The sequence below is a fragment of the Hyalella azteca genome, unplaced genomic scaffold (genome assembly GCF_000764305.2).
Source record: "Hyalella azteca isolate HAZT.00-mixed unplaced genomic scaffold, Hazt_2.0.2 contig5114, whole genome shotgun sequence".
Lineage (NCBI taxonomy): Eukaryota > Metazoa > Arthropoda > Malacostraca > Amphipoda > Hyalellidae > Hyalella > Hyalella azteca.
Window position 1 is genome coordinate 535,583 of NW_025935314.1, and position 144,179 is coordinate 679,761.

Sequence of the window (144,179 nt, forward strand, 5' to 3'; positions counted from 1 at the left end):
AGCAAAAATAGATTCGTGTCGCGTGTACTGGGCTTTCAAAGACATTTTTTCTGATTGGTAATAAATTATTTATCATGTTTCTTATCAGCATTAATTTTTTGAAATTTTTAGTCCTGATTAAATTCGATTGCCTGCAGTAATATGATATTAATGATTTAATATATTATATGATGCTATACAAATGCCCGGCGCTTTCACATGGGTAAAAACGACGAGGTAGTTTTTACGAAGTAGTCAAATATTAGAAGTAATTTGAAACGAAGTAGTGATATTAATTTTAATTCTTAAAAGAATCACTCAATTAATTACTGATTCAAATAACCGGCACTCAAAGAAATGCTTGGGTTATATTGCCCAAATGGTGACGCACTCTGTGCGTATAGCATTACAACGCCCCTTTTACCTGGCTAAACTGTGCCCCCACACAAGGATGATATTTGCACAAAATATCCTCTTTTTCCTTAAGGTTTACCTGCGAAATCATTTTCCTTATTGTTTACCTGCGATATTATTTTCCTTTTTGTCTACCTGCGATATCATTTTCCTTATTGTTTACCTGCGATATTATTTTCCTTATTGTTTACCTGCGATATCATTTTCCTTATTGTTTACCTGCGATATTATTTTTCTTTTTGTCTACCTGCGATATCATTNTGAGAAATGACCTGAGAGTCTGGGAATCTTGCAGGGCATGAAATGCTTGCTGGCAGCAAGCAAAATCATGCCCTGATAGTCTTTGATTCGAAAATCTGAAATTTGGAATTCGATGTCAGACTGGCATAGATTCCTTGCTGGGGCCAAGGAAATCATGCCGTCTGGGAAAGTGATCTCGAAATCTTGGTATGTGACCGTGTCGATTTCCTGTCTCTTATACACATCTAGATGTGTATAAGAGACAGAACCAGGGATAATGATCTATTTATATGTATTTGGGAGTGCCGAGAGCAAGGTTGTGATGTATATAGGATGATATGCCCAGGTCCCGGTCGTGATGAATATAGGATGATATGCCCAGGTCCCGGTTGTGATGAATATAGGATGACATGCCCAGGTCCCGATCGTGATGAATATATAGGATGATATGCCCAGGTCCCGGTCGTGATGAATATAGGATGATATGCCCACGTCCCGGTCGTGATGAATATAGGATGATATGCCTAGGTCCCGGTCGTGATGAATATAGGATGATATGCCCAGGCCCCTGTCGTGCCCGACTACCGTCAGGAGTTGAGGTCCACGGCGACTCTGGTCCACGACCTGAAGTGCGACGGCAGCACTTGCTTCACCAAAGCCACGCTTGACATACGGGGTCCCAGGTCAGTTTTTCTATAATTGCAGCTGAAACCAAAGAATAAATCATAAAAGTTTTCATCAATACTTTTTCGCTGCTAGGCGGGGAATTTTTTGCTTGATTAAAGTTTCATGAACCACTAAGAGCTCAATAGTCTTGTCCTCCTAATCTTTTTGATTATTGTTAAGCTTTGTTAAAATTAAATAAGTAAAAGTTTATTTACCTGGAAACTATCATTACTATATGTCTTAATGGCTTCATTCATTTTTGAAGCGAAAGAACGCTTTATCTTTGTATTTATTTATCGTCTTTCTGTTACTAAATTGCATTCACTAAATATTAACGTAGATACTCAATACTGCATCTCACTTGCCACCTAGGTATCTAATAATGCATAAATTAATTTTCACTTGTGAATGCCGTTCGTTTATTTGCAGCTAAATTATCGTTGATATTTCAGTTCTTACGCGTACGAAGCGAGCAATCATTTCTTCATGAATCTGACTTTGGCAGTAGAAGGAGATGCCGCATACCTGCCGGCGATCGCTGTGAGCTACCGAACTTTCAGTTTTAAGCCCTAGTATTTAATTAAGATCCTGTCTAGTTTTCTGCGGAAATTTGATTCTATTTGTCTACATTAGCCCGGTAATTTTTTGCTGCCCCTGGTGCAGTTCGGTGAATTATTTTTAGTAGAATTATACATAGTATTCTATGCAGTGATAATAAGTATTCTGATATCTAGTAACGACATGACTTGATTCCCCGTTTTTGTTGATGTCTTCATCCCCCCCAGTGTTTGTTGATATCTTCATTCCCCCCAGTGTTTGTTGATATCTTCATTCCCCCCAGTGTTTGTTGATATCTTCATTCCCCCCAGTGTTTGTTGATATATTCATTTCCCCAGTGTTTGTTGATGTCTCCATTCTCCTCCCCAGTGTTTGTTGATATCTTCATTCCTCCCAGTGTTTGTTGATGTCTTCATTCCCCCCAGTGTTTGTTGATGTCTTCATTCTCCTCCCCATTGTTTGTCGATGTCTTTATTCCCCCAGTTTTTGTTGCTGTCTTCATTCCTCCAGTGTTTGTTGATGTCTTCATCCCCCCAGTGCTTGTTGATGTCTTCCTTTCCCCAGTGTTTGTTGATGTCTTCATTCCCCCAGTGTTTGTTGATATCTTCATTCCCCCCAGTGTTTGTTGATGTCTTCATTCCCCAGTGTTTGCTGATGTCTTCATTCCCCCCAGTGTTTGTTGTTGTCTTCATTCCTCCAGTGTTTGTTGATGTCTCCATTCCCCCCAGTGTTTTTTGATGTCTCCATTCCCCAGTGTTTGTTGATGTCTTCAATCCTCCAGTGTTTGTTGATGTCTCCATTCCCCAGTGTTTGTTGATGTCTTCAATCCTCCAGTGGTCTCTTATACACATCTAGATGTGTATAAGAGACAGTGCCTATGATAATAAAAATTTCATTCACTTCCTCGACATTGTGTTAATTAATTTTTTTGCTTCACTAAAAAGGGTTTAACGCGACGCTGCGGCTTGACGATGGCGTTGGAAATCCGCGTCTGATTTTCGAAGGCACGAAAGAGAGTACAAAGGAGTTTGCTGTACAAGTGAAGGCAAACAGTCAATTGTNTCTTACCTCGACTGTACAAGTCGACGTTAAATCAAAACTCGACGGGTTAGTGCTTCTCTTACCTCGACTGTACAAGTTGACGTAAAGTCAAAACTTGACGAGTGAGAGCTTCTCTTACCTCGACTGTACAAGTCGACGTTAAATCAAAACTCGACGGGTTAGTGCTTCTCTTACCTCGACTGTACAAGTTGACGTTAAGTCAAAACTTGACGAGTGAGAGCTTCTCTTACCTCGACTGTACAAGTCGTCGTTAAGTCAAAACTCGACGGGTGTGTGCAGCAGTCTCCCATAGGATGACAATTGAATCGGAGCTTCTACATATCAGAGAAACTTCTGTATGAATCTTCTACCTAACTAAGAACAGAGAGGTCGCCTGCCGAAGACCACCACTGCCCTGGATGTAATGGACCATCATGATTCCTGCCTTCCGGAACGTAGCCTTCAACACTTTTGGTTAATCATATCTAGGCCGTGCGTCGAGCCAGCCCCCGGTCGAACGGCCACTCGTCGAAGGATGATAAATTTTGGAACAGAACTATGCTATCTGAAACCTAACCTCACATGCGGTGAACGTAAAATTACATAATTTAACGATGCCCGGAAGTCATATTCGATCCGCGGCCTGGTGGTGCATGGCAGGTTTTATGCAAGGCCGGAGGAGGACAAAGCCAAGTGGTTCACGGCTGATTGGTGGTGCATTGGTGGTGCACGGCTGCGCTCCCGAACAGAGCAAATATCTTCGCCCACTTAATGTCTTCGGTAAATTAACATTAGGTTAAACCAACATAAAAGGGTAATGTATAAATGACTAGAATTGGTTAGATATACATTTTTGATTGTGTTTTCTCCTCGCCTGAGGTGTGTACACTCTTTTCATTTAGTTGTTAGTAATTTTTCTTCCTTATTCAGTTTTAATAATTAATACGTAGCTTCCGTATTAAATGTTAATTAATAATATCTTAGTTCTCGTCACCCAGACTCGTGGAACCCGCTAAATTCACCGAAAAAAAGGAGGAATCGAGGAAAAATATCAGGTACACTTTTACTCTCAAGAACGAAGATTTCTTCCCTTATGACGTCACCATCAAGCTCACCATGAACAACAACACAAGTGAGCTTGGAATTAATGGAACAATAGAGATCACGACATGTTTATAACTTATGGTAACTCGCACTTTTTTCTTTCTCTCTGACCCTGAGTAAGTGAATAATATTTCTTATATCGAGTAACAAAAATATTGTTACAATGCCAACCCTTGCTTCCTATGTTAAATAAGATTTTTTGTGCAGTATTGCATCTACAATACCACAATTTTTTGCACGATTGTAAACTCACAATTCGTGTGAAGTTACTTTCTGGAATTTTAAGCAATTTAAACGTCCATATTGAACGAAAATCTCTGGTGGGTTTGTTGACAAACATGTTGTTTTTTGATCAGTTTAAATGTTGTTGCGTCCGTCAGTTTGATGTTTAACATGTCCGCTATTTGACCTGTCCGCTGTTGACCTGTCCGCTCTTTGACCTGTCCGCTCTTTGACCTGTCCGCTGTTTGACCTGTCCGCTGTTTGACCTGTCCGCTGTTTGACCTGTCCGCTGCCATGACTAACACAAATTCATATTTAGAAAATTGTTACATATTTAAGACATATTCGTCTCAGTACAGTTAGTTAGCTGTCTCTTATACACATCTAGATGTGTATAAGAGACAGGAACAGGTCTTCTTTAATTAATCGTATGTTGCACAGGTCTTCTTTAATTAATCGTATGTTGAACAGGCCTTCTTTAATTAATCGTATGTTGCACAAGTCTTCTTTAATTAATAGTATGCTGAACAGGTCTTTGAACAGGTCTTCTTTAATTAGTTCTATTCATATCAATGTGACTTTATATTTTCGGATATTATAAAATTACAACATCGGGCTAACCTGCAAGTTTAGATACACATTAAAAACCACGAAATCTTTCCTCTGCTACAGGAATGCTCGTCGCCTCTGGTGGCCAGCGCAGAGATCAGCAAACTGCCTTTCCAGCGGCCGCCCCAACACCTCACAGATACACCTACCGTCACCATCGTCAAGCCCACGGTGCTCACTATTTGCTATATATAGTCTTGATAACTGCAACCCTGTATAGTATTGTATTGTATTAAATTATATTATGTTATATTATAATATATTATATTGTATTATATATTATATTAAAGAGACTTTGGGTGATATACCATCTTATATTTTCCTTCTTAGATTGGGCTTGTTTTCTTCAATTATAGCAAGATAACTCAGTAAATTCATTACATGATTAATAAATTACTTATTACAATTATTGGTAATATTTAAATATTATTATTATTATTTCAATGCTACGTTATACATGACAAATCACTTCACTGCACTACACTGCACCACACCTCCCTACACATCACTACACTTCAATACACTTCATTATACTGCACTACGATGTATTGAGACCTCGTATTTAAAATGTTGTGCACTGTAGGGTATGGAGACGTGGTTCATCACACTTCAATACACTTCACCATATTTCACTACGATGTATTAAATATTTAAAATGCTGCACTACCTCGTATATAAAATGTTGGTGTGCACTGTAGGGTATGGAGACGTGGTTCATCACACTTCAATACACTTCACCATATTGCACTACGATGTATTAAATATTTAAAATGCTGCACTACCTCGTATATAAAATGTTGGTGTGCACTGTAGGGTATGGAGACGTGGAAGATCGGGATCATCGCTGCGGTGTCAGCGCTTGTGGTTATGATAGTCGGAGGGTTAGCGATTTTCTTGGTCTGCAAGAGCCAACAGGTTAGTTCCTAGCTAGAAATTTATCATTATCAATATATAAGTTGTCAACTAGCGTCATCTGAAGAATATTGTTCGATCTTGAAAATTTTCGTAAACTGAAGAATATTTGAAAATTTTAATCAATGAATTCTCTGGTCATTAAACATTCGTGTCTATAAATTTGTAGAGGTCGGCTTGCTTGACCTAGAAATAATTTTAGTTCTGATATTGAGTCCGCGTTTATCATATTAATCCCTTTCATTTTATAAATAATGTTACATACGAGTGGTGAATAATTATTTTCTGACAAGCCCGCTTGGTATTTATTGGATTTTTCGCATAAATTATTGATTTATTTATAATTTATAATATTATATTATTGATTTTATTATAATTTATAAATTTATTGGATTTTCGCTAAATTACTCGTAACTGGTGGAGATAAAGGTTTGGAGACGTGTCATTTACCGCACACTACGTATTATGTTATCCCTAACGGAATGACATTACATAATATACCAGAAGTTTAATTTTCCTGGGATGCTCTAGTGATACATTAATATCGATCACCCTTGTAGTGTCACCAATATTATGCGTAAAATTCTGTATAAGATTTTGTCTAGCGTGTCATACAATATTGCACACAGATTATAAATGACTGGCAATACAATATGACTATGTGTCGTGCAATATGACTGGCAATGTGTCGTACACCATTGTACGTGTACAGTGCCGTAAATGCGGTCCTGAGGCCGTATTTTCAAAACTCTTTTTAGTGCACGTACATGCCTAAGTACACGTAGCGGCCGATTTCTTGTCAATGATTGGCGGCATTAGCATAAACTAACTATTAACTTTCAACTATTTTTAATATTACGGCTTTCCTACTTAGTCGAACACATCGTATTTTCCTCCACAGAAGAAGCTAAAGGATTTTAGCATGAACCCACTATTAATTTCCAACTATTTTTAACATTACGGCTTCACTATTTCATCGTATTTTCCTCCACAGAAGAAAGATGAGGCAGACGGCGCAGCTTCAGGAGAGGATAAAGAGCTGGAGGAACATGAGATGCACGAAGGCGAACATCAAGGTGATGAACCGGAATATTCGAAACCATTAAAGCCTCAGAGCAACGTACCTTGAAGTCCACAATCCTGGACAGCTTGGGGTCTTGAGGTTTTTGAATGCCGTGGCTCTGGATCTTATGGCTTTGGATCATGTGGACTTAAAGTCTTTACCCCCATTGCAATGCCGTGGCTCTCTATCCTAGGGCTTTAGCTCATATGGACTTGAAGTGTTGGCACCAAGTGCCTGAGATCGCAAGGACTTTTGAGACTTTGGCATTGAGTGATTTATCTAGCAATTTGACTAAAGATTAGTACCGGCCTTACAGGCCAAAGACTTTCGGCCCTTTAATTTAAGCCTTTGGTAATCAAAACTTCAGTTCATCAGCTTTCGCGAATTGTTTTTGTTGTCTTTCAAGTCCGGCTATAGCTGAAATTTCTCGTGATCTATAACTGATTTCTTATAAGCTTATTCGCTATCTTGTTCCTGATTTAATTTATTTTATACAAATCTATACTTTATTTCTAACGAGCTGTCCAAAAAGAACCGTAAATGTGTTCCTATAGTCATTAATAAATGAATCACATCGTAAGCATTAACTTTTGTCCAAGACCAAACTTTATTATTAATTTCATAAACTTGATTTTCTAATGTAATTGTTTCTATTAAAAGAAAACACTTGAAAGTGGTACGATAACAGTTTATTGAACAAATCATAGCTTGCAGCTTCAGTTTTTTTTCAAGAACTGAACCCGCGATAAATATGGAAAAAATTCGATGAACACTATCGCTGAATATCATTGTGTTATCATCCCACATGAAAGTTTGACGTGTTCATATAAATATAAAAATAGTTATGCAAAGTTACGGCATGATTTTAAATTTTGATTCAATTTTGTTCTTCTTCCTGTTAATATATTTTTAACAAACAAAAGCCCGTGTGTTTCATTAATCAATATAATTGTCTTGAGCAATCTAGACTGGCGGACATGCAATCGCGACCTGAGAAGTTCGACGGAAAATGCATTGTAAGCCATTCGGTCCAAATGCGCGAAATAAATAATATTTTTTAGAAATAAAGCACAAGAAAATTCCCCGAAAAAATATAATTCCCCGATAAGTCCCTATCAAAGGGTTCATTATATTTATTTATCACACACGTAGCTGCTTCCCAAAACTCGTCAGAATTTATGATTTAGCCAACCAAGAGATCAAATGAGATAACCTAGTGTTTTCTCAGAGATATATCAGTTGAAATATCAGAGATGATCCGGGGAGTTATTGTTGTGCAACTTAATTTCATAATTTAGGGATTTACTGTAAACTTTAGGGATTACTTTTAGGGAATTACTGTAAGTAATGGGTTATGTTATCTAAATTGTGACACACTTCCTGCACGTAGCACAGATGCGTCCTTTTGCCGGGTCAAACCGGGTCAGGATGACTCACACAGAGAATAATATACGTTTAAAAATTACTTTTTAAAGACAACACTTTGTCATCTAATTTTCAAAAATAAAAAAAAATCAACTTTCAGGCGCGTTTTATTTGTTATATAGAGTTGCAGCTGTACTTTGTATCTGGTGCAGCTGTAGCTGGCATCAGATGCAGCTGTACCTTGCATCAGATGCAACTGTACCTTGCATCTGTTGCAGCGGTGCCTTGCATCAAATGCAGCTGTAGCTTGCAACAGATGCAGCTGTACCTTGTCTCAGATGCAGCTGTACTTTGTATCAGATGCAGCTGTACCTTGCATCTGTTGCAGCTGTACCTTGTATCAGGTGCAGCTGTAGCTGGCTTCAGATGCAGCTGTACCTTGCATCAGATGCAGCTACTCCTTGCATCAGATGCAGCTGTACCTTGCATCAGATGCAGCTGTACCTTGCATCAGATGCAGCTGCAGCTGGCATCAGATGCAGCTGTACAATCACTAGCCCGGCAGTTGCCGCTTAGCTGCCTTCGATGCAGATGCACTGTGTGGTGCTACACTGTGTATTGCGTCTCTAGAAGTGCCTAGGCATTTATAGAATGAATTATTAATATATAGAATGAATTATTAATATATAGAATGAATTATTAATATATAGAATGAATTATTAATTTATAGAATGAATGATTAATTTATAGAATGAATTATTAATATATAGAATGAGTTATTAATTTATAGAATGAATTATTAAGTTATAGAATGAATTATTAATTTATAGAATGAATTATTAATTTATAGAATGAATTATTAATTTATAGAATGAATTATTAATATATAGAATGAATTATTAATTTATAGAATGAATTATTAATATATAGAATGAATTATTAATTTATAGAATGAATTATTAATTTATAGAATGAATTATAGGCATGAATTAGAAGTGCCTAGGCATTTATAATTCAATAATCTCATGCCGTAGTTATACCATTTTTGATTTTACATCAAGTTTGTGAGTTTATGTAGGTGTTTATTCGAATCCAGGCATATTACTTGGCCATGAAAATGTATTCTTAAAGAGAGAATAGCGAGGCATTGCAATACTGTGAGAAAGGGATCCCAACAAAAATTGAAGTTTGATTTCTAAGTCCTCCTACATATTTACTTCAAGTCCTACATATTTACTTCTAAGATATGCTGAAGATTAATTCTTATTATTTATAAACGTGTGTCAAATGAGAGAGTTTTACTTTATAAGTAAAATTTAAGTCTTGAAATTTCCTTCTTAATTATTATTCATCATTATTTGCTTCGTTTATTTATATATTTTTAATTTTGCACGGATTATATAATTATCGATCCCGAGCTAACCTGCTATTAATTAATAAATACAATCATGTTGATTATTATAGAACAATGAAATGAACTTTCTCATTAGTCATAACTTATATTAAAACTTCGGTATTTAAAGTTTTTATTTGTAGTTAGAACACATTGCTCGTTGCTGTCATTAAACTTAACTAATGTCACTCTATCCTTCATTACAGTCGTCGCACATCAGTGCGATCCTCGAACAAAAGACGTAGCTTCCTTATCGTTATGTTATCAACGAGCTAAGCACCACACGATAAGATATCTATCATGAATGAGACCACGTGTTTCATTTGTCGTACATAAAAAAAGTAAAAAATTTCAGTTATTTCTCAAAGATTTTCAGGTGGAATTAACGGACGAACAACAGTCAACAATTAATGCACTTTCATCAAACAATTTCACCATGGTATCAACAATTTCAACATGATCAAACAATTTCAAACATGATCAAACAATCAAACAATTTCACCATGGTATCCATGAACAGTGAGAAAATATATCGTTAAATTAGTTAAAGATGAGAAGAGGCTCTAAAATTGTACATTAATGCATTTTGCTTCTGCAGTAGCGTACAGCATGTTCAAAATAGCACAACTAAGATGCGGGTACGGGAAAATTTATCTGGGTGTAATCCTATGATACTGACACTGATACTAATACTAATACTAATACTAATACTAATACTAATACTAATACTAATACTAATACTAATACTAATACTAATACTAATACTAATACTAATACTAATGCTAATACTAATTCTAATACTAATACCAATATTAGTATAAAAAAACTCAAGGAGCACTTTTTTATTGGGGTTAAGAAAACACTAGTATCCTAGTCTCAGTATTTCGCGTGTTATTATATATTCGCGTCTTTTAGCAGCTGACGATAGCCTCCTGTAAATAACTACTATATCATTAAAAGGAAAGAACATCTGTAGACAGATTCGTTAATTTTCAATTTTGTAAATTCCTGCCAGTTAAGACACTAAAAACGAAATACAATATTTCACATTCACTGGTAAAACGTCATTTGTGATAAAATTTGCGCTTTAATAGATATTTTTGATGCGTCTGAGCTTCTTTATACTAGGTATGGTCGATGAATAGGTAGTTAGATGGTGGTTGTGGCTGATAACTTTACCAACAAACATGATAACGTATTCATATTGCTGCAAGTCTAAATGTGACATTAATATAGCAACGAGGCTGAGAATATGGAAATGGAGTCTGGGAATAGAAAATTACAAGTGCGTGTTTTTCTTATTTAATGCTGGAATCAGTTGAAAATCACAGCAAGTAATTACAGTGATGCTAGTATGATTATAAAGGTATTTTGTATGTGTTACCCTGAGAGAAGAAAGTATTTGTACTTTTGAGGAGGACATTCATACCGTATCTCTAGGCTGGCAGTTCTCTATTCATGTCTGAAAATCTAACTTTTCGTTATAGATGAAAAACAGATTTTTTAATTAACTAAATTGTTTATAAGGAGCACAAACTTAACATCTCTCATTCGACAAAATGGCTGAAACTGAGGATGAGAACTCGACTCCTGTTACCGAGTGAGTCCGTGCAAAGAAACATATTTCAAGTGTTTTTGATATATTTCGAATTTGAATTTATTTTTGAATTTTGATTTGTCTCTTGAAATTTGTCGGTTGCTTTTGACGCTGAAATTTTAAGTTTTGTGCCACTTGAGTCTTTAGCTTTGCATTGCCAGGCCCATTAACAAGTCAAATTGTTGTTGCTGTCCTTGATTATGAAGTCGTCGTGATGGATTATTTTGATTGTGGATCTGGATAATTTAAGTTTGTCGTGTCTCAAATAGTTAATTATATTTTAGAAAAGTTAAAATCATTCACCGAGAGTTTCAGTCCGTAGTTTTTCTTTCTCAGTTTGTTTAAATGTACCATATGTTATATGGGATGTTGGGCACTGGATTGTTGCCGTTGGAGCTTCTAAAAAACTAGAGGGTCGTGTCTAATCACTTCAATTCGTCGTATCCTGGTATTGAAATAAGTGATTATCTGTAATGCTCGTCCCCTATGTTCATTTTTAGCGCATTTTATCATTTATGGAAAAAATGCACTATTGTGCTCGCCATGTCCGTCCGTCCGTCTGTCTGTCTGTCTGTCCGTCCGTCTGCCCGTGACCTCAAGTTTTCATCGACGAGAAAATGCGCTCTCTGTCACTCACTGCAGTGAATACTGAGTTATATTTTATATTCCTTATGGGCATCTTGATGGGTCTTGGTTGCTGAGGGTGATGGGTTTTGCGGGCTTTCATCGTCGACCTGCAGTTCCGCAAGGTTTAGCATGGACGTGCATGTGTCATCGTCATCTATAAGTTCAGTTTTTAGGTTTTATTTATTACTGTCTGTGTATGTTTCCTTCACGTCGTGGTTGTAGAATAGTTGAATATTCTTGTCTAGTCATGGTCAGGAAAGGTGGCGTCAATATCATAATTGTCTTTCAAAGATTTGGATAGCTATTTGTATTGTATTCGTATTTTTATTGTATTTTTGTATTTGTATGCTTCCAATATTATTGCTGTCAGTTCGATATGTGCTGTGTTTGTGGGAGTGAGGCACGTTGATTGTTGTTGTGGCACGTTGATTTGTTGTTGTACATGCTTCGTTATATCAGCGAATCTTTAGTGTGTCGTATGTGTTTCTTTGCCTAGTGTTTTTTATGATTGCATGTTCCATGTATGGGCAGTTGGCGGCAAGTTTCCATTGATTTTGATGGCAGTTGACGCATTCTGTGTGTATGTTGATGCACTGAGTGTACGTGCGATCGTGGGATGCGCATTCAGAGCAGGATTGTGAAATGGTGGCCCAGTGGTTAAAGTTTAGAGTACCAAGATCAGAGAGGTGCGAGTTCGATCCCAGCTCTGTGCGCCAGTTTCTGGTCAGAATCGGCAAGGAGGCCGGGCGGTTAGCACAACAGAATTGTAGCAGTGAGTTGCGAGTTCGAGACCGCGACCAGCTGTGAATGTTCTGCGATGTTTAGAATCGGCGACTGGCCTACGGCCTAATAAACGCTGAAACCGCTATATGTAGGTCCCACACATTGGAGAGGATTGTGTGATGGTTGTGCAGAAAGGGAGTGGGATGGTCTCTGAATTAGCAGCACTTGTAGCAGTTAAGGATATGAGTGTAGTTTTCCTGTTCCCACAGTTTGGGTCGATTTTATTGTTGAATACAGAGAAGCCGTCGTTAGGGATGCGTTGTGCTGTTGCCGTGTCCGTCGTTATGATTTTATTATCGTGAGAATAGTTTTCGACCTTTATTATGTCTTGAATATGGATCCAGTTTTGCATTCTTGTTAATTCGCGTTTAATTTTTGTCGAGGTCTTCCTGCCTATAAATGTTGAACATTACTGTGTATTACCTGTATTTTTAGCACTTCAATGTATGTCTTTTTCCAGTTACCTGAAAGAAAATGATGCATTTTGAGCGAGAGTTAGGTGGAATAATTGGTTGTAAGTTTATTTTGATAAATAATTCAGTAGCTTTTTTGATGTAAATTTGTCAGGGCGCAGACGTTAAGCCCATATTAACAAGCCAAACCCTATTAATGCATTGGCAAGTCAAACCCTATATTAATGCAAAAGGGGGTCAAAATAGGCGGTCAAAACCCCTATTGACAAGTCAAACCCTATTAATGCATTGACAAGTCAAACCCTATTAATGCGTTGGTAAGTCAAACCCCATTGTTGCTTTGCAAAAATTTTAACAGTTAAAGGTTTGAGTCTTGTGAGAATCAATCATATGGCTCCTCTGATTGCCTCCTAGAATGGAGTTCAAGGATTACTCAGGACCGGAGTTGGAGTCTCTCCAGAAATACCTACCCGTGTACCAGCAGCTGGTTGAGGTGGTACCAAGCAGTACCCTCATGCCAGCCACCTACAAGAAGTACCATGATCAGTACCAGAGATTCCAGTCGCGACCTACCGACGTTTGGATCGCATCACATCCTAAAGCAGGTTACTCATCTACCGAATATTTAATTAGGACGCTGTCTTGAATACCTTTAACATCAGGATTCTAATGTTGCTCATTAGAATACCTAAAATGCTAAGAAGCGACTGCATTATATTACAGAGAGACCTGCATTCAATGTAAAAAATAAATTCAATGATCAGGATTCTAATGTTGCTTATTAGAATACCTAAAATGCCAAGAAGCGACTGAATTATTTTAAATAGAGTCCTGCATTTAATGTGAAAAAACGTGCAATGAAGCTGTTTTTCTATGCTAAATTTCGTTGTGCAATGAAGCCTGCATGCAGAAGCAAATTTCTAAACCTTGATGACCATTACGCGATTGTTCAAAGCCGATTTTATGGCATCTAGTTGAAATTTATTCGATTACTATAAAAGTTCATTCTGAACCACATAACTGCGTATCTCGCTTTTAGCGCATTTGCACTATTGCACTATTGAAATTTACTATTGCACTATTGGAAAAAATACACTATTGTGCTCGTCATGTCCGTCCGTCCATGACTTCGCGTTTTCGTCGACGAGGAAATGCGCTCTCTATCACTTACTGCAGTGAGTACAGAGTTATATTTTTTTATATTTTGTTTCGATGTTAATTCATCATTATTACCAGGTACGACATGGACACAAGAGATGGTGTGGTGCTTGCTCTACACTCTACAGTCGCCTCGTCTTACAGAACTCCTACCAGCCCGCTCACCGTTCTTCGAGTAGGTCCCTCTAGGTACCTATAATAACATGGTTAACGTATTTTATAACATGGTATTATATTCCGGGTTTCAAAAAAGTTAAGAGATCGTAAGTTCATCAGCCAATCATTGACGGCCTTTCAACCAAAATCGACCAATCACAGACAAGAGAATAGAGCGTAAGTACTTACGTTAACTTAGCGAATTTTGAAAATATGGCTCCTGCCTAGCGACGACTCGGAGACGGAGGACGACGAAGGCGGAGCATCAGCTAGACCGTGGATTACGAAGTCTTAAACTCATGACAAGATCACAAGATACATGTATTTTTAATAGTTCACTTCTGAATTAATATCTGCACTCTGAATTGGAGGAATGGGAACTTTTTTCAGCATGTTTTAACTATCATAAAATATAAATTTTGATAATAAAAATTTTGAAATAATTTTATTTCACTTATGAAATTTGTACTTCTGAACTTCTCATTTTTTACGGACTTGTAAGAATGTGGTGTCATTAAATAAAACAATTTAAATGCAATTAAATCAATTTTTTATCATCAAATGAATTGAAACCATGCAAATTAAATTTTAATTGATACATTTTAAATTAGGTGGGACTCCCTTTTCCCGGACTGGCACTCCATGGAGCACCTGCCTGACGACGACGTCAACAAGACGGGCGTCATGTGGGACATCCTGACGAAGACCTTACCAGACCCTCGCAACATCAAGACTCACGTCCACTGGGCCCTGCTGCCGCCCTCTGTACACGCCTCGAAGGCCAAGGTAACTTGTTTTATTTGTTAAAAAAGTTTTGTTCTGTTAAAGAAGTTTGTTTTGACAAAAGTTCTCACTCGATCATGATCATGTTTCTTGACAAAAACTCGCACTCATGAGCATGGTTTTATGACAAAAGTTCTAACTCGTGATCATGGTTTTATGACAAAAGTTTTAACTCGTAATCATAGTTTTATGACAAAAGTTTTCGATCATGATCAGGGTTTTATGACAATATTTCTCACTCATGATCATGGTTTTTTGACAAAAGTTCTAACTCATGATCATGGTTTTATGACAAAAGTTCTCACTCATGATCATGCTTTCACGAGAAAAGTTCTCATGTACTTATGAAAAAGGCTTTCATGTCCTCTTGTCCGATGTACCCATTCCCTCATTCCAAAGGGTCATTGCAATGCTCTAGTGACAAAAATACTCATACCCCAATATCCAACGTACTGATCTGCTTTCACTGTAAGAAAAATCACCTTTAAACGGTCTCACCGGCGCTGCAGAAGCTCTCAGGCCCCACGGTCATCCTTGCGGTTGTCCTGTGGCTTTAAGTCCACCCAGCGTGGACATCCGGAAAAGAAGAAGAAAGAAGAAGGTCTCACCGGCGTTCTAGTGGCCGGCCGACACGTGAAAAGAAACACCGCATGACCATTTTTATTCAAATTTAACACTAGAAACCCGCACATAATCTGAAAAAAAAACGGCGAAACGGTTTATTTTCACGTGGCGGTCGGCCACTAGAACGCCGGTGAGACCGTTTTTAACCGTTTTTTCTAACAGTGAAACCATAGCAGATATTGCACGTGTGTCGGGACACCCGCGACCCTTAATTGCACCTCTCCCACGACAGATAGTGTACGTGTGTTACAAATCCCGTGACTTTTGCTCTTCTCCCACGACAGGTCGTGTACGTGTGTCGTGACTCCCGTGACTTTTTTTCTTCTCCCATGACAGATCGTGTACGTGTGTCGTGACCCCCATGACCTTTTTTCTTCTCCCACGACAGATCGTGTACGTGTGTCGTGACTCCCGTGACCTTTTTTCTTCTCCCACGACAGATCGTGTACGTGTGTCGTGACCCCCGTGACTTTTTTTCTTCTCCCACGACAGATCCGACGGATCGTGTACGTGTGTCGGGACCCCCGTGACCTTTTTTCTTCTCCCACGACAGATCGTGTACGTGTGTCGTGACCCCCGTGATCTCTGTGTCTCGTATTACTACCACCATATTAAGCTCGAGGGCTACACCGGCGACTTCGATACCTTCGTCAAGATATTCCTTGCCGACGCACGTAAGTTTCTGCTTTACTATTTTCGTTGTTGCCTTGACTGTTATCCCACATTCTGCTTTATTATTTTCGTTGTTACTTTGACTTATCCCACATTCTGCTTTATTATTTTCGTTGTTACTTTGACTTATCCCACATTCTGCTTTATTATTTTCGTTGTTACTTTGACTCTTATCCCACATTCTGCTTTATTATTTTCGTTGTTACTTTGACTCCTATCCCACACTGGGGAACTAAAAGAGTCACATCTTCGTATTTTAGGTATTTCGTCTATAGAATTGATTATGTAAGTATATTTCTTCAATTTTATTGTCAACTTTCCAAAAAATATTTTAAATGAAATAAACTTATTTGCCGGTTAGTCTTTGTTTCTGACATCGCAATTGTCACACGAAGGACACTTTTATGTTATTTTTCATTTATTGTGTGCATATTTATTCCTTCCTGCTATCCAAATAATGCAAGTTTCACATGAACATATCGTACCTTTTTCAAATAATTTGTAATTGCCATGCAAAACGTACACGATATAATCCTCTGATAGCCGTAATCCCTCATAGAGTGTGCTACTTGGTTTATGTAATAAAAAGGAAATTGGGGTCCATTGGGCCATGGGATACAGTGGGAAATTGGGGTCCAGTGGGCCATGGGATACTGTGAGAAACTGGGGTCCAGTGGGCCATGGGATACTGTGGGAAATTGGGGTCCAGTGGACCATGGGATACAGCGGGAAATTGGGGTCCAGTGGGCCATGGGATACAGTGGGAAATTGAGGTCCAGTGGACCATAGGATACAGCGGGAAATTGGGGTCCAGTGGGCCATGGGATACTGCGGAAAATGTTAATTTTTGAAAAATGAACTACCTCTCAGTGCTCCGTCAATCAGTGAATTGACGTTTGTGATATCACTACCTTATTATATACAAAATAAATAACTGCATACAAAATATCCAACTTTCCCTTAAGCTTTTGTTTTCTATTCAGTGCCTTGGGGTCCATTCTGGAGCAACGTGCTGAGCTACTGGCAGCGCAGGCACCAGCCCAACGTATTCTTCTTCACATTCGAACAACTCAAGAAGGTTTGTGCCCTACAGAGTTATAATGACTTGGCAGCTGTTCATAAAATATTACGTCTTCACAACTTCTTCTCCACCAATTAGTTCAGTAATAGGAATTGCCATTTGTATGTTTAAATTGCATTTTTTTGTTCACTCTTTGCCAAAGTTGTTGGTACGTAGCCAAGAAGCTCATACACTCAGAAAAATCGGTTAAACTTTGTGAAAATAGCTACCCACTTTCTGCTATTTCGGACCACATTCGGCACGCAAAAAGGCGTATAAGTGTTACCCGTAGAAGTGTGTCACTATTTAAACAGTATATAACCCATTGATTTCTTGAGTGATATAGAATCCAAACGTTGGGCAGCTCTATCGTGACTCTCCTCAGGAAATGATGATATTGTAAACTTCTTGCAAAATCTGCTTTCCTTTACTCTTGAGTTGATTTTTCTCTGATAAATTCATAGTCGAAATGTTTTCTTTCACAATCGGTGAATTTATAAAATATAACAGTATATAAAGATGGCCAAATGCTACCATAATTAAAAAAACACACATGCTTTCGTTTTGTAGAAGAAATAGCAATTTTCCATTGCATTTAACAGTGGAACGCAATATTGAGTAGATAGCGTAAAGTCAATAAGTTGCTAATAAAATGTTCTGCTTGCTTATGTATAAAATAATTTAATATAATTCTTGAATTCATTTTATATATTATTTCATCTTATTTTATAATTTACTATGTATTTTGTTTTCTATTATATTAATATATTATCCATTACTGCTCTACTTGGTACTGTAAATAACCCCACGCTTCAGGACTTGCCCGGCACTCTGCTCCGACTTGCCGAGTTTCTGGGCATCAAGAGAGGAGGGTCAGAGGGCGCCCTAGGGGCTTCAGAGCTGGCGGCTCTGACAGAGCATCTCTCCTTCAGCAGCATGAGCACCAACCCCGCCACCAACAACGAGGTCCTCGCTGCGGCCGCCATCAACCCAAACACCGCGGGGCAGGTCAAGTTTATGAGACAAGGCAAGGTAAGATGTTCTTAGAAGGCTTTGAGAAGGTAAATTGGTTATTATGTTATTAATGAATAAAGAAGTTAGAGCCCAGGTAGGATATTACATGGGACAAGGCAAGGTAAGAAGTTCTTTGAAGGCTTAGAATGGGTAAATTAGTAATTACGTTATTATTTATAGAGAAAATGTAAACGGAAAATTAGTAATTATGTTATTAATGGATAAAGGAAATTTAAACCCAGTTGGGAAATTATATGATGGTACTTTATAAAGTAAATCTGTTTTAATATCGATGATGTCCACATTTCAACCTAGACATTAGAAAGCCTTCACTGAAGCCTCTTTGAGGAGAGTAATTTAGACATGGTTTGGGATCAGGTCCCTCTCGTATAGCAGCAGCGTGAAAGGAATAGTCAATACTTCTAAAGTAATGTAAGTTAGACGATACCATATCTTAGGAAAAAAGTCAATTGAATTATCCAGTAAAATTTTGGATTATTTTTACGGAAGGATTCCATATTGCCTAGTCATATTGATGTTCTGGATGACTTGAATTTATATATCCTCGCGCATCATTTTTCGGCGATCCTTGAATGTAGCTACACCTGGTAATGTAGCCCATGAATTGACTGCAATTCATGTCTAACTCATAGCTAGAGGTATGGCGACTATTCTACAGCTACGAATAAATCGGTGAAAGGTTAGATTTGGCATATGCAACACAACAATTGCTATATACCTAAGAAACCATTGCTATATTCTTTAGATACCATGTGAGCTTGGTTCCCTCTTACTTTGAGTGCTCCTTTTCTGAATCAAAATGGCAATTTGGGTTACCTATAGTTTTTCTTACCCCAGAATTTCTATGATAATTTTGTCTTGCCAGAAATGTGTTATACAACTCTTTTTGAAATAATATCATTAATAATTTTTGTCAATGAATTGAAGGAATTAGCAAACCATCGTATTCGTATGGTTTAATTTCTCTTATTCATTAAGAAAAAAAAATTCTCACATCTGCAGATATTTTATTCACAACAATCCGTGTTATCCGTGCTATTTTTTACAGAAATCTTGTTGACTCGAATTTACGTGGAGTAAATTTTGCAGTAAACTCGATGAAAGTTCGATTTGAGTTTGAATTGCGTTCATTTTTACCGGTTGCAGATTTAAATATTATAACAAATGCAGTTTTATATTTATAAAAAATATAAATTTGAATTTCTAGCAAGTGTATATTCACATTTTAAGGAAATGCAGATTTACATATTCAAATAATATTAAATGTATTGTGCTCCAGGTTGGCGACCACGCAAGCCACTTGAGCGCTCAACAACTCCAGCAGTTCAAGAAGTGGACGGAGGAGGCGTTGAAAGATTCAGACTTCCCGTACTATCGCAATTACGAGTAACGTTTACTGAATAATTCAATTTTAACCTTATTAATGTTAATGAGTAACCTTGTAGTGCCACCACTGTTGAAATTAACCGTATTGTCGTGTGGGGGATGTGGGTAACTTTGCGACGTTTTCTTTTACTCGTACAGCATTTGTAGGGTTCGTTGCTACTGTAAAGGTATATTTAAATCAATTGTTGATAAGGTAAAAGTATAATTGAATTCATGACTTATTATCAGCATGATAGAAAATGTAACTAAATTGATATAAATATTTTTATTTAATTACTGATATAATAAAAGTATATTTGAATTCATGGCTTAGTTTCAGCATGATAGAAAATGTAACTAAATGGCTATAAATATTTTTTAATTAATTACTGCGTTAATAAAAGTATATTTAAAGTCATGACTTATTACTAGCATAACAGGTAACTAGAGATTTAAAAATATTACTTATATAATTGCTGAGATAATAAAAGTATATATGAATTCATGACTTATTAATAACTTGACACAAAGTGTGACTCAGGGCTCATCTATTATCGTCGTTGATATTTCTTATAATGGAAATTACCAGCGAGTTTAGGTTCGTTTCGAAATCTATCTATGTATTAATATAGAAATAGTAATGTGACAAGACAGAACTCGACACTTTACACTAATTTGTATCCTATGACACAAATTGGCCCAAAGCTGCTACTAAATAAAAAAGTATTACCTATTAACTCATTGGAAAAATTTCGTACTAATTTATAACAATAAGAGCATTTCTATAATTAACACAAATATCGAATGGTTCTTTGTCTCAGAATTAACTCTCGTATTCATTTATAAGCATTAATATGCTAACTATAACTTAACTAATTAATATGCTATTATAACTATTATATTATATATAATATAATATAAATAACTTTAACTATTATAACTATTATATGATGGTAATATTACGTTATAAATAATTGCGATATAGCGTATTACAGTATATCATGCTGCCCTTAATACGTTATGCGTATTATTATATAGTGTTATTATTACGTTATAAATAATTACAATATAACGATTACATTATAACGTGCTGGTCTTAATATGTTATGCGTAGTATTATATAGTGTTACTATTACGTTACAAAACATTACGATATTACGTATTACATTATTAAACATTACATTATTATTATTATATATTATTACATTATTATACAACATTATTATTACGTTATAAATCATTAAGATATAACGTATTACATCATAACATGCTGCCCTTAATATGATATACGCTGATATCAGTTCAGCTGCACGACGTTTCAGTCTCTGTAGTATGGGAAGTCTGAGTTCTTGAGACAAGTCTGCGTCCACACCTGGAACATCTTGAGCTGGTCTACGGACAACACGTTCTTGTGATCCCCTACCTGTTAAAACCATCGATTAGTCATCGTTATCGAGGATTTGATTAAGAGAGAATTACCTAAATGAAAACTTATGCACTAAAATATTTTGCAAATAGTAATCAATAAAGCGTGTTTTTTTGTAAAAACTTATACGTCATTAAATGTTACGACTTTAAGCCAATAAGGCTGGCTTTTTCTGTGGAACAAATTCATAGTGGCTAATCAGGAGGAGTTTTAGTAGCGACTGCTGGCATCTCTTCGAAATGTGTTAAATATCGGGTAATGCATGATGAAAATACAGCGATATGCGCTATTTTGCAAAAAACGTGACAAGGATATAATGAGGATATGAGGATATATTGTATGAAATAAGGATATAATGAGGATACGAGGATGTAATGTGTGAAATAAGGATATAATGAGGATACGAGGATATATTGTGTGAAATAAGGATATAATGAGGATATGACGATATAATGTGTGAAAAAAGGATATAATGAGGGTACGAGGATATAATGTGTGAAATAAGGATATAATGAGGATATGACGATATAATGTGTGAAAAAAGGATATAATGAGGATATTCTCATCGTCGTTGTCAGCAAAGTGTGGATGCAGTGTCTGATTAGGGTTACCCCTCTACGAGATAGCGCTACTTATCTTCGTTTTTTCGGTAAAGTAGAGAAGTCGAATAGCAATTAGAAAATTTTAAATTCGAATTCGCTCATCCAATTCTCTCATTAAGGTTTAAAATTCATGTTTACGTATGGATAAATGTCATGTTCTGAAGTTATTTACATGTTTTCTGTAACGGGATTTCTTTCTCGTTTTTTGGTTTTGATTTTCATCAGTTCAATTTTAAAGTAAAAGTTGATCATTTGACTCTCATGCACTCATTCGTCGCCATCAATTTCTAGAAAGCTTTTAGCAAAAACGGTCTTGTCCATATTATTAATCAATGATACGAGACTAAATCAACAATTATTCGTCTAACACACCGGAAATGTAGATAAAATTCCGGTTACAAATAAATTATAACAAATAACAACGCTTGCATACAGGGAAGGAATTTAAATTTTTGTGTCATTTGCAACTTACAATTCCTTTTCTCATGAACTTGACGCCCGTATTCTCGACCAGTCCATCCATGATGCTCTCGTTGTTGGTGGCTGGGTTATCCTTCATATTTCTAAAAGAAAGATGCTCCACAATCTCCGGGAGTTGGTCCTCTGGTACTGGTACCTCTAGGTACTTGGCTACTCGTACCACCGCGCCAACCAAGTCCTGAACCATGTTATTTGTTTCAAGTTTAGATTTATCGAAAGATGCCGGAACACAATATAATCATATAGAAATTGTATTAATTGTAATAAAATATCAATTGATCACCTTATAGCTACGGAAAAGCAACTTTTATTTTGTCAGCTAAGAGATTTTCGACTCCTTTTACAGACAGTAAAACGCAAAAAATTTTGATGTTTGCGGAGAACTTATTGAAGTAAACGAAGTAACTTAGTAAACAGAATCTTGTAATGTGGTAACCGAAAAAGAAGACCGTGAGAATTATTCAACTGTGATGGAGATTTTAAATATATTAAAATAATAATTTCACATTCTGAAAAGACCAAAAATGTATTGTTTCCCGAGATTTATTGAGCTCCTAGAAAACAACTGAAAAAGTCGCTGAAACTTTTCTGCGGTAGCTCTCTACACTCACACACATTTCGCAAAGCAAATATTTGCATTAAAATTTTTTTTGCTTTCAACACCCTCCACCCTACGCCACATAAGTCAACATTAACCACACTCACCGCATGCATATCTTCGTATTTCAACACAAGGATGTTGTCGCTTTTTCTTCTATTCCAGAAGCTCAACACGTTGCTCCAGTACGGCCCGAATTCATCTGCAATAAAAGGTTGTTATTCCTTCGTAAAACATTTTAGCTACTCTTTATACGTTAAATACTTCTCACGTCCTGGCACCAGTCTGCTAGTTCGTTATTATTTTCTCTACATTGCTCGACAAAATCATATTAGTATGATTACATTATAGGAAATCTTTGCCACAAAAAATTACCTTAACTCTTTTCACTTTTAATGTGCACTCTCACCTTTGCAAATATTTTAGTGCTTAATCAAATGTACCACTTTTTTAATTTTTTTGGCGCCGATTGATAGTTATAATAATTTTCAAATGATCTATTCTAAGTCACTAATGCTAACGAGGCTTGATTTTATATCAAATGGAGTTTCTACTTCGTATGTATTAAATCCGTAGCTCTGAGATTTTTGCTGCCTCTTTCATGGCATCAACTTTATAATAATAATAGCGGCTTCAGCGTTCATTAGGCCGTAGGCCTGTCGCCGATTCTTAACATCGCAGAACATTCACAGCTTGTTCCGCTAACAAGCAATGATGCGGTCGTCTTTTTATTTTCGCATTAAAAAATAACCTGACCATAGCGTGTTATGCTCACGTTAAACAAAACGAAACACATTGATAAATACGCCTTGTTATTCTGATAACATAGCGTGTTATGCTCACATTAAAAAAAACGAAATACATTGATAAATACGTCCTGTTATTCGAATAATTTAAATGATCCAGACTCACATCGGGCGCTAAGGAACATGTCGACGAAGTGATCGAAATCTCCGGTGTAGCCAAGGAATTTGATGGTGTGATGGAAGAGCGACACGCAGACGTCTCGTGGGTCGCGTACCACGTATATTATCTGCGTAGAGTAATCATCGTATTAATTTTAGGTGCCGTATAATTAATGCGCAAAGGGTATCCAAGTATTCAACAATATTAAAAACGTATAATTAATGCACAAAGAGTATCAGAGTATTCAACAATATTAAATACGTATAATTAATGGGCAAAGTGTATCAAGGTATTCAACAATATTAAAAAATTCGTTTCGATGCAGTTTTTTTGCACAAGGTTTTTTCTCGTCGAGAATTCAGCCGCTCTCTCTAGAACATGTTAAAAGAGATAAATCATTCATATTCAGACACGTCACTTGAACTGGCTTCATATCATAAATAACAATAAATTCATATAAATATATTGGATTGTTTTGAAAAAATAAGATGATAATGGAAAAATACACCATTTGATATGCAGTCAAATTTCACAATTTCACACACTTTGATTATCCCTAACCCCGCTGGCATCTGACGTAGAAATAACATACATTAATAAAGTTCCTTCAACAAAAAGGACGTAGTTCCTACGTCATTTGCCTTAAAGGGCAAGGCATACTGCAGAAGCTCGAGATTCTATGAATCGATGGTCTACTTTTATTTTTCTTCAGCGCAATATTCACGTCCATACGAAATACGGAAACTATAGCAGCATGTGAATTTTATCCCGGTTATATATTTATATTTTAATATAAATATATAACCGGGTTAACTGGATATATAATATAAATATAACCAGTTATATTATTATATTTTTATTAAGAGTCATAGTAGAATGTGTTGAATTTTTAATGTCTATCTAGGTACGATGTTGCAAGATTTCCCGCTACAATGCCTTAGACTTGGAGCTTCTGACGCCACGGGGCATCAGCTCCCGGTGGAGATGGGTCTTGATCAGACGTGGGTCGTCTTCACGCTCCAGTATCCTCCATTGCGCTCCAGGTTTCTCCACGTTGTCGTCTGGCATCGACTCCAGAGCCTGGACGAGTTCTGGAGTCATGAGAGAGTCCCACCTACAAAAAAAATAATAATTGAATTTATTTTTCATAAAATATGTTTATTCTTCAACAAGTACAAATGATACATTTTTGCCATGAAGCGTAAATGAAATTTTTGCTCTTGGTTCTAGAAATTCAAACAATGGATACCATCATGCACGTGCAAGTCCACTGCTCTTGTTATCAAGATAACAATATCAGTAGTGAGGTTTGCAAAGTTATGTTGCGTTATAGCCTAGATTTCAGTAAGCTTAGTTCTTTTGGGAGTCTTGGTTATATTACCAAGCATTATAACCTGTTACAGCAGATAACCTGCTAAGCCGAATAAGCGCTAAGCCGTTTAATATAGGCCTACTAAACCGCATTACCTGACATGGCGATAACTAAGCCGGATAACCTCTGATAAGCCATAAAACCTGATAGGCTATACCTAGCTAAGCCGGATAATAACCTGCTAAGCCGTACTGAAAAGCCGTACGTACAATATACTAAACCGCATTAGCTGACACGGCGATAACTAAGCCGGATAACCTCTGATAAGCTATAAAACCTGATAGGCTATAACCAGCTAAAGCCGGATAATTTGATAAGATGATCCGGATAATTTGATAAGATGGTACGATGGATAACCCGATAATTGAAATGATCCGGGAAACCTGCCATGTTGAGTTAACTAACCTGCTATGTTACCTACCATATATAACACACAACCTCCTAAACAAAGCAGTATCAACTACTTTGTTGATTTTATGAAAGATTTAAGGTGAGACCTGTGGGTAATATATTGTAGAAAAGGTTTAGAATTCCTTAAGGGGATTAATTTACATTGAGAAAAAATATAACTCTGTATTCACTGCAGTGAGAGACAGAGAGCGCATTTTCTCGTCGAAGAAAACGTGAAGTCACGGACGGACAGACAGGGAGACGGGCGGACAGAAGGACATGGCGAGCACAATAGCTAATTTTCTCCATAAATGAGAAAATGCGCTAAAAAGGCTCAGAATTCCTTAATGGGATTAATTTACATTGAAAAAAATGACCTCAGACGTACTCGAAGAAAGGGAAGCGGTTCATGAGGGGCTTGCTGCTGAGGCTGTGGTCGAGCCCTCGCACCAGACACCACACCAGCTCCTGGGTCCATGTCGTGCCTGCCAAGAAATAAGTGTTTCTAATTAATATTTCTTAGTTATTTATATATTTCTATATCATTTATATGTTATTATATCATTTATATATTACTACATCATTTACATATTACAATAATTTTTATATATTACTACTTATATGTATTCAAATATATTCACATAGATTCCGAAATTTACTTCCCTTCATTGGTAATAAATGTTGTACCTGGCAATGCTAAAGTGCAATTGTTCACAATTGAGTTATATGAATGACATAAAATCTATTAATTCATGGAAATGCTTGAAATTACTTCCTTAATTACATACATGGCTACATACAAGTTTTTCTATAGAACCCTAATGATGGGAATGCATCTACGCGAGTATATATAAACTTCAATTAATATGTACTTCAATTAAAATGCTTGAAACAGAATTCTTACCATAGAGCAAAAAATTATATTTCAGTCACATTAAGTAATAAAAATATTAACCAATACTACCAAATACGATATTAATTAATGAAAATAATACGTAATATCGTTTTATGAAATAAAACATGATATAAATGAAAATAAAACATTATTGCTTTTATAGTTCGATTTTAAATACTCATAAACATGTTACGACTACAACTGCTAAAATGAATGTACAATCACTAAGGCATAACACCATCTGAAACATATCATTTGAAATAATCTTAATTAAACTAACAGAAAATAATTTTATTTGATGGCTAAACCAAACATCATACACTCATTAATAATTAGTGAGTCATATTGTCCAAATATTGATACACTTTCTGCACGTGGCACTGATGCTTATTTTTTTCGGGCCAATTCGAGTCAAGAAAGTACATTGGGACACGAGTGCATTGCCATTTGGAAAATACCGCACTCATTTCTGTCAGTGTAATTTTATTAGGGATCTCGATCTTCGTACTCTGCATACAATTTGAATATCAGAAGGTTATCGCAAATCTTTGCGATAAGAGTATGAGATCGATAACAGCAATCTAATTCCTTATTTGTTACTAGCAGGCAAATAGATTAGATATATTTGGATTTTTGACTGGAATTGTCGTAATGAACAATGTAAGAATATATAGGTTTTTAATTGTATAGGTTTCTAGCTTATATGCTGATTTGTTTCATTCAATAATATCAATTGAATTCGCATTCCAGCAATGAAAACTCAAAGTAACCTCGATCATTGAGGAAAAAAATTCTCTAAAGTACCAAAATTGTGGTTAAATAAGAACGTAAGTAGTTATGATATTGTGGAGAATCTTCTTTTTTATATCCGACTGAATAGCTTCAGGACTTCAACAAAGCGTGATCGGAATTATAATTAAGAATTCGAGACAGGTCTGGTATTTCAATTAACAAAAGCTCTATTGTACTCGAAATTACGATTATACCCTCTTTCATATTGCATGATATATAGCAAAATACGGCACTAACATCAATCCCCAACTAAAATGCTGAATGTTTGAAAGAAGCGTAAGGTAAACATCCTGTTCAACGCTTCATTCAACGCTTCACTCATAAGTCACGTTGAATTCAGCTCATTCATCACTCAACTTCAACCGACACAAATTTCTCCGATGGTCACTGGTCAGACTCGGTAAAGTTAACTTCGTCCTACACTGAATTATTAATAAAAGTATACAGTAGAAGAAGAATAAATCAACAAAGTGATTCATACGCAGAATCTGTTGAAAGGACATGGACACGTTGCAGGATTCTCGATCAAGTCATGCAGTGAATGCAAATGCTTTCATAAACTTTCGTTCCTCGTTTTGACACGGAATTTAAAAAAAAACGTTGAAAAAACTCTTCAACGTGTAATATACATTTCGCAAACAATTGTAATTAAATCAAGTTTATTACGTACTTCCCGCTTTGCTCATGAAGATTTTTGGCATGTTTCCGCGGTTTAGAATAAAATCTTAGATACCGCGATGAAGGAGGCCTTAATATTTTTCGTATCCTTAGTATCATTGGTAAGTGTTTCGGACGTAGCAGTCCCACGCCTATCTAATATCTGCTACTTGCTCGTAATATTCCAAAAGCCTTGAGTCAAAATTAACCCTCTACCGCCTGACATGAGTAACCTAAGCAATATTGTCACGCGCCTACTTCCCAAAAAGGATACGTTCTAGTGAGCGCAAAATGACTTGCACTGATGGTTGCCTCCACGTACTACAACTTTTTAAAATGTTCTCTGTTGCGTACAAACGTCCTCATGTTGCCACACTCAATAGTTTACGTATAATTTAAGTAGAAATTTATGTTCCCGGAGAGTGACATACGGCGGTAGAGCGTTGATTAGTGTATTAACCCTCTAACTAAGCGGCATTCCTATTAAGTATGATTCCCCGTACCACACTGGAGCGCCGCCTCTGTAGGCCGGGACACGAACGAAAGAATGTCGGGCAACTGACTGATTGGGCTCGGGATTACCTTAACACCAAGCCTTGGGCCATACTTTCAAAACTCGCTAAGTGAGCGTAAGTACTTACGCTCTATTTTCTTGTCTATGATTGCTGGATTTTGCTTGAAAGGCCGTCAATGATTGGCTGATGAACTTACGATCTCTTAACTTTTTTTGAAAAGTATAGGTCCAGGATTCGAAGACTAACTACTCGTACGAACCTGCCTTAGGGTGCGACGCCACCCAGATATCCGAGCTCCTGCAGGGGAAGGAACGATGGGCGGAGTGGAAGTCCGCGTACTGTGGTAGGGTCGTGAAGGAGTGCGGGACGACGTTCGCAAGACGTGAGGCCATGGGCAAGTGTTTGTCAATATATTCTTGGTTCGGATGCTCCAGCTCTTCCAAGGATATTCTGTTTTGAAAATAGGATATGGGATCAGTTACTCAGACGTAAAAATAGTCAGGCTTTATGCTGAGTGAAATTTTATACGATGCTCTACATACAACATAACTATTTTTTTTTTAATTTCCACAAGGAATAACATGCCGCTTGAGTTTCTTAATTGATAAACTGAAACAAAGAATTGACCAGCAGCGTCCTAGATCTAATCACGTTACCTCTAAACCTTGGTATCTGACATAAGTTACACGTAACGATATCATCTCGTTTTTTCTTCAATCAGAGTCTTGATGGTATATATGGTGCTAATTTCCACAATGAATAACATACCGATAAGTTTCATAATTGATATACTGAAAGAAAGAAAGAAAATCATTTACCAGCAGCATCCTAGATCTAATCACGTTACCTCTAAACCTTGGGATCTGACACAAGTTACACATAACGATATCATCTCGTTTTTTCTTTAATCAGACTCTAGATGGTATATGTATATGGTGCCATCTGATGCCCTGACCTCAAAGATTGCACGTTCTATAGTGTGACCTTGTTCAACTTGAGGCCAACACCTGAGACCGCATAAAAATCTATGGAGATATTGGCCTACTTGCATGATTGTTACAACAGAAAGAGCATGTTTCTTGCAATATGTATAGCAAAGCTGGTTGTTAGTTGGTATTATTGCATCAACAATATAAATTTTTCTAAATTGAAGTCAAACAAATTTAGCTTTAATGTTAGTTTAGTTGATCTTCCTTTGATTTACTTCATTTTCTTACTCGTTAATAATCTCGTTCCGTTATTGATAATGAAAACATGCTTGCAGTTACTAGTAATTTTAATTAAAACAAACGAGACAAAAAACTGCTAGTTGGATAATTTATTACCTCTAATAATTTGTCCTTGCTATTCGCATTACCTTTCAGTTTCGTTTTCATAATTTTCAGACATCGTTTCTTGTCTTCAACAACAAAAGGGCACTGCTCGCGCTGTAAATACGATGCTGGTAGGCCTGTAAAAATTTGTTGTAATTGAAAAAATTATTAAAAGTGTACTGATTCCGAATACATCACTTACTTGATGTAAGAGCAGAATAGGCAATCTCGGACGAAAACTCTTTCATGCAATGCATTCATGAATGATTCACAAATTTCTCTAGTATTTTGCAAGCAATCTCGAACGAAACTTACGCTCGGTGAGCACCTCAGGCAATCACTCATATCATTAACTAGTATGTTTTTATGACATTAAAACAGGTTAGGGCCAGCCCCACTTTAAAGGCCCCTCTCTCATCCAGTTTTCCTACCCTACAATTGCTCGAGCGTTTTTTCTGGCATGCTCTTGTGAAGATAAATTAAAGGTATGTTTTATTTTGTATCAATGATGAAGTTAGTAATTGTAGAATTTTGGTACCGGAATTAAACGTACTTGAATGTAATGAAAATGAATCAGTGATGGAAATCTCGAGTCGAGCCTTTTGTTATCACATATGCAGCTTATATCTAACAGTGACCAAAAGAAAAATGATAGCTTTGGCCATTAACATTAAATCCCAATAAGAATATTGAGATACTTTGTCAAATCGTAACACAAATGAAATTTAGATATTCTTCTACAAGGTTGGTGACTTAGTTATAAATTTAAGTCATAAGTTTAGTTACTTAACCATAAATTCAAATCACACGGTCAGTGACTAAGAACTAAATTTAATGCACAAGGCTGGTGACTTAGTTATAAATTTATGTCACAAGGTTGGTGACTTAGTCACAAATATAAGTCAAAAGGTTGGTTATTAAATCACAAATTTAAGTCACAAGGTTGGTGACTTAGTCACAAATTTAAGTCACAAGGTTGGTGACTTAGTTACAAATTAAAGTCAAAAGGTTGGTGACAGTCACAAATTTAAGTCACAAGGTTGGTAATTAAGTCACAAATTTAAGTCACAAGGTTGGTGACTTAGTCATAAATTAAAGTCACAAGGTTGGTGATTAAGTCACAAATTTAAGTCACAAGGTTGGTGACTTAGTCATAAATTTAAGGCTAAAGGTTGATGATTACGTCACAAATCTAAGTCACAAGGATGGTGACTTAGTCATAAATATAATTCATAGGGTTGGTGACTTAGTCACAAATTTAAGTCACAAGGTTGATGACTTAATCATAAATTTAATTCACAAGGTTGGTGACTTAGTCACAAATTTAAGTCACAAGGTTGGTGATTAAGTCACAAATTTAAGTCATAAGGTTGGCGATTACGTCACAAATCCAAGTCAAAAGGTTTGTGACTTAGTCATAAATTTAAGTCACTAGGTTGGTGACTTAGTCAAAAATTTAAGTCACAAGGTTGGCGATTACGTCACAAATTCAAGTCACAAGGTTGGTGACTTAGCAATAAATTTAATCCACTGACATGTACGGTAAAAATATACAACCAAGCAGCAGAGCTATGGTGCATATATGGGACCAACTGAATGCTTCTTGTCTCATTCAACTGACACACTGGGGCAATGATCGTCGGTCCAGATAAGTATGAATATCATTACAATATAACTCATATTTCTCCGTGAAAATTTCAGCTACAAATTATATGACATACGAATTAAAATGAAATGACATACGAATAATTGCTATCAAATACAAATACGAACATACATTGGATAGTGAAAAATTTCATTGCTGAAATATTCGACGAGTGCAAAGCCGTTTACACATCGTTATTTGAATTTCGGTGATCAATCTAGATAATTCATCTAATTCATCTATTTTTTAGATAATTGTCATTAAGAGAGAGATTTTAGTTTTCCTTTTTAATGCAAGCCATAATTTTTTTTACAGCGTCAACTTAGCAACAGCAAACTAGCAATGTCATGAAATTCCGTAGAGTAAAACGTAAATTAATTTGCTTCTCTTAAAGATTGTTTTCCAAAAATTCTCTTTCAATGTTCAGATTTAAAAATTATTTATCACACAACACGATTTTCAACGATTTTCACCAGCCTGTCGACTCCGCAACTCAGACCGCCGAACTAACGACTGAAGCAAGTGCAGTCCCTTATATAACCTGCGCAGATCTGTGCGATGCGATGATAAGGGCAAAATGTTTCTTATCATTCATTTTGATAAAGGATGTTGCTTGATGCAGCATACAATATATGCTGTTGCATATCATTGATTGATGCATTATCCCGGTATAATGCAGTAGGTGTAACAAGTATCCAACACAAAGGACAAACTTTATTTAAACAAAACTTATCCAACAAAATAACATAAACAAACACTATTCTACTGTAAATTTACATCTAAAATACAAGTTTCATATGACAAAAGAATATCATTAAATGCTGACTTGATGATTGCAATTTTGTAAAAGTTAAGTTTCAAAGTAGTAAAGTTTTTCCTTTAGTGTCGGATACTTTTTGCACCCGTTGTATGTCATCATTATATCATCATTCACTTAATGATGATAAACAAAATTCTAAACAACCACCAAGTGATCATGGTGAAGGGGGATGCTTCTGAACTCGATAAGTACGCAGTTACTTACGAATAAATGTATTTAAATTTTCGGTTTTTAGTCGCGTTTTGAAACCAGAAGGAAATTATGATATTTTAATTTAAGGTTATTTACAAGTAATGTTAACAGAAATATCGGAAAAGGCGAAAACTGTTTTAGCTTCATTTATCATGTTTTAATTTCTTTCGATTGCGTTGAGGGCAGCGGCAATGGAATCACAAAACAATGACTGAAATTCGTAGGAACTTGGTAATTTTAAAATAATATTCAAATGATTTTCATAGTAGCTCACTTTAGGAAATCATATAATGATTTAATCTTTTTACCAATTCATTCATGTTCAAATTTTGACTTAGAACTTTGCGTTAACAATTAGTAGATGTAAGGAATTTGTCGTTATGTGACAAAAAGTGGGTATCCCGACAACTATTGTGGTAGTAGATAGGAATAGGTTATCACGTAATAGGTATTTCATCTAGTAGGGTGGTTGACGCTAAGCTACCGTTCTCTGCTGCAATCTCCTTTTTTGAGTATAATTCTTACCAATCAAATATTGTTTATGTGCACAAATTGATAGTTGTTTAATTTAATAAAATGTTGTTGAACGAGCGAGATCTGCTCTTCTATGGATTATATTTAAAGCTGACATGGAGAAAAGCCCATTGAAAATATTACAGCAGGCAATTGCTGAGTCCATAGATGGAGGCCCGGGCACACATATACAATTCTGAGATTTGAAGTTAACGCGCACTTAAATAACTAATGAAGTCGTTAAATAACTTAATGTAACCGCAGCATTTTACTACAGCCTTAAATAAGCTATAATATGGACTGTAATATTACAATATCCATGAGACGTGACTTAAGAGCCCTGATCAACAAAAGCTTTGACGGTCCTGCTGATAAAACCATCTAGAAATTTAGAATTTATACTAAATTTATCGATGCCCCAAATGAACCTTATCCCAATAATTAGCACATTTTTCGTGATAATTTATTAAATGTTAATCTCAGACTTGAAGGTAGGTAGCTATCCAATTGTAATCTTTAACCTAAATGTAGGAAGTGCTGTGCAGAAAGGCCCAATGATGTACCGGGGTCCGGGGAATAGAATAGTCTAGTGCAAAAAATATGGAGAAGCATTTTTTGCTTCACAGCAGCAAGTTGCCTGGAAGAACTGGTCTAGACTGAGTAATTGTATGGAGGATTGCATTATGAATATCTTGTGCATAAATCATACTAAATACCATAATATAGTTGCTAGGAGCAGCAAGACTCGAATGCCTCGACTCGTTTGGTGCTTGGTCGTTCATGTTGCGTGGTGGTCCATATACTGCGTGGTAGCCCATATACTGCGTGGTGGCCCATATACTGCGTGGTGGTCCATATACTGCGTGGTGGCCCATATACTGCGTGGTGGCCCATATACTGCGTGGTGTTGCGTGGTGGCCCATATACTGCGTGATGGCCCATATACTGCGTGGTGGCCCATATACTGCGTGGTGGCCCATATACTGCGTGGTGGCCCATATACGGTGTGGTGGCCCATATACTGCTTGGTTGTATATGGTGCGTGGTGGACCATATACTGCGTGGTGCTTGGTTGTCCATGGTCGTGGTGGCCCATATACTGCGTGGATATAGGTAAGGAAATACTCACAAAGGCCTTCAATGTAGAAGTAGCAGCGCGGTGATCAAACTCAGAATAGCAAATTGGACAACATAAGTTTTGAGGGGCACTCAACATCCAATGTTTTCTAATGTCATTTCTACTTCAAGTAACGTACTCCTTGAAATTAATGAGGAAGTTATCTGGTTTGTTATAGTATACTTCTTACCATTTGGAAAATATTCGGATCTAGACATTGATATCTTTCCACGTGATGAAGCTGGTGATGGTTAGTGGAAACTGTTGCTGCTGGTCACAGGTTCGTAAAGATTATTTTGCCTAGCGCGTTGAGTTGTCAAGGAGCTTAATTTTTTTTCTTTTAGTTGACTGACCAAGAGCTTGAAAAAGTGTGGCTAGTCCTTGGTTGACGTTAGGTGCGCCTTTGTTTTGTTCAGAATTACCATGGAATTTATAGGCAGTGAGGAGGCCATCACGGATGACATAATGTGTCTAATGAGATCCCAATATTAGTCTATGCGGTTGATTGATGAGGTATTCATATTTAAAAGTTAAGGCACTTACAAATAATTTACGATAGATAACGAGTCTGCAGCTGAACGATTTGATAGCAGCACGGCTGCGCTGCCACAATACGGCCATTAATAATACGGCCACTAATGCGGCCTGCAATACACGTAAAATGGAAGGTAATTAACCGTTGGAACTGAACGCCAATAACATCATCCAATATTATAAAAGACTGGCTACATCATTATCCGCAGTGTTTCATTTTCAGGCACATTCGCTTTTTACTTCTGCTGGGCTTCGAACGCACTATACATGTTTTCTTTCTATAGTTTCATAAAACTTCTTTGTATATGGTCGCGTAAAAGGTTTTTGCCTATGAAAAAATTAACAGTGACCGATATTAAACATTCAATTTGAATAATGTTTCATGCTCACGCGTTACTAATATTGTTCGTGAGAACAGTTTTGAGAATAAACGTTCAGCAATGACTCCAAACATAACAATCGGAACTTTTAATGCCAAAAAATCTTTACGTCCATTTTATCCGGAAAAACGAGTCTAAACTAAACACCTAATATTTTTCCTTATATAAAATATGTAACAAATCTATTCCAAACCAAACAATCGGAACTTTTCATGCCAAAAAATCTTTACGTCCATTTTATACGGAAAAACGTGTCTAAACTAAACACCTAATATATTGTCTCACACTAAATTGTGTAATAAATAAAACCTACATGCAAATAGCTTCAGGTACCTGAAAAATTAGTTGCTATTTCAATCACGATTGCATTTTGCAACTGAAGCGGACCTGAACCACAAACAGGAGTTCTCTAGAGCTCTAAATTAATTTTTAAGAAATTAAGGGATTAAAAAGTTAAGAAATCATTCGAAAGTAGTTCGGAAAAAATACATCATCAGCTTTTAAAAAGTTTGATTCGCTATCGCACACGATAATATTCAGTCGCCTTGGACTGACATATGGGCCTTTTGAAGGCAAGCGCGAATCTTCGACCATTTTATTCTACTATATAATTAATTTCTATTAGGTTTAGGATATTGAGTGAAACAATGATGAGGTATTAATGATTTATTACTAAAGTTAAATATCAACATTGCTTTCATGCATCAGCGACTGAATTTATTCATCCAACAAAATTGATAACAATCGGGTATTCCGATAACTAATTCATCTGTCCATTCATCGGCTGTCAATCAACAACTCTGTTTCACAAACAAATGCTCGGATCTGCATGTATTTTTTATGTCAATACCTCAATGAAGTAAATAACCTCGATTGAACGCTTCTCTGCAAAACTGGGCAGTCATTAGAGCTAACTTATAGTGGAGTTATTAATGGGAAAGTTAATATTCCTTCCTACGCATAATTGCGACAATCACATACAATTAAGGGAGACAGCACTATTTATCATCTGAATAAACCAATCTCGACAGATTCAAGAGTACACTCTTGCATTTATTACAATCTTCATTGACCGTCTTGAACAAATGACTCAAATACAAATTGTTCGGCTAATCTCCATTACAAACAGCCATAATTTCCCATAAAAATACAATTTTACAGTGACAACGAACGAATCAAATAAGTTAATTTTTTTGGTGTGAAAAACTCCTTCATATAAGCAGCCGTCATGTCGCTGCCCACAAACAAACGCTTCGCTAATAAGCATTTGTTATTCCTTAAGCATTTGTTATCACTGCAGCATTTACGATGTTCTTCAGAAGCTGCAGCACATCTTGGGTTTGAGCAAATCTCAGAGATAACTACAACAGAAGCTCTAATACAGAGGAGCTCGCTTTTAAAAGAATATCACCATATAGAAATTAATGTCCAAAACGTAAAGTATAGCATATATAGCGGAGCCAGCGTTCATAAGGCAACTGGACCAGTTGCCGATTCTTAACATGGCAGAATATTCACAGCTTGTTGCGGTCTCGGACACGCAACTCACTAATCCAGTTTTGGTGTGCTTAAGACACCGGCCACTTCGCCGATTTTGACCAGAACTGTAGCAGGTCGCTAGGATCGAACCCACAACTCACTACCCTGCCTAGACAAAACAGCTGATGGTGCAGCCGTATCAGAAAAAATAAACTGTGACTTATAAATTAATCATGAATATGTACGTTTCAGCAGGTTATAAGGCAGATTAAGGCAGTCGGAGGGATTATTGGTAGCATCATGATGTTCTGAAACTGTTTAAAGCATTTGAAACTCTTCAAAACAATCTCAACATGGAAGGACTCTAGGATCGTAAGATTGGACATGAGATTATCATCTCATGACAAAGATTAAGAAACATGTAAAGAACAGTAAAAGAAATGTGCGTTATCATATAATATAATTAATATTATTATATAAGTACATAAAGTGCGACGTGGGGATTAAAAAAAGTGAATAATCAGAACGACGTTATTACGTAGATCGACTGACATGCTTATTGCTAATAAGGCACGGTGTGAACATCCACCAGGCTGGTCCTTGAGCTACGTTCCTATAACATTAAATATAGTTTCATGAATATATTTCCAAGTCTTATGAACTTTCTATTCTTCATATAGAAAGTCTCATGAAAATCTTTTCAAGTCTTATGAACTTTCGTTTTAGTCTCACAGGTCTACTTTACCAACAAATCATCAGTGATTAAAGATAATGATCCAGTTGCACTTGAAACGGTAACTGCAGTGAATAATCTTTCGAGTAACTTAAGTGATCCAAGCATCAAAATATTCAAAGTTAACATTAAAAATAATGCCCATTTATAACAAATTTTGACATGTTATAGGCTGAAGGGGATAAAAAACTATCAGTTCTCAATAGACCTTTTAAGCGCACCGCTCACCTCTTGAATTGCTTGTGAGCTCGAAAACCTGACTAGACTTGCACCACTTATATTCTAAAGGAAGTTCGCCAAGTGAAAACAAGAAAGAAGATCAAAAAAAAGAGCAAATCAAATAATTTTGACCGAACTATTAAGTTTTTAAAACGAATATCGAAGCAGGAGTGACAATTAAAAATTTTACAACATCAAAGAGCAACAATCTTGGTCAGAATAATCACTCGTCGTAACGTTTCTCAAAAGACTGAAGGTTTTCACCCGTAAAACCGGGACAATTTTGTGCAGAGTTTTGAAAATTTCCGAAAAAAAATGTATGGGTTCGAGAGCCAAAGGGTACTAGAAAATCTCAGTATAGTCATTCTTTCATTAGAATTATAATTGAAAGCAGGCACGATAATAAGGCACCATGCGTGCCGAATCTTCGAAATATAATTGAACGCGTCTGACAATTAAGAACAGCTTACTGAAGATGGCACAGAAATTGTTAGTCCCAGCCATGTCGCAACTTCAATTATGCTTAATTGTTGATTATGAAGTTGATGTGAAAAATTGGGTACAGCGTTTTTATTCGATTTCTCGCCAAACTTGTTGAAATGGCGAGATGAGAAATGGCTGTTTGAAAATTGCAATACAATCATGAAATTTCGTAAAACAGCGCATGCAATTGAATGAAAAAGCGAATTCGAACCCTTTTTTTTCTCAAGAGTATAATGCTCAAATCGAAGAATACATCTCCTAAATGGAAAAGGTTTAAATCATTGCAATGAGTGCATTATAAGGTAATTACTGTATATGCAACAAATGAGAATAAATTTCTTAGCATGTATGCACATGAGAAATACAGTAAGTTGAGTATATCAGGCTAAGCAGTATTCGGACAGCTGATTAATACGGCAACATATCAAAGATAACGATCATTGTGGTAGAGAGTAAATGTGCTAACAGATTTTTAAACATGTCACTAAAGTCTAGAAGGACTGCGTGAAACTTAACTGACTTAAAATCTAACCATTACTTTATCTTCTACGCTATAACTATGCTTCATTTTACTACAAGAATAACTAAGCTACATTTTATTACTACAATTATCACTAAAATGAATATAAGAATATTACAAAATAGGATTGGATAAATAGTGCAAGTCAGCCTTGAACTGAGTCGCTTATGTAGATCAAGGGGAAAATAATTTTCGTACGCGTTAGTTAGTGGACCGTGAAAAGTAAAGCGCCTAATATGCTGTAATTTTACCCCATTTTTACTTTAATTCAGCAAACTCCTAGGAAATTTAGTGAGTATAACAGTAACTGATGTCGTCTCTGACGCTTCCTAGATGAATGATGAAACATATAATGTTCGAATTTGAATTTATGCAAGAATGGAATAAGAATTAATCAATAGACTAGTAAAAAATTATACCGAGTGTCTTGTAAGTGTTTAGCAAAATGTTTTATGTTCAGGCTGCACAAAAATTACTTAAACCTAAAGGTAACTTTAAAGGTAAGTTAGAATATTTAATGCTACAGAAGCTGTGATTTCAGCAGCGAGGTGCTTCTCTGGTCTCCAAATGTGAAGTCAGGCAATCGCAGCTCTGTAAAGATAACTGACCTGATCAAGTCCTGCCTAGATATACAAAAACTTAACATTGTCTCCATAATGATAAGAGGAAGTAACTACAAGTTACAATATATACATGATTCAAACATCAGCTGCAAAAAAGACCAGGTTCTCTTCTCAAACAAAGGCGCTCAAAGACCACAATAATAAAGACATTTAAGCTTTCGGGGATTCGTACCCCTGGTGTATAAAATCAGTCATTCCTGACACAGAAAAAGATTCACTAAACATCAAGCATCATATTCTAGTTGAAATTAGAGGCGAGTTCTCGGTGGATACTCAATGTTCTGCTATGCGATGTTTAATACCCTTAAATTATAATGACTTGCAACATTGTTACGCCAGTCGACATTGTTATGTCTAATGCCCCAGAATTTCTTAACGCAGCTATCGTCACACAAGACCTTCAATAGCTGACAACAATATAAACGATCAAGGAAAAAATTCAGTTCAGATGAATGACTGAATAGTATCTAATCACAACAATTGTTGGCCCTGAATGGCATCAATAAAGATCTACACCACATACGACGTACATTCACGCTGGTACTATAAATGATTTAACATTTCAAAGTGTAAGAGGCTCTTATTTATTAAAGTTGTATTGTCATTCTACACTTCCTTCTAAGGAAATTCAGTTTGAATAATGGACGCAATCTTACTGAAAATATCAGTAGAAACCGTTCCTCAGTACCTGTAAAAGTATTCATCAACATGTCGCTTGGCTTAAAAGTTGCGATTTTTGCATCCGCTGCTGGACCGACCACTGCAAGTGTTAACCAATCAAATTTCAGGAAAATTTTCAAGTGAAGATATTAATAATACTCCAAAACTGTAATTTGAATATCAATTTCTAGATAACATCTATATTAATCTATTGAAGACAAAAGACACATAAACGGAAAATTTTTTGTTTTTGAAAAATAAACTAATGTTTGTCGCCATGCAATTAAAGAGGATAAGGTAGTAGCTTAAATAGTACCATGTCGGTAAAATTTTAATAAAAATATATTGAAAAAATGCAGATTAATATATGGAACTTCAGTTTACCAGAGTTTACGAGAGCTATAAAAGTTTAGAGATTCAAAGCTCAATACAAGAGCCATTTTATCATGATGGATAGTAAAAAACATTTCCACGTTAAATTCAAACAAACGACTTCATGTATTAAAAAACAGCGAAATGCCAAGAGTATTTCGCTTCATTTGAGCAGAATAACGGAATAATTAAACGCACTCAGGAGCATTTATAAACTAATTGTCATCGGCAAGCCGACACTAGCTCCTCCGACGTTAAAATAACGTTGATTTAACGTTATTTCCACGTTATTTTTCTGGAGGAACGTAGCGCGAGTGGTGAAAGAGAGCGTCATACGTCGACATGAGTACACTTAAGATAAAAATCTCGTGATGCGTCAGTCACGATAAAATATTCATTAAATTCTGTGAACCAGCCACATAATTTCAAAATTTAGCGTGGAATCTTCCAAATAAATGATGATTGACACCTAATTTTAGTCGTCTTGCTAAAGGATCTAAAGCAAGTCAGATGACAAAAGATTTACTTCACAATGGGACTAAATTATTTCCGCGCTGAATATGAAACCTAAAAATATTCCCAACTGATGAAAACCATTAAGAAACAACAATTTTCATAACCGAGACGAAAAGATGTTACCAAAAATTTAAAATATCTGAATTATATTTCCAGAGTTGTCGCTAGGCAAATCGTAGTCAAAAATTTCCATAGCCTCATATGCAGGTAGCTTTCGCAATCCTGTCAATGACAGAGCGGATTGCTGGCATATTAGCGCTGGTCCTGTATGGCAGGGTAAGTCGCTGCTGGCAGGGCAGACGGAGCGGGTGCTGGCAGAGCGGCAGTGGCAGACGTGACAGCAGCGCTGACAGAGACAGCAGACGTAGGTCCGAGACTCTGGTACATCCCTGGCATGACTGCCGTAGCACCGCCGCCGGTCAGGGGGCTACCTGCGGCTAGTAATAATCTATATTATGACGAAGAAATGTGTCGGTAAACTATTATAGGCAGAGAATATAGCTCACGGCTATAATGCATAGTATAATGATGTGTGAAATATATTTTTGACAGAGACTAGCATAGCATAAAAATGTATGTAACCTATTATAGACGGAGACTTTCATAACATAATAATGTATGTAACCTATTATATACAGAGAAACACGAACGACAGTAATGTATAGAATAATAATATGTGAAACATATTATAGATACAAAATCATGCACGTAATTAATTTATTGAATAAAGATGATGTTAAACTTTCAAAGAAAAAGAAAATCTCACAGGATTTAAGAATGGGATACTGATGATCGTAACTGCTAGGATCTGATTACTCTCATCTCAAATATGAAAATCGTCATGGTCAATTACTTTCATCGGATTACTTTCTTCTCATATATATAACTCGTCATGGTCATATACTGGTACCTTGCAGGCTCGTCATGGTCATGTACTGGCTTGGATCAACCATTAACACAACTACTGTACTCTGATTACTTTCATCTCAAATATATAACTCGTCATGGTCTTATACTGGTACCTTGCACGTTCGTCATGGTCATATACTGAACGAGACTACTGTACTCTGATTACTTTCTTCTCAAAGATATAACTCGTCATGGTCTTATACTGGTACCTTGCAGGCTCGTAATGGTCATATACTGGCTTGGATCAACCATAAACGCAACTACTGTACTTTGATTACTTTTATCTCATATATATAACTCGTCATGGTCTTATACTGGTACCTTGCACGCTCGTCATGGTCATGTACTGGACGAGACTACTGTACTCTGATTACTTTCTTCTCAAATTTTTAACTCGTCGTGGTCTTATACTGGTACCTTGCAGGCTGGTCATGGTCATGTACTGGCTTGGATCAACCATCTGCTGGTAGAAGTACTGCGGTGGTAGCTGCGACGCAGGCGATACGGCCGAGCTCTGCACCGTGAGTCCTGCATAGTCGTACGCTGTAGGAGCGCCGTATCCTGCAAATCCTTTATTAATCAATGTTTTGAAGTGTCAACATTCCAATACTTGCACCAAAACTACAGGCGCCTTAACCAGCAAATACTTAATTAATCAATGTTTTGAATTGTCAACATCCCAATACTTGGACCAAAAGTAGAGCCGCCTTAACCTGCAAGTCCTTTACTAATCATTGTTTTGAATTGTCAATATTTTAATACTTGCACCAAAACTACAGGCAGCGTATCATGCAAATCCTTTACTAATCAATGCTTTAAATTGTCAACATTTCAATACTTGTACTAAAATCTATATGTGCCGCATCCTATAAATCCTTCATTAATCAATGTTTTGAACTCTCAACATGATAAGACCTGCCCCAACATCTGAAAGCCAAGTTATTTCGTTATTTGATACTTCTGAAAATATGAAGATTTTGATCCCAGTATCACTAGTGTGAATTTTCAACATTGTAAACTTTATTTTAACTGTCATAGACTGGGAAGATCACTAATTTCGTTAATATTCTCCTGTTCTTCATTAAAATATAGATATTAACTTTTAAGCGAAGTGTACAAGCGGTCGGTCTTCAGAGAAACGATGGAGATCGTCAATAGCGTACGTTTTATTAACCTGTTTTCTTATAACTATGGGGATTCAGTGAAAAAACGGGAAAAATGGTCAAAAAAGGTTGCTAGAAAGACAGCACCACTTCTAAGTTCTAAACAGCGAGTCTAGCTGTCAGATTTTTTATAAAAATTTATGTTAAAAACTTTCTTTCTCGATAGGTCAGGTGGATTATCATCTTTAGAATGAAACACAATACATTTAAAGGTTATATATGATCGAGACGCCCAATTAATCAGAAAAATTAACTTTAATTTTTTTAATTAAATTGGTAGCTAAATAATGTTCGTTCGATACATTTTCGCTATTTAAAATCAAAGACCCAAAAACTGAAACTAAAACACTTGAATCAAAATACGAACATGAAAACGCGTTGAATTTCAGCGATTGAAGAAATATTAAAATTTCAATAAAAACTCATTTATGAAACGCATTTATGTTGCTTGAAATTTTTTATTCATGGTGTAATAGAGCAAAAAGTAGTAAAATCCTCCATAACTTTAAGGATGTCATTAACTTATTGGAAAAAAAAACAGGAGAGTCAGCGTTTGGTCTACTGAGGGTAACATAAGTTATCAAGACTACTGTACGAATAACAGTAACGGCCTCAGATGTATCAGTCGATAAAAGCTACATGACTTACGTGGGATTCTAATGGTTATTAGATCCAGGAGGAATTACCTACAATCCAAAAGGTAATGGAGTAGTATTATCAAGTAATGGAATTACCACCACTCAGAGGACAATGGAGGTTTAGAATGGAATTACCTTCACCCACAAAGTTATGGAGCAGTAGAAAAAGGATAACTCACCACCTAAGAGGTAATGGAGGAGTAGAAAGAGAATAACCTAACACTCGAAAGGAAATAGAGGAGTAGAAAAATGATAACCCTCTCCCTAAAAGCTAATAGAGGAGTAGAAAAAGGATAACCCACTCCCTAAAAGCTAATGGAGGATTATAAAAAGTATATCCCAACACCCAATACGTAATAGATGAGTAGAAAAAGGGTACCCCACTCCCTAAAAGCTAATAGAGGAGTAGAAAAAGGATAACCCACTCCATAAAAGCTAATGGAGGAGTAGAAAAGGTAACATAACGCCCAAAACGTAATGTAGGAGTATAAAAGTATAACCTAACACCAATTCGTAATGGAGAAGTATAAATACCTCCAGGAATGACAGTTTGGCCCGCAGAAGCAGCGGTTGGGACTGTCATGGCGGCGGCGGGCAGGACGGCGCTGTACGGCGAGGAGTACAGCATGGCTCCTGCAGTGGCACTCGTCCTGATGGGGGTAGATAAATTCAACAAACTCACTCACCTGTTATTTATATGCTAATAAAAATTTAAAGAGGATTAAATTACTTATTTTTAACCCCGATCATAAGATTCTTTGCTTCAGAACCAAGGAAAACTCATCATCTTCCATTCAGCATATGTTTAATAACAGTTTAGGCATTACCTCTCTCAAATTTTTATTTCTAAATTGGAACCAATTTATAATTTTTTTGTGAAAATTCCGGCAGATAGCTCGATTATTTATAATACTTTATAACAACATTGTTTCGATTTGAAGTCTTCCAAGTATTTGAAACAGGCTTGGTGTTTCTTTATTTTACAGAAAATATTTCAGAAAAGTTGGCATGTTCAAGCACAAATTGTTGATCGATGGATGAAACTTTTGTGTTTGATCATAACTACTCGTGAGTCTCTTAATATCACTCTTTGCAAAACATATATTCGAAAGAAAATAATACAATATAATAATCTGTACGTTAGAGGCAAAGTTCAGCTCTAACTTCGCTGTTTAGAAATTGTTTATTTGTTCATGAACTTAATACGAGGTGATTCACGGAAACTTTCTGTTTTGTGTTTAGCGACAAGCAGCTACATGTTGTAGTAACAGGGCAAGGAGTATTTCATGTCAAAGGCAAGGTTATGTAATTTTGTGTCCGCCTAGGCAGTTGCCACTATGCATTGGACAAGTGAGCAGCGTGCGTTTGCTGTCGAGGCGTACTTTTCAAATGGCCGATTTGCAGAGATGTCTCCGTCTGAGACAACATTATGCAGAGCGTGTAATCTTCTTGAGGGGTGGCCTTTTTTTGGCTGGTCCGATCCTATGATTAGACTCCGTGGGATTTTGTTATGGGGTTATCTTAAATCAATTGTTTACAATGAGTGTCCAAGGATCCTACCTCATTTGAAGAACAACACACGCCTAGTCATCTCCGACATACCCGTCAGTATGCTTCAGCGAGTTCAACGGAACTTCAAAAATCAACTAATTCAATACATTGAAATGGGGACCGTCATTTGTCTGATGTCATCTCTAAAACCAAGTGATACTAACACTCCGGGTAGGTCTAGTTCAATAAAATTTGTATTGTAATGATATCTTAATTAGTTCTTTTTAATTGCGCTTTAAAATCGGTAAGTTTTCGTGAATCACCCTGTAGATTTAGTCCTGTATATTAACAATGCAAAGAGCTGCAAGCTCCTAAAGTGAAATGGAGCAAATTTTTCATGATATTTGCCGACTGAAAATCATTTAGCTATCAACCTTATATTTATGAAAACCTGTAACTGAATTCAATATTGTTGAACATGCAAAGTTTTCTTGGTGTGCCTGGTCTTTAAAAATTCCGAATTAACGTCAAGAAAAAGGAAAGGTAGAACTAACATGCAAAAAAAGGGAAAAAACAGTCGATTAAGTATTAGTCAATGCGATTGAAATAACATTGAATATTTGATACCATAAATGAAATCGAAGAACGCCAGTTGCTTTAATGTGGGATCTGGGGAAAATTGAATATTTACATTAGATTTGGGGGCCTAACTTACGATGAGACAAGTTTACAAGTATTAACCTAAATTTCATAATATAAATTAATGTAAATTGGGAGCCGGAACAGTGATTGAAGCCATAACAAATACATAGCCAATTTTCGTGTCAGTTCTTAATTTTATTATTAAAAAGAGAACAAAAACACGCAGTAAGAAAAGAGCAAAATAAAGAGAGCAGTAGAGAGTGCAGCAAAGAGAGCAAAAGGAAGCTTGTGTGTACAGAAACCGTTAAAGCAATTGGTGCGAAAAACGTTCAAAAGACGGAGAGTCAAAATACTGCATTAAAGTATTAATTGTTACGTTATTCTCATTTTTATGACATGAAATAAATATGTAATTTTCATTTTTTTTGTAAAAAAGCAGGCTTGAATAAATTATATTTTATATCATATAATCCACTTGGAAGGATCATAGCTGCATTACTTCAGAAGGCGAACGGTTGACTCCTCTGTAGATGCTACGATTTGATTTGGGATCAAATAAATTTGTTTCTCTATCGAACCAAATTTTATTCGATCGAACCAAAACAAAATATGTCACATCTTTTGAATGTTTTTCGTGCAACACAAAGAAACTAGCAACACACGAGAGCACCACGCACAACACAGAACACACATCACACCACACAAGAACACAAAACACGTGCAAAATCACACACCACCAAACACCCCGCGTACCTATACAGCCCTGCTGCGTGAACCGCGCATGCAATTTCGTAAAAATTGAAAACTGATCGTAAATTTTTGTAAAAATTATAAGCGACTAGAAAACTGTTTGAAAGCAGCCTGTATACCTGATGGAATTCTTGTTAAAGTTGAAATATTTTGTTACAAAAGAGAGGAAGAAGAAAGAATGGATGAATAGACATTTAAATTTTACCGAATTTCTTTCTATTTAAGGCAAGTACTTACGAACTAAACGTAAACCCGAGTTGATATACAATGGAACTTAATTAAATTACTTCTAAATTTAGGGTGAATTCTTAGAAATTAGAGGAAAAAATTGGATGAATTTACCCTAAATCTTGTCATATCACGATTTGAAATGTTACTTGCAACTGTTTTTTCTGTGAATGTAAAAAATATATAGCACACATTGTTATGAGTGTAAATAAACAGGCCAGATTTACATTATACAAGTCAAAATTAATACTGTCTGACTTGCACTATACTAGGTGGGTCGGTATACTATTAGATCTGAACTAGGGAAAGTCACAGTGTATAGGCTGCAAAATTTGGAGAGAATAACAAGTCAATAAGCTGTAGTGTATACAGAGGACAATATACAGTGTATAATGTGTTTGAATGTGAATTTTAGGTTACTAATCTTTTGTACATTTGTCCAAGGTTTTGAACTGACGATGGAGCTGGGCTGCAAAACGTTGTCGCTTACAAGAAATAGTGAAGTTTTTGGCTATTTTCTTCGCTTTTAAATTCTTGGTAAATTTGCAATTTAAGCAATCAAGTGATCTTAATACGTATAAAGTGAATATTTGGGGACAGTGTACAACGCTGATACTTGGCAAAGAATACCGAATGGGAAGTAGCAATTAACTATTATGAATGCATTCCAAAGTGTATGAAAAACAGAATGGTTAATACAATAAAAAGTATCCATGTAATAATAATATTGTACAGTATAATGTGTCGGTAGCATACCTGCTTGTTTGTACGAATACGACAATCAAAGATGGAGGATGTGTAGTGTAAAAAACTTGTGATTATTGCTATTTATAAACTTATACTCATTATTTCCATGTCATCATAACACTTTGTGTAACATTAACACAAAGTGTTATGATGACATGAAAAGAATGATAGCATAGGAAAATGTATGTTGCGTGGTGCATGAATGGTGTGATGCAAACGTAATTCTTTCCATCGAAACAAATGTTGAAAATAGAGCATTTTACAACACTTCTCTTTAACTTCACTTCTTGTTTGTCTGTCTGTCTGTCTGTCTGTCTGTCTGCTACAAATCTTATAATTGAAATTTAACTCACTTCTACTTCTCCTATCTATCTGAAATTTTGCACACTTGCGTAAAGTTGGAGACAATGCATGAATCAAATGTCCAAATAAATGATTTTAAAATTTAAAATTCGTTTTTTTTCAATATTAAAAAATTAAAAAAAAAATAATTTTGTTAGCTACAAATCTTATAACTGATATTTGACACACTTTTACCTGTCTAATTGATCTGAAATTTTGCAAACTTGTGTTAAGTCAGAGGCAATGCATGAATCAATTAACAGAATAAATAATTAAGAAAAAATTTTATATATTGAAATAATTTATAAATTGAAAAAATTGAAAAATTAATTTTTTTAATATTCGAAAATTATATGAGAAATTCATTGTACATCTGTAAGATTGGAGACACTGGATTCTTTAGAAGTGTTGTCTTTAAAAAGTAATTTTTAAACGTATATTATTTAACTTTACCTTGTGTGAATGTATATCAGCATGTATTTTTTGTGTGTCTTGATATGACTGCATCTCAGAAAGCCATTATCATACATTTGTGTAAATGGATCTCAGAAATCGTTCATCATGTCATTTTGTGAATATATCGCTGACAATAATATTCATGTGTATGCGTGAATGTAGTTTAGAAAGCATTTTCTATATGCCTATTTTTTGTCTATCAGAAAATAATGTCCATGGAACTAACTTCGTACACCACATGGGAGTGAATGCCACCATGTAAGTATCCCAATGTGTCTTTGTTCTATTACATCTCAGTTAGGATCCTTATTTGCGTCTTTCTTTTATTGTAGCTCAGTCGGGATCCTTGTGTGTCTTTGTTTTATTGCAGCTCAGTTGGGGCCTTTATGTGTCTTTGTTATATTGCAACTCAGTTATACACTTATGTGTCTTTATTTTATTGCAGCTCATTAAGGGTCCTTATGTGTCTTTGTTTTATTGCAGCTCAGTTGGGGCCTTTATGTGTCTTTGTTTTATTGCAACTCAGTTAGGGCCTTTATGTGTCTTTGTTATATTGCAACTCAGTTATACACTTATGTGTCTTTGTTTTATTGCAGCTCAGTTAGGATCCTTGTGTCTTTGTTTTATTGCAGTTCAGTTGGGATCCTTATGTGTCTTTGTTTTATTGCTGCTCAGTTGGGATCCTTATGTGTCTTTGTTTTATTGCAGCTCAGTTGGGATCCTTATGTGTCTTTGTTTTATTGTAGCTCAGTTAGGAAACTTATGTGTCTTTGTTTCATTGCAGCTCAGTTATACACTTATGTGTCTTTGTTTCATTGCAGCTTAGTTATACACTTATGTGTCTTTGTTTCAAAGCAGCTCAGTTAGGACACTTGCGTGTCTTTGTTTTATTGTAGCTTAGTTGGGACACTTATGTGTCTTTGTTTTACTGCAGCTCAGTTAGGACACTTATGTGTCTTTGTTTCAATACAGATAAATTAATATCCTCAGCATGTATTTGTGTGAAATCACCCCCTGAATATTTTAAACGTGTCTTTGTTTGAATGAAGCCCATGTAAAAATGCACCATGTGACTTTCAGCGGAGCCTCTATACCAGTTTTTTAACAACAGCCCGTATCTCTCATAGGGACAGACCAACAGCTGCTAAAATGTATATAACATGTGAATAAAATTGTAAATATCGACTGCAATAAACTTCTTGTGAAAACAGCTGTTCAAATGGTCCGTAGGAAATAAAGTTATGAAATAACTGTGGTGTGGCCGTTATATTATAAGTGATTTGAAAATGCATGCATTATTTGAGGAGCTTTTAAGAGACGATTGGTATTATTTGTATCTATTTAAAAACCTCTTGGAACTTTACTGAACTCATATATTTTTTTTTATTGAGATTTATTCATCAACTATTCTCTATTGAATAAAAAATACAATCATTTCAAAAGAATCTTCGGTATGATTTTTGACTTGAAAATACCGCGGTTTGAAAAAACGACACATTTAAATTACTGAAAGCCCGTTAGATGTAAACAGGCTTTCATAATTTGACCAACACTTGAATCTCGTTTCGATCAATTTTACTGCAAATCCGACCAATTTTTAAATTTAATTTAAGGATCCGCAAAATTTTTACGAATATTCCGCTTTTTAGGAGGAGAATTGACGTGTAGGAAATTCGTAACGCATCCTCCAGCACTTTCGTTCAGCTCATGCGGGCCCGGTAGCTGCACCGGTCTCGGGACCGGTTATGTAGGCAACCGGCATAAGCCGTATCCGTGATACGGGGCGGCGACACGCCCCCCCCCCCTGTGTAACCGGAACTTCCCCTCCCTCCCCCCCTGCCTCGGAAGGAAGTCTGGATCCCGTGAGATTAGTTACGCGGATTAAAGCATGTAAAAAAATGTCATTTATTATTAATTTCATTAAATTCATTAAAATTATGCGATTAAAATTCACTAATAATTCACTAATTAAAATTCACTGTGAAATTTAATTAAATTTCGCAGTGATAAATTTTAAATATTCGTGTATTTAAAACACACGTGTAAACAATGTAATAAGAAACGTGTGCACAAGCCGAAACGTATAGTTAGAAATGAAAATATACAGACACGTTGAAATATTCAGAGAAAGAATAGCGTGTAGTGTGTGTTTTTTCGATCCCAGCTAACATAATTGATGCCTTATTAGCGACCAAACACTTGGGCAGTAATGAAAAGTTATTGATGGTTTCAAACACTTGCGTTATATGAATATAAAAAAATTTCTCTCATGCCATGGAAAAATAAATTATGTTGTGAAAAATTTATACGTATTTGGACTTGAAAACACATTAAAACTGAGTAGTAAAAATAATTGATGAAGCTTTATTAATATGGCATCACAATACAAAAAGTAGGGGATTATTAAAGAACGATAAATTTTAACAGTGGATATTGAACTGTTTTCGTCGTATATTTTTAGTTATTAAACATAACTTGTTCACTTTAGTGTTTGTTCTTCGTATATTCTAGATCCATTGAATTTTTAGCCAAATCTATATCCATTGAACCATTATTGAATTTCAAGGTGATTGTAGACAGCTTCAATATTCCTCATATATTTGGCAAGATCTTCATGTTAATCTTTCTTTTGGCTATTCACTTATTCCTGCTATCAATGACGAATGTTTAGTGACCGTCAAATGCTATTCTGTCCTGGCCATCAATTTTTAGTTTAATTATAGTTAATTGATGTTCTTTCTTCGTAGAAACTGAGCGTGTGATTGGCTGTGCCAATACTGAGCGTGTGATTGGCCGTGCCAATACTGAGCGTGTGATTGGCCGTGCCAATACTGAGCGTGTGATTGTCTGTGCCAATACTGAGCGTGTGATTTACCGTGCCAATACTGAGCGTGTGATTGTCTGTGCCAATACTAAGCGTGTGATTGGCCTTGCCAATACATCAGCCAAGCAAGCAGCCGGTAAATTGGCCGGGCGGGATTGTACGTTACAAACTCTACAATCACACCAAACTTTCAACTCCAAACTTTCAACCAATAATCAGATTTGTCGCTTGATCGTCTAGTGGTATTCGTACCAGACTTATAAATGAATATGGATGAATGTTCAAGCCATATGTAGGCCCTCCATATGACATATGGAGGTCGTAAAAACTCCACTAACGAGGCTGGCTTAACTTATTAGGCAAGGATTAGTTGAGGTATAATCACCTACCGGACGATTACTGATAATCCTCGGGGTTAACCTTATGTCAGAGGACCAAACTTGGTAGAAAAGGAGTCTTTCCTGAGCATTCAGGATATTTTATGGAGTACGGAAAGTTTTTATCAGGATTTATAATGTCGAGTAAAAGGCGAGATATACTAACGCATTTGATAATATTATTAAGATTTAAGATGGTAGTTTAGGCAATAAATTACAAATAAACCTCTGTATTTTCGCCATTGTTCAGAAAATTACTCACCATGCATATTTCGGTCTGAATATCAAGGCTAATCGATAGCTGGCAAACAGTGATAGTGATTCTTAACTGCATTTGAATTCTCGGGATTCATTTACCTGCAATTCAAATCATGAATAATATAACATTTTGTGACTAAAACAGACTTTTTTAACAAACAATTTTTGCGATAAAACTCTTTTTTAGGACACCTATAGCTTTTACTCAGGCATCTGTACAAACTTCCTAAGTCCTGAACCGTTCAAATAAAAACTGTCAATGTGAAATTCGTTGAAAACGGAAACTGGTTGCAATAATTAAACAAAAGATTGCCGCAGCTGTGCAGCAGCAACAGAGCAGCTGTGCAGCAGCAACAGAGCAGCTGTGCAGCAGCAACAGAGCAGCTGTGCAGCAGCAACAGAGCAGCTGTGCAGCAGCAATATACAGCTGGTGTATATCGATTTGGGTAGCTGCTTGTGTTGGCGAAGCTCTTCACACGAGTCAGGATTGAGGAGAATTCATATATTCACCATGTAAATATTAATATATTTAATATTAATATTTTAACGCAAATATCCACCTTGCGAATATTAATATATTTAATATTTATTCACCAACTTTTGACATGAAATATTTCCAATGCTCTAAGGGGTTGAATTCCGAACCATTTTTGCATTTTAATTTGCACATGACGATAAGTTTGAAGCCAGACGCAGCAATACAGTTCAAGCAAAGATGAAATTTGGGGATCAAAGCGAGCAAAGGCAGGTTAACAAATACCCATTCTTCACTCCTAACTTTCCAAGAAGCAAATTAAAGAAACTTAATCCTTGTAAATAATAATTTTAGATAAATAAACTAAAATAATTGTAAAAAAAAAATAATTTTTCGAAAAATTGGTTCATGGAAAAGTCAATGACCTGTTCTGCACGAATGATTGTAGCGCTCCTAAAATATGGACATGCTTCACACACCTGGTATACGGAAGGCACGGAAGCTCTGTTAGTCCGTCAGAACAGGTTTCTATTTCCGCCGGAACTTGCACGTGGTAAAAATAAATGATAAATCTGCCGGTAAACTGACACGTGCCAAAATGGGATAAAAAATATTTCATCACATGTTGCGAACGGTTCAATTTAATGAGATTTGGTACGGAGGCTGTTTGTATATCCAGGAAAATAATCCAACAAAGGATCTGGTAGCAAAATAAATAGCCAATATTGAAGTTTTGTTTAAAGTTTCCTTTAAATTGAAACTTTATATAACGCGTACAGCGACTTCTACTCTGGCCCAATAATCACCATACACAATCATTTGATCACCCATTTAATAATCAGGGCGAACACATCTGAGCAAACTAGATGTGTTTCTATGGAAACCACACCTCACTTATTGTAATAATTCTTAAATAAAGGAGCACATTCTAAAATGCGACATATAATTGAATTACAGGCCCCAGACTATGAACCTATGTATTGCACTTGCAGCGACCTGCAGGATTATCGTACAATTGTGAGTCACAGCAACGAAGTCTTGTTAATAGAGCAGCGTTTGCAATCCCCCAACTCGGGGCTCGGTCTGCCCCACGATTTAGTAAACACACTCGAGTAAATGGACCGGCGGGGGAAGTGTGTAGCCCCACAAGTTGGGGAATGGACAAGTGACTCCTGATGTCAAACAAGCTTGGGTATAAGTTCGCTATTACAAACAGGCAAGCACGCGCAGTATATTTGAGTGATTGTAACTGCTTATTTTGAGTACAAGTACAGGCACATATGAGAGCTGTACGAGTACATTTGAGTGCAAGTAATAAATTACTTTGAGTACATGTATATATACAGGCACATATGAGAGCAGTACGAGTACATTTGAGTGCAGGTAATGAATTATTTTGAGTACAAGTACAGGCACATATGAGAGCTGTACGTGTACATTTGAGTACTTGTAACAGCTTATTTTGAGTACAAGTACAGGCACATATGAGAGCTGTACGAGTACATTTGAGTACTTGTAACTGCTTATTTTGAGTAGAAGTACAGGCACATATGAGAGCTGTACGAGTACATTTGAGTGCTTGTAACTGCTTATTTAGAGTACAAGTACAGGTACATATGAGAGCTGTACGAGTACATTTGAGTGCTTGTAACTGCTTATTTTGAGTAGAAGTACAGGTACATATGAGAGCTGTACGAGTACATTTGAGTGCTGTAACAGCTTATTTTGAGTACAAGTACAGGTACATATGAGAGCTGTACGAGTACATTTGAGTGCAAGAAACAAATTATTTTGAGTACAGACCCAGATGAGAACAGCATGAGTTCGTTTGAGTGAGAGAACAAATGACGTAGAAACAACGCTGATTACGAGTTGATCACGTAGAAGCAACGTTTAATCAACGTTATTTCAACGTCAGATACCAGTGGTATATGAGAGCAGTGGTATGAGTGCCATTTCGAGTACATATATGAGTGCCGGTAAAAGCTTAGCTAAGTACAAGCATGAGTACATTTGCATGCTTGTAAAAAATAGCATGACAATTTTTGTTTCGGCATGAAGAGTGGTCAATAGTGAGTGTTAATTGCAGTAATTTATTCGAATGAAATTTGAGTAGACGGGTTCATCGTTTTAGTGTTCCTAGAACAACATTATATCAATAGTAATGGAATATGTATAAGATAATGAAGTATGAGTATGATGGATGGACATATAGGATAACTAGGAAGCGTGTGTGGGGGGAGGCAGCGTGTTTGTGGGAGGAGTAGGAGTAGGAGGAGGAGGAGGAGGGGGGAGGCAGCGTGTGTTAGGAGGAGTAGGAGTAGGAGGAGGAGTAGGAGGAGTAGGAGGAGGAGGGGGGAGGCAGCGTGTGTTAGGAGGAGTAGGAGTAGGAGGGGGAGGCTGCGTCTGAACACCTGCCGAACACTTGTGTTAGCCTCGCTGACTGAACACTTGCGCCGCTGTGCACCGAGCTTCTCGCTTGGGGGTAACTTCATGAGAATCAGTTCGTCCTGAGCATTTTTTTATTGTTAAAGTCTAACCAAAGTGAAATTTTTATAACTGATGTACTATTCCTGGATGATTTAATTTTATAGTTCAATAAATTTAGACAGTTAATGACGGGAATCGAACGTGAGAAAGTACATGTTTGCTTCTAATGTAGAAACCACAGGTTATAGCTTCATCATCGCCGCTAATGTAAAATAGCATCAGCAAATAATGAATTTTCTATAACTCATATGTTCATTAAATATCTAATTTCATTAAATGACAATAGACTACATCCAAAATTTTCTGTATGCTCATGACCGCAACATTTTTCCCTATATAGACTACATAATAAATTCTCTGTTTACATCATTAGTAATAAATTCTAGCACCTTGCTAGGCGCTGAATAGTTTGTATTTTCTGAATCCTTATTTTATTCGCTATTACATAATATCACTACAAATCTATTACTTGACTCATCAGGAATCACAATCCGTTTAACATTTACAATCTAGCAAATATCTTCAGCTTGAATTTATTCTTTCTTTCATTTCCGTAATAATAGTATAAGAAATGTAATAGTCCTTGAAATTTTCAACTTAGTGTAGATTCTGAGTAGGTTCGAATATTTTAGCACGGTAGAGTGGCGTAGTTTTGATTGTACTTCTACTTCATTTCTTGAGATGCCTATAAGATGACCAACCGTCACCAACCGTCACCAACCGTCACCAACCGTCACCAACCGTCACCAACCGTCACCAACCGTCACCAACCGTCACCAACCGTCATCCCGCTATATCGCCCGCAGTGGCCCGATGAAGATGCCTTGTGGTCCGGCGATCACGTGACATTATCACGTGTGGTCCACGCGTATATTTAGTCTATATTTTGTAGACCATTTACGACAAGCGATTAAAACTAAACACTATAGTGTTTAGTCTAGTCGTATTCTATATGTTATGTAATACAAGTGATTCAAACTAAACACAATGTGTTTTTACCTTTAAATATTGATGTATACCAGGTATGACAACCTGTAACGCATTATATATTACATATGACAAGTGATTCAAACTAAACACTATGTGTTATACCTCTAAATAATGTTATACACCAGGTTTGACGATCTGAAACGTAACATAATTACGTATGACAAGCAGTTTATTAAAAGAAAATGTGTTTTTACCTCTAAATAATGTTATACACCAGGTGTGACAACTTGTAACGTATTATACATCACTTATGACGAGCGATTCATTATAAACTAAATGTGTTTTTACCTTTATTTTGTTATGTATCTGAACTGTTTTTTTTACGATGCCGTATAGGTTCAGCGTGTGTTTACTCTTGAAGTATTGATATATATACTAGGTTGGAAATGCCGATATAATGAGTGCAACGCTTTTTTCTCTCTATTTAATATGGCAGGTTTAAAAGCCAGAATTATGCAAAAATGTAAGGCGCGTGATTTCAAAATTCAAACGAGATATCAAAATTTAACTTCAAACGCGCCTTTAAAATTTATAGGCGTTGTCGCAACGAACACGTCCCTGAATTTTTAGGATAAGAAGATACGAGTTCGTTATATTCGTTGTACGTGTACTAATACGACTTCAATAGGTAATTAATTCTGATGACTTATTACCCAAAAATTCTTACATGATAATTCAGAGGCATATTCAAGCTCGAAATTACAGTGTTATGTAGATGCAATGCTTTAAGAACTAATTTTTAAACGCTATTCATATTTTTTAGCTAACTAAATGGATTTTTACTTCGTATAGATTAAACATCGGAATAAAGACAATTTCAATGGATTGTCTTAAAATTAGGGTTGAATGGCTGTGCTTATAGTCTCACTCATTACCAATGCATTACCTACATAACGTAACCGAGATTTTATCATGCCATTACCTCTGCCTCATGCCATTACCCCGGCATTACCTGACTGCCACTCACGCCACACGACGCCACTTGAGTGGCGCGGCGCACGCCGCTCTTACGTGGCACGTGGCGCGTGATCGCTTGACCACGCGCGCGCACGCGATGTTGTGGCAGCTGTGCGTGTTGCAGCAGCTGTGCGTGTTGCAGCAGCTGTGCGTGTTGCAGCAATTGAGCATCTAACCCACAGAGGACAGACGTATGTACAGCTGTCGCGTATGCACAGCTGTAGCCTCACGCTGATTTGTTCTATAAGGTGAACCTGCCAAAGCAGATGTTCCTCCAATGGCCCTGAATTCGGTTTCAAGCATCTGATCTTATCTAAAATCCATCATAGAATTTATATCTGCAAGAAATCCTTCATAGAATTTATATCTGAAAGCAATCCTTCATAGAATTTGTATCTGAAATAGAATTTTGACCTAAATTGCAATAACATTGAATAGGATTTCCCATGTTTACGAGCGATAAACTTGGCTATAAAATTTACCATGAAAATTTACGCTGACCCTGACTAGGGTTCGTACGATGTACGAATCATGCGAATTTCGTGTAATATTACACGAATGCACGAATCATATGAATTTCGTGGAATATTTTCGCTTTCGTTGCGAGTGGTGCGATAGCTGCCGTTGCAATCGATATGTGTGATCTGATGCGTGATGATGTCATGCGTCTATATGTTTATATATTCATGATTCAATTTGAATTTTTCATATAAGTTTCTGACTTGTTTATTGATGTATTGTCCGCAAATGATTTTCAATAGATATTATTATTAATATATTTGGAATCTTATATTGTCAAATTAGTGTTGATTGAATTAATCATACGATTACAGTCTCAATAGTATATAAAATCTCAGTGAATAATATCAGTCTCACACAAAATCTGAACCATCGAAGTAAGTTTTAAAGGATATAGAACTCAATGGATTTAATTATATCATGTGGAAATTTCACATCAATGAACAGAGAAGTGCGATGGAATATATTGATCTTGGTTCCATGAATACCTGTGAACATAAAATTTATTTTGCGTGTTTGTAAATAAACGTATGCAAAGCTAAATGAATAAAATCACTGCGTGTCATTTCTTCACCTCGTATATATTGAAGGTTGCATGAAAGTGTCAGTCATGTGATTCCAAATGAATTCAATTCATTTCATTACAGTTAGTCTCGAATAAAACCAAGAAATATCATAATCACGAGACTTGTGTAGACTTCCATCTCATAAACTTCAGTAGAATATATTTGAAAATAATCCTATATGTATGATTTAAATGTAAACGTCTAAACACATTAAGTAATGAACATAACTGCGAGACATGAAGAAATCATAGCGTTCAGGAGCAACATGTATACCGCGAACCCGCACCGGACGACATGATTACGCTGCAAGATAACAACGTTTGAAGACGATATTTGTAAATAAATGTTACATGTTACAGACGGCATGAGTGTACGTCAGTCTTTGGGCTGCGTAAACGTGTAGACGTTCTAATTAGGTTATGAGTGACGTCATCATCTAGAAAATACTCGTATTAAGGCCGGGTTCTAAATAATTTTTTATTGTACGAGTAATGTTCGAAATTCGTCTTAGAGTCTTTATAATTTCCCTTTGTAAACTTCAACATGAGTCGAGAAAGATTTTAAATTATACATTCGCATATTGTTTATGTAGAACAAGAAATTAATTACTCGCACTCAAGTAAAATATCGAAGATTTGATTACCCTGTGCAAGGCAAGAAATTGCCTCAGTCACAACATGTGAAATCAAAAGCGCTACATCGATGGCCATCTTTCTTCCGACGATAATCCATCCCCTTATATTAATGGCTTCAGCGGCCTCGGTAATGATCGTAAATTATCGCAAATGACCGGCAGGCGTAAGCACATCGAGAGTACATTAAATAAGCTGCGTTATTGCAGCGACAAACAAGTACACTCGTCAAACAGCCATGTTTGAAACGTTACTTCGATCTGGCAAACACAGAGCTGGCCTGCGCGCCGTATTAACTCTAGGGCGGCACGCGCCCAAACTCTAGGGCGGCACGCGCCCAACCTCTGGGGCGGCACGCGCCCCGCGCGCTGCAAAACGGCGCGTCACGTGCGTCTGCTGGAGCGCCTCACTGCGCGTCTCACATTACCGCGACGTGTTGTCGTGATACTGACGTGTAGTCGTGATACTGACGTGTAGTCGTGAAACCGACGTGTTGTCGTGATACTGACGTGTTGTCGTGATACTGACGTGTTGTCGTGATACTGACGCGTAGTCGTGATACTGACGTGTTGTCGTGATACTGACGTGTTGTCGTGATACTGACGTGTTGTCGTGATACTGACGTGTTGTCGTGATACTGACGTGTAGTCGTAATACTGTCGTCGAGTCGTGATATTGGCGTGTAGTCGCAATACTGACGTTTTGTTGCGATATCGTGATATCGACGTGTTGTCGTGGCAGACAATACAGTGATGTGTGTTTGCTGTGTGGAATATAAGTAAACTAATGTGTCATGTGGATGATTTACAGCAACCAACCTACAATAATTTTCGTTAATATTCATAAAATTTACGATCGTGTAAAGTCTTGAAGGTTTTTTCATCACTTACCTGCAGCAAATAAACCTGCATATTTGATCGAGAAGTTTAATTATAATAACTGCAATAGTTAAATCTTGGTCCAGCCTGCGAACTTGACCGAAATAATAAAGTCATGGGATGAAGAAGATTTATAATATAAAAAACTGAGAGAATTGTGCAAATATAGTCCCGTGATAAATCAAATCATTTTAACAAAATATCAATCGTACCGCAATTATTATACGCTACAAAAGAAAAAGAACACAGCACCAATATTATCATCCAATAACCAATTAATGCCAATGCAATAGATAATTAATGAAACATTCAGAAGTCTTTACCGGATTCGAAAGCTTTATTGTGCCATAAATACGGTAACTTGATGCTCGCGAAATATTAATTAAACATTGAAAGATAATGAACAGAGTTCGAGTTTATGAGATAATTTGTCGAATCCGGAAAAGTGTCCAAACGTTTCAAGAGAATGAAAAAAGTCACGGAAGAAAACAAACGCTACGTGTTCCACCACTACAGCAACACAACAACTATACTACTTTTCAACGCAATAAAAAACAAATAAAAGAACACTCAAACTATTTTAACCCGAAAGCCATTCACACAACCCTGTATATTACTAACGCTGAGTACGAGAAGCCAGCTCACTGCCACCAACCATACGTGAATATCACACAAAATTATACCACACGTGAAAGACACACAAAACACCACCCTCCGAAATACACAAAACACACAATATACCACCCACACGTGAAAACCACACGAAATACTACCACACGTGAAGACCACACGAAAAACTACCACACGTGAAGGCCACACGAAAAACTACCACACGTAAAGACCACGCGAAATAATATGCACACGTGAAGACAACACGAAATACTACCACGCTTAAAGACCACATATAATGCCAGTACACATAAAACAGTTGCACCAACGCATAAAGACCACATATAAGACCAGTACATATAAGACAGTTGCACCAAAAAAGACCTGATACCTCAATGGTAACACCAATATAATAATGTAGGATAAACGTGTTGGTGTTACGAGCAAATGTTGCGCTGAAGTACGTATACCAACATAGATCATGTTGGTGTCGCAACATGGGTGTAACACCAACACACTCATAATGTTGCTGCACCACATCATGAGCAACATCACAGGATACAAACATGTGTTGGGAACCGTGGCCGTCCTCAGGATGGGTTCCTTCAGGATAAATTTTTAAGGATAATGGAAAATAGTTTCGGGAATGAACGAAGGAGAAGGTGAGACGTGCTCACTGTACGTGAACTGAACCACATAGTTACATTTAACGAAGAATCTTTAATTTTTTCATTGGCATTGGAATGTAATTTTGAAGCTTAATTGATTCCAGCAATTAGAATTCAAATTTTTAATTTTATTAGACAAATTATTTAAATTTCGTAGATCTATGACACACGTCAGTTCACGTAACAGCAGATCGAGGATGGTAACAGAAACTGAGATGGTCGAGGCTGAGAAGAAACTTGAACATTAATAAATGTGGATGCATGGCGCTAAACAAGGAGTGTTAGGAGTCTATTGATGGATGGAGGGAACAAATGATTTGGATATCATCGAGATAAAAAGATAAGATAGAGAAGGAATAGTTGGGGGTAAGCAGATCAAATGGTGTAGAAAAAGTTGTTAAGTTCGCCGGTGTTCCAAATAACTGGAAATTAGCGGTGGAGAACGTGTAGTGTCAAGCAGTCTGCTGTTGTCTTGGGGAGGGGAATTGGGAAAAAATTGCTCGTCTTCCTTTACGAAGGGAAAAATAATTAAATTTTCCTACTCCATTACTTCATTTGAAAGTCAACGGACTAGATTTTTTAAATTAAATCTACCTCTCGATACGAAGGCATGTCACTCTTAAAATCAATCTGAGGTTTTAGGCAAAAACTTCCTAGTGAAATGAGATTTTTACTAGAAAGCGTAAGCTCTATCATGAATTATAATGTAAATGAAACCTCCTTTCTAATGACAGTACAATGTCTTAGATTTGAGTAAAATCACAAATAAATATTTTATCTGTGAATCATTTTTTTAAAATAACGAAACATTCTTTTTCGGATCTGAAGTGTTAAGTTTAAAGCAATATAATGTTGACGGCTTTAAGAGCGGCTAATTATCGCTACTGAGGGAGCGCACTGAACAATACGGCGCTGAGGGCTCGAGTTTACAACCGAAGTTACAACCTGGCAAAGCTCCTTAGGGAGCCGTGCTTGTAGAGCACGATGTGTCGTTGAGGTTTTTGGGGTTGAGTTAGAGTTGGATACCAGGGGCCATACTTTCAAAACTCGCTAAGTGAATGTAAGTCCTTGCGTTCTATTTTCTTGTCCATGATTGGTGGATTTGGCTTGAAAGGCCGTCAATGATTGGCTGATGAACTTACGATCTCTTAACTTTTATTGAAAGTATAGGCTCAGTTCTTGGTCTTATAGTTACGTTCAATCTTCTGAAAGTAGAGACATAGTCGCCATACTGAAGCTTGTACTTAAGGAAAGTAGAGAGATTGGTGATGAGTAGTTCATAACTTCGCCATGTAACGAGTTTATGCAAGTAGCCAAAAGTGAAACGGTGAAAATGTATATTTGCTGCAGAAAATCCTACTATTGGTTGTTGCGAGATGTTGTTTCTTGTTCATGTTGTAGGGAGTTGTTGTTTCTTGTTCATGTTGTGGCGAGATGTTGTTTCTTGTTCATGTTGAGGCGAGATGTTGTTTCTTGTTCATGTTGTGGTGACTGTCAGGCGAGGGACGACAGAGCAGACATGCTCTGTTCGACTGTCAGGCGAGGGACGACAGAGCAGACATGCTCTGTTAGACTGTCAGGCGAGGGACGACAGAGCAGACATGCTCTGTTCGACTGTCAGGCGAGGGACGACAGAGCAGACATTCTCTGTTAGACTGTCAGGCGAGGGACTGGTCGACAGTAATGTAGGTGTTTAAGTACCAAGAGTAATGTTGGTGTGTGAAAACCCAAGAACGACGTAGGTCTTTGAATCCAGGGGCAATGTAAGTGTAAGAATCCAGGAGCAATGTAAGTGTATAAAAAACCGAAATAGTTGTCGGTGTTAGAACCACGGAAGGATTAATGAGTTAATCAGACACTAAGCGTTATTTGTGAGGGATGTCTAAGTGTTATTTTTTGTCATGTGTAAAGGGAATCAAGTTTTGTGAATGGTTGTAGAATTGAGTCGGAGACATGAAAGAAATAATATTTATAATGAGGAGAAGAGATGAAGAGACCACGTGGTTTGGAGGCAGAGCGGAAGAGACTGCATGGATTGAAGAGGTGATAGAAACTAACGAAAAATGACATGGAGAAGACGGATAGGATTATTGGGAGGAGACGGAGGATACTGTAGATATTAAATAGGAATATTGGGAGGAGACGGAGATATTAAATAGGAATATTGGGAGGAGACGGAGATATTAAATAGGAATATTGGGAGGAGACGGAGATATTAAATAGGAATATTGGGAGGATACTGGAGATATTAAATAGAGATAGTTGAGATGGTAGTAGGTTCTTGCCTGTAGGGCGCTGTGGCGAGAGGACGATGGGCTAGAGCTGCAGCACCTGCTGGTCCACGCATGATCTTGGTTCTAAGAGCGCCTTTTGCTCTAGGGGAGGGGGACAAACATCCGTCACTGGGCGGTGCTTCTTTTGCACTTTTACGCATTTTACGAATCTTGAGTTTATAAGAACCGTCTACACCCATTAAACGGTCAATAGTAGACCTGTCTTCACACGTTACATTGGCAAAATTAGGCCGCTCTCGCACGTTACACGGGAAACATTAGACCCGACCTCATACGTTATACGGCAAATATTATCCCAGATAGAATTTGGAGCAGGGATCAGCGTCGATTGACGCAACGGCGCAGGTTTGGAGCAGTTTCAGAGCAGGATTGGGCCAGATTGCCTCAAATCTGTGGGTTTAAAGCTGGATTTAATACGTCAACGGCCACAGCGGCCGATTTACTGCAGGAATTTAATTCGTAACATTCATGGGACTCTAAAACGAGACATGATTGCAACTTTCCTGCTCTCTTACTGCTCCTAGACTGCCCTGCTCGGCATCGGCTCGGCTCAAACCCTGCTTCAGATTTTAACTAGGGAGGCCCGATTTCACACGTTATACGGAAAATACCACAGGAGCAACATGGCGGATATTATTTGGTTTACGGATACGAAGACAAACATCTCATAACATTGGCAACACGGCAGTTATTATATGTTATATAAAGTTGTGATGTCGCATGTTAAATAAGTATTTTGAATTTGCGTGGGCATAGAATAATTTATTCCAATATTATTTTTGTTTTTGAAGCTTTTGAAAATCTCCCGATCACGATCTTTATTTTTCTGCATCGATAGAGCATTCCTGAGAGAGATATTGCAATCTACAGCTCAAGATTAAGTTTGTTAACGAAGAAGTATTTTAATTATTCGATATTACAATATTTAATTAACCTCGATACATTTACTAAAATATCCCAAGTTGGTTCAGCATTCGGGAGAGGCATAGCCACCATGTTGCTCACATGTGACCAGTCTTAATTCGTCCTAGGCCTACACTCGCCTACTAAAAAAAAAATTCAATTTATTATCACATTTTTACGACGAATCCCTCGTAAATCCCTCGCCGAATCCTTATTCGGCAACCTCGACCCTACCGAATCCTCAGGGATACTCTCGACGTACATTACGAATCTACGTGTACTTAGGCCGCTACATGTACTTAAGCCGTTGCGTGTACTTAGACCGCTACGTAAACTTTAGCCGCTATGTGTACTCAGACCGATACGTGTACTTAAGAAAAATTTTGATGTTACGGCCCCAGATATGTTGAAAGCCGTCGAAAATTACCGTATAGTGGATCAAAACGTGAAGAACATTCTTAATTTGCTGGTCAAACAATCGTATTAGTCACCATAAAGAAATGTTTAGTAATTACGCAATCACAAAAAATAGAACAAATCCTTTCAGTCCTCATCTTCACAGTCGTCAGCCTTTACATTTTCAGCCTATATGTCTTTACCCTCTCAGTCCCGTCTCTCAGTTCCAGCCTTAGAGTCTTTAACCTTCAAGTCTTCAGCCTTCAAGTCTTCAGCCTCCAAGTCTTCAGCCTTCAAGTCTTCAGCCTTCAAGTCTTCAGCCTCCAAGTCTTCAGCCTCCAAGTCTTCAGTCTCCAAGTCTTCAGTCTCCAAGTCTTCAGCCTCCAAGTCTTCAGCCTTCAAGTCTTCAGCCTTCAAGTCTTCAGCCTCCAAGTCTTCAGCCTCCAAGTCTTCAGTCTCCAAGTCTTCAGTCTCCAAGTCTTCAGTCTCCAAGTCTTCAGACTCCAAGTCTTCAGCCTCCAAGTCTTTAGCCTCCAAGTCTTCAGCCTCCAAGTCCTCAGCCTCACAGCCCTTTTATTTTAATGGAAATAAATATTATTTGACTTCTAGCGGTCTATTTATCTTCAATAAATGATACATAGAAACAAGATTCATATGTTGTTGTATTGTGAAGTAATAGAGTTAGAATTTCGAAGATTTTTAAAGTTTTCTAGCAAGCTGCAGTGTCAGCGTAAACGGTAAATAGATATATAACGCACAGCTATACAACGCTCAGTTAAGTAACGCTCAGTTATATTACTGATTTTAACGCAGTATAACAAAGTTATATGAAAGATCACATGACATAAAGCGATACGTGCTTTCACTGCCCTTATTCATGTTGAACGACCTTATCATTACTCATGTTTCTGGATTGTTATTCGTCTGGTGCAGGAGACTGCTGTGTGCCCTGCATGATAGTGAGATGGGGCTGAAGTGAGAGCAGGCGAGTGGCAGGCGAGTGGCGTACAGGGTAGACGATGGCGTACAGGGCAGGCGAGTGGAGTACAAGGCAGGCGAGCGGCACACAGGGCAGGCGAGTGGCGGGCGAGTGGCGGGCGAGTGGCAGGCGAGCGGCGTACATGGCAGGTGAGTGGCGGGCTAATGGCGGGCGAGTGGCGCACTGGGCAGGCGAGTGGCTAGCGTGTGGCGTACGTGGCAGCAAGTGGCAGGTGTGGGACTTACAGAGCAGACGAGTGGCGTACATGGCGGGCGAGTAGCGTATAGAAGACATGCGAGTGGCCATAACTTTGCATGAGCTGAACTGTTTACTGTACAAGCTCCGTGCTAAATAAGCGAATCAAAACAGGCATCGGCCTCTAGCGCAGCGTTGTAACGTCATTTCTTAACGTAAAATTTCAACATAACGTTTTAAGTTTTATAACCTAACGTTTCCAAATTGATGTTGAACATCGGTTTTAGCTCAACGTTTTAACGTACGTTTTTATTGTAGCAACTGCAAAGTTTTTCTTATATAGGAGTGACAGCAAGCATTCGTTATTCAATATAGGCTTCGCATTGTTCACGAACATTGATGTTTGATTTGGGGCGGAGAAATAAACGGTAATTTAACAATCGGATAATGGGGTAATTTTTCTGGGGTAATTTCACAATGACGCCGATAGTGAAGTTGGCAGAGCTTTTGTTGTTGATTAAACTTTTTTAGTAGAGCATATCAAGGTGACGTAGTAAACTATTGGAAAGTATATTAACTAGCGAGCTCAAGTTGAGTTGCCAGGGCCACTACTTTGCGCCGTTATTTTACTTTGCAATTAAAAATGTTCACAATTAATATACTAGTATTTTTTCGTTGAATTCTGATGCAGGAATCGCCAAAAATGCACCAATTTTTTTTTTAATTCAAACAAATTCATAACGGCAAATAACTTGAAATCCGAGATACTAATATATTATATTATCATATTTATATACTGTTTTTGGAGAAAAAAAACTTTAAAAGCTCTAGCAGTTAAACTAATTTTGATTCAAATTAATTTTCACTCTAAGAAACAGAGAAAAATTCATAGAAAATTAAAATGAATTTATATTATTAGTGCAAAATAATATATATGTGGAGAAAATAACTTTAAAAGCTCTTACACTTAAACTAATTTTGATTCAAATTAATGTTTACTCTAAGAAACAGATATAAATGCATAGAAAATTAAAATGAATTTAAACTGTTTCTGCAAAATAGACTGAGCAGATGCGACTCGTGCTGAGGACGACAGCATAAGCATTATGGCATGAACCGTGCGACTGAGCTACGAGTCGGGATAAGTGAACAGCTTCCTTCAGATATACGAGATAACAAGGGTAACAAGGATAACAAGGATACTAAGCACGTGATGTCTTTCTATCCATCTTGTTTACTAAGGATTACTGAGGTTTCTTTTTATCCTCTTTGGTTTGTTTGCTTATTGGATTTGTGTCGAGATTTAAATTTAAAGTAGTGCAATCATTATTTAAATGACGCTATACTTTGGGTTCTTTGCTCATAGGATTTGTGTCTAGATTAAAGTTTTAAGTAGACTGATCATAAATAATTAGAATTTTTAAAGTAGTAGTGCAATAATTATAATTATTTAACTGACGCAACCGACTGTATTGGAAATTTCGAAACTCAAATACAAAAATCGAACTACACAAATTTAAATTTAATTTGCTAAAACTGATTAAAGAAGAGATATGAATGAGTTGTTTAAGCATCGATACTCATCAGAGTATAGCTGAACGGACAATTTCTTTGAAATATATTTTAATAATTATTGTAGAAAAAATTATGCAAAAGACGAGTTCAAGGATTAACAGACTTGGGTGATTCAGGAGCGTGGTACCAGCGGCCATCAAAATGCCGCCGATAATTCAGATGATAATTTTGTTAATTTTTTATGAATAAAAAGGCTGTGAAATTCAAGCAATAAACTTCCAATTCAATGGTGATCGCTCGAGGCCTTATCCCCTGGACGGCTAGAAGTAAGTGAATGTTTCAATAAATCAGTTAAATCCTCCGCCCAAAAGAACACTTTTCAGTAAATAACACGTCTCGGTAAATAATATGTCTCAGTAAATAACACGTCTCAGTAAATAACACGTCTCAGTAAATAACACGTCTCAGTATAACATGTCTCAGTAAATAACACGTCTCAGTAAATAACACGTCTCAGTAAATAACACGTCTCAGGAAATAACACGTCTCAGTAAATAACACGTCTCAGTAAATAACACGTCTCAGTAAATAACACGTCTCAGTAAATAACACGTCTCAGTAAATAACATGTCATAATATATTATGCAACTTCCAACAAATAGAAACACGTCTCAGTAAATCAGGCAAATCCTCATCAAAAAAGCACGTACCATTAAATCAGTAAAACTCTCAGTAAATAACATGTCTCAATTTACTTTGAAAACATCGTTGTAAATTAGGTAAACCCTCAGTAAACACGAACACGTCTCCGTAAATCAGTCAAACCATCAGTAAATAAGAACAAATATCAGGAAATTCAGTCAAATTATCTGCAAATTTGAACACGTTTCAGTAAATTATGCAAACTCTCAGTGAACAGGAACACGTATCAGCAAAAAATTTCAACTCTCATTTCAACAAAAGCAACTCTAAATAATCAGATATAGAAGATCACATATATTTATATATCTGATTTATATCTGATATATAATCAGATATAAATTAGATATGCATTGAACAAATAAATAGCACACATATCAATAAAACACTTGAACTCTAAATAACTTATCATAAATAAAGGAATTAACCCTCATCTAAAACAACAATTTTCACAAGAACAACACTCGTCACGGCCTTAATTAAATTTCAATTTAATACGACAGTTATGCTGTAGAAGTGATCTGCAAAGCAAGATAAATTCAACTATTAATTTAAAAAAGTATTCAAACATTTGCACTATGAACTATAAGTCTTTTTCAGCCAAAAATTTTTTTAGAAGTGAAGACAAATCAACAATAATCAATAAAAATATCAATCGTAAGTTCATACAAAAGCAACACAAATCGCGTAAAATCTTATGTTATATTAACTAGACAGATCGAATATAAACGTGTTCTATTTAATAACAAAGGAAAACATTTCACCACAACCGTCCTGAAAAATTAATAAATAGTTTTCCATACATTCACTGGAAAAAAATATGAAATGAAATCGAAATTCGTGCAGTGGAAGAATTTGTAACTACATATATAATTAGTAGTTGCTTTTGCTCAAGAAACTATACCACTTATTCACCACACATGGGTCTCGAGGCCCCATATTGGACTCGTACATTAATAACTCAATTCACCTAGAAAAATAAGAGTGTCATCAATTAAATGTGTTATTAATTAACAATCCAATTCACCAAGAGAATTATGTGGGTTATGTTATCCAAATGATGACACACTTTTATTCACTACACGCAAGTAGACGTAGCACTGATATGCTATTTTGCCGGACCAAACTGGCTCAGGATAATCCAAATAAGGGCAAAAAAGTGCATCGCTATTTAGACAAGTCTCACTTATTTGTCTGAGTGAACCCTCTGAGTTCAGAGATCTTAGGATTTAAAGAATTTAAAAGCAAATAAAACGCTAAGTAGATTCACTATATCGGTATTAGGAACGTTCCGAAATGATGACATAGCTGGTCTGTCCGTTGTCAATCAGGAGGCTCATTCTATTCATAATAATCATATTCTAAGATTAAATCCTAGTGATTATTACGTCTCAATTATCGACGATCTAATCTTAGAATATAATTGTAATAAATAGAATAGAATATGTCTCTGAATCCTTTTCATTGACGATATTGTAAATTCGCTTGGCGTTTTCATTGCTTTTAAATTCTTGATCAACGAAGATTTTTGGAGCCCTTGAATGCAATTTGTTGACTTTAGTTATGCATATGTTGTTGAATTTAGTTGAGTTCGGTGCGGTAATGTATGATTAGGGAACAAAGTGAGTTAAAGCAATTAACTACAAGTTAAGAAAACGTACGCTTCTTCATTTTATGGTAAGAGTGAACACAATCAAACTCAATCTACTGGAGGTGCAGCAACAACTAAGCCGTTTTTTTTTCAAAAATAACCCTCTTAAATGATGAAACAATGGCTGCTTGAAATGCATATTAAATCGAAGGCGGTGCATTAGCATGACCTTAGACAAGAATTGACAAGTTATTGTATTACAAGAATTGAGAATTTATTATAACTGTTAAGTTTTTGTAAATAGTGAGACTGAGGTCAAGTGGCGTTAATAAATGTAATTATTAATAATAATTAGATAAAAATGAATGTTACGAATAACTTGACGCGTGACGACAAATAATCGAAATTTTGCTCAAAATTTGAAAGAAAAGTTAACCCCTATTATAAGTCTGATCAGCAAATAAATGTTTTTCTTCATTTCATAAATTTTCTAAAATATTATAATATTTAAAACATTTTTGAGTCAGTTTATTTCCTGAAATGAATCAGCTTATTACAAGCAAGAATTTGTAAGAACTCATTTTTGAATTCACTTGCTCACGGTAAAGGAAATTAGTTGCAATTACGAACACTGGACGTTACTCATGACCACGATAACTAACTCTACGGAGGGTGGTTATAGTTAAGATTAGTGAAACATACAGAGTGATATGTAACTAGTGAAGCATAACTAGTGAAGTATAACTAGTGAAGTATAACTAGTGAAGCATAACTAGTGAAGTATCACTGCTGAAGTATAACTAGTGAAGTATAACTAGTGAAGCATAACTAGTGAAGTATCACTGGTGAAGTTTAACTAGTGAAGCATAACTAGTGAAGTATGGCTATAGTGAAGTATCACTAGTGAAGTATAACTAGTAAAATATAACTAGTAAAATCTAACTAGTGAAGCATAACCAATGAATCATAACTATTGATGCATAACTAGTGAAGTATAACCAGTGAATTATAACATGTGAAGTATAATTAGTGAAGTATAACTAGTGAAACATAACTAGTGAAGGAGACCTGGGGAAGTACACTTAGTAATGTATACCTAATGAACTTTAACTAGTGAAGTTAATAGCACCACAAAACTCAATGTTCTGATGTCAAGCAACAAAATGTGAGATCGATGCTCCGCTGTCAAAGAAAGTTCAACATCGATAAAACACAACAAAAAATATATGTATAAGAAAAACTTGAATATATGAAGGGACATCAGACTATACTAGTCTCATATAGCTATAAAAATAACGTGCTAATACTATATTTATATAATCAGAACAAGCAAGATAGAATAACGATTAAAATGAACGATAGCCGAAAAATAATAACTATTCATGCTGATGAATTAGTTCCATCAGTAATAATGTTATTTCTACCAGAGAAAAAAGAAGGGGAAAGGCAAGGAGAAACTCGCAAGTGAAGGTGTTAGAAAGTTTAAGTGTGAAAAAAGTACGATATCAGATATGAAGTTGGATTAATCGAATTGCTCTTGTTGGTAGTGATGATAAACAAATTTAATCCGCAGGAATAAGTGCTTGAATTTTCCGGATATTAATAAAGTAAAGAATTTTTCATGATATTTATTAGCACGTATGCGCAGATTCTTTGTTCAAATCATATAATTCTTTGTAACGGTCATGTACGTGAATAACTTTTCTCTTTCGGAAAATAAATAATAAACAAGTTCCGAATTCCCAATCGACAAGTTCTCAAATCCTAATTGACAAATTCTGAATTCATGATCGACAATTTCTGAATGCCTAATTCATTTTTCTCCTCCGGCAAAAAATCGGCAATGTTGACAGACGGATAAATTGTAGCGGACGAGACCATAAATAAAATAAAAACTGTCAATTTTGCCAATCGGAGTGGTCCAGGTAAAGAAACAATTGCCAAAACTGCCAATCTTGTCAATCGGAGAGGGCAAGACAAGGGTCAAATCTGAGGGCAAGAGAGCGCCCTCGGAGCAGCACCTGCCAAATTGACCTCATAAGAGAGTGACGTGTCAAGAATGGGGGAATTGACCCAACAACTGAACGATGAGCGACCATCAGCCATAATTGCCATCAACAGGTGGCTTTAAGTGGCCTCGGATCAATAGAGCGATGTTAGTTCGGCATCGAATATACGTTCAGGTTAATCACAACGTCCCGTATCGACCTGAACCTTGCATGCTCTACAGCCAGAGCTGTACTCGTGCACAGCAAGCCGGCCGTATTGCATATTGTTGTCGGTATAATTGAACGAAGAGTTAATCAATAATTAACGTTAGCTTTAAATATTTTTCTAATTGCCAATAAAAATGGTTGCGTATTGCATGGAAAGAACATAAGTAACGTAAGATTCATCTTAAGACGTTTGAAAGTAATGGCTCTTTTGTAAAATCCCTCACGGCCAGAGGGAATTCAGAGTCTCTAAATTTCATAATCTTTTACAATTTATATACGATGCCATTTCGTTTTTAACAACACTGTAAATAAAAATATTTAATTATGACAACTATCACCAGCAATTTTTATGTAAGACGAGGAGATTGTTTGATTTTGAAAGATTTTCTGAAGAACATTTGTCCCGAACACGCACACCTCTTACACTGGCAGAGGCTCAAAATCGAGTGGGAAAATTAAGCAGAATCAGATTAATTATATTATTGTTATCTTGTGAACAACTTGTAGTCATAATATGAGTTATTATTACTAAATGAACGAATTATAGTAATATTAGTTATTATTATCATATAGACGATTTCCAGTCACTCAATTGCAAGAGATGTGAACGGCATGAGTGCGACTCGCTTGGCTCGAGCGAAGTAATTTAACTGTTCGACACGGTATATAGAGCGGCCAACTTCGGGTAGCACGGTAAATGTAACGTCGGTGACATGCATCACGACACAGCTCGTCACGGGACATGCATCACGACACTCTCGTCACGGTACATGCATCACGACACTCTCGTCACGGTACATGCATCACGACACTCTCGTCACGGTACATGCATCACGACACTCGTCACGGTACATGCATCACGACACTCGTCACGGTACATGCATCACGACACGCCCGTCACGGTAAGGAGAGCGTGCAGGTTCGGTCGATATGCGAGCGCATGGATGCGATCACAACATCGCTGCCGTGCGATCAGTTGAACTGCGGCGCAGTGACGGCAATCGATGGATGTGCAGTGTTGCAGTGTTGGTTCCTATCTGGCATCCTGCAGTGTTGCAGTGTTGGTTCCTATGTGGCATCCTGCAGTGTTGGCTGTTGCAGTGTTGGTCCCTATGCGGCATCCTGCAGTGTTACTAGTCCCTTTGTAGCATCCTGCAGTGTTGCTGGTCCCTATGTGGCATCCTGCAGTGCTGCTGGTCCCTATGTAATAGGCGCGTGTGCAAAACGAACGGAGATCCCTCAATGTGTCCATGAGTAATATGCTAATCGGCAGTATTTTAATGAGCAATATATATTTTTTTGTCTTCAAAAGTATATTCATGAGTAGCATTGTTTTTAAGTAGTATTTTCATGATCATTATTTTAATGAGAATTAAAAATTGCAAAATATTTTTGGGAGCAGCCCAAAAATATTTTGACGCACGTCATTGCTGCTCATGAATCGTAGTGTTTTCATGAACAGTATTAAGAAGAGCAGTGAACCATTGAGCAGAATTTCAGTGAGTAACTCCACCAAAGAGCAGTAAGTCCAAAAGTAATACGCTCAAGATACACGTGTTAGAATATGAATGAGAGTATTAGTGTTTCAAAATTATGGGTCATGAGTCTGCTCCGACTCATGAAATATTCAGGGGTCCGTGAGTGTGATGAGGTAGCCATGTTTTATTCAGCGGCAGTCAAGGGTGGGTCAAAGTTGGGTTCTTCAAACCCACAATCACCCCGTGGGGCTGCACGCTACACGAGGCATCGTGCCACAATCACCCCGAGGGGCTGCACGCTACACGAGACGTCGTGCCACAATCACCCCGCGGGGCTGCACGCTGCACGAGGCATCGTGCCACAATCACCCCGCGGTGCTGCACGCTACACGAGGCATCGTGCCACAATCACCCCGCGGGGCTGCACGCTACACGAGGCATCGTGCCACAATCACCCCGCGGGGCTGCACGCGTACGCCGTTCCCAAGACCCGATCCATCAGTAAATGAAAAATTTTGAAAACAAAAGTACAATCGGGATAAAAAACATATTTATACATGAAATTTACAGATTGAAACAACTTTTATGATGTGCTGACGTCGTTGAAACAACGTCTATGACGCGTTGACGTTTTTGAAACAACGCTTATGACGCATTGACGTCGTTGAAACAACGCTTATGACGCGTTGACATCGTCGAAACAACGTTTATGACGCGTTGATATCGTTGAAACAACGTCTATGACGCATTGACGTCGTTGAAACAACGTTTATTTAAACTTTATTCCCATGTCAGATGCCTATAGCGGGAAGTAACGAAAAAATATAACTCAGTACTCACTGCAGTAAGTGACAAAGCGCGCATTTTCTCGTCGACGAAAACGTTTAGTCACTGACGGACGGACAGACAGACGGACAGACGGACATGGCGAGCACAATAGCGTCTTTCTTCCATTAATGAGAAAATGCGCTAAAAAGTCACACAGTTATGTGGTTAAGCATAAACGTTTATAGTTAACCAGGAAAGCTCTACTTTATGCCATAAAATCGGCTTCGCATCACTTGATATGATAAGTATTAAGTATTCTTATAAGTATTATTAGGTATTGTTAAGTTATAAGAATTGTTAAGTATTCTTCCATTCATGAGAAAATGTACTAAAAAAGGCCGCATAAAAGCAACGGGCCGAGTTCGTTCAATAGTCGAAGAGTTTAGAAATTTAATTCAAATTTAGAAAACAAACGAACAATCAAGAGAAAAAATAAATTTATACCTGAAATTTACAGATTGAAACAACGTTGATGACGCGCTGATGTCGTCGAAACATGTTAATTCAAACTTTATTTCAACGTCAGATGCCTATAGAGGGCAGTAACGAAAAAAATATAACTCAGTACTAACTGCAGTGAGTGACAAAGAGAGCGCATTTTCTCGTCGACGAAAACGTGAAGTCACGGACGGACGGACAGACAGACGGACAGACAGGCGGACAGACAGGCTTACAGACAGGCGGACAGACGGACGGACGGACATGGCGAGCACAATGGCGCCTTTCTTCCATACATGAGAAAATGCACTAAAAACGCTGCATAGAATCAACGGGTCGAGTTTGTTCAATAGTCGAGAGTTGGTCTCCATGGCGCGGCGCCCCAACACCAGGTTGTCGGGGGCGACGCTCCCTCTAGAACATGATGAGCGTCTCACTCAGAGAAATCAGTGAGACGTTGTCCAAATTACGATGTGTTTTTTGTGGGTCATCGTAACCAAGTTTAGCCCGTTTTTTTTGGTCATTCTGACCAAGTTTGGCCCCGCTTTTTTGTGGGTCATTCTGACCAAGTTTGGCCCGGTTTTTATGGGTCATCGTGACCAAGTCTGGCTCGGTTTTTGTGGGTCATCGTGACCAGGTCTGGCCCGGTTTTTGTGGGTCATTCTGACCAAGTTTGGCCCGGTTTTTGTGGGTCATTCTGACCAAGTTTGGCCCGGTTTTTGTGGGTCATCCTGACCAAGTTTGGCCCCGGTTTTTGTGGGCCATTCTGACCAAGTTTGCCCAGAAAATAGGCGTACCAGTGATAATTACAAAAAGTTTGTCACTAATTGGACAATTTGACCGATCTATTTATGAGTGTATGAGCGGGTCATAAGTTCGTGGCTCGGCTCAAGTTTGCAGCGCTTAATCTATTTATTGGGACTAAATACGTGCTTATAAAGGTTGAAGTATAATTATTTCCGTTACTTTGTTATCAATTATAATTTTTATTTTATTTTACGCTAGCTTGTCGAAAAGTCAAAGAACATCGTAGGCAAAGAACAGCTAATTAAAAAGGCCAAAATAGCTACTTAGGGAGGCCAAAATAGCTACTTAGGGAGGCCAAAGACCAGCTACTTAGGGAGGAAGAAATCCTGCCACTTAGGGAGGCCAAAGACCAGCTACTTATGGAGGCCAAAGACCAGCTACTTAGGGAGGAAAAAGTCCTACCAGTTACGGAAACCAAATACCAGCTACTTAGAGGGGCCAAAGAACAGCTACTTAGAGAGGCCAAAGACCAGCTATTTAGGGCGGCCAAAGACCAGCTACTTAGGGAGGCCAAAGATCAGCTACTTAGGGAGGCCAAAGACCTGCTACTTAAGGAGGCTAAAGACCAGCTACTTAGGGAGGCCAAAGACCAGCTACTTAGAGAGGCAAAAGACCAGCTACTTAGGGAGGCCAAAGACCAGCTACTTAGAGAGGCCAAGGACCAGCTACTTAGGGAGGCCAAAGACCAGCTACTTAGGGAGGCCAAAGACCAGCCACCTAGAGAATTTGCATGAATTTTTAATGCAGGAATTGGCGTCAGGTGGCCCTCAGGTCACGCACTACCAATACGTACAGTGACTGTACATGCATCACGCACACGTACAGTGGCTGTACATGAATCACGCATACGTACAGTGGCTGTACATGAATCACGCACACGTACAGTGGCTGTACACGCACCAAGAACACGTACAGTGGCTGTACACGCACCAAGAACACGTACAGTGGCTGTACATGCACCGCGCATGGAATTTCTCACGAATATCTGCAGAAAATTTCGTGACTTTTTCCTTCTTTCAAAAATTCATCCACGGTTGTAGTGATATTTTTTTCTAGATTTGTTGGGTTATTTGGCTCGAAGAAACTAATAAGCATTCCAATATTTTCTAGCTGAGCAAGTCTTTCAAATTTTTTATATTCTGCTTAATATTTTTTAATTAGGGGTTTTTGCCGTTGTTCTACATTCCCTTGTTATTCAAAATTATCGAGCTTACATAACCATTTACTTCTATTTTATTCAAGGCATGAACGCAAATTATATGGAACCGCTAGTCTAAAATTAAGAAAAAATTATTTGCCGTGAAATTTGAGTAGATATTATATTTTCAATTATTATTGAAGAGACACGAGAAAAGAAATATTTTCTTGATGATGGATGTACTGAAAGAGAATAAAAAATTTTTTACTAATTATATAAATTTTGACATAGCGTGTGCGTATAATGTTAATAAAGCTAAACATGAACAAAAAACGGGGCCAACAAACGAATGTTGAAATTAGTTACTCATCACTTCAAAAGATTTAGGAAACAAAAAATACGTTATAATGCTTTAAATCTCAAAAAGATGTTAGCGTAAATCACACGCGTGCAGTCAGATCTGTTATATATGTTGTGGGCAAATTCAAAGAACAAACTTACATGTATATCTGAAAATTAAAACAAAATTAACAGCAATTCTCGCGTTAAACTTAAGTTTGTGACGGTTTAGTTCAAACACCGGGAACTTTAAACCGCCACACGACCGGCTAAGTGGTTAACTTTTGCGAAGCAATCACCATTCAAGTCCAATTCTTGAATGAATACAACTCAAAAAATACAGTTATAAACTGCAATAAACGGTTAACCGTAAATAAAGAGTTAACTGTAATAAACGGTTAACTGCAGTAAACGTTTACCTGTAGTTAACGGTTAACTGCAATAAACGGCTAACTGCAGTAAACGGTTAACTGCAGTTAACGGTTAACTGCAGTAAACGGTTAACTGCAGTAAACGGTTAACAGCAATAAACGGTTAAGTACAGTTAACCGTTAACTGCAATAAACGGTTACCTGCAGTAAACGGTTAACTGCAGTAAACGGTAAACTTCAATAAACGGCTAACTGCAGTTAACGGCTGACTGCAGTAGACGGTTAACTGCAATAAACGGTTACCTGCAATAAACGGTTAACTGCAGTAAACGGTTAACTGCAATAAACGGTTAACTGCAATAAACGGTTGACTGCAATAAACGGTTAACTACAGTTAACGGTTTACCTCACAAAGAGTTGACGCCGAAAAAAAGGTTAAGGTGGAAAACTTGAGTAAGTCAGTGGAGCTCTCGTAGGTTCAGACTCAAGCTGCTAGAGATGAATTAATCAAACATAACAAACATACAAACACACAAACGTCCTTGTATGATAAGCAACAAGCAATTGCGTTTGCATCGCAATTATAGTGTGGCTAATACAAACGCGCACGCATGATACTCTCAATCACTCATATTATGAGAGTATGAACACTAATTCATATTATGGATCTATGAATATATAAATACATCATATTATGAATACATCGTATGAATATATCAACAGACATCGTATGAATGTATCAACAGACATCGTATGAATGTATCAACACACATCGTATGAATGTATCAACACACATCGTATGAATGTATCAACACAAATCGTATGAATGTATCGACACAAATCGAATGAATGTATCAACACACATCGTATGAATGTATCAACACACATCGTATGAATGTATCAACACAAATCGTATGAATGTATCGACACAAATCGAATGAATGTATCAACACACATCGTATGAATGTATCAACACACATCGTATAAATGTTTCAACGATCTTGTACACAAACAGAACCTGAGCCTGAATTGGCAAATTTCGTTTCGGTGGACAAACGATCAAAATAAACTTTTGGGAAAACAAATCAATCGTAATTTTTACGATGATCGTAATTTTTATGATGATCGTAATTTGTACGATGATCGTAACTTGTACGATGACCGTAATTTTTCGTAATTTTACGATGATCATAATTTTTACATTGATCGTAGTATATACGATGATCGTAGTTTTGACGGTGATCGTAATTTTCAGGATGATCGTAATTTTTTCGATGATTGTAATTTTTTCGATGATTGTAATTTTTACGATTATCGTATTTTTTATTTTTATCGTAGTTTTTACCTTGATCGTAATTTTTACGATGATCGTAATGTTAAATTTTAATCATTTTAGCCCAATTCTCAGCCAGGTTAAGCTGTGGCACAGTATAACTTATTCTTCTTACGCAATCACGTACGGGATAAGTGGGTAACCATGGTAACTAAGTGGGTCATGGTGGGGGTGCTGGTAACATGTGGGTGGGGGGAGGGGTGTGATGGGTAAAAATAAGTGTGTCAGGTTGACTCACCCGTACTGGGGAGGCAGGAAGGTCTGGTAGCGATGCATCGTAGCGGCCGCCGTCGCGTACGCTTCAGGGGTCATAACTGTAACAGCAGGTAATTATGTTAGGTAGGAATAGCATGGGGAGGGTAATGGTAGGTAGGAATAACATGAGGAGGGTAATGGTAGGTAGGAATAATGATGTGTGTAAGGTAATGTATATATAGAATAACACATATACAGTTTATATGGCAATGAATAACGTGGCTTTCATTATGCTTAGCTGATATAACTATATAAGCAAAAATTATTCGGCCCTTATTTAGGAGCCTAGTGTTTGTTACAAGTAGATATATGATGCAGTAAATATGTATATAAGCATAAGTGCAGTAAGCTAACAACGCTTGATTCCTTACATGTCTGAAAAAGTACAAAATTGCAATATCTCAATTTTGTAAAGGAGATTGCTATTTATCAAACATGTATTATAAGTTGTAATCTATGTTGCGTAAATAGTTGTAATCTATTGTAGTATAGTTGTAATTTATCTATAATAGTTTTAATATAATTTATAGTAGTAGTAATTGTAATCTATGTTGCATTAACTATTCAGAAAGCAAACAGGACAGAATCCATCATAAAATAAATTGGACGTAGGCTGTCCTCGAAAAAAGCTCTGTTGAAATGAAAGATGTTTAAAAAAACGTAAACTTCAGAGCTCTTGTATTAGTAAACTTTAACATATTGAATGAAAATTAAACTTTAAGGACTTAAATACCCGATCCAAGATACCACACCCGTTAGACGGTCAATAACACGGCCATAACACGGCCACAACACGGCCATAACACGACCATAACACAGCCATAACACAGCCATAACACGGCCATAACACATCCATAACCCCACCATAACATGGCCATAACACGGCCATAACACAGCCACAACACGGTCATAACACAGCCATAACACATCTATAACCCCACCATAACACTGCCATAACACAACCACAACACGGCCATAACACGGCTATAACACTGTCATAACACAGCCATAACACGGCCATAACACTGTCATAACACAGCCATAACACGGCCATAACACCGCCATGACACGGCCATAACACATCCACAACACGGCCATAACACTGTCATAACACGGCCATAACACGGCCATAACAGTCATACTCTACAGTCACGTACACGGCTGGCGCAGGCGGAGGCTCCCTGGCCGATAAGATACGCGCGTATCTCTGCCGTATCCTGCACGTGCGCTACGTGTCTGCCGTATGAGCTGCTGCACCACACGTTATTTACGCACATGAATTCATTACATTAAATGCATTCATTCTTTGACTCGCAGTTAGTCATTTACCTGCAGGTAGTCTTTCATTCATTGGCATCCAGTCATACAATCAGTCATTCAATCATTCATCTGTTCATACATTGACAAGTAGTCATCCATTCATTGGCACGCAGTCATTTAATCATTCATTCGTTTATACATTGACAAATAGTCATCCATTCATTGGCACGCAGGCATTCAATCATTAATTAGTTCATACATTGACAAGTAGTCTTTCATTCATTGGCACGCAGTCATTCAATCATTCATTCGTTCATACATTGACAAGTAGTCATCCATTCATTGGCACGTAGTCTTTCATTCATTGACAAGCAGTCACTTATTCATAGTCACGCAGTCTTTCATGCATTTTCACGCAGTCATTCATGCCACGCAGTTAAATATGCGTTAGCATGCAGCATGCTTTGGAACGCAGTCATTCACGCGTGGGCATGCAGCCATTCATGCATTGAACGCATGAATAATTCATAAAATTCGCCGACACGGAACATCAATGTTCAACTTCAGCCAATAACTCTCATTACACTCATTTAGGTTTTTTAAAAGAATGAATAATTAATAATTATTGAATGAGTAACTTGTAAGCTACATTAATATTCCATAAGAAGTCACGCATGAATGACACGCTCGCTCTCACCTCGGTCGTTTATGTCATTCACGAACCGTTGTCATTTTCACGACTAATCTACTATCATTTTTCTGTCAAAGTTTATCGCTTTGTTATCGCTTTGTGCTCCTGTTTTGCCATCCACCTCATCCAGTCTACCAAGACACTTCTGTGTCTCAAAAACATTATTATTTCATCAATATCCTTTCTCTTTTATTAGGATCTCAAAAAGGAAATCTTCGGCGTGCACAAGGATTAACAATTCCTATATTATTAGGCCTTCTCAGTAATTTAAATCTGTGTGCAATTTCTTAGACCAATGAGAAATACAATGGACCTAAAGATATATATTATTCTAATTAATTTAATCATTATATTTAGTGCAATGAAGTCATATTTAAGAAAAAATTGAAGAGAAAAAAAGAGAAAGCAATATAACTTCAGGCCTCAAAAAGGCTAACTAGAGGCTGGTTTAGGCTAGACGAAGTTAATTCAGTAGGATAATGTTATGGATAACGTAGGATAATGGTTATAATGTTATGGATAACATTATAACAATTGTATGGATGTTGTTATGGCTAACGTTTGGTCTGTTTTGTAGCGCTGCTTAATTAAGGAGCTTGGAAGCTGAGAAGCTGCGCCTGGCGATGCTGATAAGCGGACGCTGATAACGCGCTTAGCTCTGCCAGCTCTGACTAGAGGATGTCATCATGCCTAGACATGGTGTGCTGACACGTCATCATGCCTGGACATGGTGTGCTGTGGCAGCATGCCTAGACATGGTATGGTGACACGTCATCATGCCTAGACATGCTATGCTGACACGTCAGCATGCCTAGACATGGTATGCTGACACGTCATCATGCCTAGACATGGTATGCTGACACGTCATCATACCTAGACATGCTATGCTGACACGTCAGCATGCCTAGACATGCTATGCTGACACGTCATCATGCCTAGACATGGTATGCTGACACGTCATCATGCCTAGACATGGTATGCTGATACGTCATCATGCCTAGACGTGGTGTGCTGACACGTCATCATGCCTAGACGTGGTGTGCTGACACGTCATCATGCCTAGACATGGCGTGCTGACACGTCATCATACCTAGACGTGAAGTGCTGACACGTCAGCTTACCTAGACATGAAGTGCTGATACGTCATCATGCCTAGACGTGGTGTGCTGACACGTCATCATGCCTAGACGTGGTATGCTGACACGTCATCATGCCTAGACATGCTATGCTGACACCTCAGCATGCCTAGACATGATATGCTGATACGTCAGCTTACCTAGACGTGAAGTGTTGATACGTCATCATGCCTAGACATGGTATGCTGACACGCGAGCATACCTAGACATGAAGTGCTGATATGTCATCATGCCTACACATGGCGTGCTGACACGTCATCATGCCTAGACATGGTACGCTGCACGTCAGCATACCTAGACATGAAGTGCTAAAATGGCAGCATACCTAGACATGGCGTGCTGGCACGGCTGCTTACCTAGACATGGCGTCCTGGCATGGCAGAGTGAGGGGAGAGTGAGGGGAGAGTGGGGGGAGAGTGAGGGGAGTGAGGGTAGAGTGAGGGTAGAGTGAGGGGAGAGTGAGGGTAGAGTGAGGGTAGAGTGAAGGGAGAGGACGCTATTCTTAGCCCAGCCCTCAGGCCCTCAGGACGTCTTTCGTCTGCAGCCTCGAGATGCCTACAAATATTGACGTCAATATAGGCAGTAATACGCAGAAATATTGACCCTCTGAACAGCGTAAATATTGTGACTATTTTCATGACAAACTGCCAAGTGGGCATGAGTATAATTAGTATACTATTTGATATACGCGCATAATATTGATGATAATATACGATCAAGCACCAGGGCTGATATACGCAATATACGCTGAAAGATCGAGGCTCATATACGTTTAAACATCAGTGATGATATATGCAATATACGGTGCAATATCGAGGCTCTTATACACTGAAACATCAGTGCTGCTAAACGCAATATACGTTGAAACCTCAGGGCTGCTATACGCAATATACGGTGAAGCATCGTGGCTGATATACGGTAAAACTTCAGAGCTGATATATGGTGACACAGCATGGCTGAAATACGGTGAAACGCCATGGCTGATATACGGTGAAATTTCAGGGCTAATATACGGTGAAACTTCAGGGCTAATATACGGTGAAACTTCAGGGCTGATATACGGTGAAACCTGATGGCTGATATACGGTGAAACAGCATGGCTGATATACGGTGAAACTTTAGGGCTGATATACGGTGAAACTTCAGGGCTTATATACGGTGAAACCTGATGGCTGATATACGGTGAAACAGCATGGCTGATAAATGCAATATACCGTGAAACGTCATAGCTGATATACGGCGAAACGTCAGGGCTGATAAACGGTGAAATTTCAGGGCTAATATACGGCGAAACCTGATGGCTGCTATACGGTGAAACAGCATGGCTGATAAAATGCAATATACCGTGAAACGTTATGGCTGATATACGGTGAAATGTCATAGCTGATATACGGAATATTGGCACAAATTACAGTGCTGTTATACGGTCCAACGGACTAACCGTTGAGTGACTCTGAATATATAAAATTATTGCGTAAATTAACAGAATATTTAACAAGTGATGTAAATTACGGAAAAGTCAAGGCAGTAACCTAATATTAGGTCTTCTCAAGAAATGCCATTAATCTAAAGTAGTTAGTCTGTTAAAACACACAGCGGAAATCTGGTCCTAAAACCGGGACAATCGGAATAAGAAACTTAATTGGTGTTTAAATGAACAGGGCCCATACTTTCAAAAAAAGTTGAGAGATCGTAAGTTCATCAGCCAATCATTGACGCCTTTTAAGCAAAATCCACCAATCATAGACAAGAAAATAAGCGTAAGTCCTTACGTTCACTTAGCTAGTTTTGTAAGCATGGCTCCTGGCAGGGCTATAGAAATACACTGATTTCACTTGTAGTGAAAATGTCATAGTACAGTGTTAGAGTGTATGTGTGTAATCTCATAGTCATACTAATGCCAGGTTGCACAGCATGCATATACATCACGGCATATACAGGTTCCACAGCACATATACATATATATCATGACATATACAGGTTGCACAGCATATATATATCACTGCATGTACAGGTTATACAGTATATATATGTCACGACATATACAGATTACACAGCATATATACATCACTGTATGTAAAGGTATATATAGAGGTGTATAGAGGCTACACAGCATATATATATATATCACAGCATATACAGGTTGCACAGCATATATGTATACACCACTGAATATACAGGCTACACAGCAAGCTGCAGGCCGCAGGCGCTGTACACGTGCGACCAGCGCAGGTGTGCGGCGCTGCGCAGGTGTTGGGCAAACACCGGTGTGTGGTGTGTGTGGTGTGTGTGAAATGTGTGGTGTGTGTTGTGTGTGATGTGTGTGAAATGTGTGGTGTGTGGTGTGTGTGNTGCTGCACAACTGCTGCACAACTGCTGCACAACTGCTGCACAACTGCTGCACAACTGCTGCACAACTGCTGCACAACTGCTGCACAACTGCTGCACAACTGCTGCACAACTGCTGCACAACTGCTGCACAACTGCTGCACAACTGCTGCACAACTGCTGCACAACTGCTGCACAACTGCTGCACAACTGCTGCACAACTGCTGCACAACTGCTGCACAACTGCTGCACAACTGCTGCACAACTGCTGCACAACTGCTGCACAACTGCTGCACAACTGCTGCACAACTGCTGCACAACTGCTGCACAACTGCTGCACAACTGCTGCACAACTGCTGCACAACTGCTGCACAACTGCTGCACAACTGCTGCACAACTGCTGCACAACTGCTGCACAACTGCTGCACAACTGCTGCACAACTGCTGCACAACTGCTGCACAACTGCTGCACAACTGCTGCACAACTGCTGCACAACTGCTGCACAACTGCTGCACAACTGCTGCACAACTGCTGCACAACTGCTGCACAACTGCTGCACAACTGCTGCACAACTGCTGCACAACTGCTGCACAACTGCTGCACAACTGCTGCACAACTGCTGCACAACTGCTGCACAACTGCTGCACAACTGCTGCACAACTGCTGCACAACTGCTGCACAACTGCTGCACAACTGCTGCACAACTGCTGCACAACTGCTGCACAACTGCTGCACAACTGCTGCACAACTGCTGCACAACTGCTGCACAACTGCTGCACAACTGCTGCATAACTGCTGCACAACTGCTGCACAACTGCTGCACAACTGCACTAAACGGCTGTACGTTATAGGTGAAAGTCTCGGCTTTATTTTTCAGCGGTACGCTTTAAAGTTATAGTAGTACGATACAGTACTACTACAGTACTCTACAGTACAGTAGGGTAGTAGTAGTAGTAATTTAATTGTAAGATAGGCGAGTGCATTGCAATTAAACGGTACGGCTGTACGTCCAAAAATTACTGCAATTATATACAAATTTAAAGAATTATTAAATAATATGTGCATTATATGTGTATATGTGTATATAAGAATTAACACTACCGTAGTAATTTTATCCTTATTTAGAAAACCCTAATCGAAAAAAGAGTTTCATCCTTTTGAAAATGGATTTGATGTTATATGGGTAGAATTAATTTTCATAAATAAAATATTATTTGTTAGAGTTATTTTATTAATTTCTGGGCATTTTCTCGATACGTTGAATAATGAGTAAATTCTTCAGTAGCAAGATTTGGTCACTTGAGGGCAGGATAGAATTTGTTAAACAGGAAGGTTTTAAACGCACGGAACTCGCCCGACCGGTGATATGCTCTGCTTCTGCCACGTGATACTCTGCAGCCGCTGAGCCTGTAGAGTATCAGGAGACTCTGCACACTTTGCAGAGCACCAGCACACTTTGCAGAGCACCAGCACACTTTGCAGAGCACCGGCACACTTTGCAGAGCACCAGCACACTCTGCAGAGCACCAGCACACTTTGCAGAGCACCAGCACACTTTGCAGAGCACCGACACACCTGTCTCTTATACACATCTAGATGTGTATAAGAGACAGACGCTACACGAGGCCAGTACGCTACACGAGAAAAGTACGCTACACGAGGCCAGTACGCTACACGAGGCCAGTACGCTACACGAGGCCAGTACGCTACACGAGGCCAGTACGCTACACGAGAAAAGTACGCTACACGAGGCCAGTACGCTACACGAGGCCAGTAGCATGATAATTAGTGGCGCTATCATTTAAAGCTTATTATTTATTATTTATTAATTAGTGGCCACTAAAACTATCATTTAAAAGTTGTAATGGCCGCCACTACTGTCCACGTGTACAAGGCGCATCGTGTTACGAGGTCGCGCGTTATTTAGCTCAGTATCTGTTATTATTTATATACGTTAATTAGCGTAGATATATGAGTATCGCGTTATTTAGCTCAGTGTCTGGCATGTAAAGCTGGGCTGCGTGGCTGCCGGTGTGGTGTATTGAATGTCAGTCTGGTGCCGGTGAAGGAAAGATAGAAAGAAAGTGGGAAAGAAATAAGGAAAGAAAAAAGGAAAGAAAAATGGAAAGAAAAAAGGAAAGAAAAAGGAAAGGAAAAAGGAAAGAAATAAGGAAAGAAAAAGGGAAAGAAATGAGGAAAGAGCGCGTGAGGAAAATATGTACAGAGAGAAAGAAATGCGTAAGAGATAGAGATAAGGAATGAACAACAAGAATTTGATGATGAGGTTAGAAAGGAATAAACAGGTTAAAATTAGAAATGCTCGAGTGTGCGAGAAAAATATATACAGAGAGAATGAAATAAGGACGAGATAGAGATAAGGAATGAACAACAAGAATTTGATGATGATGTTGGAAAGGAATAAACAGGTTAAAATTAGAAAATGGTCGAGTGTAAGGAACATAACGAGTTCATTATATTGAGTGATAATGACACGAAGGGATTGATAGTGAAAGCAAATGAGATTAATAGGTGAAAAATGAAAAAGATGGATAGAGAGGAGAGGAAATGAGTAGAAAGAGTGCGGAGATAAGAAGAGAAGAGAAGAACAGTGAAGATTAGAGAAAAGAAAAAGAAGAAAGGCAGAGTGGAGAGGTAGAGAATAGACGAAAAGATGAGAAGAAAGATCAGAGAGGAAAGGAAGAGAGGAGAAAGAGAGAAGAGAAGAGAGGCGAGTGCGACAGATACCCTGTAGCTCCAACGCTCGTATCACGTGACGGCCTCAGACAGCAGCAGGTGTATCTAGTGAGCAGCAGGTGTATCTAGTGAGCATCAGGTGTATCTAGTGAGCAGCAGGTGTATCTAGTGAGCAGCAGGTGTATCTACTGCACTGGCACTGCACTGCCACTGCACTGCCACTGCACTGCCACTGCACTGCCACTGCACTGCCACTGCACTGCCACTGCACTGCCACTGCACTGCCACTGCACTGGCACTGCCACGTATCCGAAGTCTATGTTATTTAATTTCTAAGTAGAGAAGCGACTCGACCTTATTTATCAAGTGTAAAAAATAAATGGAGAAACTCAGGTAAAAATATATGATTTTTATTACATTTATTGTTAAGATGACAGCGCATGACTGACCGTACCGTAATGCTGGCATACAACACAGCAATGATGGTTACAGTCATGGTAGCGAGTCAGCGACATTGTAAAAAGACCACTAAATTATAGGAGCCTCAAATGGTCAACTTACGCGACTGACAGGAAAATTATTGCGCAATCACCTTAATTTTTTCGTTATAATGCCCAATATTTATTGTACGTGGTGTTTATATTAGCACTAACTGACGGGTTATGTGATCTGGATTTATAGGAATAATATGATATGGCGTAGGGTTTATAATACCAACTATAGTTAGTTAGGAATTCCTTTCCTTGTAATTCGTCTCCTTGCCTAATATTATAATTTTTTTATTAGCACTAATCTGACTTGGGTTATATGATATAAAATTAAAATGGTATGACACAGAGTTTATAATATCAAATTATTTCATGTAGGAATACCATTACACGCACCATAGTAGCTCTGTTCGTCCGTCGTGGCGCTGGTGACGCCGGCCATGATTAATAATTAAAATACCATGACATAGAGTTAATAATAACAAATTACATCAGGTATGAATACCATTACACGCACCATAGTAGCTCTGTTCGTCCGCCGTGGCGCTGGTGACGCCGGCCGCGCGCTGGGGGTTGTGCTTTGCGCCGATGAAGGCGTAGTTGACGTTAGACTTGCGGCCCTGGATGACGGGGTTAGGGTTCTGTACTGCACGCGCAGCCGCCTTCGTATCGGCCATCGTAACCTGGAAATAAAGTATGAAGATCGTATTAGTGAAATAGAATCAAAAGAAATATCAAACGAATCAATTTTTAATCAAACTTGACTCTGTATCGGCCATTATGTTTCACTATGTATGGGCTATTATTTATGATTATGTTTGTGATGATTATGTTTATTATGATTATGTTTCACAATGTATCGGCCATCGTAACCTGGCAATAAAAATACAATAAATTAGTAAAGTGCAATCCAGTGCCAGGTATTAAAACGGAAAACAAATAAATGAGACATGAAATGAACGCTAGTAAACGGCCTACCTATATACTATCATCGTATCATTGAAACAGAATTAAAAAAAAAAGTAGACAAATCAATTTTTAATCAAACTTGACTATATGACAGCCTTTGCACGGAAAGGCTGTAACCTGGAAATAAAGCATAAAGATCGTATCAAGGAAATAGAATTAAAAGAAAAATCAAACTATTTTTATTATTGACATTAACGATTTTATCGAACGATTTTTTGATTAAAAATTTATTTAATCAAACTTGACTAGATGACAGCCTTTGCATGGAAAGGCTGTAACCAGGAAATAAAAGCATAAAGATCGTATCAGTGAAACAGAATTAAAAGAAAAATCACACGAATCAATTTTTAATCAAACTTGACTAGATGGCCGCCCTTGTATCGACCATTGTAACATGGAATTAAACACACAACATTCGTATTTCTGAATCAAAATTAAAAGGAAAATCAATCAAAAATTAATACATTTTTATTGAAATTCGTCTTAATTTCGTCATGGCAGCTCTACCGTAAATATACAAATTTTCACTAACTTCGGAGATATTCTAGATGATGGACCGGTTTGTCAAGAATTCTTTTGTTTTAAATATGGACGGATGAAAAATTTTTCTAAATGATCGTCATTGACACAAATGGTCACTTATATACTCACATTATATACATATAAAATTCTGGGTACTATTCAAATTTGCATCATTAACTAACTGATAACTAACCAACTCCTACTAAAAAAATTCTAGGCGAACAAATTAGCAAAACACATCAGATGATCGCAAAGAGCTTCAACGTTGGCTAAATTTCTAAAGTTGAGATTAAATTAAAAAGGTATGTTTTGACGAAACCAAAAATGAATGACAAATGAGAATTAGACATTAGCGTGTTTGCAAGGTATTAGTGCAAAATCAAAAAATTAAAGTAAAAAACGCAAAGTTTTTATTTTTTCAATTTTTTAGTTCTCGTAGTTTTTATGGGATCCCGAACGCCCAAAAACGTCAGTCTCAGTCGTAAAAATATCGAAATAGAAAAATACATAAAAGTTTGATGGGATAATGAGATACTGTTTCCATTAGCTGCTAAATGGGATGTCTGATGGAAATATTTTTTTTTCGGAAGCAGATATGATCGATGGGATGTCTGATGATCATTTCTGTGATGATCATGAGTTTAATGAGGATAATCGTTAAGATAATCGTTAATTAGGTGTCATTGTAGGCTGTGGATACAGCCACTCGCAGAAACTGTCAGAACATCCCGCTTGATAAGCCTTATTAAAAAAATTTCATCAAAAAACCCACTGTTTTCTCTTTCGAATTCGTTAAAATTTCTGTTATCTTAAATTCTGTTTTTTTTTAGTTTGAAAATTTTGCCATTTATTGTCTGAACGTTTTTTTCTAATGAAAATGTAAAGTCACAGTTAAAAAATAAGAAGTGAATTTCAAGGTTTGGTCAATAAACTACAAAGGTTCAGAAGTGACTGACGTGAGTTTGTTTAATGATACCAGTGGAAAAAAGTTTAGGCTTAAAAAAGTTCATGTTTCAAAAGTTCCATTGATTAGTTTTGAATCAAGTGCATCGAAAACTCATCATGTATTCGGGAGATAGAAAAGAATCACGAAACGCATGTAAGATAAAGAGGCGTTTGAACGCTTGCCAAGAGCGTTGTTACGGCTGTGCTCCATTTAACTCAATATATTCCGGAATATTCTATATACTATTAAAAATATATTATATTGTGTACGCATAATATTCAGTATGACTATATAAACTCTATCGCCATGAATTACTGGTTGCAGATCAATTCAACTCTTTGCAAGTTATTCGATCAATGCGATTTCGCTCAATTATTCTAAAACCAATTGTTACTTTACATCCTTGTTTTTAAATCAAGCAGCTCTGTACATTTTTATTTTATTTATTTATTTTTTTTTAAATGCCTCCCACACTCACCATTCCAACAAAACGGAATTAATTTTATTAATTAAATACAGGGAATGGTTTCATGTCAAAGATCAGGGCCCCAAGTACGAATAAATTTACGAGTACGAATAAATTCATTTCACGTAGGCCCTTCACTCGATGCCTAAATTAAAAGTTTGCATTTCGGCTCAACGCTACTCTGCTATCGATCGTTACTCTATTGCTAACAGTAATTTAATTCTAATAATCCATTCCAGTTCACTAGGTTATCTCTACTTAAAGTGTAAATGAGGAAGTTGAAAGAGAGTACAATAAAAAATTAACTGTTTGCCCTAACGCTATTCCTACCTGTAGTTAAATAAGTTAGTCTAAACACAGTACAGTAAATAGCGAACTTTAGTCATCTGTTCTAACGCTATTCCTACCAAAATCGAAATACAGTAAATAGCGAACTTTAATCATCTGTTCTAACGCTATTCCTAACCGAATTTTTGATGAGGTAGTCAGCAGGAAACAGTACAGATTATAGCGAGTTTTAGCGCTATTCCTACTGAGATATGAACAAGTCAGGCCCTGAGAGGGGCACTCTAGAAGGCACGAGCTTAGCTCTAATGCGTCGCCGGTCGATCGCGAGACGAGATGGGGCAGCGCTACCATGTACGTCGTTAGCGTTACCATGTGCGTCGTGTGTACGTCGTTAACGTTACCATGCGCGTCGTGTGTGTTTGTGTGCGTCGTTATGCCAACTGTATGTTTATTTTCGTGACTGCTGTAGTGCCACCACCGCTGGCACTGTGCCACCTTCGGCGGGATATCGCGCTTAACTGCACCTTTTATATTCTATAGTTCCTATCTCATTAAATTTTTTCATCACATTCTCCTAAAATATAATGTAGAATCTATTGGTCAGTTGAATGTAAAGTTAAAATTAGGTTAGAAATTAATGTTACGAGTAATTTTGAGCAATTATTTAGAAATTTTGAGCGTGAAGCGTTCGGCTAAACATGGCAGGGTTAAGCGGCAGCGCCAGACAAATTTAGTGAGCTTGAAGAGGCCATGTTGGGTTCATTGCAGTTTGATATATAACATGGCGGTTCACGACATCATGTTTCACTGCATTGGGGTTCACTGCGTTGTGTTCACGTCATTGCAGTTCATTACAGTGTGATTTATTGCATTATGACTCGAGGCAATTTGATGTACTGAGTTGTGATTCATGATATTGACGTACAATATATTTTTCTTTAATTAAGCATTGTGATTCACGGCATTGTAACTCATTTCATTGTGGCGTACGGCATTTTTCTTCCTGGCACAGTCATGATAGATGGCACAGTCACGGCAGATGACACAGTCATGTCAGATGGCACAGTCATGGCAGATGGCACAGTCATGGCAGATGGCATAGTCACGGCAGATGGCACAGTCATGTCATATGGCACAGTCATGCCATATGGCAAAGTCATGTCATATGACACATTCATGGCAGATGGCACAGTCATGTCATATGGCACAGTCATGTCATATGGCAAAGTCATGTCATATGACACAGTCATGGCAGATGGCACAGTCATGGCAGATGGCACAGTCATGGTAGATGGCACAGTCATGTCATATGGCACAGTCATAGCAGATGACACAGTCAAGTCATATACACAGTCATGGCAGATGGCACAGTCATGTCATATGGCACAGTCATAGCAGATGACACAGTCATGTCATATACACAGTCATGGCAGATGGCACAGTCATGGCAGATGGCACAGTCATAGCAGATAACACTGTCATGTCATATGGCACAGTCATGTCATATGGCACAGTCATGTCATATGACACAGTCATGGCAGATGACACAGTCATGGCAGATGACACAGTCATGGTGGAAGACGCAATCGAGGCAGATGGCACAGTCATGTCATATGGAACAGTCGTGGCAGATGGCACAGTCATGACATATGGCACAGTCATGACACAGTCATGGCGCAGTCAAGCAGGCAATTGAGACGCAGGATGGCTCAGATGACAGCGTCTGCGACGCGTGCTGGTGCCAAAGTCTTGAGCCAGGAGCAGCCATTCGTGCACTTATACTGAATTAACGTGTATATTTATATATTAGAAGAATACACGTGTAAATGAGATAAATGCGTGATAATGCACACATATATGCGTGATAATAAACATTTATATGTGTGACAATAAACATCTATATTGGGATTATTCGGCAGAAGTTCTCCCTTTATTAGTCAGTTTATTTGGAAAAAGTGAGGTTTGAAAAAATGTTCATGTTTCAAAAGTTCATTTATTAGTTTGAAATCAAGGGCATGGAAAACTCACAGAGCTATTGTGTATATTTATATATACACATTTATATTGGGATAATTCGGCAGAAGTTCTTACTTTATGCAAGCCTGATTGAATACCAGAGAATGTTTTTAAATATATACATACAGATGAGGCATGTACATGTATATAGTAGCAGCCGTGTCTCGCGAGATGGATGCTGCAACGCGTGTCCATTAGGAAGCTTTTAAAATTGCCTGATTCGCATTCTCGCTGTCACCATGAATTGCTGAGTGCCTCGATTGGCTAGAAATCTAGGGAGTTACTTGCTCTGTAGTTTACACTCTAGAGAGGTCCTTGCTCTTTTTCTTTCAATCTAGAGCATTATTTGCTCGCAGCTATCCAGCTACAGGTGTTTTAATTTACAGTTTGCAATCTATAGCGTTTTCGGCACTGTAGCGAACAATATAGAGCTTCTCTCTACATTGTAGCGAACAATATATAGAGCTTCTCTCTACATTGTAGTGAACAATATAGAGCTTCTCTCTACATTGTAGCGAACAAAATAGAACTTCTCTCTACATTGTAGCGAACAATATAGAGCTTCTCTCTACACTGTAGCGAACAATATAGGGCTTCTCTCTGCATTGTAGCGAACAAAATAGAGCTTCTCTCTACATTGTATCGAACAATATAGAGCTTCTCTCTACATTTTAGCGAACAATATAGCGTTTCTCTTAGCATTGTAGCGAACAATATAGAGCTTCTTTCTTCATTGTGGCGAACAATATAGAGCTTCTCTCTGCATTGTAGCGAACAATATAGAGCTTCTCTCTGCATTGTAGCGAACAATATAGAGCTTCTCTCTGCATTGTAGCGAACAAAATAGAGCTTCTCTTAGCATTGTAGCGAACAATATAGAGCTTCTCTCTACATTGTAGCGAACAAAATAGAGCTTCTTGCTGCATTTTAGCGAACAATATAGAGCTTCTCTCTACATTTTAGCAACAACCTAGAGCTTCTGCTACTAATTGCTTCTCCAATTAAACTATAGAACTTGCTTCGCCAATCCTATCATTGAGGTCACTTCAGAAGGTCTGTCGCTGAAATTTATTTTTCAGATTCTGATTGCACGCGTACAACGTTTTGAAATGTTCCTGTCATATCTAATGACGTATAATAAATATCTAATATCAGTCTTATTGCTGTGTTTTAACTTCTTTAAAAAGACGTCAGTTTCAGTTGAGTTTTACAGAGCAGGGAAGTATGAAAATTACAATGGAATCAAATGGTATTTTTTACACGAAGTGAATGACATGAATATGATATTTTTGAACGACCTCTAACTAAAGCAGAATGTATCATTTAGACGGCTTACAGGCATTAAAGGTATATATTTTCTCTAACTAAATCATTTCATTTGTTAATGCGGTGCGTAAATATTGTAGGAAATCCTTTAAGAGTGAATAAATGCGTGCGAGACTACATTTAATAATCATAGATTCAATAATTAAAAAGAAGAATAATAATAAATTGTTCACGAATAACGTTTTTTTATAAATAAATCCTTCCAAGAGCGCCTTTTATTTAGGTTTTCATCCATTAATTCTATGTAATACTTCAGTCAAATTTTGAAATCCCGATATTTCGTTCTAAAGAAAACAATTCCTCAAAATTCTTTGTTTTCAGAGATAATTCGTGAGAAATTATAAATCAATGACTGCCGTAGTGTGATACATTTTAAACTTTACTCATTATATTTTAATTGTGCAAATTCATTTATTTAGAGATCCGTTTCAACTGAATAATTATCATCATAAGTGTTTTGCCTAACTAGAGTCATGTGACTGCTAACTTAAATGAATAAAAATGATTTTTTGAGGTTAAACTACTGCAGTTAAAGTTTATTAATAAATTTCAACTGTAGCATGGTTTTATATAGGCATTTCAGTTTTTCAATAGAAAAGTCCCCACCCAAATAAACTGGTCACGATTTGCATGTGTCTGCTACGTCACGGTCTTCGTAAACCGTTCATTAAATCGTTACAAAATTAGTTCATCAATAAAGGATTCGTTGAAACGTTCATACATCATTAAAAGAATCTTCAAAAAGATCATAAGTCATATACGTATAGAACAAAAGGACAAAAAGTTCATATATCTTTAAAATATTTGTCAGGTCGTTCATAATTGATTCCAGGAGAAATAAAAATCGCTTTCGAGTGCAGGACTCACGCAGCACTGCACGAAGACACGACACACAGCACGAAAACACGCAACACTTTACGAAGAAATGCAACACTGCACGAAACCACGCAACACTTCACGAAAACACGCCGCTTCTACAGCCAAAAGAAGACAAACAAGCGCCTAAATACGCAATCAAAAGTTTCACGCAGAAAACGCTACGCTATCGCCATACCAATCTGAGTTATGAGCAATCATGGGCGGGATACTCAAACACGATTGCCGCAAGATCAATTAACCAATCAGTAATCACGGTTTGCAAATCACTTTTAAAAATTTACTACTTATTTCTCTGGCGCAACGATAAACGCAAATCCGAACCTGAATTAAGATCATGTATGAATAAATAAGGTAACCGGTGTTTCAAATTTAGACCCGAAAGACCCTGATGAGAATCTGGAGCCTTTCATTGACGGTTGATGATCACCCAATGATGCGCTAATAAGTTATGGGTCGGAGTCGATCTGAACAAAAATAAGTAACGCTCACGCTTCTGCTCAGGATTTGCTTCACTTGGCTCATAGTTATAGTTATTCTAAGATCACTAGAATCGAAATCAACTTCTAGTCAGAATCTTCCTTCCCTTTCCGACTCTAAAGTGTCCTGACAGGGTAGCCGAGGGGTACGAGGGGTAGCCGAAGCCGATTCATACCTAACTCGCATGCTGCCCAGAGGCCACACTTCAGGCTCGGCCGAAGCGGACATGAGCGGCTGATTTACGTGCTCCTCGAGCCTTAGGGGGCGCCTGTTGCAGGGTTAGGCCCGCATTCAAATTTTGGTTGGGGAGGAAGAGAGCGAAAAAAATGACTAGATTTAGGAGCAGCGGAATTCTCAAGCTAAAAAGTAAGAGAATCAAGGAGAAATAGTAAGAAAGACTCGTTAGAAAGAAGTATAAATAGAAGTGAGTTGCTTATTATGTCGAGATAAACAAGTAACGAGCCTGATTTGAGAGAGCGAGCTGTTTAGGTACTAAAGTCGCAAATCCACCCACGAGAAAATAGTGAGAGAAGAAAGCCTATTTTTCCTGAAGTACTATTTTTTATTTGATTGCTTTGCAAGAATAAAAATAATATTTTGACATCTTGTTTAATTTATTTTGCCCTTTCATTTTTTGTTTTCAATGTAATTGATGATACTGCAGCTGGATCTTTGGGCACAATTAGTCAAAGTTTCTATGTTCAAAGACCAAAAAAGCCAAGCCTCTTACTCACTGAAGAATTCTAGAAGTTTTTTCAGCGGCCAGCTGTCGGCTATCGAAAGTCTCCGTATTCCAAAATATGTGATAGAATTTTTAATTTTTTAAAGGAATATTTCTTTGAAAAGGTTTTTTTTCACACGAAGAAACAACAACAACAACACGCGAGAAAGTTTGGTGTTCATTAAAGAGAGAAATCTGGCAAACACGAATCATTTTTACGAAATTCGTTAATAACCAAGAGACTACTCAACAAAATGCGTAAATCCAGACCACAAAATGCGTAAATCCAGACCACAAAATGAGTAAATCCAGACCACAAAATGCGTAAATCCAGACCATGAAATGAGTAAATCCAGACCATGAAATGCGTAAATCCAGACCACAAAATGCGTAAATCAAGACCACAACCTTTACTTACTCACGTACCCCAGTGTTGATAGGACGGGTCAGAGTGAGTGTGGGGTGAGTGTGGGGTGAGTGTGGGGTGAGTGCGGGGTGAGTGCGGGGTGAGTGTGAGGTGAGTGTGGGGTGAACAAGGGCTGAAAAAGACCAAGGCGAAAGTGAAAAGAAAAAGAGTGTGATCTGAGTAAGCTGTTAGTGAGTAATGAAAAGAGAGTGAGAGGAAAGTGAAAGGGGAGTGAGGGCTGAGTAATCTTTGAGTGAAGAGTGAAAGAGAGGAAGATTAGGGGCGAATGAGGGGTATGTAAGGAGTGAGACTGAGGAGAGAAACAATGGATGAGTGTGGACTGAGTGTTAATGATAGTTCAACGATAGTTACGCAGTTCAATGAAAAATGTGCAGGAATGCTGGGCTGTGCAGAGCTCTGTCAGAAAATTAGAGTGTATATGAGAGTGACATTTGAGAAGGGAATGTGAAGAAGTGTTGTGGAGGGTAGAGATATATGAACGAGAATTTCTGAGTACAAAAACGCATATGTGAATAATAGAGATGAGTATGTGTAAATGATCATGATTTTATGTTACTGAGCATGCAGGCATGTTAAGGAGTGAAGGATAGTTAATGAGTGTACATGAGTGTAGGGAGTGTACATGAGGAGTGTGGGGAGTGTACATGAATGTAGTGGAGAGTACATGAGTGTAGGGAGTGCACATGAGGAGTGTGGGGAGTGAACGGAGTGTCCAGGAGTGTACATGAGGAGTGTAGGGAGTGTACAGAGTGTAGGGAATGCGCAGGAGTATGGAGAGTGTACATGAGTGTAGGGACTGTACATGAGTGTGGGAGTGTAAATGAGTGCATAGGAGTGTACATGAGTGTAGGGAGTGTACGGAGAGCACAGGAGTGTAGGGAGTGTAGGGAGTATACATGAGTGTAGGGAGTGTACGGAGTGTTCAGCAGCGCTCGCGAGTGTCAGCGACGTGTAGCCCCATCAGTCAGCTATCAGCAGACGCAGCTGACTAGAACAATGCGTATCATCAGCATAATGTTTATACATGAACATCATCGTCATCATTAGTGACATCATTAGCCATCAAATGTTGCTCTGCAGCCCCAACATATGTTAGGTACGCCGCTTCTTGGGCGTCATGAGTCTATACTGCCTCGCAACATGGGTACAACATAGGAATAACATAGGTGCAACATAAATACAATATGTTCAACATAGGGACAACATCGGAATAAAAGTGGTACAACACAGGTAGCCTACAATATAGGGGCAAAATAAAGTACAATATAAGGACGACATAGGTACAAAATAAGTGCAGTAGTGGTACAACATAGGTGTAACATAATTAAATAATGGGGGCGACATAGGTTCAACATAGGTGCAACATGAGAGCAATCTTGGGACAACATAGTTTCATCAGTAGGACCTATAATTTTCACATTTCGGACGTAAATAACATGTATATATTTGGTAAAATTCGTTCTGCATTACATACAATTGTGCATTTACAGCACGACATTTGTAAGGTCAATATATCGAGAACTGATTAGACATCGCAATAATTATCCTTCACTGGTTGGTGAAATCGCGAAACTGGTTTCTTATTTAATAAATAGAACCGACACTCGAATTGAAGAGGCGGAGAAGAGGCAGGGAAGAGGCAGGGAAGAGGCAGAGAAGAGGCAGGGAAGAGGCAGGGAAGAGGCAGGGAAGAGGCAGGGAAGAGGCAGGGAAGAGGCAGGGAAGAGGCAGGGAAGAGGCAGGGAAGAGGCAGGGAAGAGGCAGGGAAGAGGCAGGGAAGAGGCAGGGAAGAGGCAGGGAAGAGGCAGGGAAGAGGCAGGGAAGAGGCAGGGAAGAGGCAGGGAAGAGGCAGGGAAGAGGCAGGGAAGNGGTGTATGGTGGGTGTGTGGTTGACGTTCGAAAAAAATAGATGAGAACTAGAAAATAGAGCAAGAGATGTCTAGATATAAGGATAAAAGTATTAAAGAGCGAAGGATGAAGAGAGAGAAAGATGGTCTAAGAGAAATAGTGAAAGAGAGGGAGAGAAGGAGAGGGAGAGGGAAGGGTGGGGTGAGGGGGTCCGTGATTTAGGGGGGAGCGGGGCTCCCGACAAAATGGCGTCGGATCGATGGCTGCTGAGAGTGAACTGAAATGGAGCACCGGATGGCAACACTGCCAATATGGCGTCTGGAGTGAGGGCGAATGTGACATTTTTGCGTTTAATTTATTGAATTTAGTTGATGTCATCATATAAAAATAAAACGAATTTATCGATTACATTCTCGAGTCAACTTTTAAAATTTGAATGAATTTATGGATTTGGGTAAAGGGACTTATAGCAACAATAAAATTAATTACTTGATTTTTATCATGAATATTTATCGCTATAATTAACTTACTGAATTTACTTTTGCTATTTTTTTAGCTTATGATTCATTAGAGGTTAGATGACAATGACATTTGAATTTGATCATTACTATATTTTTACTTAATATCGGATAACGTCTAAGTATGAGAAGATAAAATTAAAAATTTAAATAAATTTTGTCAATAGCTATGAAGTATAATTTTTTTAGAAAAATGCAGAACTAAATCTGAATGCACGGCGAAATATCAGGTCAGCCGTATGATATTATGTTATATATTATATTATATTATATTATATTATATTATATTATATTATATTATACATTCAAATAAATAGTGAATAAATTTCACGAAATAAATACATTACTTTGTTATCCATGAAGATACGATGATACAATTTTTGATGATTTATACATTAAAAGAAACACAGTGGGGTTGGAAATTTCTTACATAATTAGTTTAAACCTTCAGTAATATATCTGAGCATATATTTTTTGAATAAACTGTACACTTTATTAGCTCTAATATTGAGAGGCGATTGGAGCAAACGTAGTTAAAAGATACTTAAATGTTCGGCGCAGAACCCGTAGACTTTCGTCTCGCTGAGCACTCGCGTGTTTATAGAAATTTATAGTATATGTATCTATAATATAGATATCTTAATATAAATGTCCTATATATATATTTTATATATAGCCTGCGCAAATTCTGCCTAATATCAAAAATAATTATGGCAGTTAATCATCTTGAATTATATCATTATTATTATATAATTAAGGCATTAGTCTGCGACGCTGAATGCTTCAGCCACCGTTCACTTACTATCTTCTTGGCGTTTTCGATGGCATTAACACTGACTTGTGTGCAAATTGCGTATAATAATGCATCAAATTTTTTTCGTTCATTAAATTCTACCGTTCAAGCAATAGCAGCAGTGGAGGCAGCTATAGCAGCAGTGGAGGCAGCTATAGCAGCAGTGGAGGCAGCTATAGCAGCAGTGGAGGCAGCTATAGCAGCAGTGGAGGCAGCTATAGGATATTATCTCTCAGTTCTTGATAAGTTATCGCTTCCACAAACAAAAAAGGCGGCAAAAAAATGCCGGCAGATAACCTGGCCTGGATACCCGCGCACAACGGCATGTTAATACTCAAGAAATTAATGTGTCATTGTGTCCAAATAGTGGCACACTTGATGTATGTAGCACTGATACTTATTTTTGCTGGGCCAAACTGAGTCAGGCTGACCCACACAATGGTAAAAAGTGCATCTCTATTGGGACAAATCCTCACTCATTTATCTGGGTGTATCGGCTTTGTGATTACTCAGAAGAACGTATCGTGAAGTTAATGTCAAGGCTTGTTGAAATGTTTAGAATATGATTAAATAATGAATGTTTAGAATATGAGTAAGATAGTAAATGTTCTGATTATGGTAAGATAATAAATGTTTAGAATATGAGAAAGATAATAAATGTTTTAAATGCGATTAAGATGATGAATGTTTTGAATACGATTAAGCTAATAAATGTTTAGAATATGGTTAAAATAATAAATGTGTTGAATATGATTAAGATAACGAATGTTTAGAATACGATTAAGATAGTAAATGTTTAGAAAACGATTAAGAAAGTAAATGTTTATAATATTATAAAGATAATAAATGTTTAGAATATGATTAAGATGATAAATGTTTAGAATGTGATTAACAAAATTAATGTTTAGAATATGATTATGATACTGAAAGTTTAGAATATGACTTGAAAAAAATGTTTAGAATGTGATTAAGATGATAAATGTTTTGATTACGATTAAGATAATTATGGCAGGTTGGATAATTTGGAGTTTGACTGTAGCGATTTCTAAATATTTAATTAGTGTAATGCTTGCAGATTTGAATACTTTTCTGAACAATATAATTGTATTTGTACATGGCTGAATATTGTACTTGTATTTGTTCTTTCTGAATATTTATTTACAGTAATACGTAATATGTTGCTTAATGTAATATATAACATGAAATTTTCCTTCAATTTCGTTGTAGAGGAAACAAAAATTCAAGAAGTTGACATTGACAACTAATTTTTCGTATAAAAGCTTTTGTCTGCGTCGAGTGTAGCCACCGAGTTAGGGAGTACAGGCTTATTGGGCTATAAAGCGATAAAGATAACAGCGGCTGCTGATAACATGTCACCTCACATGCAGTTACCTATAACAAAATTAATACAAATAATAATAATACATAACATGCTATATACATAACGATCTATATAATAATACATAACGATCTATACGAAACAATTCGCGAGCTATTCCTTCACTGCACTAACGATCTATACGAAACCATTCGTGAGCTATTCCTTCACTGCACTAACGATCTATACGAAACCATTCGTGAGCTATTTCTTCATTGCACTAATGATCTATACGAAACAATTAGTGAGCTATTCCTTTACTGCACTAACTATCTATACGAAACCATTCGTGAGCTATTTCTTCATTGCACTAATGATCTATACGAAACAATTCTTGAGTTATTCCTTACCTGCACTAACGATCTTAACGAAACAATTCGTGAGCTATTCCTTCCCTGCACTAACAATCTAAACGAAAACAATTCCTCAGCTATTCCTTTACTGCACTAACGATAGAAACGAAATAATTCGTGAGCCATGCCTGCATTGCACTAACGATCTAAACGAAACCATTCGTTGGCAATGCCTTTACTGCACTAACGATCTATATAAAACAATTCGTGAGCTATTCCTTTACTGCACTAACAATCTAAATGAAACAGTTCGTGAGGTATTCCTTCACTGCACGGATGGTAACTTATGCTTGTAGAAGCAAGGTTTAAGTGCTGGTAGCCAACCATCACTCGCAGTTATACACTCATAAATATTTGTGGGTGAAGTGACCATCGGCTATGAGGACCAATTGGTCGCGTGGTTCACTGAGGTCATCAGGAAAACATAACCGTTTTGATGGCCACCGGTGGACAAACGTTTTAATGGATACCGATAAATGTGCCGAGTATCAAGTGTCCACCAATTCAATAGTAGAAAATAATAATCATAATGATAATAATAATAACAATAATAAAAACAATAATAATAACAATAATAATAACAAGAATAATAATAAAAATAATGATAATAACAATAATAATAAAATAAAAAATAAATGAATAAAAATTACAAATCAAACAAAGGTTTTTCTTGTGCACCTAAATACGCAAAAAAATACTAATTTTTTCCTCCACTGCGCAGATGTAAAATTTATATATTTATCCACTTGGTGGAGATCCAAGTTCATTAATGGCAGTTAAAGGTTAATTACCAAACAGGAACGAGTATACCCAAACACCTAAAATTATTACAATCATTGAGAAGGCGTAAAATCAACAAAATATTGACCATCCATGAAACAAAACATCCATGAAGCATTCAGCAGCTGAGCTATAATTCCACGATTTTTATCCGGCGGTACGCACGAGTCAAGCTTCTTATCTCTTCTACTGTTGTCTTATCAGGCGGCATAATCGCTTTGTCTTCAGAGGAGAGCGACGCTGAGTGATAGTGAAACACATCCACAGCGTCAGCTGTTAATGCCTCGTCCAAACCGTCATGCCACTTGGTGATATGGGAACCGAAAATTGTGCTTGTAATAGATATTTCATACAAAGGGGATTTTTACAACTTAATTTGTGATGTTTCGATGTAATACTAATGCCTCATGCCACTTGGTGATATGGGAACCGAAAATGGTGCTTGTAATTGATATATCATACAAAGGGGATATGTACAACTTAATTTGTGATGTTTCAATGTAATACTAATGCCTCATGCCACTTGGTGATATGGGAACCGAAAATGGTGATTGTAATAGACATATCATACAAAGGGGATTTGTACAACTTAATTTGTGATGTTTCGACGTAATAAAATATGCTTACGGATGTGGCGGTGCATTCCTTAGGAGATACGAGTATCATAGTAAATTATTGTTATCCTAACCTATTAGAGGAAGGAAATTAGTTATACATGCGTATTTCATTACAGATACGGACCTTCTTTTTTTATTAATAATTCAAATATTCATGAGAACAGCCGTAATCAAATCGTCATCAACACAAATTTCTATAAATGAAGGCCAAATTCGTTTCATAAAATTACTGTTGGACTCTAAATATGTTGGGGAGAATTTGCACAGTTCTTCTCACGAAGCTAGCGACAAGTCATTCTGCTATCATCTAAGCTGTTATTATCAAAGAAAAGAGGATGAGTTCAGTAATTTGCGTCAAGTAATACCTAATTGTGGAAAGCCTTTTCGGGACCGCGCATGCAGCAGCAAGTTATAACACTTGCCGGTACCAGAAAGCTTTTTCAGGACCGCGCGTGATGTAGCGAGTTATGCAACGTGCTGATCCTAAAAATGCCAATAATTTATAAGAAAAGCTGCTTTATTAATATAAATTTTGTACGCTGATTATTTAGTACCATAATAAATTTATTTTTTTTGATTAATGAAGCTATTCGTAGGTTTTTGTGAGGTTTTGTGATTCATCCATCGCAAAAAAGAATGATGCTCGATTGGATGCACCCTGATTAGGCGATCAAAATAGATGATTGTAAGGATAACCTAGGATGATGGCTGTTAATTTCAAGATCATTCTAATTCGACGTCACGATATTCAATGAAAAATTTTGACCGCACACGCATATCATGCATCGCAAAGTTAGCAATGTTATCCATCTGAAATAAATGCTTGGGCCCTACCTATTATCGACGAAAGATGACTTATTCATGAAATTAATTTTAAAAAAATGCAGCGTTTGCAATATGATGTTGTACTTATAGATAACTTCGAAAGCTTTCCCGTTTATCTAAGTTCGTAAATGTTATAGATAATCAGGGCAGTTACCCGGTAGCTATAGGTGCGCTGATATAATCCAGTGTTATATCGGCTTTATAGATAACTAAAATAGGTACTCCGTCGGACAAATTTTGAATTACGTACCGCATTGCAGGTTAAACACTATAATTCCACCCTAGTTTTCTCTAAAAATATTTTCCGTTGCCATTAAAATTACGACGTATTCATCACTAAATTAATCCCGTATTTGCTCTGTATTCGTTACTAAAACTGCACCGCAAGACACTAAAATTACGCCAAAGACGCCATTAAAATTTGACAGTATTTGCAATTAAAATTAACCGTTATTTATTGCTTGAATTTCCCCAAGTCTTCTACTAAAATTATCCCATGTTTACTACTAAAGTTACCCCGCATTTGCCTCCAAAATATTCCGAATTCGCTATTGAAATTAGCCCGTGTTTGCTACTAGAATAACCCCGTATATGAGGCTCAAATCACTCCACGTTTGTCACTAAAACTACCCCGTTTTCGCCCCTAAAATTACCCCAAATCATCCCTAAGAAGCTACTCACGAAGCCATATCCTCTGCTCTTCTCAGTGTTGCGGTCATATATGACGGCAGCTTCCTCGATCTCGCCGAACTCCTCGAAGAAAGCTCTTAGTTCCTTGTCGGTTGTTTCGTAGGGCAGTCCCCCTACGAAAAGTTTGGTCCAGGTTGTGTCTTTTCCACTCTTGCTAAACTGATGATGGCCCATGTTAAAGCTGTTAATGGCTGCCAAGTGAGCGGGGTTGGTGCCCAAGATCGGGTGGTTTAGCATGACATGAGTGGGCGGAAGCTGTGAGTGGGACAATGATACTGGGGCTTGAGTGGGTGGCATCATCATTGTGATGATTGATGTTTGTTCTCCGATACTATACACGGAATTATGGAAAATTTTGAACTGGAAGTTGCAGCCAAGTAGGCGTGCTAGCACCAGGCTTTAGGTGACCGAATGTAAACAAACTATCGTCCGTGCGTAAAATTTCTGATGAAGAAAACAAACGTTTTTTCGCGTTTCAATTGTTTGTTGTGAATGAACCTTTTTATATAATGTTGGTAATTGAACAAATGTCCTAAAAGACCAGATTTTGGGTCAAGATCTAAGTAGTTTTTCACACACACAATAACGAGGACAACTTCACGTTAATTCTTTACTGCTTGCACTTGTAATATTTGTAGAGCTGCTACAATATCGTCAACTGTGAAGCTATAACACGGCCGCAATCTATGCCTTACACAAGAAAACCTGCAATGCAAATAAATTAAATCATTAAGAAATTTGCCACGAGTTTGAACTCGTTTTTCTTACTGTAAAAGTTCAAATAATACATTGAAAAAAAAAATAAAGACAAACTGGAATGATTTAACGAACGACATTGAGAAAAGCTAAATACAATTCGCAACCGGCCTTTATTTAATGGAATGACTGCTGGATTAATGATGAATATAATTTACTGAATTAATGATTCAATAATATTATTTTGAATAATTCGCCAATATTAACTGAGATAATTCACTAATATTATTTAAAATAATTCACTATGGATAGTCAACGGCTTCTTGGCACGCGTGGTGGCGGGAGACTTGAACGCGAAATGCAGCTGCACTGACGCCGGCCACCGCACCGCAACCTCCCACCGCCACCGCCGCTGCCCGACTGACGTGTGACTGACCCGGCGAGTCCTGCGCGTGTGACTGCCGTGCGTCCTGCGCGTGTGACTGCCGTGTGTCCTGCGCGTGTGACTGCCGTGTGTCACGGACAACACGTTTATGTGTCCAGGATAGAGAGTGTAACACGTGCAACACTTTCCTGTTTTACCCCCCCCCCCCACACACCCTCAACACAGACACACAAGTGTTCACGTCGACACTTAATAGCCATAGCTACCTCCGACAGTGTTCGGAGTAAAACTGCATGAGCAGGAGACAGTATATTTATACAGCATATCTACTTTCTTGATATCGTATCTTATTTTTTATATTTACTGTATATTCATACAGTATACTTACTGTAAACACAATATTTTCATGTATCGAAGAAGTGGTGTGTGTAAAGAATTCTTCGTTGTTTTCTTTGAAAAGAATATCGCCTTAAAAAATAAACTTTTTCGGAACTATCTTTAGGTTAACATCATTAACCTGAAGTGCATTAAAACAACAATAGCATTGCTGAGAAAATATTCTTTTGTGAGCATTACATATATAAAGCGAAGGTCGTTGTGTTCTACAAATTTTAAACGTTTATGTTAGGCTAGCAATATCAATAAATTATACGTTGTCAGCGTTTGATAAGTTATCACAAAAATATTGCCGCGCCGTTTACATCAGATAAAATACTTTCGCATTTTCGGAAGTAGTTGAATGATGCAGCGTGCAGAGGGCATTATGTTTATGAATTAAAATAATATGAATGTGAAAAAACATTCTTAAGTCAAACGCAAATGAACCTGTGATTGTGGAACTCGCCCGCAAAAGGACTACGGACCGTCGATGGCCTAAACTTTTACGCAAATGACGTTGAAACCCCGTTTATTAAAGTTGATTTCGTTAAAATTACATTTAACTACCGTTATTTTAACGTGTAGTATCGTTATTTAAGTATCGTTCACACTCAAGCAATAAGCGTGTAATGGTAAACCAATGAAAGTACGGGCAACAACTGAGACGAAGACAGACTTAATTTGTGACATCCTCATCCGATGGATAAGCAGTAGCTAATTGGACATATTTGGTTGAGATATATTGGATATATTTAATAGTAGATATATTTGGACGTTAGCAATAAGCTAACAATTAAAAGGTTCAGCTGATGTATGTGCTCTAGATGATTGTGTACAACAAACTATCTCCGCCAATAGTAGCATGGATTATTATTCGAAATCGACATAATTGACGATAAAAAGATGATTATATTGAGTAAACGTCCTTATAATACCATCAAATTGTTAAAATTTGACACAACATAAATTGCAATTCATAACTCGGCCGGTACTCTCGAGCGAATGCATGGCATCAGATGTATCGGTTGTTGCGCTCTCATATGCGACCAAAAATGCGAGGGCTCGTCTGACCGAAGACCAAGACACGCAACTCAATTCAACCTCAATTCAATGAGGGAAAGGTAATGGCATTTGAACTTTTCAATGGAATAAAATTAATTTCTCTCATATATTTCAATTTAAAAAAACTAAACTGAAGGTTAAGATCCACAGTTACAATACACGTGCGCTTGGAGAAAGGTGAGAGGCGGTGTCTAAAAAGCGATGCACTCATTGTACTGTTGTGGGTCGCCCTAGCCCAGTTTAGCCCGTACGTGAGTACCAGTGCATGCTACATGCAGAAAAAATTTCAGTATTTGGATGACATGACCCATCCATTATTTTGAGTGTGCTGAGTGCTGAAAACGAACAAAGTGTGCTAAAAACGAATTTGAATGTGTGCTGAAAACGAACAATGTTTGAAAGTTCGTGCGCAAGAACTAAATTTCTCAACTCACGAATGCGTATCCTTTGCTCTTCTTAAGCTCCTTGTTGAGGATAATAGCAGCTTCCTTTATCTCGCCGTACTGCTCGAAGTGCTTGCTCAGCTCTTCATCCGTGGTGTGGTAAGGCAACCCGCCTACGAACAGCTTCGTCCAAATCGTCCGCGGGTTTGTGCCGTTTAGGAGCGCGTGTAGCAAAAGGGCTTCTACCTCCCGAGGGGTCTTGCCAGGGACCGGCATTAAAATTAAAGGATACATGGGGGCTTGAGGGGGAGCTAGGGATGACAGGGGGGAGGTGGTGGGTGGGGGTGCGAACATCATCGCCATAAGAGGCGAAGCGAACGCAAAACTCTTCTCAATTTTTTGGATTAATTTGTTGATTTCCGTTGCGTTCAAGCCTATGTGAAAGTTGTTCACTAGAATAATGAATATTTTGACGTTTTCACTTCAATTATAAGTCTTTAAACAGGCTTAGTTTGGTTTAAAAAAAACTCCATTCCTACTACTTGTCGTAAGCAAGTATCGAAAATCAAGATTTTATAATATACAGTTGAATGTCCAAATTACTGGTTTTGGAGTGTTTCAACATGAAATTATTCAATTTTGAAACTTAATTCCTAAATCATTCGGTCAGAACTATATATATGGTACCTGAAAACACGGGGGTGATTCATACGGCTAATTTTTTTACAATTTAGAGTCTAGAAAGAATGCAATTGGAGATAACAATCATTTGCGTTCTTTATTCGTTCTACAACTATTAAATTTTTAATATATATTTTCTACAATATTGACTGCACTTCATAGCAGTTCCGATGATGAGGTGGCGAAGATGTAGTCGCAATGTGATGATTTAGTGAATATATGATGATGAATAGCAATTACGGATGTGGTGACGATACCGTGATATTGTGAAGATATGTTTGCTGTGCGATGATGATGTGGTGACTACGAAAATGATGCGAGGCTGATTATGTGGTAACGATGATGTGATGTTGAGTGGAAGTCGATGGTATATTATGTGATGACGATGTCAATTATGTGGTGACGATGATGTTGACTTTATGATTGCGATGTGATGATAATGTGGTGATGATGTGATTATTATTTGTTTATACTGTAAGGAAAACGAGGCGATGATGGTTTTTATGATGTGCTGACATGTATTTTTACGTTGTGATGATGCAGTGACGAATTTTTCGGATTCACGGTGTGGTGATGATGAAGTATTGATGTGGTATTGATGATGTTGCGAGAATATTATGATAATGATGTGGTGAAGATCAAAATGTGATGATATTATGAAAATGCTACGACGATAAAGAAATGATGATCGATGGCGAACATAATAAATTCAAATCAACTTAGAAAGTTCAACACTTTGCCCTCACATATGCCAACACAGGAGAGAGTGTCTCATTAGCTCACGGTGCTTGCATCGGTTCAATAATCAATTTATTTCGTGTACATGTTTTAATTAAATCCGAACTTAATATGACGAAATTTACATGAATACGATGGCTGATCATAAAAATTACTTTCTAATTGGATTAGAAATCAATTGCACTACTACAAGCTAAATTTTCTTTTTCGCGATCGCGTTTTAATTTCTTTCACCAAACTGAACTAATAACATATATCCGCTTACAAATGAATGTCATTGACATGGGCAGGCTAATGACCAATGATTGCAGTACTCAAACGTGACCACGCAGGCCTCCCGTGTCATTCGATGTCGCAGCACCAAACTACCACAGCCTATAATTTGCAGTCCACTGCAACGATACAGTCACGCAGTGTCAAGCATTTGCGTACATGACTGCCACAACTTCCAACTTTCATAATTGAGTCACTTTCAGCCTCACTAATCGAAAGTTTTTTCATAGATTCGCTGTAGAGCGAGCAGAGTTTTCAAGATAATTTCAAAAAGGAGTACTTCCTTTTGACGCATAAATAAAGTGATTTTTCATTACCCTGTATTATTAGTGAACGGCACATGAAGTAACACAATAAATTGAATAAATACAGTCATATACAGTCCCGGTGAAAAGCTGTACATTAATATAGGGTTAAATAAATGGATGGATTGAAGGCTTGATGTGCTAGTCCAGAGTTAAGCCGCACAAGAGCTTTGACGCTCCGCATTGTTAACGTTGCTAGCTAACACTGGCGGCTATTGGTTAACTCTGGCCTTATGACCCTCACCCTCCCTCACCCTTTGACCAATGAACTGCCTTATCTTGAGCACGCGAGGGCCTTAAAGCTTCCCCTCGTCGATATCTGATGGAACGCTCCACATGACCTCGCCATGTCGGACTGACGCCGAACCAAAATCCTAACACTTTTTTTAATCCGTTCTTCTACGTAAACCATGTACGCACCTCGAAAAACATTAACAATAATTATCCAACAAATAATTATTACTAATAAAAGTGGAAAAACATGGTTTAAAAGGCATAAACAATGATTTTAGCGGCGAAATAAATGGTAGCCACCCATGCACTTATCGCTCAGATCAGCAGGCTCGGCCACTTGCCTGCAGCAAACTAAAGCGTTTCATACTTTATTATTCACTTCAAGAAGATAATCTCTTAGCGACGACTTAGAGTGAAACGATGATTCGGGCAATCAAATGGAGCAAATGATCATTTCCGAGTCTGTATTGAATATCAGCCGTTAAATTACTACAAGTAATTCTGGGACTGATGATAACAACTGATAGCTTGCGCGCTGCTCAACGGTACACTCGCATGCAAAGTATCGCTGTTCTCTTATCATGATCTTTGGCTTCGGTGCAACTCACTTTGCAAATCAGAAGCTCCTAATTAAACCTGACAATTGGCGAGTGATGATCTAACTACATATTTTCTATCTTTTCAACTAAAATAATAAATGATAAATAATACTAAGCTGGGATAATGTCGATAACGAATCGCCTTCATCCCAACGTCTCGGTTTAGTTCACAAGGAGCAGTACCCTAGCCTGCACGGGTGAATGCCAATATTATTGCATTAAATATTAAAATCACTAGATTACTTAAATCGCAAGTTAATTAAGAATTTAAAAGCAAAAAAAAAAAACAGCCAAAAATTCACCAATCGAATGAGAACGCTTCGGAGTCAAGCTCCAGCGTCTGTTCAAAACCTATAACCTATAAATTATAGGTTTTGAGTTGACGATGGAGCTAGACTCCGAAACATTCTCATTCTTAAGAAATTGCGAATTTTTTGGCTGTTTTCTTTGCTTTTAAATTCTTGCACTAAATGAATTTTTTGTACAAATATAAATATATTTTTTTTTCCTGTACGGTGGGTCATCCTGATTCAGTTTGGCCGGTTATAGTACGTATCAATGCTACGACTGTTCTCTGCTCGTGGGGTGGGTGGAAAAGTGTGTCATAATTTGGCCAATGTGATCTTTTCATTTGCCTGAGTGAGGGCATAATTAGTGGATTTAAAGAGGAGATGCAAGCCGTGCTTCAATATATAAAATTCCTCATAAAATTCTTCATGCCATAAAATTAAGCACAGAAAAGGACGACAGTCCCACTATAAGCATTTGATGTAATAACGTTGATTATCCTCTGATTTCGATTAAACAACGATTAATCAAAGTTATTTATCAACTCGTAATCATCGTCTATATATGTTTCAACATCATTTGCCTTGAGATTTTATTCTCGATAAGGTCCGTAGCAAACGTTAAGTGTTCAAGTGGTATAGTTAGTGAATACTGACAATTATTAAGTGCTGCATTTGGTGTAGCGCTTAACAATGGGTATGTATTCAAGTATAGTGAAGTTAGTGTAACTTGACAATTGTTAAGTGCTGTATTTGGTGTAACACTTAACAATCGTTAAGTATTCAAGTATATAGTGTAATTAGTGTAACTTGACAATTATAATTGTTAGCTGCTGTAGTTTGTGTATAGCACTCAACAATCGTTATAAGTGCTACTCCAATATAAAGAGCGTAATTGCGTCGTCAGGGCCGCAGCTTCCATGTTGTAATAATGATAAGCGGAAAAGCAGAAAGAAATCAGCACTGTACTCGAGCAATAATAATGAAACAAAAGCATTTATCTGGTCAGATAAATTACATTAATAAATAGAGATGATACTATTGTAGATATTGTTGAATATTAACTGTGCGATATGATTCCCAACAGAAGCAATTTAACAGTGCCACGAATCCGAAATCAGTAATTCGAACAACTGAATGATTTATTATTGATGTATCGTTTAATTCTAGCGCACATTAACTGAATATCCTATTTGTGCACATACAAAGAAATGAGTGAGGCTTTGTCCAAATAGCGGACAAAGGACAAAAAAAATATAACTCAGTACTCACTGCAGTGAGTGACAGAGAGCGCATTTTCTCGTCGACGAAAACTTGAGGTCACGGACGGACAGACAGACGGACGGACGGACAGACGAACGGGCGGACAGACGGACGGACATGGAGAGCACAATAGTGCATTTTTCCATAAATGAGAAAATGCGCTAAAAATCGCATTTTTTACCCCGGATGGGCCATCCTAACCCATTTGAGCTCGGCTAAAAGGCATATATCGGTCCTACGTCCACTTTCTGCTCGTACAGTGGTTAACAATGAGCTTCACTATTTAGACATTGTGAACCATTTATTTTACTGAGTGTGTGTATAATTAAAATGCAATAAACAGGGTTGTTCTCAACGGACTATCCTATTCAAGCGCAGTGCACTAGACCATCAAACCAAACTCAGTAAAAAAATTTATTCAGATTTGATAAAATATCATTAATTTCTAAAATTGAGAATGTTCGAAAATTATTTTTTAGGTTTAGTGAACTTCCATCATTTTTGTTTAGGATTCAGAGGTAACCTCGCTGAATTATAGCACTCCTACTTAATAATATTAGCAAATATACGCGTAAAGTTTTCAATAACGTCTCCTGTGTGACACTCAATACTCCTGCTCTAAATTACCATAAAAAAATAGAGACTAAATTAGGACAAACCGCTTAATTTAGGAATATAAAAAAAACATTTGAGCATGATAAATATGTTGCATCCACAGGAGGTGACGCATAATCAACAGTTAAACATTATAGAAGTTCAAATTCACATTATTCACTGTTAAAAATTCTAAACTTCTAAAATTCTAGTCAACTTACGAAGCCATAGCCCTTGCTCTTGCCGGTCTGTCTATCGATGATAACAGCTGCCTCTTCAATCTCGCCGAACTCCTCGAAAAACTCCCTGAGCTCCTGATCAGTGGTGGTGTAGGGCAATCCTCCTACGAAAAGCTTCGTCCAGGTGGTATCCTTCGCAGGGGGTTGAAGGTTAGCTGCTGCCGCTGCTGCGTAAGCGGCGTCAAGTTGCGGAAGCGAAGGATGCAGCGCCGAGGCGTAGGCGCTCGTCGCCAGGGCTGAGGAGGCCGGGACCATCATACTGAATGTGGGGCGGTGGGGGGGGTGTGGGCCAGGCGGGAAAAAGGTAGTGCAATGTGATGTGGTTGTTGATGGTAGATGTGTTAATTGTAGTTAATTTAATTAATAATAATTAATAGTTTCTTTGTTCAATGCAGTGGTGAAGAATAGATGTTACTTTTAGTTTAGGTGGGCTTGTCGTCAATTGCGTTAATGACGGATGGTAGTTCCAATAGTGGCCTTTATTTATTGCACTTATGTGTTGAACAATTAAAGTTATGTCTGTTGGCTGCTTTAGTTCGTTATCATTAATACACTTGGCACAAATCAGTGCTGCTGAGCCTTTTTGTCACGGAGTAATCAATAGATTTTTTGTAATAATTGACCGGGATAAATTTGTGACCTGGCGAGGAAAAATTTTTCATCAAATGTGAAAGTCCAACAATTGACCAACGAAATGGTGTTTGTGCCGATTTGGTAGATATTAGGTCAAGTGAAGATAAGTTGGTTCAATTTCTTGAACAAATTTGTATGTAATATTTTCCCGGTGGGTGCTATCACTCGAAATTCCACTGATACCAAAACAACAGGCCTTATTACCTTATTTATCTATTATTTCAGTCTTATTTCAAATCACCACTTCTCATACAGATGGAAAAATATTTTCCTGCTTCTAATTAAGAAATTATTTTGATTAATTTCAAATTTTATGATATAATCGAGTAGTATGATGAACAATAAGTTGTTCAGTAGAATTATTCGGTATCAATTCACGACTTCGTAAAACACTATATTATTTTCACAATTATTTTCACAGTAATTTCACACATGCCATATCAGACGAATAAAATTCTGTTTCAGAATTTCTTATGAGTTTTACTCTCGTATAAACTTTATTCATTCAACTTCACAAATTTTCAAAATATCAAATAATCGTCGTATAAAACTCTATAAAAATTATACAAATCTTATGCATAGAGATTTCAAGTATCACTGAAAAATAAATATGAAGATTATTACTTAATTATTTCGCGTATACATTTTACTATCAACTGTGGTGACATAAGTACTAAAAAACGCTTATTAACTTTATTATAATAAAATATATATTTTTTACAGTACGCAAATAGTAATATTTGCGTACTGTACGAGATGGGGAAAACGTGCAAAATAAAATGCACTATATTCCATCGCCGGATCAATGTCAATAGATATAGAAATTTCAACTGAGAAAATCTGAAAGTTAAGTTGAAAATCAATATCCTGAAGTTTTCACTTTAACCCTTTAGCGTCCAACTGTACATCTGTATATTGCCGTTTAAAATAGCGTTTATGTTATATATGAAACCCATTCGTCCGACTGCACAAATATATCACCTTTAATTTCAGGCCTGGAATTAGGTCAGCGGACATATACGAGTATGTCTCCTGTATAATTTTTTAAAAACAATTACAGCAATTTTTTATGAATGCCATGTGGCATTTTACACTCGCAGGAAAATTGAAAGGTTGAATATATATTTCATTGCAAAAAAAAATGTAAGCGCATAAAACGAACGGGCAGGCGGCGCACGTGCAAAGTTCCTAAGACAGACAACATCCGGCTTCCGACTGTCGTCAAGTCTCTTCGAATCTCTCATCATATTAACACTGACTTTTAACTCTAAATTTAGAACATGCACTATTCAAGTTTGCATATTAAATAAACTAAATGTTATTTCTATCACAGAAAAAACGCATGATGACTTGGAAGTGTGAGGAAAGTTTTGCACCCGAGCGCCGTGAGCGGCAGAGCTTTCGCCAGCGCGACTTTCGCTACGCTGCGGCTACGGCGATACTGAGCCCTCATGCCGGTGCCTACTTACCCTCGCTGCCCTCGCAGGTAGCCCTCATCGCCCTCACTAACCCCACCGGTAACCCGCCCCTCCCTCACTTCCCTCGCCGATAACCCTTTGCGCCCTCATTATTCTCGCCAGTAACCCGGCTCTCCCTTCGCCAGTAACCTGCCGCAAAAGTTGCTAACTTTTCTCGAACAGTTCACGTCAGAGCTTGCGGATGCTACCTGCCTCTCCCTCACTACCCTCGTCGGTAACCCTTTTCACCCTTAGTATCCTCGCCAGTAACCCGCCTCTCCTTCAATATCCTCGCCACTAACCCTCCTCTCTGTCGCAGGTAACCTTCCTCGAACTCACCACCCTCACAGGAACCCTCCTTGCCCACACTACCCTCCGTAACCTTTAGAAGAGGTTATTAGATTACCAACTCTGTACGTTCTCTATCCTCGTTTAGTTTTTTAATTTCCTTACTACCATTACTCTCTCCTCATCTGTAACATTTGTCACATTCGTTGCCCTCTTTCTGTCGTCTGCGACCCGACCCCGCTGTACATCTTCCCTCACTATTCGCTCTCGCTACCATCACCGTTCTCCCCTTCTACCCTCACTATTCTCCCACGCCACCCTCACCATTTTCCCTTGCTACCCTCTGTATTTTTCCTCGCTACCCTCACAATTTTCCCTCGCTACCCTCACCATTTTCCCTCGCTACTCTCACCATTTTCCCTCGCTACCCTCAAAATTTTCCCTCGCTACCCTGACCATTTTCCCTCGCTACCCTCACCATTTTCCCTCGCTACCCTCACCATTTTCACTCGCCACCCTCGCCATTTTCTCTCGCCACCCTCACCATTTTCCTTCGTCACCCTCACCATTTTCTCTCGCCACCCTCACCATTTTCCTTCGCCACCCTCACCATTTTCTCTCGCCGCCCTCACCATTTGCCTTCGCCACCCTCACCATTTTCCCTCGCTACCCTCACAATTTTCTCTCGCTACCCTCACCATTTTTCCTCGCTACCTCACCATTTTCCCTCGCTACCCTCACCATTTTTCCTCGCTACCCTCACTCTTTTCCCTCGCTACCCTCACCATTTTCTCTCGCTACCCTCACTCTTTTTCCTCGCTACCCTCACCATTTTCCCTCGCTACCCTCACCATTCTCCCTCGCTACCTTCAGTCCGGAGCGACAGCTGTGGTATCTCCCACCGCACGCACAAGCGTGAACGATGTAGCGCTCTAGTGAACAGTGCACTGAGGCACTGGCTCCACCCTCTCTATAGTTTTAAGGTTAAATCATTACATGCCCTTCCGATTACGCGAAATATTTAACTAGCTAATCATCTAAATAAGTTCCAGATTATCAACATTGGAGATGTGTAACGTTTTACCTAAACCTAGCATCAAAATCTACGAAAATGCAATGCCCCTAAAGTAACTAAATAGAATTAGGTATCAATATGATGAGTATTTTCGAAAGTTTAACTCCTATATACTATAAATGGCGCTGTTACACCAGATATTAGGCTGGCACACGCAACAATGTACGCACCCACACACCGGTTATTTTAATCCTTTACAAAATTCTCTAGCTATACCCAGTTCCCCGGGACTGTATAGGAACTAACGCTTGAACTTTCGGATTAAAAATCCGACCGAGTTCTTGTAGGATAGGTATCCCTGACGTGGGATTAGCCCTGCTGAGGATGCACCGCGTTGAACCCTGAATCCCTCACACTCCAACACCATCGATGGTACCTAAAACTGATACAGAATTACAATTGCAAGTGAACATTGCAAGTGTACGGAATTGCAAGTGGACATGAAATTCCCGTTCATCGTAGTATCCAAAATCATCGTAGCTCATCGTGTTCCACTCACGTTCATTGTACGTCTTATGATCATTGTACGAATCATGATCACCGTGCCACTCATGATCATCACGATCATCGTGCTCCTTACGATCATCGTGCCAAAGATGATCATGATGCCAATCGCCACCATAATCAGGCCGCTCTTGATCATACGAGAAATAAACGTTCACTATATAATAATGATAGAAATTTAAAATGCAGTAGGTGGAAGGTTAACAATAGTCATGCCCACTAAGATGCTAACCCAGGTATGCAAGATGGATGCCCTGAAAGTAAGGTAGGTGGAGGGTTAACAATAGCCATGCCCACCATGATGCTACCACAAGAATGCAGTAGGTATATAGCTACCCTGAAAGTAAGGTAGGTGGAGGTTTAACAATAGTCATGCCCAAGATGTTTATTTCTCAAGATATATATTTCTCAAGATATGTTATCAAGATGTATATTTCTACCCACCAAGATGCTACCCCATGCAGGCAAGTACGCATGAAAGATGCCCTGATTTTAGGTAGGTGGAGGGTTAACAATAGTCATGCCCACCAAGATGCTCCCATAGGTATACAAGTTTCTGTTGCTCATTCGGTGTGTAGTCAACCACATCTGCTTGTCGTTGGCACCGCTGGCAGACGCGGACACAGATTCCTCGCTGTCAGCTTTTATCTCAGGAACGCGCTGTCAGATTCTATTCCTGCCACGGTACTAATCAGGTTACCAACAGTGGTGAAATACTTATAAAAATTTAGACGAATGTGTGTGATTAGGTTTGTTCTTAATTAATTTTGAATTATCCTCAGCGTGTTTTTAAAATGTTTTGTCTCATTTAACTTTTCATAGTCTAACAAAATTTGCAATTATGCATTTTTAAATGACAAGCTGGCTTAATTTATAAAAGTTTCACCAGAAGACAAGATCGTTGAAACTCATTTACCAGTTGTTTGTGAACCTCTTGGCCTCACTGTAGTCAAAACTCTCGCTAAAAACGAACAATTCGCATGTTTTTGCATTGTCGATATTCTTTAAATTTGCAGACACAAAGATTGCTTTGACACGGAACTCTTAGCACAAAAATTGTGCGTTGTTCAGAAGCAGACTCATTAAAAGTAGGTACATGTGAACAGACTTTTTTCAGATAAATGAAAGGGACTTTGTTAAATGTAATGAAATTTCTGCCCTTGTGTTTGGCCCGGTAAAAGACGTACGAAGGGAGAGATTATTATTATTATTATTCATTGATTCTGAACCCTGGTTTTCAACTACAGCTTTGTGTCATCCTACCTGAAATCTCTATTGCATTGAATTTTAATGAGATTCAACCTACAATAGGCGTTTTGGGGCTGGTCGCTATCTATAGAGTACAACGAAGAAACAACTAAACCGATACGCAATAAAACAGAAATAATAGAACCTGAAGTTAAATAGTTTTGGATACAAATGAAGGAATGTTTAAAAATAACCATCATATATTTACATATCAAATGAACAATTCACGCCTTTTGAGGAAGCCACACTCTGAACAAGCGAAAGTTGAGGGGAGTGCTCGGAGTCATCGACCTGGCCACGACTCTCGAGCTCATGGCTATATTTTTTGCTCGCCGACACGCCAGCAAAGTTGCTCACTACCCTCTACTTCCTCGAGTTTTTATGGCTGTCACGAACGCGCGTTTCTTAAAGAGCTCTTCGCTCCTGTTCGCACTCTCTTCTCTAAGTTACTCTCTAACTTTATGGCTGTCACGAACGCGTGTTTCTTAAAGAGCTCTTCTCTCCTGTTCGCACTCTCTTCTCTAAGTTACTCTTTAACTTTATTTTTCATTGTAGCGTGTGCTCCTGTGTGAATAAATAAATAAACTGTTCGCACTCTCTTCTCTAAGTTACACTCTAACTTCATTTTTCATTGTAGCGTGTGCTCCTGTGTGAATAAATAAATAAATAAAAATAAATAAGTATCTGCTCACTCTCTTTCACAATTACTTCAGGGTGCAGAATCGGGGTTCATTTCAGCACGGCAGAATACATTTCCATCAAGCAGATTATTGAGAACGTTAGTATTTGTGAACGATTGTATCAGTAAATAGTATTTCGAGGAAACTTATGGTGTCATTCATTAAGCAGGAATGAGTACACAATAATTATTCCGTGTTTGATACAGTCAAACACCGATTTGTCAATTTTGTGTTTCTAAATCCACTGCAAATTTTCGATAATTAAAGGGATTTGGTGCCTAGACAACGGAAATTATTTGAAACAAAGTACTATTCCTGATTCCTAAAAAAGGTTTCCAAAAACTTTGCAAGCCGTATTTTGTTACGATTTGATGAGTGGTAATCATTGAACTGATGAAAAAAAATTATTTTAAAATTTTGAATCATCTGCAAAATAGCATAGAGCAAAGCATTAGATTTTTAGAATTATTCTGTAATTATTGCAGAGGCGATGAAATCTAGACCTTTTTCTACTATGAAATTTCAATTTAGCTATATCAGTGAAAATTTAACAAATTCAGAAATTTTAATTTCAATCATGAAGTTTATTTAAGAAGAATTACTAATTATGTCCGTTCGGTGTAACGATCGTCCTTTTAGCATTATTGGCACCTAATTGACCAAAAAATATGTAACTCTGCAGTTGATGAAATACGCCGACAGTTGGCTAATCACTGACTTTAACTTTCATGAGAAAAAAATTAACCATCGGCCATAGTTAAATTCATCGGTCCAGCATTTAATTATAGGGGGAATTCTGAAGCCAACTTTTGAACCATTGCATGTGGCAATTAGTCTGTAATGTTAACCCGTCCATCCTTTCCTCAAGTTCCATCCGGTAATTTGGAAAATAATTAAGAACGCCTTTGTCTACATAACGCTGAGATGTGGCATTACAATTCAGTTTTGGAATATTAATTACGTGTACTTGAGACAATTTATCCATACACAACAAACTCGATTTTTATATCGTCACGTAGAGATCAACAATAAACTTTTAACATGGGTTTGATTTTCGGTCAGTCTTTTCACTACAATTGCAAAACGGGTCTCGTATACAAATTTTTAATTGCCGTAGATTATTTTCAATCAATGAGTGATGTTGATCAGAACTCACTTAAAGACAAACGCGAAACTCATTCTGTTTGAATTATGTGGCTGTGATTGAAAACAAAATTCTTCATTAGTGTTGTTCAGCGATGAGCGTATTCAGAATTTAGTGTAATCTCTGTTTTCAAAATTTGGCACTTTCATTTGCATGCGCGGGTTGCGTGCGTTGATCCAACTAACTTCGTCTTATTCATTTAAGACAGAAAGGCTGCGTTTAAATGCGCTAAGGCAACAATTGTGGGCACAATACAGTACACTGCAAGCAGCCTACGGGTGATAGTGCGTTCTTTTCGAACTCAACAGCTGTTACTCTTAAGATTGATTAAACTCAACATGGCGATCTGGGCAGCGCTATTTTGAAATGTAGCGGCCGCTACATGCTCTAAATGTAGCGGACGCTACCGCTACCACTACACCCACTAGATTGTAGCGCCGCTACCGCTACCGCTACATGTAGCGCTCTACTGCCCACCTCTGGTAACAACTAACATGTTGACACCAGTAACAGGCTGAGGTTGACAACATTACACCGAAATCTGTCGTACAGTTTTATTCTGTAATTTATATCATGTATGTATCATGCTGGTTTTTAAATAATATATAATACTATTAAGTAAAATCTAAAGGCTTTATCTATAAATGTAGCGGTAGCGCTATAGCGGCAAAACCTCGTATCGCTACATAAATATGTAGCGGGCGCTTCCGCTACCGCTACAATTGCTTAAATGAAGCGCCGCTACCGCTACTGAAAATGTAGCGGCCGCTACATGTGGCGCGCTACTGCCCACCTCTGTCAACATGTTTGAATGCATCCATTCTTAGGTCGAGAGCTGTGAACGCTATAGAATAGAATAGAAGTGTCGGCGTTGAAGAAATAGGCCCATGGCGAAATAGGCCATCATACGAGTTCCTAGATGCAGAAACGATGAAGCAGTTGTTTGTTGCCGTCGTACGCCCGAGTCTAGAGTTTGGAAACGTTGTGTGGTTACCGGGATTTGAAAAGGACAGAAATTTAATAGAGAATGTTCAAAGACGTGCAACAAGGATAATTCCAGGCTTGAAGGGCAAGTCCTATGAAGAAAGATTGAAGATTATAGTTTAGATCTATGAACAAGGCACGAAAAGGACAAAAATCGGCGACAGGCCACATCAGGCCTACATTTCAGCGCCGACATCATTATGTTATGTTACGTTATGTTATGTTATGTTATGTTATGTTATGTTATGGCCTGTTGCCGATTCTTGAACTTTCCGTGACTTGATTCACAAGGGATCCGGCCTTTGGAACCCGATCTTTTCATGGCTGACGATTGATTGAGATAGCCGCTGGACTTATTGCCTGGTCCGTAATTTGCTAGGCATTTTATGACTGAACATATGCTCCTGCATAACTTTGTCTAGTCTGTTTTTGAAGATGTTCATACTCGGAGCGTCAACGATAAAACTTGTCGTATTCTCTTTCACGCTCATCATGCACCATTTGACATAGGCTGTGTTTAATTGTGAGCTGCGTACATCAACGTTCGCATCCATTTCATGCTCGTTCAATCCATAGATATAACCTTTTGAAAGCTGCCTGCTTTTTTAAACAGCTTTGAACAACCACTAACGAACAAGCTGACACGCATATTAGTGTGTATGGCATAAAAAACCTGTGTTATTATTGAAATAATCGCTTACTGCTCTTAAAACTTCGTTGAATGAAAATGCATTGTGTTTAAATTAGGTCAAAAGGTGGCCAAGAAGATGTCAGACTGGTTTACATAATGTTAAAAATATTATGATGATTATTTTATTTATTTTTTCTGAAAGTTTTTCAATATTTGTTTTTTATGAATCGAATGTAAATTGTATATTTAATATACAAATGGAGAATAAAACTTTTATTGACACTGGTACTTATACCGGTCAAGAACGCGTTCAGTTTGCGTGGATGGAATTATCTCCGAACATGAAGAATGCAGAAAAACCTCAGTGAAGCCCTCGCCTAGGTTTAGTGTACTTTAGTCGGGTAGAGTGCCTTTGTTAATGAATATATAATTTCAAGTCGAATTCGATGAGTTATTTATTGTGTACTTGACAACGGCTGACTGGTATTAAATTTTGACATCTACTATATTTTTTTAATTATGCAACAGCTACATGCAGAGCGTAAAAGTTCAATTTACAAGCTGGCTCAAGCTGACCGCTGAAGCCTGAACGTCCGAAGCAGGCTAGCAGCCAATTTCAAATTTTGAAAGCACCCTATCGCCCGCGTTCAGACTTCAGTCTTCAGTGATCATCATCAGAATGATCAGATAATGTTGCATGTCATATAATATTTTCCATGCGTCTAATGCGTGAGCAGTGATGGAACTGATTGGAGCCTCTCAATCTAAGACTCCATGTCTGCAGCATTGCATTATCATTATGTTACATTTACAACGATTGAATTATGTTACTAACTTACTATCATAGACATAAATACTATGTCAAAGCACAAGCAGAGACTTTTTAGTGTCCTCAAGAGGCTCAAGTTTGAGTATTTATTTAGACTCCTCCTCAAGTTTGAGTAATTTTTTGTGCTTTAATTCTTGTTCATCTTCATATTTTTGTGATTTGATAATTATTTCTAAGTTTGTAACTAAATTGAATAATAATTTAGGTAGTATCATTTTGATCTACAGTAGTACTAGTATCTACACAAGATTTTGTTCTTGTGTAAGTTGTCAGTTGTGTTGATCCAAATTTTATCACTCAATGCCACTATGCAGAGGGTGGATGCAGCGTTGCCAATATATGGATTTTTAAGCCCAAAGCGTCGCCGGCCATTTTAAATTGAAAAAGATAAATGACCTATTATTTTAGCTCGAAAGTCGTTGTAAAGTAAAAAAAATTGGTCGATAACTTTAGCAAAAGTCGCTGAAATTCCAACGACTATTGCCACTGTATGAAACCTGGGTTACAACTTACAAGGTTGCATGCACGACGCACGTGTTACCCCAAATAACTAATTTTACCCTAAAAACAGTCCGATTGTACAGCAAGTGTCAACTGAACATGTAATAAAGCAGTCTGACCACTCTAATGTGACCAAAACTACGCAATCAAAAAAACATTGTTTACATTTTTTGCGGGAACTCATCGCAACTGATTTCCAGACAAGCTTTGCTGCATCGTATTCCATCCAACGCACCGGAAACCTTACTTTTTTTCTAAATAGTTGGCCGAAGGCTGAAAAATATATTAAATGCAAGAATTTCAATCTAAATGTGTCGGCAAGATCTTCTGAAGGCGAAAATTTGGCTACTGAAGCGTCGCCAAAGATCTTGCGATATTCATCCACTCTCTGCACAGTGGACTCAATGCAATGCATCTTGTGATCTTGGTTGATCTTGAAACTTGATAATGAATGATTAATTATTGATACACTCAATTTCATCATTTTGAAAGTCAAAATGTTGCTAACAAAATGAAAATGTCCATTGGTACCCTGATTTTTTATTTACCAGGTAAGAGGTAACCAGGGCAAATGGTAAATATTGTTTAATATATGTAAAAAAAAACTAATTAGAAAATTGTGTGTTAGCTTATGTGTGTTAGTGTGTATGCAGTGTACCTATCTACCACTGTGCAGAGAGTGAACGAAGATTTAAAGACCTACGGCGACGCATTATCGGCAAAATTTTTGCCTTCAGAAGATCTTGCTGACACATTTAGATTGAAATTCTTGCATTTAATATATTTCTCAGTCTTCAGCCAACTATTTAGAAAAAAAGTAAGGTTTCCGCCACTTTCCGGTACGTTGGATGGATTACGATGCAGCGAAGCTTGTCCGGAAATCAGTTGCAATGAGTTCCTGCAAAAAATGTAAACAACATTTTTTCGATTGCGTAGTTTCGGTCGCATTAGAGCGGTCAGACTGCTTTATTACTTGTTCAGTTGACACTTGCTGTACAACCGGACTGTTTTTAGGGTAAAATTAGTTATTTGGGCTAACACGTGCATGCAACCTTGTAATAAGTTCGTGGCTTGTAAATAGTTCGTCATTACTCAGCGTAAATGGCCTTTCATTAAAAATTACCCGGCGACGCATCTTTAAAATGGCCGGCGTCGCTTTGGGCTTAAAAATCCATATATTGCCGACGCTGCATCCACCCTCTGCATAGTGGCCTATCTACTCAATAAGCTGCTGAGTGCTGTCTGCTGATAGAGCACCTCAGCACAAGCATTTAAAAGTAAAACGTCTACCTTTAGGGCCACGACTAGTTGGACTAGAGCTTTCCTTCCATTTATGGAACTGCAAGATTTCTGCCAGATGAATTACCTCCTATCTATAATCTACCTAATTGTTAACAAAATTGCACTATCTGGCACCGGCAGCAAGTTTGAAAAAGTATTAAAAATTTGTTGCCTTGGACTGCAAGATTTCAGAAACGAGTAGAAAAATTCCTATCCTGATTAAAGCATTCCTGTCATTTTTGGAGCCAGTCATGGAATATATCTACTTGGAGAGCCGCAACTGGATTTTTTGAGCCCTGGTCATATGGCTTTGCCAGCCGTGATTCCATTGCTTCAAGCCATGAATTCCATATCTTGGCCATGAAAAGCCATTCACAAGCCAGGAACTTATTTACAAAGTCCTCTGCATGTGCTACCCCAAATCTCTAATTATACCCTAAAAACAGTCAAACAGCAACAATAACATTTGTCTTTACTTTAGTAGCAACTGAATGCATGATAATGCAGTCTGTCCACTATGACGTAACTGCAACTATGCAATCTTCAACCAAACATTTTGTGTTGACTCATTATCATTATGTTCTGCAATCTTCAGGATATTTTGGCAGGATCATTGAAGTACTGCAAATTGCAGAAGTTGAAAATTTTATGAAAAAACATGTTTGCAAAGTGCAAACTGCAATTTTTTACAATCAAACAAAAATACATGACATTTGAGCCACAAGATTTTATACCTACTGAAATTATATGATATTAGAGCCGCGATATTTCAGAAAAAAGCAGGACTTTACCCAACTTGTTTGGAGCTGCATGATTCTTGTTAGTGTTACTGTTTGTAATAATTATCTGCTATTTAATTGTTCAGAAAAGTAATATAAAAAAGTCAAGATTTTTATAAAAATTTCACTTTGAAGCTTCAAAAATTTTGAAAATAATTAGGAAAGTTCCAATCTTTATTGTGAACTTTTGGTCATGTCAGACAGTAAGCTAACAGCAAAAAAAATTTGGCACTTCTTTCAACAGAAGTGAAAATAATGCATTCTAATATACAAAATTGCCTCTTAAAGTTGAGCAAAGCATTTATTTTGCTGCTATTTTTATAGTAAAGTTAGAGATAAAATAGAAAAACTTTATATTTTGAATTGTAAAAAAATTCACTTTCCAGAAGCATTTTTTCACGGATGTTAATCTGATACTCATGGCTCAAAATATCCAGTCATAGTTCGTAGAGTACGTAGATATTTTCCACACTAGGACCCACACAGACAGATTGAACTAGCTTAATCAACATTCAACCTGAAAGTCCCTAATTTTTAAAATAATACAAATATCACTTCTAATTCTGAGATTTTAAAAATATTCTTAACACAATTTTCATGGCTTATGTTTTTCTAAGTTTCTTGGTGCTTGTTAACTTATAGCTAAACTCTGGGCTTTAAAAATGATCCAATTTTAAGCCCAGTCTGGGACAGAGAGTTGTTTCAAAACATAGGTACATTTTCAAACATACAAACATGCATTTTCCTGAGTGAGCCTTCATCTGCCTCAGGTGACCTGAGCTTGAGCAGAGTGCTTGTATAAATATATTAATTGATAAAATTTGATTGGTTTATTTAATATTTTTTTTTGCTTATTCTGCAGTTTTGCAATTATGGTTATTTTTATATTCTTTTTGTTTTCTAATTGTAGATTGTGAAGTATTAAAAACTTGTGTCAAAAAGCATGGGCAATATTCTAAAAGTTGTTAATCCAGGTTATGGAGTGAGTGATGGTAAGTGAAAGTATGTATACTTACTCTCAAATTTCTCTCTCCTCAAATTCACTGATAAGAAATGAAATGCACATATTTAAACTTGTATTTTATCACATGTAGATATCCATGACACTTTGCCTCTCAAGATGTAATTGATAGTATTAATACAGGACCCGTTATCAATTTTTAGTTATGCTAAACCAAATAATGGAATACTGCAATTACAGTACCACTCATGATGCATAATGCTTGTTAAAGGTTAGATTTTGCTAGCAACTTATGCAGACAATGTTCCACATACCCCTGTTAAAGACTTGGATCCTTCATTAAAGGCCAACTAAAATACCTTGCTTCATTTAGATGGGAGTGGGTAAGAAATGATATGCACATCTGTTAGCTTGTTTTGTATATCTGTTTGATTTCTATATCTGTTTAATGTGCATATCTACCCTTTATACCCAACAGTGGACACTATTTAGCAAGAATAACGAAGTGTAGTTAAACAAACTTGTCCTGCCCAAATGAAACAGGGTTGCTGATTAGGGTTCTTGGCAGCTGCAGTTTGCAGCAGCCAAGCCAATTTATTTCTGCAGCTTGCCAATTCATTGAGCTTGGAAGTTGGTAATTTCCTTGTTAAATAAATGCGGCATCTTTAAAATTTGAATAACTTAAGTTATTTTTTGCAGCTTTCGTGGACTGGCCATTGTTGTTTACTACCAAACAAGAAGCAAATGAGGTACGTTAACATTGGTAATACAAAGTTAAATTCAAATTATGGCTTGCAGTTTTATGTTGTTTGTGAAAATTTTTCACCAATCTTTGGAAATTGAGATTATATTTTGGTACAACTGATGATAAAATTTGTCAACTTAGCTGTTAACAACTTCATTTAAAAACAGAATATTCTTAAGGTGATAGTTTCCTGCCTGAGGATTCTTGCCTTTCTGTATATCATTAATTTCAAACTCATAACTTGCACAATAATTTCACATTTGTATAAAGTAAAAAAGCCTTAATTCATTGCAGAGTGCAGATGCATGCATCACTTCATTCCATGCACTCTTGGTGGGCTTATTGGAGGAAAAAATACCTCTGGGTTCTCCACTGCACAGCAGGTTAAAGGTAAGATAAGATTCCTCTCAAGATTCATCACACCAGTTTTCTAATCCAACCAATTCAACTCTTAACCATTACTTTAAATTAAACAATTAACTTTGTGTCAATTACTTTAAAGGTAATTAAAGTAACACACAATTGGTATGTTTCAACTTGAAAAAATATCTACTCCTCTTTGTAATATTTGCTAATGATTCTAAAGTCTTGAATTGATTCATTAGTAGAAGTTTGTTGTAGCATGTATATACACCCACATTGTGAGTTGGAATATGTACGTACATATAAAGGAAATAAATTAAAATAATAATTTTTATAATTGCAAAAAGCTTTTTCAATCTGAGTTCTTTCCATGTTTTCTTAACAACTCTCCAACCTCTGATAGTGTCCATTTTTGTTATTCACTGTTGAAACCCATATTCACCAAAATTTAGATCATCTTTGCAAATCTTGGATTGAACATTTGACCAAATTGTTCTACCGTTTGCTCTTATTATGATACTTCAAGGGGAAGTATGTATTGGGAAAACAATTGCCTAAGAAACTAAAATGTTTTTCAATAGAGGGTGGCTGGCCATCATGCCCCTTGAGGTGATCATCACTAGACTCACAAGGAACTTTGAACATTTGCTGCTTTTCATCCTAAATACCTAATGTGCTCAACTCAAGTAGTTATTTTTCAAGCTTATTTGAAAAAAACCTAGATCATAAAAATTTGTTGTATCAAAATTGGACACTTCTACATTTGAAAATATTTATTTTTTGCCAATTTCCTATGCAATTTTGTTTCATTTTTAGTTGCTTATTAATAAATATATCCTTTTAACTTAAGGTTTGGAACGTAATCCCAACTTAATCCCAAAAATAATCAATTATTGCATTGTTGTGCAGAAGGTGTTGGCTGAGGCTGAGCAGCAGATGCATAAACATGGCCTTCAGTTTGCAGCGCACAGACGTCGCTCGCTGTGGGACACATTGGACGAAGATTGGATCGAGCCTTACTGCAATTTTCCAGACACTGTTGATTTCTGGCCTTCACTGCCAACACGTTTCCATCCATGGAATGAATTTATTGCTAAACCTGATGTGAGCTACAGAACAATGCAGAATTTTACCAAGGACAACAATTCTCCGCATTTGGCGTTCTCAGTCAATTATTCCCAAGAAGATAGTGCTGAAGAAAAATCCCCTTCTGTAACTGAAGGATTACCAGAACATTCTGATGGCTTCAAAGGCTCCTTACCCAAGCCTTGTTCTTTCAATTCAACATCTGAATATTCTTTCCATCCATCCTTTTACAATGGTGATGAATTAAGCAAAATTCCTTCTGCCTTCAAGACCAGAAATTCTATAGGTGACCAAAACTGGTGTAATATAATTGGTGATTGTGGTGACAGAAATGCATTGCTATTAACTGCTAAAATACTAAAAAATTCCAGCCACATAGGAGGCCTCCAGAATATTTTTGCAATCAATTTTACCCCAAGCAGCGGAAAAATGACATGTGAGCTCTTGTCTAAAATTATTTCAGTTTCCCAGTCTGATTATTCTAAAATTTGTGTGCCTTGTAGGTTAAGCAGTTTAATTTTGTGTGGACCGGCAGATGGCCCTCCCAGTCCGTTAGCAATACCTAATCCATGGCATTGCTCTGTGCTTAAGTCTGAACCGTTCATCACAAAATTCACTAATGTAAAAATGAAAGATCATGAATACACAGCTTCCATCCATTCAAGAATTAGCGCATTGCAACATTTTTCAACTCTATCTCGTTTTTTAGTTGGCGATTCACTGCCTCTTCTGCCTATTGTCTCTGGCGCAACTCTTACCCAAGACTCGTATCCTTTATCTCACTCTCCTAACTCAGTTTTTTCTTACCAGCCTCCGCTATCTTCATCCCGACTCTCATGCCCAGTACCCATTTTACCGAAGCTTCAGCTTCTCAAGCTGCTGCTGGAACCAATTGCATTCTTCTCAGCATGTTCAAGGCAGGAGACACACAAAGAGCTCTGCGTTTCCCATGCGCCGGTAATGCTAGGCAAGGTTTTACGTCTTCAGGATGACGTCCTTAGTGAAGTGGCGGCCAAAGCATTGGCGAACCTTGCGTGCTCAACAACAGGAAGCTCAGCCGTCATACAGTCCGGGGCTGCAGAGTTGCTGCAAGAGGCGTTGGAGCAGCCCAGCTTTGCCGTGCAGTTAGCAGCATCTCGAGCGTTGCTCAATACTTGGAACAATTCACTCAATGCACAACTTTTGCCCACAATACAGAAGTTCTTGAATTTAGGCTCGCTAGATCTCTGTAATGCTTATTTCTACAATGACAACAATCTTGATGCCACATCTCAAATGGATCCATTCATACAATTTTGTTCTAAACCCAATATTTTTAAATGGTATAACTTCGAGTTCGAATGCAATGAGAATCCTGTTAGCAGATTTCATTTAAACTACCTCAACTCTTTCCTAACTTCAGGTGATTGGAACGCCAAAAGCTCTTCTCTATCTGAAAGCAATCTTTGCCCATGCAGAAAATGTGAACGAGTTACAGTACGTGCAATTTATTCTCCGAACCTTTCAACTTTCCCTCTTTACGATGAGGGCATTTACCCCGTGTTGTCCGAGGCCGAATTAGACCTCTTGAAAAAAATTAAATTTGATTCTGATATTCCTCATCCTTCTGTTGAATCTTTAACGGAGTCTTCAAATCATGGACATTGTTTAGAAAATACCATGCCTGCAAATGGTGCAAAAACTTTGGTTCCCCGGTCACCGCTAGAAGAACCAGAAGTGAAGCGTTTGTCTGAGAGGCCAACAGAAGGCGCACCACGCCTGGTTCACATGGTGCTGCTGCACGGCATCCTGGGAGGGGCGGCGTGGACATGGCGACAGCGAGACGAAGCTCGCGCAGGTCAGTTAATTGCTAAATTTTATGTTTTTTTCTAAGGATATAATGGAATAAATGGATTAACTTACACAGGTTAGAAGCTAGCTAAATTTTGCAATGCAATTTTACAATGGGTCAGTAGCTGACTAAATTTGGCGCTAATTACTAAGGTTTGCAAGGAACTCAAGGATCAAGTTCCCGGTATGATGAGTGGTTGTTACCAATCTTTAATGATTCCTATTCGAAATTGTGATTTGAATTATTTTGCAAATGCTCTATGTCTGATACGGTACGTATGAAATTACCACCTAATTTTATTTTATTAGTATTTATGGCGTCACTTAATAGAAATCTTACAAACTAAGATTTGTAATTTTTTGTTATCTGGTAAACATACCAGTGAACGCATTACACCCAGCGATAATGACTCCTAAGATGTACCGGTATATGAAGATTTTTGCCCCAACTTGGTAATATGTACCAGTACATACAATTCAATTAGCATTTATCAATACTGCACTTAGGCTCAATTATTGCTCCATGTAATATACCAGCCTCTAACAGGTACCTCAGACTACAGCTGGTGCTGGCCCCAGGACTGGCTCGCGGTAGACATGCTACGCCAAACCAACACCTGCGTCAGGATCGTAGCCGTGAACCTGCATGAACCCTGGCACGAATCCAGCCCCAGGACGCTGAGCTCTCAAGCCCTAAGGCTCAGTGGGGCTCTGGTGAGGGCTGGAGTGGGGCGCCGTCCTGTCTTATGGCTCGCCCACTCCAGAGGTGGGCTCTTACTCAAAGCTATTTTCGAGAACGACGGATGTGGGGCGACTGAGAACTTAAGTGGGCGTCTCGATAATAGCAGGAGAACTGATATGATTGAAGAAACTGGAGGAAAAGAGCAAAATTCAGCACTGAATTCGAATGAATCTAGTTCTAAAATAGGAAAAAAACTAGATGTTGAACTCAAAAAATCGTCGGAAAAACTTCTGAGACACGTGAAAGATGAAACTGAAGAGTCAATTCTTGAAGTAGGTGAAAAAGCAAAAGTTGAGCGCACGAAAGATATTCTATTTGAATTTGATGACTCAACATTTGTATTAAACACCACCAGGAAAAATAAGCCACAAGAATTTCTAGCCAAAGAAGTTCCAGAGTGTCAAGGAAATATCTTATCTGCGAAGACGCTCGGTGTTTTGTTCTTATCAACCCCACACGGAGGAGCTCCATGGGCGCGTTATGCCTCGTGGCTGCACCCTGATGCCCCTGAACTGCGCGACCTGCAGCACAGCGACCTGCAGCACAGCGACCTGCAGCACAGCGACCTGCAGCACAGCGACCTGCAGCACAGCGACCTGCAGCACAGCGACCTGCAGCACAACGACCTGCAGCACAGCGACCTGCAGCACAGCGACCTGCAGCACAGCGACCTGCAGCACCTGCATGACAGCTTCATAAGGTGCTGGCAGACGAGGCGCTTCTCTGTCCTCAGTCTCGTCGACACGAGACCTATGCCGCTATTGCCTGGCCTGTCTTTCGTGCCCGTCCCTCGAGACTCGGCTGGTGAGGCTCTTATCCAGTCTTATGTTATGATGATTGAAGAAAAATTATTGTGGCTATAGTGAAAATATTCTATGATTTCATTTGATTATTATTATTTTCTATCGATTTTAATTCCCTCGAGACTCGGCTGGTGAGGCTCTTATCTAGTCTTTTATTATGACGATTGAAAAAAAAAATTATTGTGGCTACAGTGAAATTATTCTATGTTTTAATTTGATTATAATTATTTTCTGTCGCTTTTAATTCCCGCGAGACTCGGCTGGTGAGGCTCATATCCAGTCTTATGTTATGACGATTGAAAAAAAAATTATTGTGGCTTCAGTGAAATTATTCTATGTTTTAATTTGATTGTAATTATTTTCTGTCGCTTTTAATTCCCTCGAAACTCGGCTGGTGAGGCTCATATCTAGTCTAATATTGTGACGATTGAAAAAAAAATTATTGTGGCTGAAATAAAAATATTCCATGTTTTAAATTTGATTGTAATTATTTTCTATCGATTTTAATTCCCTCGAGACTCGGCTGGTGAGGCTCATATCCAGTCTTATATTATGACGATTGAAGAAAAATTCTTGTGGCTTCAGTGAAAATGTTCTATGTTTTAATTTGGTTATGTATCTATATTTTCTATTGATTTTAATTGAAAATTTATATTTAAATATTGAGACGCTCAATTTTACGTCACCATAGGCTATTTGATTGATGCAAAGTCCTCTTAAATAATATATGATTAGTTATTTGATTTAAAAACTGTATTGTGAAGTTATTGTTTAAATGTATTAGCTTGGCGCGAGGAAATGGAAATAATTCTTACGTTAATTTTTTTTTACTTGCAGACGCAGGCGTTGGCGAGACGATAGCCGTGGATGCCAGCCACCTGGACATCTGCAAGCCTCTCTCCAGGTGAGTTATTGCAGATTATTATTTATGTCCACATATTAGATTATTATTCTTGTTCAGTCAACCACGTATTCGTAATCATTGATAGGTATCGTTATTCTTTGCTAAGTTATTTTACAAATATTTGCCACAGATATTTATTTATTTCAATTTATGCTAACAAAATATCAGTTTTTTCTTGCATATATGTATTACTAGCAGATAGGCTAGTATGTAATCAATAAAATATATATTAGAAAGTTTCCCGTATCATTTGAGACATAAAAGCTACGATCGATTGCCTAAATTAGAAAGTTTAATGTATCATTTGAGGGACATAAAAGCTACGATCGATTGCCTAAATTAGAAAGTTTAATGTATCATTTGAGGGACATAAAAGCTACGATCGATTGCCTAAATTAGAAAGTTTAATGTATCATTTGAGGGACATAAAAGCTACGATCGATTGCCTAATTAGAAAGTTTAATGTATCATTTGAGGGACATAAAAGCTACGATCGATTGCCTAATTAGAAAATTTCACGGATCATTTGAGGAACATAAAAGCTACGATCAGGCCAATAGATAGGTCATATTGTAAAGAGTAAAAAGTGCACTGTTATTAGGACCTGTCACGCTGATATCTCTGAGCGTATATAGCATGATTTTGTGTCGTGCAGGAGCTGCCGTGTGTACGCCGTGGTGCTGGACTGGTGCTTGCGTACCGTGGCCGGCTGCGTATAATTCAAGCAAGTAAAACAGCATGCATGCTTCAAAGCCTCGGGTCTGTATAAAAAAATTTTGAACAATGCAATATTTAATGGCATGAGATACATGTGTGTTAAAAATTAGCTATAATTTTGTTGTTTGTTTGTTGCTGCTTGGAACAAAACTTCTTAAATTGCAAATTCTTCTAAATTGGAATGCATCCGGTACATTTTAGTTAAAAATTAGCTATAATTTTGTTGTCGGTTTGTTGCTGTTTTAAACAAGACTTCTTGAATAACTCATTCTTCTAAATTGGAATGTTTATTTTCAACTTGATTAAGCTACTTCTGTGATGAATAATAGCTCTGCGTTGTCATCATCTTGCATGAGTCTTTATAATTAGCATGGAGCACGGAAGTAATGCCGACACATTTGTTTGCGTACGGTATAAGGATTTGAAATTTTTCATGAAAGGAGAATAGCGCTTCAGTAAGCTTTATATAGGTAGTTTTGGCCACTAAAATTATATACATCTTGTTGCATGTATTGTATGTATTTTGTTTGTTTATTATATTTATGATAAATATCTTGTCAATTTAAGTGAAGTAAAAGCCTCCTTGTTGAAGAATTGAGCCCAAATAATTGGCGGATTAATATGATAAGCCAATTAATTCGTTTGAATTTTTATCAGAAGACTTAGTTTATCTTGTCCAATATTCAAGATAAAAATAGTATTTTCCTTGCGTATATTTTCTCAACAAAAATCTCCTTCCTCACTGCATTTATATTGTATCATTGGCTTCATTGCATTATTTAACGACACGCAGCTTTAAAATTCTTAGAAGTTAACCACTCTGTTGCTGCTTGCCTACTCCTCATTTTCAGTACTTTTTGCAACCTTCCCCCTCAAACCCGTCAAAAATCCACTTGAAAACTTCATTTTACTTTCAATTAATTCTAGAGCCTTTCCGGTCTGAATGCCGAATTAGTTGGTATCTTTGTTCGATTCATATATCAGGCAAATGATGAAGCAATCTTAATGGTTAAATAAATCTTTAAATGAGGTGGCATTTTGTTAGTTGGTATTTTGTTAGTTGGTATTGGGTGAATGGTTCGTGTATGTAGTGGAGGGTTAATATAAATATATTAATAAGATGACTCGATTTTCCCAAGTGAGCCTCCCTCCCGTCGGTGAGGAGGCTTGGGGACGTAGCGATCCCCGGGTACCACAAGCTCGAAATTCGTTTATTAAATATTTTGTTCAAGTAAAAAATACATAAATTAATGCTGAAAGTTTTATAGCTAATGCGAGTTCTTCGTACATGTTACTATACTTCTTGACGTGAGCTCATTCTACTATATACTACCTACTATTTACGGTATAGTGAGCTCATCCAGCACTCGTTGTCCTACATTTACTTGTTATCACTCAGGTGGCCTGCACATGAGTGAGCTCATCCAGCACTTGTTGTCCTACATTTACTTGTTATCACGCAGGTGGCCTGCACATGAGTGAGCTCATCCAGCACTCGCTGGTGGACTTCTACGTGCCGTTCTTGCCCCTGGAGCGGCGGCACGTCGAGCTCAAACCTGACTCTGAGATAATCAAGTCAGTACCTCTAGTTATTACCAGGCTTAGCAGTTATATTTATTATGAGATGTCATCTAGGATCATGATCAAATTTTTCCTCTAGTTATTACCAGGCTTAGCAGTTATATTTATTATGAGATGTCATCTAGGATCATGATCAAATTTGTCCTCTAGTTATTACCAGGCTTTGCGGGTATATGATTATGTTTATTATTATGAGATGACGTCTAGGCTGCTAAAACCCGACCCTGCAGGATCAAATTAGTCCTCTAGTTATTACCAGGCTTAGCGATTATATTATAATATTTATTATTATGAGATGTCATCTAAGAAGCTAAAACCCGACCCTACAGGATCAAGTTAGTCCCTTAGGTACTACAGTGGAACCCCGCCTAACGAACCTCCTGCCTCATAACCAAACAGCTTTACTAACTGTCAGATTGGAAAAAATATGTTCTGCTATGCGACTGAGCTACATTGTACGACTCTTTGCAATGGAAAATGCAGTGGATCAGCATAAAAATAAACTTATAACTATTAATGATAAATTGGATGCAACCGCATTGCGGATTGTCAGTTTGGCCGAGCGTACGGCCGAAATAAAAGTATGATCTCCGCTATCATGGGCCATAAATATGCCTTGTCAGGCACCTCAAAATAAAAATAATTGTTTCTTATCCCACTGTGAGTATTAGATACGTAACAGAGATGTTTTTTGGGGGGAGCTCCATAGGGATCGGAGTTATTTCCATTGATTTCAATAGGAAAAATATGTTTGCTGTGCGAACGAACTACTTTGCTGGAACTCTTGAAAACTCCACAAATTGAGTTCGTAAGTCGGAATCCAACTGTATTAAGCCTGTTGTCACAGGCACATTCATCAGATTGTCCCTTGTTCTGTGTCTGGTTTCATTTTTTGGTCGAAATTCATATCAGGTTTAAGGGATGACATAATAGTGGTACCTATTAATACTTTTAAATAATTGACTTTTGAATAGATATTCAATATCCATTTCGCTTCTTTTGCAAATTTTAACACAAAATAAATTTCATTTCATTGCAAATTTTTCCAGAAGGCATTTTAATCCATGGTTCACTCTGCAGGTTGGTGGCTGACGCATTGGTGTAGGTACTTCCCTTCCGAGAATCTGCTCTTCGCATACAAGGGCTGCAAGAAAGTGGCATATAGAGTTCGTTTTTATCTTACTCACTTGGAAGTTCAAAGGTCACAAATTCAAATTTTCCATTGAAATGTTGCTGACACGTCTGCCTTGTTGATGATTGTTCTTGACACGTCTGAATGCTGCAGTCGAGTTTCAACACATATTCTAGTGCTGTTAGCCTACTGCACTGAGAACTTTATTTGTACTCTGCTAAGAAAATCTTTTAAGTCCTTCAATACTCGTTAATTTTTCTATTTTTCTAAGGAAATTCTCCTTATTTATCGTAAATTTCACGTTGCTCAACTTCATGGACTTGATCTCAAACTTTCAGTGTTTTGATGTACAATATTTTTCTATCGAAGTTAGAGCGGACATTTTGAAGCTTAGGTTCAGATTGCCAGGATTCGAAGTGTCTCATATTTTTATATTTAATTGAACGCAATGTAAATTGGCAGATCAATTGAGTTACAACGCATCTATGGTTCAAATACCTAAGGTCAGCAATTTGTTTAAAAGTTAATTAGAAACTAGTATAGTAAGTTACTTATTATTCTTTCTTTACCTATGACGGGTCACATTGCTTGCTGCTGTACTGGCTGTGAAATTCCAAGCATATATTTCTTTATATGTTACTTATAATTCAGTCATCACTACCAGCTCATCAATGTTGCAGTGAGGGATGAAATGATGAGTTTCTACGCCACAGTGATTCTAGTGTTTAGTGTTGAATTATTTTGATGTAGAATTATTTTGTCTCTGGCAATATCTCTGTTACCTGCGACTTATTGAATGCAATCAATTTTTTCCCACGTAAAAGGCATTGTTTAGCGCGGCGAACGCAACTTAATAAAGTTGCGTTCTTGGCAAATCTCTGTTAAATAAATCGGTATTATGTTATTATTATCTCAAGAATGATAGAAACTTAGCGATTTGTTTGGGTTCTACCATTAAGTGTTATTGTGTTTGTGATGAATTGTTGGTTTGAAGTCAGGTGGCTTGTTGAATTAGGTGAGACTTGTTTGTTTCGCCGTCCTACTACAAATTTGCATATCCCATGAATTTAATTTATCTGGCGCATTACAATTGATTGTCAGCCTTTGATTATTTTGTCACTCGAATCATATTTTGGTCATGATCGTAATAAAAAGATTCCAGTGATGTTTTGCATCTTTTAATTCGTGTTTAGCGTCCCTCGCTTCTTAATTAACGAGACCATTTGTGTGACAGTATACATGTATGAACTGAATTCTTTTGAAAACCAATTAATTAAATGATTGAATTTTACTGCTCTCCCACTTCCGATCTTCAGTATAATAAAGAAATTATAAAATTTATGTCACTTCTATGTTACGAACCTTGAGCAGTAAGTCCAACTGACTTATTTATTTGATGTCGTGTAATTTATTTTATTATTTTATTTGACCTATTCGAAAACAATATAATAAAGGAATTCTAAAATTTATCTCACTTCTTTGTTACAAACCTTAAGCAGTAAGACCAACTGACTTATTTATTTGATGTCATGTAATTTATTTTATTATTGTATTTGGCCTAGTGGAAAAGGTTTCAAATATTACAATATGCTTACCATTCATCCCCAGGGGGTCCATAGATGAGCGAAGACACTTCCTCATCTGGTGGATTTGGGGTCATGGCACACCCCGGGATGCCCCGAGCTGTTGTAATCCTAATCAATATTGGACCTGATATGTGCTACCAGAAATTCGAGAGTAATATATGCAAATTATTATGTCCTGTGTCTTGAGACAATTTTTTGTTTGCTTACGTTGAAATTTTGTTAACGTCACGCGGATTTCTTTCACAATTTCATTTTTTAAGCTCGATAATTTTATAATAAGAGGATAAGTTCTTTTTTGTATTTACTCTTTGGTTGTCCTAAAAAGTTTTGTGGTCTCATCGCCCTTGGTACCATAAGGCCCGCCATAGATCTTGCGTAATCTCACTAACTGTGTCAGGTGCGATGTCAATATGGTATGTGGTTGGAACTCGAGCTATTCCCTTCTCCAACTCGGGAGCTGCTCAGATCAACGAGTTATTATGGAAATGCTAAATTACCATTATTGTCCTCACCTTGTCCATTGTATAAGGCAACGCTTCCTAGCGTTTATTGTCTTGTTATTCTCCTCTTGACGTTCATTCTGTTTTTATGCTGAGTCATTATTACTCATACTTCATTCCATCATAACATGTAGTTAGGCAACTCAATATCCGTTTTGATCACTTCATATCTTAATTAAAAAATTATTTATATAGCTAGGCAACTCAATATCCGTTTTGATCACTTCATATCTTAATTAAAAAATTATTGATATAGCTAGCAACTCAATATCCGCTTTGGTCTCTTTATATCTTTGCTAAAAAATTATTTATTTGAAAAGGCAACTCAATATCCCTTTATCACTTTATGTCTTTACTAAATAATTATTTACATAGCCAGGCAGCTCAATACTAATGTTAATCACCTTACTTTTCTCCAACAAATTTCAGCTATCACAGAAAGCTTCTCACGACACGTTGTAGCAACTCAATATCCGTTTATCACTTTATGCCTTTGCTAAATAATTATTTATATAACAAGGCTGCTCAATATTAATGTTAATCACCTTACTTTGCTACAACAAATTTCAGATATTACAGAGAGCTTCTCACTACACGTTTTAGGATGTTATTAAACAGGCGGGCAGCGGCGTTAACGCTGCTGCTGCTGCTGAGCGCATGTCAGGGCGCGTACGGTGAACTCTTCTCAGCGTTCGCTGTGGGCGCGAGCATCGTGAGCGCCGCGCTCTTCCAAGCCTTCTCGCCCCTCATGTGCCAGGTGCAGGAGTGTTGTGCTCCTGGCAACGACTGGACCAAGCCGAATATTGACAGTGAGTTGCTTAAAACCTTGCTAATTTATTTAACTTTATTGTGAGTGTCACCGGACGCCTGCCGCAACCATTAAACTTGTCATGTGTAAGGTGCAGGAGTGTTGTGCTCCTGGCAACGACTGGACCAAGCCTAATATTGACAGTGAGTTGCTTAAAACCTTGTTAATTTATTTAACTTTATTGTGAGAAATTGAGTTCAGTATGTGGATTGATGACTGAAACCTTGGCAACGACTGGACTAAACCCAATATTTTAGTCACTTCAAGACTGTATTTATTATACTTTTTAAATCATGAATTGAGTTGAGTAAGTAGATTGAAGAAATTACTGAATTTTTATGTACCTATCATAATTTGTGTAAGAGTAGATGAAATGTTTGAATTCCAAAGTGATTATTTATTCCAGAATTAGAAGAATCTTTCTCTTCCCGCCTCCACGGCCAGCACCTCGTGAACGAAGTTGTTGTCCGGGCCATTCTGAGCCATCACGCCGATCCTCAGCCTAAAAAGGTTAAAGTTAATGCCACGTGTGGCCAATACACGTATATTATTACGCCGATCCTCAGCCTAAAAAGGTTAAAGTTAATGCCACGTGTGGCCAATGCACGTATATTATCGCGCCGATCCTCAGCCTAAGAAGATTAAAGTTAATGCCACGTTTAACCGATAGAAACTTTTTAAGTTTGGATGACTGAGTATAGGATTTAAACCTGATGACTTGAGTCACAAATTTGAAATAGAAGGACTAACATTCTTCTTTTAGTTAGTAGAAGAGCTCCTCTTTTTATAATCAATTTAACAACAGAATGGTAATGTTTACCAGTTACCTATGGGGACCTGATGCTTCTTGACATCTCCACACACATTTGTAGATTTACACATGGCTGTATTGTCATTTTACTATCACATAAATTTTTAAAATTTTCTTGGAAGTGAATATTTTTCTTCTGTTTACAGGCTCTTGTGATCAGCTTGCATGGCGACACTGGCACGGGCAAGAACTTCGTATCAGACTTGGTGGCCGAAGCCGTCTTTAAAAAAGGCCAAAAAAGCGCCTATATTCACAAGTTCATCGCTTCTGTCAGCTTCCCACATGAGGGCAAAACCGACGTCTATAAAGTGGGTGTCATTTGTGTATGTTTTTTGTGAGCTTGTTGACAACATACAAGTGTGATGTATGTTTGTGCAGCTGGAGCTTGTTGACAACATATAAGTGTGATGTATGTTTGTGCAGCTGGAGCTTGTTGACAACATATAAGTGTGATGTATGTTTGTGCAGCTGGAGCTTGTTGACAACATATAAATGTAATATATGTTTGTGCAGCTGGAGCTTGTTGACAACATATTAATGCAATATATGTTTGTGCAGCTGGAGCTTGTTGACAACATACAAGTGTGATGTATGTTTGTGCAGCTGGAGCTTGTTGACAACATACAAGTGTGATATATGTTTGTGCAGCTGGAGCTTGTTGACAACTTACAAGTGTGATGTATGTTTGTGCAGCTGGAGCTTGTTGACAACATATTAATGTAATATATGTTTGTGCAGCTGGAGCTTGTTGACGCAATACGTAAGAGCGTTGCCGCCTGTGAGCGGTCGCTGTTTATCTTCGACGAGGTGCACAAGATGGAGCCCGGACTGCTGGACGCTATTAAGCCATTCATCGACTACCACACGGAGATACACGGCGTCGACTACAGGTTTACTTATACATTATAACATGCCAATTATTGTTATACTTTTACATAATTATTCCCCATTGGGAACAACGTGATAAGCTTGTTAACTTCTGTGGAAATTGTTTTCATTCATAACTCAACTATAGTTTTTGTCATACTAATCATTATGGCTCAACAAATAATATAGGTACCTTAGATTGCGGGATGTATACCGTAGGAATCAAGTAACCGTAGGAATTAAGGTACTTTCTATTTAATCACTAGGTGGTTAGCAAACTGACGACTTTCATAGTAGATCTTGTATATAAACATAATAAACAGCACTGTTCCCCTTGGGACATATTACATTCCATGTAATCAATTGTATACTTTATATCGAATTACAATTATAAAAATTAAGCTATTCAAACTCTTATCGTCATTTTGTCGTTCTGTTGCAATTAACACATCATAGCAAAGAAATTTATTACAGCAATAGACGTTTGATTATAGTTTTCCGAGAATTTGAAAGCAAAGAGAAGCTGATAAAATTCATCATTTACTTACATGATTTTTTACATATTCTCATCCTAATTCTTAGTAAACCTGCAATTCGAGCAAACTAATGATATAAGTGCTTGATTGATGTTAGTTGTGTGCAGGAAAGCGACGTTTTTGTTCCTCAGCAACACCGGCACCAAGGAGATCCTGCAGTTCGCTTTGGACTGGTGGGCAACCGGCAAGTCTAGAGCCGCCATTTCCCTCAAGGACGTCGAGCGTCTTGTTGAAAGAGGCGCATTCAATGAGAAAGGTTGGAGTTGCTCCTAAAGTGCCCGCGTGTAGTGTAAATTGGGGAAATTATTGCTTAACTGATATTATTCCCGTGAGAGTTTTGGCATAATTTTGACGTGGTGGTGTGTTGGTGTAGTACCGGTACCTGTGTTTGCTCTCAGGCATGTTCAGCATCGTACACCCGAGAATACTCAGTTGAAATTAGCTACATGTTTCAGCTATTTTCACAAGAAGTTAGTCATAAGATGGTTGTTTAATAGAGCCCCGTGGTGCCTTCTTATCTCACGATGATTTACTCAGTCTAAATAACTTGCTGTTGGTGCAGCTGTTTCTTCATTTTTCCGTTCAAAAACTCTACTCACCCCTCACCATTCTCTGTGAAATATGTATTTACCTGGTCTTAACCCAACTCAGTCCTTTTAAAACGGCAGCTGCTCGTCCTTGTTTACTCTTACCTCATACCATTTCTCGATCGTCAAGTCCTAATTCTATTAGAATCTAAATGTTCGACATTTTATTCCCCCTCAGGGGGGACTTCTGACGCGTGTCTGTGCTCGTCAGAAGTCCTATGGGATTTCGCGCTCCTAGGGGGATTGTTCCTGAGCGCCCCACCGCTGAGCTCGCATTTTAATCTTCTGCACTTTGCTATCATCTCAGTAGAGTGTGGAAATAATCTTTCCTTTCTCACTGCTTCTTCTTTAATTTCGACTCTCCTCTCGCCATTTTACTGTGTCTATGTTTTCTCTTTACATTTTTACATTCACTTGTTATCACGCAGGCGGCCTGCACATGAGTGAGCTCATCCAGCACTCGCTGGTGGACTTCTACGTGCCGTTCTTGCCCCTGGAGCGTCGGCACGTCGAGCTTTGTGCGCGCGATGAGATGACGTCACGGCGACTCAAACCTGACCCTGCAATAATCAAGTCAGTCTTATTTATGGCGAGAGAATTTTATTATTGACTCGTTTAGATACCTCTCCGTATTAGGTTATGGCAAATTCATAAGTAATTTTTCGATATTTTTTTCCTATCGTAGTACACATCTTGGCATAAGCCTCCTTAGGTTTCTAAAATATTTTTTTTTTATTTGACTGAGCTTTATTATTGACTCGTTGAGATGCCTCTCCGTATTAGGTCGTGGCTAAGCAATAAGTAACTTTTCGATGTTTCTCTATCGTAGTAGTACACATCTTGGCATAATCATCCTTAGGTTTCTAAATTAATTTGTTATATTTGGGTATACATTATGAAGAATTTGTTCTGGTTGGCTTTGAATTTCGCAGGACTGTGGCTGATGATATGGTGTACTTCCCGTCGGATAATCCTCTCTTCGCTACCAAAGGCTGCAAAAACGTGGCGCAAAAAGTTCGGTATAATCTAGTGAACATGCAACGTTTCTTACATTGAAACACATTTATTACATTTGTTTTGGTCAATACTTATACGTACTGCGGGTGATTTTTAGCAGCCTGTGTTGGCTGCGGTTGGTTATGTAGTCGTGCAGCTTTTAAAATCGTGTTGTTCTCAATTGTGTTGGATGATGTCTCTGGAACTTGCAGATTTTTAATCGTCTCATTTTTATCATCTGTTGAACTTAAGGAATAATTCCTTGATTTTTTTATGTGGTGAATTCTTCGTTGGTGTGACCCGATGTTTCAATTTTTTTGCACTTTAATTCATTAAAAAATTTCAAAATTACTCCCTAGTTCGCGTTGCGGTAAATCAATTACTGTTCTACATGGCCTGTCATTTCTAACTACTGAACGAAATTTACTAGGCATTGCAACTAAGTTAACATGGATAAGCTATTATTTCACTTCTTATTAATACTCCTGAAAATGCTGTGATAACCGCATGATGACTGATAGTCGACCTGTAAATAAGCGGCTCCGCTGCGTATAATGTGTAAATCCCTACATTTATTTGAAGCATTGCGTTAAAGTCCTTGGCTTTCATTGAATATGTGTTGCGTGAGACTTGTGGATTACTGTTTGTGGTCCTAAATTAGTGTAGGGGCCCGATTATCGTTACTGTTTGAGTTCAGTACCAAAGTTACACATTCTTCATAATTCTGCCTACTGCCTTCACCTCAACATTTTTCTTTAACGACTGAACTAATACCGTAGAACATAGCTTAAATCAACTCAATTTTTATGGACAGTATTATGCCTTTTTTTATGTACGGCCTTTTTAAGTGAGAGTCTCTGTTTATCAGTATCTTATCAAATAGAAATTCAACCTCAAACTGAAGGAAAACAGTTCTTTACACTAGAAGTTAGAATTTTTGATTGAATAGTAAACGCCTTAGTTTATTTACCCAGAAGGTATGATTAGTGATTAATTATAAAAAGAGTTAGTTTCTTCATCTAGGAGGTATGATAGCTTTGAATATTAGCACGATTATTGGTTTCTTCATTAACGTGTGACATGTTGGTCAGTCGTGAACAGAGCCATAAATCCTCTTAACGGTCTCAGTGCTTTGTCTCGTATAACCGACAGGGAAGACTATATGCTTCTCTAAGACTACATTCCCATGTAAATATAACCTAGCTAGACGACTGCTTTCCTAGTTTTCATGTATGTGAAATAATATTATTATAAGGCAGGGGCCTCCAAAAAATTTTCACCAAAGGCCAAGAGCAAGTTTTCTGACACCTTTGCGGGCCGGTCACGCCCATTCACTGTTTTCAGTTCATGCGTAAACAGAAATAAACGCCACGCTCGATTTTTGTAAACATTTTGTTGAACTATGAGATATCCTCTGCGGGCCGGATGGAACCTAGCCGCGGGCCGTAGCTTGGAGACCCCTGTTCTAAGGGAAAAATATATTCATGTTCATTCATTCCCAAGCGACGAGGTACATCCGGCGCGCTAAGGTGCTTCTTGCGATCGACCAATTCCAGCGAAACTTATCATGAGGACATATACTCATAGAGCAGCTAGGAACTAGAATGTAACCTCACCTTGAGGCGTAGTTTCTGGCATTACTTTTTCGAGACCTTTTTGTTATTGTCTGGTGGGTAATATTGGTCCTCTGTCACGTTCTATTCCCCAACGCCAGCAGCCTTGGCTACTTAGGTTAAATTTTTAATTCACGTAGGTATATTGCAATGTATCCTTATACGATTTGCTTTAAGATCGAACACACACAGCATGATGGTTAAGAACTCGCACTATTGCAGAATTATGTTGCTGTGAATAAATATTCAAATATTGCATCTTATGACGTGTGTACCGGTCGATGGAAATTTTTCTTAAAACTCGTGTTATTGATTTACGTTATTTTTCATGGATGATGTGGCCGGATATTTTGCATGACGATTCTGATTTGGTAGCAAATTTTCTCAATAATTAATTTCGTACGTTTTGTCTTTTTGAGATCGAAGAACTTTTCTGCGGGGAGACAGTACGGGTTTTGAGGTCTTTGTGAACAAAGTTTTGGGTATTGTCCTGTAATGTTGCTGAACTTTCATGTAACAAATTTAACTTAAAATCAAACTGTGCCTGACCAAGCAAAGGACATTATTCCCAAGCTGTGATAAAATCTAATAAAATAAAATTTTTATTTATAAGTTGGACGGCCAGGAACTCTTCATGTAATTCATTGCTAAGCTAATAGCCTTTAAACGATCCCTTGTATGATAGTTACTTTAAAACGCGAATTTTTTATACCTGAATGCTGTCAATAATTGAATAAGAATGGTTGTGTGTTTCAAGAACCTGGAGAAAATTTTATGAGCTCTTATTCGCCATTACGAAAGAGGTTCGTCAGGTCTTATATTCACATTTTTTTATGATTGGTAACTACACCACACTATCGAAGCAAAAGCATAATATTCTTAGCAATGAGTGATGAATGTCATGCATCATCGCGTGTAGAGAGACAAGTAACTCAGCATATTCGGCTTCTTCCGTATGAGGATGTAAGATTATACTTGGGTAAATTAACTACAAATTCGTTTTTAGTCGTGTTTTGGGGAATTTTCTTTCTCATCTTGGCGTATTTGTATGGGATATGCTTTAAATTTGTTTCCTTAAGTTTGTTTACACTAGTGTTTTATTTTTAGTCTTCGATAGAAGCACATAGTCACGCATCTTGTATATTTTTTTGACTAGTTTGATTGGATCAAACAGCTTTCCATCCATCGTGAATACGATACAACTATAATTCAACCATAGAAATGTTTCATTAACAACTTTGCCATGGATTAGGTTTATGAGTAGAAACTTTTCGGTATCGGTATCTTTAGCTTGCGTTATTTTGATCGGCAAATGCCTTCATCGTAGTATTCTGCTGAATCAATTATGGCTCCGAGTGGGAATTACAAATCACTATTCGTTGGCAACGGTCTAAATATGAGAAAAATCTGGTATCAGCAAACAAGTTTTTTCGGCAAACAACATGGTC

At 37.6% G+C, this 144,179-nt stretch overlaps 6 protein-coding genes across 13 annotated transcripts; 3 read left to right on the forward strand and 3 right to left on the reverse strand.

The window, feature by feature from the left end:
- The first annotated feature begins 10,922 nt into the window (after positions 1–10,922).
- LOC108675503 (luciferin sulfotransferase-like) lies at positions 10,923–20,668 on the forward strand. The gene is made up of 8 exons (XM_018163527.2): positions 10,923–11,166; positions 13,401–13,591; positions 14,223–14,319; positions 14,912–15,086; positions 16,261–16,381; positions 17,363–17,457; positions 18,256–18,471; positions 19,754–20,668. The coding sequence occupies exons 1-8, from the start codon at positions 11,126–11,128 to the stop codon at positions 19,862–19,864; spliced, it is 1,047 nt and encodes a 348-aa protein (XP_018019016.1). The 5' UTR covers positions 10,923–11,125; the 3' UTR covers positions 19,865–20,668.
- A 398-nt stretch (positions 20,669–21,066) lies between these two features.
- Positions 21,067–31,885, reverse strand: LOC108675478 (luciferin sulfotransferase). Of its 3 annotated transcripts, XM_018163502.2 has the most exons (9): positions 31,563–31,885; positions 29,830–29,922; positions 28,732–28,922; positions 26,002–26,098; positions 24,788–24,965; positions 23,858–23,978; positions 23,053–23,147; positions 22,340–22,525; positions 21,067–21,262 (listed from the first exon to the last, which is right to left on the reverse strand). In XM_018163502.2, the coding sequence occupies exons 2-9, from the start codon at positions 29,859–29,861 to the stop codon at positions 21,158–21,160; spliced, it is 1,005 nt and encodes a 334-aa protein (XP_018018991.1). In that variant the 5' UTR covers positions 29,862–29,922; positions 31,563–31,885; the 3' UTR covers positions 21,067–21,157. The 3 variants fall into 3 exon arrangements, with proteins under 3 accessions (XP_018018991.1, XP_047736236.1, XP_047736237.1); XM_047880280.1 differs by lacking the exons at positions 29,830–29,922; positions 31,563–31,885 and adding an exon at positions 29,988–30,517; XM_047880281.1 differs by lacking the exons at positions 29,830–29,922; positions 31,563–31,885 and adding an exon at positions 29,798–29,829.
- A 3,752-nt stretch (positions 31,886–35,637) lies between these two features.
- On the reverse strand, positions 35,638–107,048 carry LOC108675487 (RNA-binding protein 24-B). 5 transcript variants are annotated; one of them, XM_018163511.2, is made up of 7 exons: positions 106,368–107,048; positions 87,091–87,256; positions 77,959–78,034; positions 62,486–62,575; positions 43,836–43,951; positions 41,918–42,070; positions 35,638–41,028 (listed from the first exon to the last, which is right to left on the reverse strand). In XM_018163511.2, exons 1-7 carry the CDS (start codon positions 106,677–106,679, stop codon positions 40,844–40,846), a joined length of 1,098 nt encoding a protein of 365 aa, XP_018019000.1. In that variant the 5' UTR covers positions 106,680–107,048; the 3' UTR covers positions 35,638–40,843. The 5 variants fall into 5 exon arrangements, with proteins under 5 accessions (XP_018019000.1, XP_018019001.1, XP_018018999.1 ...); XM_018163512.1 differs by lacking the exon at positions 106,368–107,048 and adding an exon at positions 103,404–104,117 and having other exon boundaries at positions 35,638–41,022; XM_018163510.1 differs by lacking the exon at positions 106,368–107,048 and adding an exon at positions 103,404–104,117.
- Positions 96,506–112,754, reverse strand: LOC108675488 (RNA-binding protein 24-like). Its single transcript, XM_018163514.2, has 2 exons — positions 111,512–112,754; positions 96,506–96,598 (listed from the first exon to the last, which is right to left on the reverse strand). Exons 1-2 carry the CDS (start codon positions 111,785–111,787, stop codon positions 96,575–96,577), a joined length of 300 nt encoding a protein of 99 aa, XP_018019003.1. The 5' UTR covers positions 111,788–112,754; the 3' UTR covers positions 96,506–96,574.
- An 11,715-nt stretch (positions 112,755–124,469) lies between these two features.
- On the forward strand, positions 124,470–135,847 carry LOC108675485. The gene is made up of 9 exons (XM_047880288.1): positions 124,470–124,555; positions 125,224–125,273; positions 125,564–125,659; positions 126,542–128,555; positions 129,096–130,094; positions 130,931–130,997; positions 131,653–131,721; positions 133,178–133,289; positions 134,376–135,847. Exons 1-7 carry the CDS (start codon positions 124,507–124,509, stop codon positions 131,714–131,716), a joined length of 3,339 nt encoding a protein of 1,112 aa, XP_047736244.1. The 5' UTR covers positions 124,470–124,506; the 3' UTR covers positions 131,717–131,721; positions 133,178–133,289; positions 134,376–135,847.
- A 997-nt stretch (positions 135,848–136,844) lies between these two features.
- On the forward strand, positions 136,845–143,504 carry LOC108675495 (torsin-1A-like). Of its 2 annotated transcripts, XM_018163521.2 has the most exons (8): positions 136,845–137,270; positions 137,413–137,464; positions 137,728–137,831; positions 138,279–138,440; positions 138,871–139,022; positions 139,643–139,791; positions 140,551–140,695; positions 141,055–143,504. In XM_018163521.2, the coding sequence occupies exons 1-8, from the start codon at positions 137,118–137,120 to the stop codon at positions 141,176–141,178; spliced, it is 1,041 nt and encodes a 346-aa protein (XP_018019010.1). In that variant the 5' UTR covers positions 136,845–137,117; the 3' UTR covers positions 141,179–143,504. The 2 variants fall into 2 exon arrangements, with proteins under 2 accessions (XP_018019010.1, XP_018019011.1); XM_018163522.2 differs by lacking the exon at positions 137,413–137,464 and having other exon boundaries at positions 136,845–137,322.
- Positions 143,505–144,179: the final 675 nt, after the last annotated feature.

Excerpts from the sequence above, each read along its gene's own strand:
- LOC108675503 (XM_018163527.2), top strand. The coding sequence starts at position 11,126 with ATGGCTGAAACTGAGGATGAGAACTCGACTCCTGTTACCGA. Across the intron at positions 11,167-13,400 it reads AACTCGACTCCTGTTACCGA|AATGGAGTTCAAGGATTACT; the intron begins GTGAGTCCGTGC and ends ATTGCCTCCTAG. Across the intron at positions 14,320-14,911 it reads GCCCGCTCACCGTTCTTCGA|GTGGGACTCCCTTTTCCCGG; the intron begins GTAGGTCCCTCT and ends ATTTTAAATTAG.
- LOC108675478 (XM_047880280.1), bottom strand. The coding sequence starts at position 30,130 with ATGAGTGATTGCCTGAGGTGCTCACCGAGCGTAAGTTTCGTTCGAGAT. Across the intron at positions 26,099-28,731 it reads GGCGTCGCACCCTAAGGCAG|GCACGACATGGACCCAGGAG; the intron begins GTTCGTACGAGT and ends ATTTCTTGGCAG. Across the intron at positions 21,263-22,339 it reads AGTTCATGAGAAAAGGAATT|GTAGGGGATCACAAGAACGT; the intron begins GTAAGTTGCAAA and ends TGGTTTTAACAG.
- LOC108675487 (XM_018163511.2), bottom strand. The coding sequence starts at position 106,679 with ATGGCGATGATGTTCGCACCCCCACCCACCACCTCCCCCCTGTCATCC. Across the intron at positions 62,576-77,958 it reads TTCCTGCCTCCCCAGTACGG|AGCAAAAGGCGCTCTTAGAA; the intron begins GTGAGTCAACCT and ends CCCCTCCCCTAG. Across the intron at positions 43,952-62,485 it reads CTCGCCACAGCGCCCTACAG|GACGAGTGCCACTGCAGGAG; the intron begins GCAAGAACCTAC and ends TACCCCCATCAG.
- LOC108675488 (XM_018163514.2), bottom strand. The coding sequence starts at position 111,787 with ATGATGGTCCCGGCCTCCTCAGCCCTGGCGACGAGCGCCTACGCCTCG. Across the intron at positions 96,599-111,511 it reads AGAGCAAGGGCTATGGCTTC|TCAGCTGCGTCTGCTGATAG; the intron begins GTAAGTTGACTA and ends GCATTGTTCTAG.
- LOC108675485 (XM_047880288.1), top strand. The coding sequence starts at position 124,507 with ATGGGCAATATTCTAAAAGTTGTTAATCCAGGTTATGGAGTGAGTGAT. Across the intron at positions 125,660-126,541 it reads CACTGCACAGCAGGTTAAAG|AAGGTGTTGGCTGAGGCTGA; the intron begins GTAAGATAAGAT and ends ATTGTTGTGCAG. Across the intron at positions 130,095-130,930 it reads CGTCCCTCGAGACTCGGCTG|ACGCAGGCGTTGGCGAGACG; the intron begins GTGAGGCTCTTA and ends TTTTACTTGCAG.
- LOC108675495 (XM_018163522.2), top strand. The coding sequence starts at position 137,118 with ATGTTATTAAACAGGCGGGCAGCGGCGTTAACGCTGCTGCTGCTGCTG. Across the intron at positions 137,323-137,727 it reads GACCAAGCCGAATATTGACA|AATTAGAAGAATCTTTCTCT; the intron begins GTGAGTTGCTTA and ends TATTTATTCCAG. Across the intron at positions 140,696-141,054 it reads CCTGACCCTGCAATAATCAA|GACTGTGGCTGATGATATGG; the intron begins GTCAGTCTTATT and ends TGAATTTCGCAG.